Source organism: Juglans regia, chromosome 11, assembly GCF_001411555.2.
Source record: "Juglans regia cultivar Chandler chromosome 11, Walnut 2.0, whole genome shotgun sequence".
In the NCBI taxonomy this organism is placed as follows: Eukaryota; Viridiplantae; Streptophyta; class Magnoliopsida; order Fagales; family Juglandaceae; genus Juglans; species Juglans regia.
In genome coordinates this window covers 35499650-35606589 of record NC_049911.1, presented here as the reverse complement: position 1 = coordinate 35606589, position 106940 = coordinate 35499650, and the positions used below count along the sequence as shown (strand labels likewise).

Sequence of the window (106940 nt, the reverse complement as noted above, 5' to 3'; positions counted from 1 at the left end):
GTTACTATTTAGTACTACCCCACATTCCACTCCAATGAAAAAAAAAATTATAATATAGAGATAAATAGTGACTGATGTATAAAAAAATCTATATATAAATAATAAGATCTGCCGACTTCAAGATAATGCATGCATTCGTTCGAAAAGGGATAATAAAAAGGACGTGGGGCAGAGGCAGTGGTGAGCCAAGCATCATGATCCCAAATTTGAACTCGAAGCCAAGGTTGATGATGACATCATACTTAGTAAAAATAGTAATAGTACAGCACATATAATTTTGAATGAACACAGATGGATGGATCAAGTGTACATGCATGTTCCGCAATCAGTGAAACCCTGATCCAAAGCTAGCAAGCTGCATCGATCATGGGGAAAAATTAACTAGAAAACAACAAATGAGAGATCATGAAAAACCTCCAAGAAACATATCACGGGGAAAGTGGGCCAGGCAGTGAGGAGGGTGGGGTTCAGAAATATGGCCCACAGATAGATCATAGGGAGACAGACAATGAAAATCGAAGCTGACCTAATCTCATGGTTATAGCACGCACAATGGTCGTGGCCTGCCTGCTTCTGGGCTTGCACCATAAAAGACGCATGTGGGCCTGCAACCTCTTGATCTCAAATCATTAAATAATACAGCATTGGGATGGGGCCGACTCTCTGATCGCCTCCATGTGGACGCCCCAACTTCGGCCGGATATCAGAGGATCTCTCTCTCTCTCTCTCTCTCTCTCTCCATATTCGGTAGTTCAAGGATTATATTCTTGTCGGCTGGTATTCATATATGTTAGATTCTTATAAATAATAATAATTAGTACGTACGCGTATTGAATCAATAAGCGAGCCCATGATAATCGGCTGTTGGATGGATCCGATGAGCATTGGTTCAGTTGGTCCTACGTACGTTAATTGAAACAGACTGATACTGTCGAATCATATTGGTGAAGAAAAATGATATATACATCACTTTTTACAATACTAAAAAATATTCTTATTTTACAATATGTATTATAAAATATGTTATAATTTATTATGATATTAACTAAATTAAGAGCTCATTGACCCACTGTCAAAATCTTCCGCCACAAGTATTGTTTTTTTTTTTAAAAAAAAGTGGAGATCCATAATTCAGTACTCTTTTTGGGTATTTTAAGTTGATTTTGGATAGTTAGGCAATCTATATTATATTAACGATAGTAAAAAAATAATAATAAAATATTAAATATTAATAATAAAATAATAAATAATAGTAGAGTATTCTACGATTTAATCTCTTAAATAGTAGGAAAATATTCTGCGATTTGGTGCTCATAAGTTGTAAAATGATATTTCCAAAGCCCCCTCTCTTGGATTTGAAGGGAAAGGGCGGTGTTCAAAAAGAGGGCTGGCTTTTTCTTCCTTTCGCTTTCTTTATAATTCTTAGTTGTATGAACATGACAAGGATTCAAAGAGACTGATATGATGTGTCATGTTGGGCTCGGCACAGAAAAATCTTGAGATCCACTTTTAGGTTCACGCATGCTTAGTACCTATTTGATGGATGGATTATGTCACCCACCTTCCCCTTGCATGCTCTTTCTTTCACATTTCATCCTATATTTGCAAATTTATCAATAATTATTTATTTTTCTTCAATTTTGTTATTCTCAATCACACAGCTAGTTTATGTAATATATTTTATTATTATTATTTAAGCAATTGACATAATAAATAATCTTAATTAAATTATGACATATTAATTAATAGAATTGAAAATAATAAATTTTATAATGAAACTTGCAAACAACAACAATATTAAAATCCAAAAAGCGGATAAATAATAAAGAAGAAAGGAAAAAGTATTTGAAAAGTGTCAACTTGAGAAGCAGCGTCGGTCGGCGGCGACTAACAGTTGACGGTCTGAGTTTGTTGACGCATTATCGTTTGATCTCTAACCATTGATAGAAAGGAACGAGCCAACTGACTCGCTTCACTTTGGGCTAATACGGCGACAGAGTTATACATATCCATCCATATGCTAGCATTAATTTAAGTTGTCTCCACACGTCAACATGCGTTGCCAATTTACAGAAGAGATATCATTTACTTTTTTTGAAAAGAAATAAAAAGAAGGCGAAAAACATTTAGAGTTCACAAGAAATTAAGGTACCATTTGGATGTTGAGTTAAATTCTTTATAAATAGTAGTGTGTTGAAATAGTTGAATGAACTTTATAGTCTATTTAAGATGAGTTTATATGTGTTTGAATATTAAAATAAATTTATATGTATTTATGAAAAGTTGAAAAAGAGTATGGATCCCACGTGTCAAGAGTTGTTAAGTTGAAAAAAGTTATAAATCCTATCTGTAAATAGATTTTGAGTTAAAATGAATTTAATGATTGGAGAGTTGAGTGTTCGACTCAGTTTCAAATTAATTAAATCTAACTTCTAAACGGGGCTTAAATGGACCTAAGCACTAATATATATAATTTTATTTTTATATTACTTGGATCAGAATTAGATTGCAGCTTGAGATGGTTATTTTCGACTATGACATGGGGAAATAGACATCCTAAAAGCTGAAAATAATGCTAGCAATGACAAAAGACTCCTAAATTATAAGCTACAGAACTGGCTTCAATATAACCCTTATTTGATCTGCTAGTTCAAGTAGCGAATCGCCTAGTAAGGGGATGTTGCAACTTGCATTGTCCTTAGCTTCGAAAGTTCCTTTTGGCTTGTGTTGCAGATAAAGTCTGGACCTCAGCAGAACTCAATAGCCCTCTCTCTCTTTCCTTTTTTTTTTTTGCCCCTTCATGAGCAACTAATCTTTCTCCCTAAATCAATGAGGTTGATCTTATTCTGATTAGGCGAATCTATTCAATTCCTCTGCACTAGTCCTTGGATCACCATTGTTTTAGCCACAACCACAGCCACAACCACAACCACAACCAAATCATTCCTAGAACGAGCACTCTTGTCCACTACTATCTTTTTTTTTTTTTTTTTTTTTTCTAAAAAAAAAATTGAGATTGCAAATAAAACAGCCAGGACTTTCAATCACTTAAAAGGTCGGTGCTAGTACAAAATGGACAACCAAAAACATTTGCAGATGCACACATTTATGGAAACATAGCATTGCATGATTGAGGGAGAAGCTTGTGGACGTGAATTTGTTTGGTGGATAAGAACTTCGAATAATTGCACCTGACTGTCAAAAGATTCATATATGTATATATACATATATATGAGTGTATGTATGTATTTATGTATTTATATGCTAGCTAGTATTCAATTTCACACAGCTGCTATCTAGTGGCAACTGGCAAGCATTTATTGAGCTGACACATCCGGATTTTGCTAAAAATCGGGCGTATCTGATAGCAACCCCAAATTCCAGACTATGAATGAGTTGGTTAATGTGTTACATCAAATGTAGAAACAGAACCAGAATAGATCGATCAAGACTCAAGCTCAATGACTGAAAAATTTTCCCCACAGAGAGAGAGAGATTCATACATTATCGGCCATTTCTTCCCTCTTGTTAACATGCCTATAGACGGTGAACATCAAAACTGGAAACCCTATGTTCTGGATCAACATCCTTGCATAAATAGAAGGCACCCATTTTACAATCGAAACAGGTTTATTGTATTTTCATCAACACAAAATAAGCAGTGTTATACTCAATTATGGAGATGAAAGGCGAGCCAGTACATGAGAATGAACAATTGATGCCATCCAAATAACCAAAATTTTGGAAATCCAATTCCGAAGCAGGAACATAGACCATCACCCATTCCTACTACAAAAAGAATTTACCTCCAGTACCAACATGATATCATAAAGACTTCTACTCTGGTCAACCATACTGCTATGAGGAACCAAGATGCTCAGGGAATGGTACGCTGATAGAGAGGTAAAGCTCCCAAAGCTTCACGTTCAGCCTTCTCTCTTTTCACCTGCAAAACATAACGCAAGTCATTTGATCATATATTTCAACCTTATTCATTGCTTTTTTGAAATGTTTGATGTCATGGTTAGATATCTTGACTGGAAGATTCTGTTTGATTACGCTACCTTCCACTCAAACCATTTCATTGTTTTGTTCACTTAATAAGAAATTCTTGAAAGAAGTCATCTTTCTTGGTAATCTACACAATTTTTTTTATCTGAGCTTTTGGAGGACAAACTTTATAAGCTTTACCGGTATTTGTTTTAATGATGTGGCACCTTACCAAGGCAAGGGCCTTCAGACCCACCCACCCTTTGAACACTAAACTGAACCTAACAGGTGACTTTATATCAGTAAATTTGAAAATACGGTAATTACCAAGAAATTCATCCCATACTGTCCACCAATTCATTGGTAGGAAATGTGCCATCATAATGAGTTATGGGACATCCTATGCATATTTGATCCAATACCTTAATCGATTTTCCATTGAAATATAGAAAACATAGCCTAGACCTAGACAAACATGCATCAAAAGAAAGGAGTAGATGCTCCGAACACATGCGAGAAAGAACATGCCAAAGTCAATAATAGCAGTCCCATTGAGGTTATAGATATTTTGGAAGCCTTTCTTCTTACTTTCTTGATCAGTAAGGTTCAAACCTGTCCCCATCTCCATTTGTTAGAAATACAACAAGAATCATGAGATTCTTAAGGATGTTAGGGATAATCCCAGCAAAAGAGGGTGACATGATCAGCAAAGCATGTAAGTTCGTCATTTTATATTTTTCAACTCCACTTACAAGGGCAAGCATCTCTTGAAGGTAGCTCCTGAATGGCGTTTGCATTGTCTGCACAAGAGTAAAAACAGCAATAAAGGCATATCGAAATTGACAGCACAATTAAAACTTAAAATATATTGCTTAAAGAATGAAAGATGCACATCCGAAAGCCTCTCGAGAAGGCTTATGACACGTATCCCTTTATGCCTTTCCAGAAACAAAGTTGAAGACTATGGGGACACAATCACTGAATACTTGTGTGACCTAATTTTTCATCAAAACGATATAGTTCATGAAACCCAAAAACAGTACAAAGTAGTCAAGAAAAAAAAAAAAAAACTTCAGCAACGACTATTAGTGCTATTAACCAATACGCATTTACCCATGTCTCAACCTGTAAAAGACATTTTTCCCCCAGGAATAAACCAAGTCTTCATACCAGAAAGCTTGTTTTGAGAACCTTTAGCACAAATAAAATTCCCATTAGAAAATCCAAGTGATTTTAGACACAAAAATAAAATAAAATAAAACGGACGGAGATTGTTATGTGTACTTAGAAGAAGAGATGAAGAGAGGAGTCTGGAAGTGAGTTAGCCATCAACTGAAGGGTTAGTGCAGCAGTTAGCAGTTAGTTATGCACGTGGTGGCACATGTCATTAAGCAGTGTATAAGTACATCTGTAGCCTTCCTTAGTTGATTGAATGTACTAGAATACCCTTTCCTTTCTAACTGACTTAACTTCTGGATTGTGTATAAAAAGGGATGTATTTCTGATGTAATGCATTGAAGAAAGTTAATAAGAGTGATTTCTTGGAGGAACTGATCCCTCGAAGATTAGAGTTTGAGTGCATTTCTGAGTGAATTGTTACAACTGGTACCAGAACAGTTCGAAAATCTGGGAGAATTTTTTTTTTCCCTGATGGCAGAAGGAACTCGTTTCAAAGAGTTGGAGAAGATAGTAGTGGGGTTACAACAACATCAAAAAACAAGACGGAAAAAATTTAGAAGACCATCAAGGAGCGTTAGAGGTATTGAATTCCAAGATAGATGTTTTACTGGAAGCTGTTAATGGTGGAAGAATGGGTCATCAACATATGGGTGGCAGACAAGAAGAGATGAATTCTGAGCAGATGGGTGTATCAAGAGGTATGCAATTTCGCTCAATTAAACTAGACAGATTTGATGGGACTAATCCAACGGGGTGGATTTATAAAGTGAATCACTATTTTGCTTTGTACCCTATGCCGGATGGGCAAAAGATTTTAATGTCATCATTTTACATGGAGGGTAGTGCTTTAATTTGGTTTCAAGATGCTGAAGAAACAATAATTTTTTATTCTTGGAGTTCTTTTATTGAGGCTTTGCAGTTGAGGTTTGGGAATTCATCCTATGATGATCCCATGGAAGCCCTTACTCGACTTAAACAAAGCACTATAGTAGCTGTATATAAAACTCAATTTGAGATGATACCCAATAGGTTGAAAGGATTATCTGATAACTATAAATTGAGTATGTTCTTGAGTGGATTAAAAGATGAAATAAGGCAGCCCATGAGGATGCTACATCCTTAGAACCTTAATTCTGCCTTTGGCCTTGCCAAGATTCAAGAGGAGTACATTCTTAGTGCTCGTGGGGGAAATAAGGGGGGAAGTTATCAAGCTTCTTATGTACTATTTCCTATAGGAGTGAATGGATTTGACAACAATGTGGGAAGAAAGCAGAACACTGTTGTAGGGAGAGCTAGTAATTTTAAGGCTTCCCTGTGCAGAAAGTGAGTCCAGCTGAGACGAAAGAAAGTAAGAGAAAAGGGTTTGTGCTATTTTTGTGATGAGAAATGGAACCCTAGTCACAAGTGTAGGAGGGCCAGAATTTTTGTGATGAAAGGGATGGGATTATTTGGAGGAGACGAGGTGCAAGGTTGTGAGTTTATAGAAGATGTTGATAGTATTGATATTTTACCAACACAGTGTGAAGTTCCTGAGATATCTCTGCATGTTATTGCAGGATCTTTAAGCCCAAGAACCATGAGAATTCATGGCAAAGTTCAAAAACTTTTCTGTGATCATTCTAGTGGACACAGGCAGTACACATAATTTCCTTGATCCCATGTTTGCTAGGAAAGTGGGGTTAGAAGTTGATTCTGGAAAGCAAATTAAAGTGCGAGTGGCAAATGGAGAAAGAATGAGAAGTGCAGGAATGATAGAGAAGCTACAGTTTCATATGCAAGGAAACCAGTTCAGTACTGATTTTTTCCTGTTACCTCTTGGGGGCTGTGATGTGGTGGTACGGATTCAGTGGTTAAGAACTTTAGGTCCTGTGTTATGGGACTTTAATGGCCTTACTATGTCCTTTGAGCAGAACAAGAAGTCAGTGACAATTAGAGGGATGAATGCTACTAAATCAGAATTAGTAGAAGATGTGCATATTTGCCAACTGACTTCAATTGAGAGGAAGGGCATGTTTTTACAATTAATACAGCAGCAGCAGACTAGTAGTGCAGAAGAAGTTGATGATGAAATTGAACAGATTTTGAGAGGTTTTCTGTAGCTTTTAAGGAGCCTAAAGGCTTGCCACCCAAGAGAAGCCACCACCACAAAATTAACCTCAAAAAAGGGTACAATGCCTATTTATGTTAGGCCATATAGGTATCTCTTTGTACAAAAGACTGATATTGAAAAAATATTTAAGGAATTGCTGGAGGCAGGAGTAATAAGGTGTAGCCAATCTCCTTTTTCCTCACCTATCATCCTAGTCAGAAAAGATGATGGTTCTTGGCGTATGTGCATTGATTATAAAGCTTTGAATAGGGAAATTGTTAAAGACAATTTTCCTATTCCTGTGGTGGATGAGCTCCTTGATAAGTTGTGTGGGACTACCATTTTTTCCAAGCTAGATCTCAGGTCTGGTTATCATCAAATTCGAGTGAGGGAGTCTGATATTGAGAAGACATCATTTAGAACCCATCAAGGCCATTATGAGTTTTTGGTTATGCTTTTTGGCTTAACCAATGCTCTTGCTACTTTTCAGTCATTGATGAATGAGGTATTCCAGCCATTTTTAAGAGAATTTGTTATAGTTTTCTTTGATGATATCTTGGTATACAGTAAGATTAAAGAGGATCATTTGCAGCATTTGACTTTGGTGTTGGATGTTTTAGCAAAACATACACTGTTTGCTAAAAGAAGTAAATGCAGATTTGGTAGTAAATAAATTGATTATCTTGAACATTTAGTGTCTGCTGAGGGAGTGTAGGCTGATCCATCCAAGATCAAGGCCATGGTTGAGTGGCCTTTGCCCAAGTCTATTAAATCCTTGAGGGAGTTCCTTGGATTGACTGGGTATTATCGAAAATTTGTAAGGGATTATGGATTAATTGCTGCTCCTCTTACTGATTTGCTCAAGAAGGATGCTTTTCACTAGGGACATTCAGCTACACAAGCATTTGAGGCATTGAAGCAGGTTGTTTCTCAACCACCTATTTCAGCATTACTTGACTTTACTAAATCATTTTTGATTGAGTGTGATGCATTAGGTAAATGAGTTGGAGATGTGCTGATGCATAATGGAAGACCTTTGGCTTTCCTTAGTCAGCCTTTGAAAGACAAAGCTTTGGATTTAAGTGCCTATGAAAAAGAATTTTTGGCATTGGTATTGGTTGTAAACAAGTGGAGGCCTTATCTCTTGGGAACTACATTTGTAATCAGGACTGACCAACAAAATTTGAAATTTTTGTTGGAGTAGAAGATAGGGACACCATCATAGCAAAAATGGCTCAGCAAGTTAATGGGTTATGACTTTACTATTGAGTATAGAAGAGGCAGAGAAAATGTGGATGCATATGCTCTTTCAAGAAGGGATGAGATGGTTGAGAGTGAGGCAATGTTATCTACTGTTACAGTCCTAAATCCAATGTGGCTACAACAGCTGAAAGATTCAAACTTGCAAGATGAGGAGATTTCTAGAATTTGCATGAAGTTACAACAAGGAGAGTTGCTGAATTAAGCCTTTACAGTGAAGAATGGATTGTTATTAAAAAAATGGAGGTGATTTCTGTCAGCTAAATCCCCTTTGAAGTAGCAGATTCTGCAATTCATACATAGCAGTGCTTTTGGAAGGCATTCAGGATACCAGAAGTCTCTACAGAGGGCCAAAACAGATTTTATTTGGGCTGGAATGAGGAGGGACATCAAGAAGTATATTAAAGAATGTGAAGTATGCCAAAAATGTAAAGTGGAGAATTTGCTACCAGCAGGGTTGTTACAGCCATGGCCAATTCCTGTGAGGTCATGGAGTGATATCTCTATGGACTTTATTGATGCTTTTCCTAATTCAAGAGGATTTAATGTAATTTTGGTGGTAGTTGATAGATTTACGAAATACGCCCACTTTTTACCCTTGTCCCATTCTTATAATGCAGCCTCAGTAGCCAAGCTTTTTATTACACAAGTTTTTAAGTTGCACGGAATGCCTGCAACAATTATGACTGATCGAGATGCTGCTTTCACCAATGGTTTTTGGAATGAGCTTTTTAGGATGCATGGCACAAAATTACATTTTAGTTCTGCTTACCATCCTTAATTAGATTGGACAGACTGAAATTGTTAATAAGTGTGTGCAGCAGTATTTGAGGTGCTTTGTTTATGATAGACTTAAGTAGTAGAGCCATTGGCTGCCTTGGGCAGAATGATGGTATAATACGTCTGTACATTCAACAACTAAGATCACACCATTTGAGGCCTTGTATGGTGTGACCCCTCCTACTTTGTTGCAGTATGTAGCTGGCACAACTGAGAATGAGGCAGTGGATCATGAGTTGAGATTGAGAGAAGAAATTCTCTCATTATTGAGGAAGAATTTGGTGGCAGCAAATGCTAACATGAAGCAACAATATGATAAGAAGCATGTTCACATGCAGTTTCAAGTTGGTGATATGGTTTACTTGGAATTGCAGAAGTATAAATACCATATTGTGGGAGCTATTGTGAATCCCAAGTTAGCAACAAGGTATTGTGGTCCCTTTAAGGTGCTGGAATGTATTGGGACAGTAGCATACAGACTGGAATTGCCACAGGAGTCAGCTGTACATTCAGTGTTTCATGTAGGGCTGAGCAAAAAATCAGAAAATCTGACTAAGCACCGACTCCACTCTGACTCTGATAAGTCGGAATTGGAGTCGGAGTTTTTTTAAACAAAAAAGTCGGAGTCGGAGGTGGCGATTTACCGACTCCAATTGTCCAACTCCGACTCCGATATTGTACATATTTTATAAAAATATATGTATTTTTTATATGTTAATCATATATATTTTATATAACTATAACTTATATAGTTAATTAAATTCAATAATATACTAGTATGAGCAAATTATTATAAAATAATATGCTTATACTATAATATAAACAGACTAAATTCACTAATAATAGTTTAGTTTATGTAAACACCATATTATTAACTATTACTATCACGTAACACTAATGTGTAATAACATGTAATACTAATTATATCATAACTAATGTATTGTGTATAAACACAAATACATAAATTTATAATAACATGTAATACTAATATATAATAACTAAAATATAATAACATGTACTAGTAATATATAATAATCAATGTATAATAACATGTAATACTAATGTACAAATATTAACATGTATAATAACAATAATTTGTACAATGATTTATTTTTTCAATTTTGGTTACGTTATAATCAAATTGAAATTGAAAAAATATTTTTAAAAAAAAACTGAAATATGGAAGCCCAAATCCGATTAGTAAGAGTCCAAGATTGTCAAACTGAAAGTTCAAATGAGCTAAAAAAAAAAGTCCAAATCCAACTCCTCTCCGACGAGTCAGAGTCGGAGTCGAATCGGAGGCTATGCGAATTGGAGCCGGAGTTGGAGGTCGGATTCGACCTCTAACAAAGTCGGAGTCGAAGTCGGAGGCGGGGCACTCCGACTCCGACTCCGACATTGTCGGTGCTCAGCCTAGTTTCATGTGTCCAGATTAAAGAAGCATGTTGGGCCATTGAAGACCGTCTCAACTGTGTTACCATTGCAAGATTCTCATGGTGCACTTCGAGCTGACCATGAGGAAGTGTTGCAGAGGAGAATGACTTCTGACTTATCAAAAAAAGAGAAGAATGACTTATGATGATAATAAACCATTTATTGAATTGTTGATTAAATGGCGTGGGGCTTCTGAGGAAGATGCTACATGGGTTCCTGTAGAACAATTGAGAAGGCAGTATCCTGACCTTGTGGGCAAGGTCTTTGGGGTTTGGTAAATTGTTATGTGTACTTAGAAGAAGGGATGAAACGAAGAGAGGAGTCTGGAAGTTAGCTAGCCATCGACTGAAGGGTTAGTGCAGCAGGCAGCAGTTAGTTATGCACGTGGTGGCACATGTCATTAAGCAGTGTATAAGTACATCTGTAGCCTTACTTGGTTGATTGAATGTACTAGAATACCCTTTCCTTTCTAACTGACTTAACGTCTGGATTGTGTATAAAAAGGGATGTATTTCTGATGTAATGCATTGAAGAAAGTTAATAAGAGTGATTTCTTGGAGGAACTGATCCCTCGAAGATCAGAGTTTGAGTGCATTTCTGAGTTAATTGCTACAGAGATAACAATAATAATTTTTTTTAAAATACTCTTAACATAAGAAAAGAGTTAAAGAAAACCTGAAGGTTCTCTTGGAGGAACTCGTGCTTCATGGAGAGGTCCATGGCGCGCTTGAGACGCTGATTGCGCGCGTCTACTATCTCCCTTGGCAGCCGATTCAGTGCCTCCTTCACATCAAGATCGTAGTACGGATCGTATAGATCGTCGTATCGAAGCCCTATATTTCATTTCAAATTATGCAAAAAAGGAAAAAAAAAAAAAAAGTGGATAAACATATGCATCGAGGACAGGAAAATTTAGGGTTTCGGAGAAGAGGCGGACCGTATATGCGGAGGCGTTTGGATAGGGTTTTCATGTGCTGAGCTGCGAACCAGTTCTTCTTTGGGTCCAGAAATGTCTGCAAAAAAGACGACATCTTTGCGTCGGAATGTGCAATCGTAAATCTCTTCGGAAAGAAAGACTCGTCCTCCAGAAGGCAGATATTCTGTGGGGGGGAAAAAAAAAACAATGAAGAGGTTAAACTAGGCCCATTATCAATTCATGGGCCCAATAGTAGACCAAAATGAGGCCTATAAACGAAGAGGTCTTACAGTCTTGGTCTATTTAAAACTTGAGAAGGCAATTTTATCAATTTACTAAAAGTCAAGGTCCTTGTAACAGTAAAGCCCAACCATAGCACATATCATTTTTTTTTTAATAAAAAATAAAAATAATTTACATATCAGCTCTAACAAGGATTATTAAGGAATTGTTAATTCTGTTCAGTAACTTGCGATATTTATTACATCTCAATATATTAATTTACTAATTTTGATATTGATTTAATTAATAAATCATCCTATAGTTTATAATGAATCGTTGCAATTAAAGTGTGTCATATCAATTGGCACATGCATGACAAAATAAATAATAAATAATAATTTTTTTCCAATCTCAAATTGTTGTGTTCGAACATCTGAGATTAATTCAAATATATATTTTATTTAAAACCTTTTTTTTTTTGGCCGATGCAGTAAGTTGGCTCAGGTTGAGTTTAGATAGTGAGATTAGATGAGATGATTTTAGATGAAAGTTAAAAATTGAATAAAATATTATTAAAATATTTTTTTAATATTATTATTATTATTATGAGATTTAAAAAAATTGAATTATTTATTATATTTTATGTAAAAATTTATTAAAATTATAATAATAAATGAGATAAATTGAGATGATTTGGACAAACTAATCTCACTGTACACATGATTGTCGATGTGGGAATACTGACAAACATATATAGATCATAGATGGCCGACCATCCAGATTTTAGCAAATGTACGTGATCTTTGACACAATTTACGATCACAAAATTCAAATATCCCACATGATGAATTTCCAACCAAACGTAGGAAAAGGGAAAGATCTAGAAAAAGGCTCACAACTCACATGAATAGCATATATGCAATATATATTATGCGTTACTTGAAGAGCTACCAATGTCCAAAGAATATAGACCAATGGTTGGTTTATTGACCGAATTGAGTTCGGTTTAGATTGAAACTTCTTCTAACATCTAAATATTTAACTTTTAAATCACAAAGATATAATTTGTTTTTACAAGTAAGATTAGACGAGTTGAGATAAAAATTGAAAGTTTAATAAAATATTGTTAGAATATATTTTTTTAATATTATTTTTATTTTAAAATTTTAAAAAGTTGAATTATTTATTTTATTTTATTTTATGTGAAAATTTAAAAAAGTTGTAATGATTAGATGATATGAGATGGAATGAAAAATTTTGTGAAAGTGAAATAGGTAAATTTGTCTAAACTCAAAACCTATTTACATATAAGACCCATAACTTTTTTCAACTCAACACTTATTTACACATGGGATCTATAATCTTTTATAACTTCTCATAAATATATCTAAACTCATATTAACATAAAAATATATCTAAATTCATTTTAGATAGATATCACAAAACTCACAAAACTATTTTAACTTACTATTATACATAAAAAATTTATTAAACATACAGATGCAGTTAAATTCCCTATAAAAAAAATGAGCTTTTGTGATTAATTTATTACAATTAAAAGATTATTTATAACTAATTTTTTTGTTGACATTAATTGATTATAAATAAATAATTTTCATATAGGATTAATAATTCCTCAATAATCATGCATGCATGGGCGTGCTCGATTCTTGGCCATGAATGCGGTTACTTGATATGGAGACGACGACAGCAATGAGCTGAACATAGATCAGATGTACTTGTCGGCAGAGCTGTGCGTACTGCTACTGCATGTTTATGATCATATCAATTACGATCGAGATCTACGGCCAGTACTTGCTACTGCTTTAGTCATTGCCTTTCCTTTAAAGCTACGTAGGTACCTACATGCATATATGGAAGTTTCATCAGAATACATGATGTGATGCTAACTATTTGCAAATTAAGAGAGATTTTATAAAAATAAATAAATTATAAAATATGTTTATAATTATAAAATATGAAAGAATTATAGATGCCGATGCCGTTGGGTGGGAGAGGAAAACACTTATGAGAGTGAAAATGATCGCATGCACCTGCCTGGGCGCCCGCTGAACTACGTACAGAAACTGCTGGGAAATCTAGTTCACATCAGGCTGCATGCATGCATGCATGGCCCATGAAACATTGAGGATCTAGGTAATTATTTACTTTAGAGGGAACTGATTCAAAGGCAAACCGATTAATATTCCTTGCTTTCTTATAGTCAAACGACATGTTATTTTCAGCTACTGTCGTTTGCATTGAAATAAAGATCTATAGTTTCTATATTTGGATTTTTTTTTTGGGACGAATACTTTATATATATATAAATAATTTATATTCTCTCAAGTTAATGAAAACTGAAAAATCATAATAAATAAATATATATATATTTTTTTTGAGTCGGGAAGGAGGGTTGAATCCAAAACTTCCATTTTAAAAATTTGAGTGTTATGTCATCAGGTTATATGCCTTTGACAATAAATATACATTTTAATAAGATAAGTGGCTAGTCTTTCTAGAATGTATGTCTTTATATATAATATGGTTGAATTAAAAAAAAGGAGTTCATTTATTTTTTTAATTTTTTAAAATGGTCTAATTTAATTAACTTAAACAAGCGAATACAAATTTAAGGAAAAGGTGAGAAATTAAGCAAATAGATTTATTAATTAAATCTATTCTGGGACAATAATTAATTTCATAGTATATCTACAGGTAATGAAAATCAGGTCGATCCGTACGTTTAGCCTTAGGACTAGATCTTAGTATTTATCTATATATATTCAGTTTAATTTTTTAAAAAAATTTATTTTATTTTTGGAATATTTAAGAGAGAATACTATTTTTATGCTTTTTCTAGTTAGAGATAAACCGAATTAACAAATTTCTTTTTATTAGAACTGAATTAACAATCGGAATATTTTTTTATGGACAAATTAACAAATGGAATAAGTGCAGAAGCTTCGATATTTATGAGAAAAAAAAAGATATAAAATGGTAATTTTGAAATTTTGACGACCCAGTTTTTGGAGGGACATTCGTCCTAACTGTAAAACGGAAGGGACGTAAACGAAACGATGGTTTGAAACAGTTGAGAGAGAGATAGAGAGAGAGAGAGAGAGAACCTAACCTCGGTGCTGGGTCTGGTGTAAGTAATGGCTGCATGATTTAGAAATAGAGAGATAGAGATCGGGGAGCTAAAACTGGGCAATGTCGACGCCGAAGCCGAGGCAGAAGCTGGGAGGGGTGTTGAGAAATTCGATGTGCGGGCGAGGAGGAGGAGGAGGAGCAGAGGATCAGAAGCCCCCGAGGGACGATGGCAGCCATTACAGCCTTACCGCCGGCCTTCTTCCTCCTCTCGGGGCCACCGCTTTCAAGACTCGCCACGTCAAGCTCCGACCCTTCATTGTCTCCCCATTTGATCCCCGCTACAGGTTCATTCTTCCCCCTTTTCCTCTCTTTCCTTCTCCCTTTCTCTCTCATTTTCTTCCTTTGATTGTTAAATAATCGATTGAATTACCATTTCTTCTCCTGTTGAATCTTTTGCCATTTTCTTTTGCGGCTATGTTGCTTCTTTCTAGGATTCAAACTGCTCGTTTTATATCGTGGTGTACTTCAAACGATGTTTGTTTTATTTATTGGAGATGAAATGATCTAGACACGCCTCTTTTGACTGATATTGCAGACTCTGGGAGACATTTCTGGTGTTTCTAGTCTTCTACACGGCATGGGTATCTCCGTTTGAATTTGGGTTCCTTGAGAAACCAAGGGGACCTCTTGCTGTAATCGATAATGTTGTCAACAGTTTTTTCGCCGTTGACATTGTATTGACTTTCTTTGTGGCATACCTGGATAAGGCTTCTTATCTCTTCATTGACAACCGGAAACTGATTGCTTGGAGGTACACCAGGACTTGGTTGGCATTCGATGTCATCTCTACAATCCCTTCTGAAGCTGCTAGGAGTATATTGCCCCCGGCCCTACAAACATACGGGTACTTCAATTTGCTCCGCCTCTGGCGTCTCCGAAGGGTTAGTAAAATGTTTGCCAGGTAACTGGGAATTCCCATATCGACATTTCTACACAATATTGGGCTCATATTAAAGGCCAGATCTCCATCAAAGTTGAAATTTTGAAAATAAGCTAGGTATCTAGGGTGCAAATTGAAACTTTTGGTAGTTTGGGATGCAAAGTGAAAAATACTTGGTTGTTCGTGGGTGGAAAATGTATTATCTCCTGAAGAGTAATATAATTTAAAAAGGATGCAGTGTCCATTGTTTAGTTGAGAACAAATTCCATGATGGTCAATACAAGGAGACTCATCTCCTTAAGTCCCCTGAGGGTAAACATGAAGGGGCACAAATCCCTTCATACTCATGTATCTATACACTTGGTTTTCTGGAGTTGCTTTTGGAATGCAAGCTGGCTGTATTCCCTAATGTCCCATATTATGCATCAACCTAAAGTAATTTCAGTGCATCATGAAAGAAGTGGCCTCTTTTTCTCTTAGGAGTTATTTTTCGTCCCCTCCCTCCTTCCCCAGATTGTCTATTTACAGTAGTTGCTCATGAAATTCTCTTCTTTGATCATGTCAGATTGGAAAAAGACAGGAAATTCAGCTACTTTTGGGTTCGATGTGCAAAGCTTATATGTGTCAGTATCTGCTATCAATATCTGGTCATTTCCATTGAAGTGTCGAGATTCTCAATAATGATATATATATCTTATCGTGCTTTTGCGGCCTTCTAGGTTACTCTCTTTGCAGTTCATTGTGCAGCCTGCTGCTTCTATCTTATTGCTGCACGAAATACTGACCCAAGTAGGACATGGATCTCACTTATCTTGGAAAACTTTCATGATCAGCGTTTGTTTGTCCGATATGTGACCTCGGTTTATTGGTCCATTACCACTCTTACAACCACTGGCTATGGTGACTTGCATGCTACGAATACCAAGGAAATGATATTTGATATCTTCTACATGCTTTTTGATCTTGGTCTAACATCCTATATTATTGGAAATATGACAAATCTGGTTGTCCATGGGACCAGTCGAACGAGGAGATTTGTGAGTAAATTCTTTCCTAATACTATTTTCTGAGTGGATAAATGCTTTCCTGTGTCAGAATGCTTTTTTTTTGGTCAAGTATGGTTCAATTGGCTTTGGGGAAAACCCTTTGTTTCATGCTACTTTTCCTAGAGGATGGATTTTCTTTCTCCATGATGGTTGTAAGAAATTTGAGCTTCTGAAAGGTGCTCGAGTTAGATAAGTGAATCACTTAATTAGCTAGAATGCCACTTTGCCCTGCTTGTTGTTGCAACTTCTAAGTGAATGGCCCCCGATTCGACATACAAATGAAATCTACTCTCTCATATTTGTAGTTTCTACTTTCTATTGCAATCTCTTGTTACTTTACTTGACTATGATATTGGCAAGGGCTTATAAGCTTGTTTATAATCGTCCTAGCATAATGAGTTTCTCCCAAATTTATAAATAACCCTTGCGAACTTTTCAATTAAATGAGCACCCATAATTTGAGATCTCTCGAATTTTTAATTTGTTTATTTTAGCGGTCTCATTTGTATGGAATTTCAGAGAGACACCATTCAAGCGGCCACGAGCTTTGCACAAAGGAATGACCTACCTGTTCGCTTGCAAGAGCAGATGCTTGATAATATATGTTTGAAGTTCAGAACTGATTCAGAAGGGCTGCAGCAGCAAGAGATTCTTGATTCCCTTCCTAAAGCCATTCGTTCTAGTATCTCACACTTTCTCTTCTATTCACTTGTTGATAAGGTGTACTTGTTCCGTGGGGTATCACATGACTTGCTTTTCCAACTGGTAATGCTGCCAACTTTGTTTCATAATCTTTGATGGTGTTTTCATGGGGTATCAAACTATGTTTTTAGATTTAACAAGAAAACGGTATCTAAAAGTTCCAACCACCAACTGGTCTCCTTTATATTTCGCACACTTTGTTTAATTTCTGTCTTGATTTCTTGTATTAAAGGTCTCGGAGATGAAGGCTGAATATTTTCCTCCCAAAGAAGATGTGATTTTGCAGAATGAAGCGCCCACTGACTTGTACATACTGGTTACTGGTGCTGCGGTAAGAACTAAAATCCCATTACGAAAGAGAAACTGTACTTAGTCATTAAACTCTCTCTCTCTCTCTCTCCCAGGAACTCATTGTGGGGAGAAACGGAACAGAAAAGGCAAGTAAAATGATAGATATCTTTTTATAATTTTTTCACCATTTGCTTCACTGCGGTGTCTAGGAGTTTAACATGTTCTAAGTAACGGATGGTTGCAGACTGTTGGCGAGGCTGCGACGGGAGATGTTATTGGTGAGATAGGCATGCTCTGTTACAGGCCCCAGCTGTTTACAGTACGGACCAAACGATTGAGTCAGCTGCTGCGTTTGAACCGTACCGCTTTTTTAAATATAGTACAGGCAAATGTTGGAGATGGGACAATAATCATGAACAATCTTCTTCAGGTTAGTAAAGGTTTTGGCGCCCATTCACTTCCTTTTCCCTTTTTAATAGGGGTGGGGGAGGGGTGTTATTTGATATATAAACTACCAATACTCATTTCTTTGGGTTTCTGTATCTCCTAATATTACTGTGTCTTTCTTTGAAATGAAATGAGTGGTTTCTTGGGATAGTTTTCTTTCTTTGAAATGAAGATGAGGGATGTTACTTCAAGGAATGAGGCTAAGTTGGACACCTTGTTCCTCCCATTATTCCAAGTGCTTCAGTCATACAACACAACAATTTAATTATTTGTGTTTGATAATAATAATAATAACAATAATAAGATTTTGAAGAAAAGATGTACAAGTCTAACTAAATGATAGTTGTACGGTTCAAGAGGAGGAATATTTATCTTCTTTATCGATGGAATTTTTCATTTGATGCAGCATTTGAAAGATTTGAGGGATCCACTGATGGAAGGAGTTCTAATAGATACAGAGCATATGCTTGCCCAGGGCAGGATGGGTTTGCCTCTTAGTTTATGCTTTGCAGCAGCCAGAGGTGATGATCTACTGCTGCTTCAGTTGCTGAGGCGTGGTTCAGATCCAAATGAAACAGACAACGGAGGACGGACTGCACTGGTGTGGAGATCATCTTTTCTATACGCATTTTTTTCCTCAAGGTAATCTTTGAATCAGAGGCTGAGCTTTCTTTGCTCCATTGCAACAGCACACTGCAGCAGCTAATGGAAGTGAGCATTGTGTAGTTCTACTTCTAGAGTATGGAGCAGATCCTAACATCAAAGGTATCCTCTAGTGTGTGGCAAAATATGTATCCCTTGATACATTTGCGTGTTCTTATAATCTTTTTCCTTCTGCTCCTCTAGGTTCTTTCTAGGTCGATTTTATACTTTCTTAATATAGATTTAGCAAATTGGGAAGCCAGACTTGATGTTAATTTATAAAATAGAGATTAAGCTGCATTTGGTTTCCAAACTTAGTTGAGCCAGTTGAATTTAGTTTAACTTTAAACTAAGTCTAACATCCAAATATCAAATTCTTAAATTACTAAACTTATATCAACTCAAAACTTTTTTACATGTGGAACCCACAATCTTTCTCAACTTAAAACATTTTTATATGTGGACACATAACCTTTTTTAATTTTTCATAAAAGTATTAAATTCATCTTAACATTCAAATACATTTTAAATCAATTTAGATGGACTCCACGTAACTTTCTCTACTACTCAACTCATTACTATTTATAAAAAAATTTTGAGCTCAGCCCAACATCTAAACGCAGCTGTAGATAGCCGATTTCATATATGGAATATTTAATTGACTTGAGTTGAGCTTATATTGGAGAAAACATTGCCGTTTATTGCCAATGACCTTGGCGTGTCGCTTCCCTCCATCCTTACGGACGGTGGGGTTCCAGGTTCAAGGTTCTTTACCCTGTAACTGAGGCTGCGTGCCTCTTCAAAATCTGCCCAAGAAAAAAGAAGAAACATTGCCGTTTCTCTGTATAAATTGGCTTTCATCGTTATCTATTCTTTCTTTTTTGCAGATTCAGATGGCAGCATTCCCTTATGGGAAGCAATATCGGGGAGGCACGAATCTGTGACTAAACTTCTCATAGACAATGGAGCAGAGATATCGTCTGGCGATGTGGGTAATTATGCACTCGCTGCTGTTGAGCGTAACAACTTGGAATTGCTCAAGGACATTGTCCAATATGGTGGGATCGTGACACTGCCCAATAGCAATGGGACTACAGCTCTTCATGCAGCAGTATGTGAAGGAAGTACTGAGATAGTTAAGTTTCTGTTGGACCAAGGAGCCGACATTGATAAACCAGATATAAATGGATGGACCCCTAGGGCTTTGGCGGATCATCAGGGCCATGAAGATATTAAGGACTTGTTTCAGAGCAAGAAAGAAGAGATCAAGAAACCACCAGCTATCCCACCAGTTCGAAAGAAACCAGGTATGTCATTCCTTGGGAAGTACCAGAGTGAGCCCACAATGCTTCCATACGTCCATGAAAGCCTTCCAGCTACCCGGGAGGTGACATGGTTAGATAGTCGTCCAAGGCGAAGGGCTAACAATTTTTGCAATTCACTTTTTGGGGTCATGTCTGCTGCTAATTCTGGAGCTGCTAATGCTGGTGAGTTTGCATCTTGATCTGTTTTGCATACTTTGTTAGGATTCCTCTGAAAATTCTATCACCTTCCGAGTCAGAATATCATTACCGTGATTTGGGTGTCATACACTGGTGTGGTTAACTTCGGCCGTTGTCAATATATCAAGATCATGTACCAAGCTAAAAACTTGATTGAGGAATCAATAAATGCATGTTTGAAATAAGAAAGCACATACTGTCAATTGAGAAATATTCAGAAATCCTTTCAATTCTTTTTTAATATAAATAAACGATCTCGAATACCGTTGGTTTATATTAAAATGAGCCGAGCTGAGTGTAACTTGAAGAAACTGTAAATCTTGTCATGTAGTTGATGCTCATTTTGTGATCTTGAACACCTGCTGTTGATGCTCTTAGATAAATTTAAGTGACCATTAAGTTTCCAATTGAAGTATTCACAGAAAACTGAAACTTCAAAACATGCAGGTGGAGGAGAACTTCTTACATCTGCGGCAAGTTTTGGCAGTATGCGGAGTATGAACAACTTCCCAGCTAGAGTGACTCTTAGTTGTCCAGAGAAAGATGAAGTTGCTAGAAAGCTTGTGTTCCTGCCTCATTCCCTTCAAGAACTACTTGATATTGGTGCCAAAAGATTTGGGACCTCTCCAACCAAAGTTTTAACTAAAGAAGGAGCTGAAATAGAAGATATAGAGCTTATTAGAGATGGTGATTATCTTGTTCTAGTTAGCGATACAGGAAGTGAAAAATGCCACACGACTGATCAAGAGTTGGGGTCCTCCTCCGAGAGTCGTTAGGGCAGTTATACTTCTTACAATTGGTGATACAATACTCCACGAGCATTTTGAGCCAAGGGAGGGTGACAGACGTACATTGAATTTTTTCTTCTGATATTTCTTTCTTTCTTTCTTCTGATATTTCTTTTCGCCTTTTTACTTCCATATTTTGTAACTTATTTCTTTGAACACCTATATAGATTTTGGGGGGTTGTTAGAAGAAAGCCGAATTACAAGTGGGATTTGGGTTTCCTGCAATGTAAGACAATTACAGACGACAGCTTATAAAAATGTTTCTTACTAGCAATGAATCTATACCGTACAAATTCGTTTGTTGTCTCCTTAATGGGAAATTCATTGTCTGGGTATCTTCCATTAGATTCTGAACTATCTTGTCCTAATCTTGAACTTCTGTTGGCTGCTGGCAATAGCCTTAGCGGCCATATCCCATCCTATCTTTCAAATTGTTCCAAGCTCATCTATCTAGATTTAAGCAAAAACTTATTGTCAGTCAAGGAATCTGGGAGAATTATTTCTCTCAAATAACAAAATCAATTTTGGGTAATCATTTGGGTAACAAAGGCCTTTGTGGAAATTCAATTTTTGGAGTTCGACCTTGCAAAATTGTTCTTAAATATATTCTTCCAATTATTTCATCAGTAATAATATTTGCAGCATTGGTTTATATGCTGAGAAAACACCGGAAAAGTAAGATGCAGAATCTAAGTTCACCTAGTATGGTACCTATGTTGGAGAATAGAATGATATCGCCGAGGGACCAACAACTTTTGTCAAAGCAACTTGCTTGGAACTAGAGGTTTTTCCTATGTGTACAAAGGGATCCTTTCTGACAGGACCATTGTTGCTGTCAAAGTTCTAAATTTGCAATTAGACGGTGCTTTCAAAAGCTTTGATGCGGGATGCAAGGTTTTACGAACAATTCGGCATAGGAATCTTGTTAAAGTCATAAAGTCGACGAGTCCAAATTAAGGTTCTGTAATTCAGATGTAAAATGATGAGAAGCAGCCGAATCTGGAAACCAAGTATTCATGCTAGATGAAGCTGGAGTAATGGCCGTATAATTAGCCGAGAGTGATTGAGGTGGAGGAGATTGATAACACTGATCAAAGCGATAGTAACAGGTAACCGCAGTATGACCCCCTTTTTGACACACTTGACAGACAGATTTGTTGGAAAAAGGAGAGAAGGAAGGTCGGGGTCCAGGAAGAATTCCACGACCATTATGACGACCACAGCCGCGACTGCGAGAAAAATTATTACGACCACGAGAAAAGAAGGAGTTACCCGATGATGGTGTTTTGACAGTGGTATTGGCCGTGATGGAGGTACCAGATAAGAGAGTGTTGGTTTGATGAGAAAGGTGAGACTCATAGTTTAAGAGATAGCTGTAGATCTGATTTGAAGAGAGTGAGTCAGGTCGTGTTGCGAGAGAGGTGACCAAAGGCTCATAATCTGTGCCAAGACCAGCTAAAACAACGATGGAGATTTCAGAATCAGCTAAGGGATGGCCCACAGCATTCAAAGTAGCCGCAAGAGCTTTCACTTTGTTGTAATAGTTGGTGATTGAGTCATATCCCTTTTTTATAGTGGCGAATTTAAATTTAGTGAGTAAGATGAGCGGTCGATTTTGCTGCAAAAAGGTCAATGAGTGTTTTCCAGATCTCAGATACAGTAGAACAATCTAGAACTTGAGCTAAGACCGAATCAGATAAGGAAGAGTTAATGGCCGAAATGACCAACTGATCTTGATGAAGCCATTGAAGATGAGCAGGATTAGGAAGATCAACAATGGTGGCAGGCGGCATGGGAAGAGAACCATCAACATGTTCGAAGACTTGATGCCCCTTCAAAAACGGCACTATTTGCGAATTCCAAAGGAGAAAGTTTTCAATGGTGAGTTGAATTTTTACAAAATTACTAGCAGAGTTAAGAAGGGAGGGAGAATTAGAAGTATTGTTTGATTTTGATGGAGCCATGAGTGTAAAACTGAAAGAAGAAGAGACAAAATATATATATATATATATATATATATATATATATATATATATGTGTGTGTGTGTGTATGAAGGACTCGGATCCGTTAGGCTTGTGATACCATGATAAGACAGAGGAGAAAATGCACGCCAAGTGCTTGAGGAAAAGTTTCCTTAGAACAGATTTGTATTCCCACATCTTTTCTACACACTAATATTGTATAGAATGAATTGAATGACCACTAATATTGTGACACCTAGCAAGACTATTTATTTTCTCTGTTACAATGTGATTCGGCAAAACCATTCTCCAATGCTCTAGAATCTTCATGCTTTTCTGAAGGTGATGAATGTGCCTTATTACTAACTTAAGTTTCTTTTAGTGGATATGCGGCAAGTATAGTTTCGTCCATCCTGGAATTAGGCATGAGGTGCTCTGAAGAGTGGGATAAAAGACCTGAAACGAAAGAAGTACTTACCGCACTTAATAAAATCAAATCCACTGTACTTGGAAACAGAAACAGGGGTGTCCGAGGTCTTTGATCCCCATTTTGTGTGGGTTTTCCTTTTGATTCCAAAAAGATAAAGACTTGCGTGTTAGTAATGTTATATGTAACTTTTCATGGTTAAAGACATGGCTTAAGACTTCCTAGCATCTTGTCATTGAACATTTTCGTCGATCTTCTTCCTTCTCCATGTGCTTTTTTCGTTAAGATAATTTATTTTATCGTTCCACGTAGAATGAAGAAACTGCATGATTAGCTTTCTTTCTTCTACCATTTCTTTTGCCTTCTGCATAATTCTGACTTACACTGGTTCTTCTGAGTTTGAGCCTGCCTAGTTTACCCAGAAGAGAAAACAAATAAAATAAAAGCGGCCTTGGTTTGAAATTACCAATGCCATGCCAAGAAAGATGGGAGTCCTACTTAAATGTCAACATCTAATCTGATTTTTTGCATAACAATTTTTGTACAAACTCGTGTGCAACTAATAGAATCCAATAAGAAATTGATAAAATTCTAGTAATCAAATTTGGAAATAAAAAAAAAAAAAAAAAAAATTAGCTACATTTTGTCACATGATTTGCTAGTACAGCAGCAATAGGCAAATGAATGGAGGGCTATATGAGGAGCTCACTGTATACATTCTAATGTTTTTTCCTACTGAAAATGAAAATGCTTTCTTCTCTCCATTGCTTCCTCATCTTTCCTTTTTTGTTTCGTTTGGCTTTTGTATTTTTTGCTGGTGGTTGTGTAGATATTATGTATTTCTGATATCATCTCCTCTTAGCCGACTATCACGAAGAAGACTCCCATTTCACCCCATCTTCACAGGACCATGCTCAACTCTCATTATTACAAGCACAGTTTATATCCCAACACTATATAGAGGCTTTCATTGCATTCGGACACCATCTGGGTAAACCTGTAAACAATCCCATTTTCTAACTTACAGATGCATGAAACTATATTTACAATAACACAAAAGAGACATTTGGTATATTACCTAAAACAACCTTTCATCACTCCAGCTTACGGTTCTAAGCTTGACCTCCCCTCTATTGGTTGTCATCTCATCCAAAATCTCCGCATCATGGAATCCTAGTGAACTCTCCTCACTACTAGAATCAGGCAAGTCTTTTGCCTGCCCACACTTCTGTAGAGACCTTATTGGTTAGAAAATTGTAAACAAAGAACTTTAATGGGATTAATAAACTAGTCTGCAAGATAAATCAGAATGGGAGGAACCATAAGCATACCGTTATTGAGTGGCTTCGTTTATGCTGTGGGGCACCAGGAATTTCTTCATACCCAGAAGCATCCAGTTCCTTAAGATGGCTAGGGTCAAACAGCTTGGGAAGCAGGCGCTGTCTGATGCTTATGAGAAGGAAGAACGGCAATGGGAACAATATTCCAGCTACGGGTATCCACGTCACTCCAAAACAGACCAGAAAATACGCTAATTGGAAGAGTGTAAATAAAGCGATGGATTTGAATGGCACGGACTCCACATAGGAGGCATGAGTGCCTTCCAAGATTCTGCCCAGCACAATGCCACCATAAGAAAAGAATTAACAACAAAAGAACTAAAATCAGTTTTTTTTCTTCAGTTTAGCAGATATGGAATAAGTCATCTTTCCCTGAAAAACCAGCATGTATTGGATATGGACAAGAAATTGGCACCTGCCATTCCCATGAGACATCCTACTGCCTCCTTCATGAAATAGATTAAACAATAAAGTCTAGTTTAACAAAAGTTCCGTACCACTTAGAACATGACTTACTTGTAACGACGTCTCGGGGAGATGAAGAGGAGTAACATCCTTTCCCAGAACTGATTCCCAGGGAGGCTATCAATGGCCATGTAGGCAAAGTATCCCCATAGAACTGAGGTAGGTATCCTTTTGATTACCGAGATAGCACAAATTAATAGGCCCACGAGCAAAGACTGCAATAAGTTGCTCGCTCTTTGCTCATTAACCCGGACAGGCAAATAAGCGTCAATGTGTTTTTCCGGATCAAATTTGCCCTTTGCATCTCCCTCATCATCAGCTTTCATTACAGCCTCCTTCAAGTTCTCCAACTCTTTGGTCTACAAGAAAATCCACATGAATATGCCTATCAGAACCTATAAAAGCTCTCTCTCTCTCTCTCTCTCTCACACGCAGGCATGCATGCAAAGATTATATAAGCCTAGCACTTACAGTTGGAGCTGTGTCCATTTCTATGAACACGGCTTGCATCGTTCCATAGATTTCAGAGTTGCTTGCTTGTTGTTTAATACATTCCTTGGCATGCTTTACCATCTTCTTTCGAATCAACTGCAAATCATGGCTCATATCGTATAAGAATTTAATGAGTGATCTTGGCTTTACCAATGAAGAGAAATCTCTTGACATTTACACCAGCCTACCTGCCTCTTGAGAACTGCCAGACTTTTGGTGTGCATGGGGGACTGCGGGAGGACTCCATTTGAAGGAGGAAGTCCAAGCAACCCACAAATGATAGTCTGAAACCGTGGAAATTCAACATCAACTTATAAAAACAAATGTAAGTTCCATAGAAGATTACAAAGTAAGGAATTGAAAAACAAATAGAATGTCCCATTATTCGGCTACATACCATTATTCCAAGCAATAAGATATCATAATGGTATGCAGAAGGTTTTTGGAGATTAAACTCATTCTGTTGTGCCATCTGAGAAGAAACACTGTGGTCAAAGAAGTATAGGCCTGCTATCATCATGGCCGGAATAAAAGCAGCAAAAATGTACAACGGTGGGACCTTTCCCATATCCTGAAATTCCAGTGAATAAAGTACTAAATAATTCAGTGTATAACCGACACTCTGAAATTTGAACTTATATGGTAGATAATTCCGTGTATAGTTGGTGAGTTTTTTTTTTTTACATGGTAGGTTATTACTATCTCCTTGCCTTGAAGTTCTAGAAGGCAATTTAAAGATAATTTCGTACGTACCTATATAAACAAATTATTCATCAGAATTTTTAGTACCTTGATTACTGTCCAATGGTACAATGATGCAGATTCCCAGGGAAGTGGACAAAAGAGCCTCCTAGGAACTCCATCCGGAACTTCTCCTGGTACAGCATAAGACAATGCTGACCACAACATGACCATCAGGGGAACCCCATAGTCTGCAATGAAACCTCGGAGCCACCCTGAATCCAAGATCGTAAGATAGTAAAAAGGAGAACTAGATCTAATTCAGACAAACTTCTGTAAATTGAAGAAGCAACTGAATTTCATTTCATTTCATTTACCTGTGCCATAGAACCATGATCTTGCTCTCCTGCTCTTACATGCAGTGAAAAGTAGACCAGAAGAGAAAATGATGGCAAGCAACCCATTTGTATACAACCATTGGAATTGATATTTTTCTAATGCCCGATCTTCAGATTTGGGAACACTGAATTCACTGATCACTCCCTGTGAATTGTCAAATTTAGTATCCGCTTTAACAAAATCTACAACTTTTTTTTTTCCAGTAAAAATCAGTCAATACCTTAACAGCTTCTTGCATAAAAAGAACAGCAATCAGCATGCTAAAAAGTTCTCCTGCTATCCTCGTAAATTTAGTAATGATGGTACATGCATTAAATACCGCAAGAAAAAGCAACAGGAGGCCCGTCCAGATGCAAACCCTGTATAATATAGGTACCCTCTTAAAGATACGAACCATATATGCCTATTCAGAATTCTATTAAAACATTGAACAATCCAGATAAAGTTGACAAAGAATCCCATACCACCCAGCCCAAGCTAAAAACAGCTTGCTCCCCAACCCAGGCCGTCCTTTGCTGAAGTTGTACAAATAAGTGTACATTATAACTGTGGGTTCTGCAACTCCTAAAATCAATAAAGGCTGTCCCCCAAAAATTGAGTGGATGATTCCACAAATAGCAGTAGAAGCTAATGTTTCCACTGCGCTTAAGCTTCCATCTGACATAAAACAAGCATAAGCTGGGGCTCAAATTCATGAAAAGACCAGGAAATATTTAGACACTTTGCATTAAAAGTAACCTCTACCTGTTTAAAATTTTCGTGGTAATGAGAGAAAAAAGTAATACCTGTTTCTCTACTCAGTTGCTCCCCAAAGGCAATAACGGGGAGAGCAGAAGCGAAGAAGATGTAGGCAGTTGGTGCCAATATCCTGACATTGATTAAATGATTGATCGATGAAAATTATGAGACGCCAGAAGAAGAAAATGCAATTCCCATCGTGTTATTTGTCCCAGAAAAAAGGGGATTATACCTGATGCCTGGGCAAAGTGCACAAATCCAATCTTCTTTATAGCATACAGCCCTTCCTTTGATATCTTTAATTATCCCGTTGAATGGAGTTCTGACGTTTTCCATTTCTGATGCCATAGACTGTGGAATTTAGATTCATCAACTGGTGCGTTACATTGAACAAATGCAAAGATGCTAGCAATCCATTTATCACAGCACATTATAAGGCTATATAAATTAAATCAGTGAATTTCACCAAGTTGGATGAGTTGCTATTTAAGGGGAAGAAAAGCATTATATACATAAACCAGCATACTGCGAGATTTTCGTGGATCCAAACGTGAAGAAAACAAAGAAAAAAAAAACATTCATACCTCGATCCCTTGGAAAAAAGAAGAAAAGAAAGAAAAACTCATAAATCTGAAAAAAAAGGAGATTAAACTGCGTGAACTCTGAGAACGGTAGAAAAAAAGAGAGAAATAAATCCATGAGTTCCACATTTCCATAGATGAAGAGCCTCAATACACTGATCCGTTGTTGAGTAACCAATAAAAAAGAAGAGACATTGCGGAGGAAAACAAAATCAAATCCCAATATTTTCTTTTGTTTTAGATTCAGAGGAGAAAAACCATGATTTATTTAAGAAATGTGGCATTGATACGATTCTCTTGCCGAATAAAGCATTGAATGACGTAAAACTCTGTTTTCCCATGGTATTTTATGAAATCCACCCGATATTTAACGAAAAATACATCATGCGGATCCCCATGCACGTAAATACTTTCACGTTCGTACAAGAACAAAGTCCTAATAATCGTACAGTCAATTAAAAATAAAAAGTAAAATAGCCAGAAAATCATATGTAGCGGAGCTTTGCAAGGGAAGAAAGAGAGAAGAAGGAACAGAAAAAAGAATGAGTACATTTTCCGATTCAATGCAAAACTAATATACAAACCTGGAAAGATAGAAAGAAAGAAAATGTAGGAAAATCCCGCCGCCGGAGAGTCAGATTCCGGTGGGGGTGAGCCGTAAGGGTAATCCGTCTCTCTGTCTCTCCCCCTCTCTCTCTTTCTTTTTCTTTGTCTCTCAACCTCTCCCTCTCTCTATCTCTCTCTCTCTCTCCCCTCTGTCTCTGGATGCGAGAAACGCGGAGTGAAAGGGAACGGGTGGGAGAGTCCGAAACAGAGAAGGCAGGATTTGTAGGAGTCGAGACGGGGGTGGGGTTGAGTCTAGACGTGGGTGCTGCAAGATGGGATTGATAACGTGGCTATATATGATTCGGACACCACGTCGGCGGGGTTCTTTGTTGCAATGCATGGCTCCAATGGCGCGTACGTAAATTTGTCTGTTCGTCTCCTTGCTAGCAACTGGAATGTCGCGAGCCAATATTACTTATTTAGCAAATTTCTGCTTATATTTTGACATTGTCGCTTCTAGATCTAATTATTATTAGAAATATTGCACGTTCTCACCTTCCTCCTTCGTAACTCGTGAGAATAGTTAAATTATGTTATATTCGAAGCATTTATAATAGATAAATTTTGCTATTAAAAATAAATTCACTCGATTTTGTTAAATTGTAAATTTATTTTTATCATAAAATAAATTTAACTTATCATGTAAAGTTTTGAATTTATTTTTAAGAAATTTTTTTATGATTCAACACTTGCGAATCTAAATTATCTTCTAAAATTTGAAAAGAAATAAACATGAGCTCTATTTAAGTTGAGATTCCCGTTAATTATGGATATTATTTATTATTATGTTTGGATTCAGAGTTGATATCAACTCATTTTATCTAATCATTATAAATTTCTTAAATTCTCACACAAAATATAATAAACAATTTAACTATAAATTCTAAAATAATAATATATTAAAAAATATATTTTTTAACAATAGTTTATTCAACTTCTAACTTTCATATCAACTTATTTTATCTCATCTTAAGTAACCGTTTGAAACTTGGATTGAACTAAGATTAACTTAATTCAGTCTAATTTTAAGCTGAGTTTAACATTCAAACACTCAATTCTCAAATCATTAAAATCATCTCAACTTAATATCTATTTACATGCAGAACTCACAATATTTTTTAACTCAATACCTCTTTACACGCATGACTTACAATATTTTTTAACTCAACACTTCTTTATATTCGGATACTCATAATTTTTTTTAATTTTTTATAAATATATTTAAATTCATCTTAATATTTAAACACATTTTAAATAAGTCTTATAAAATTTTTTTCATCATTTTAATTCATTATTATTTATAAAAAAAATTAATTTATTTCAACTCAATTCAGTATACAAAAGGGTAAGTATCCAATCCTCACCTTCATCTTTTAAAACATTTTGGTGAAAAATTATGGATGCTCGTCTTCTGCAGTCGAGTACGAGGACAACCGCCAGAAATCGTACATGTCTTTCCTAATTTCACGTGAGACCCCTTATAATATAAGATATAAGAGTAATGCATTATATATTCATAAAATATATAAATATTATACGGTTCGTTTAAAAAAAAATTAAATTTATTATTAAAAAATTAAATTTTTTTTATATAAATTTTATATTTATTTATTTTTTATAAAATAATTATATGATACATTCTCACAATTATAAATATCATTTTTCATAATATAATCACCGTGTGTTTCCGCGTATCTTTGGTAGAGTAGATGGACTGGACAGCCGCCGAAGCGCGTAAAGACCACGGCCACTTTGACTACTTGTACTGACAACAGGGACTGACTGCTGACTAATTTGTTATCTACACCAATGTTGGAACTCACTCATTCGCATCCACGCACGTTTAGCACGCAGACAGGGAAAGCTTATGTTAATGGGACCCGCTCCATGTTCACCCAGATCTTCTTCCCATTTCTGCTGGTACCACAACCCGCCACCGATCGAGTTGGCCATAATTACCCTTTAACACGTGTTTGTTTGAGTTCATGCACCACAACACCGACCTTCGCATTTTTCATGAACAAGTTCTTCCATTCCACGTGTAGGAGGATCAAACATGTTTGTTCTGCATTTGTAAAAAACAGTAAGGTTTTGTTCTGGCCTATTCGTGAAGCTCCCAACTCCCTCCAATTGATTTTGCCCAGAAATTTGTCTAAAACGAGTGCATTGAGCGATCGAGGCTTCGAGGTCTCATGTTTATGAATGAATCGACTTGTAGCTTGTATCATCCAAGTTTAATTCCGTAATGGCATCAGTACTATACAATTACCATCTACTTGATGCTTGCTGTGATACATACAAAGAATTTGAAAGAGAGACACAGATTACTAGAACCAGTAACTAAAACTTGGTAGAGACAATGCTGTATTGAGCTTCAATACATCTTTTCCTTTCTTCTCTTGTTTGATTAGTAATAAATTAGCATCTTTCCCTTTCTTCTGCTTCCCGTTCTTCAATCTATCATAGTATTCCAACAAGGATAAGCAAAGTAGAGCTTTCTAGCACATCAAGAGGAGGGCTTCACGATTGCGGCCAAGCAAACTCAATGCTGTTGCAGCTATGTGATGACCAGTCAACCCAGCAAGAGCAAGCTGTTCATCTGCTGATGCATGTTCTATGTAGTTGTCTGGTAGAACAATTGGACGCCACTTGAAAAGTTGATCCAGAAAATTTCACCGAAAACAAATTAGGCCTTGGATGATAATGGCTAATAACTAATTTTAAAAAAGAAATTCTTGGCTTTGCATCAGGCATATTTATATTGCATTGAACTCATGATGCATATTGAAAACCACAAAAAGGAAGTAACTACCCACAAATTAATGCATGCATAAAAAAATGTTCGCATGTAATTTCTAATATTTATGCCAACGCATAACTGCAAATAAAATTAAAAAACTAGTTTAGTTACTAAAGATAAAAATTTCCATGCATGCTTTTGTGGGTGAAAAAATAATGTCATATTTATAGTGTGTACTTCAATTACGTAGGTCATATGTACTTTACTCTGTTCTTGTTAAACCTCCTCTAGGTTTCACACCCAGCTTGTTGAGATGACCCCCCGCCCCTGCCTCCCTCTACCCCCATTTATATCTTTAGATCGATCAAAACAAAATCCAAGTAAGATATAACCAAATTCCCAACTTCTTTCTCTCTCAGCAGGAAAATGAACTAATTATCTTCTATATGTCTAATGAAATTGTTACCTTAATTCTTCCATCGAGTTGTCCATCAAGTGTGAGAAACTGTGCAACATGGGATCCAAATCCCCCAATAGAGCCTTCCTCAACAGTGATCAGAAATGCGTGATTTTCACACAGATGCCTCAGAAGCTTGATATCTAGGGGCTTACAGAACCTTGCATCTGCCACTGTTACCTCAAGGCCAAGCTTTGAGAGAAGGGAGCGAGCCCTCAGACAATTCTGAACCATTGCCCCATAGCCAAGCAAAGCAACATCTTTACCCTCAGCAAGAACTCTCCCTTTTCCAATCTGATTCAGAAGACATTGTGGGCAAACACAAGGCATCAAGAAGTTGAGATTTTCACACCTTAAGAAAACAAAGAAGAATAATAATAGCGTGTAACTAGCTTTAACTTTTGAGAAACTACAAGTAACTAGCCCTAACCCCGCACCTTTGCGAAGCAATAATAGTTTGAGAAGTTTTCAAAGTAAATATAAGCAAAATCTCTGAGGTGCCAAGGGATTACCTCAATGGGAATTCCACTGCATATAGAGTAGTCTACTCCTAAAATTGCACCCCTAGGATATCTGAAGCAAATAGGTCGATCATTAATTTGGGCTGCTGTGGCCACCATGTGGACAAGCTCATCCTCATCGGATGGTGCCATTACTATCATGTTTGGCAAGCATGACATTAATGTTATATCGAATGCCCCACACTGCAAGGGGCCATCAGACCCCACAAGTCCTGCACTAGTAATGACGAAACGCACTGGAATTCTCTGCCGATCTACATCATGGATCACCTGAATGGCAAATAAGGAAAAACGCTTCAGGAAATTCTTAGAATTTCATTATTCAAGTCAAACGCCCAAATGGTATAGTGTAGGAAGAAAATTCATTTTCGGTGAAATCTTTTCCCAAGAAGAAGTACTATGAAAAACAAGTGGAACACATGATAAACTGTAGACTGTAGAGAGAGATGGACAGAGAGAGGACCTGATCATAAGCTCTTTGCAGAAAGGTGGAAGGGATTATGCAAAATGGCTTCAATCCACCACAAGACAAACCAGCAGAAAATGTAACTGCATGTTGCTCAGCAATTCCCACGTCAAAAAACTTGTCAGGAAATTTTTCCTGAAATAATTGAAGTGATGGTTCAATTTGCATTCCTGCATGAACTGTCACGATATCTTTATCCTTCTCTGCCTCGAAAACTAAAGCCTCCACAAAGCAATCACTGTATGTCAATGAGTGGATCCTAGACGGTAATGAACCAAAATTACTTAAATCTGCAAAGTGTAAGAAGGGGAAAACCATCAAAATGTTGAATCTAACTGAAGATGAATATAAAGAAATAGTTATTTCATAAAGAAACAGTCATGCCAAGAAAGTGATAGCATAAAGAGCCACACTCTGCTGTGCATAGCCGAGAAAAAGCTCAGGAAAAGAAAACCAAAGTCAGCTATTACTTACCACAAAGGATTCATGACTCTCATGACTTACAGCAGAAATCAAAAACAAAAAGATTATGGAACTAAAAAAAAAAAGGAGGAAAATAGAGATAATTGAACCTGCCTTCAAGTTTCTTGCCCGAAATTTCAGTCTTCTGATTATTTTCTGGTCCCTGATTTTCCTCTGTTATCACATGAACCAACACAGGACCCATTGAATCCAGAGATGCTACTTCTTGCAGAACACAAATCAGGTCTTCAATATTATGCCCATCAACGGGGCCTATGTAATACAATCCAAGCTCTTCAAAAAGAGTTGATCCCAGTGGACCAATCATACCACGTGCATACTCATCAACTTTGGCCGCCAACTCATGCATACCCCTACCAATCCTTTTAGTAACACCCTGACCAGAAACAAATGTTAGTTTTATTGTAAATAGGATCCATATAGAGATTATTTCAACTCAAGACATCTATTATAATTTACCTAAATATTGCAATAGAAATTTCAAGTGCCCAAAAGCCAAACAATAAAGTTGACTTTTCTTTAAGCATATCCAACCAGAAGGCCTCAAAATGCATCCCCTATAATTTTACAACTACTCAAATTATTCCCTCATACTAAGATTGACATAAGTTTTTCTAGAATTTATAAAAATTTCCCAATGTGCCCTCAGACTCCAACCACAGACACAATATGTAATTTGTCGACAAGGTACTATATGCCTGTGAACAGTCTATTTACTGAAGATCCAACATCTGCTACCAGAGAAAAAATTATGCCAAAGGGCTGGAATAGCATAAGACACCAGGCCCAGGAGCATATGCAATATTGAAACATCAAAAGCTCCATTATACACATTTATTTTTATAAATTTTATTAATGATAAAAAAAGGTGTTTCCCAAGTACACAGGGCACATAATGAGAGACCAAAAGCTCCATAGTATACATTAGAGACCAAGCAAGGTACCATGAACAAGTGTAAGTTAGCTTAAGCTAAATGAGTCTCGTGGGATTGTGCCTGGAGACCTCCGATCAAACCCGGTAAAATGATTTTTCATATTCCCCTCTTGTTGGGGAAAGAGAGGGTAGGGAGGGGGTACCACCAGCTGTGTCGCCCCTACGTCTAAGTGACTAGAAGAAAAGACAACTGTAGAATTTATTGAAAACATTTTTTGGGTGGTAAATTTAGTGAGAAAAGTGTTGATGTACATCCTCCACGGGTTTAGTCAATTAATAAGAAAACCAGAGAAAAACCTTAGCAACTTCTCTAAACTTCCGGAAGGATTTACTTGACTGGAGCCTACTTAGAGTACTGGATAGAGCATTAATGGATGTCTTGGGACCCTCTTCAGTCTTTGGGTGTAGAGAGTGACGGCTGTCATTTAAAATCACCACCATATTTGAGTCCAGATAGCCCACATTACTCATTGCCTCATAGACCTGACCTGCCATGGTTGTCTCATTGCTGATGACAGCAACTATACGCTCCCGTTTCCCTTTAATATCCCTAGCAATTGCCATACCTGAAGTGAAGATAATTGGGTGTCAATAAGTTAAAGCCAAGGGAGCCAAACCTTCAAAAGTCGCATTGATAAACTAACCAACTAACATAAAAATAGATATCCAAAAAGAAATATAATTACTAGATAAATGCGTGCAGATGAGTGTATGAAAAGCAAGCAAAGGCTGAAAACAAAACAAACATTTTAAAGTGGTTGAGTAACAAGTCAAAATATATATGAATGAAAGGTAAATACTACCAAGCCCAGCAGAAATGCTGTTGCAGCCATGACCCGCACCAAAAGGATCGTAATCACTCTCAAATCGAGATGTAAAACCAGAAAGCCCATTCTTTTCTCGCACTGTGTGCATGAGCGTCCGCCTTCCTGTAAGAATCTTGTGCACATATGTCTGCCAACAAAAGAAAATGCATAGGCATAACTATACGCCAGATTTTCATTTATAAACAAGCCCACAAGTTCTATTGCTCTCCTTCATCACAGCATTTTGCTATGTTACACATCCCATGAGATAAATATAATAGATGAGCTATAATCAGTACCCCCCTCCCCTTCCCGGGCGCTCCCCAACCACCACCACAACCCCCACCCCCCTCTCTCCCACAACGAAGCAATCCCATTCTAAGAAAGGAATGGATTATGATCTTACTTGGTCCCCGTCATCCCACAGTATCTTATCAACTGGTGCATTGAAAACATGGTGTATTGCAACTGTCAGCTCCACCACCGACAAACTGGATTTAAATGATTTTTGCGCTTTTGACATTATAGAAGATAGTTCCAAACGAATTTCATCTGATAATTGTTTCAGTTCCTACAAATACCACTCTTGAGTGAGTATAGAAGTGTGAGCTTGCAAGTTCAAAAAAAAAAAAAAAAAGGAAAAGAGTGTCAATGCTTCTAAACTACCTTAGGAGACAAATTCTTCAAGTGGATTGGGTTTTCAACTACATCAAGTATGGGTGTTGGGACTTTCTCCCAAAAGAAATCATCAGTATCAGGTAAAGACCCCAATCGACTGACAACTCCCTGCATCAAGAAAGATCAGTCACAGGTTTACACTTGCGCCTTTAGCATCTTCTGCCACCACCACATTCCTCGAAAGAAGAGAATAACAAAGACATAGGATGCTCACGATTATGTTTTCCTTCTTCTATTAAGTATCTCGGCAACCAAACAGAGGCTTGTAGCATATAAACAAGAGAAGTGGGAGGAAAGTTCGGCATACCTTGGAAGTAATGGAGGAACCGGAACTAGGATAGATATTAATTCTCGAGACTTGGACATTAAGAGGGAAACCAGAGCTTGCGCAGTCCATCCTGTGAGGCAAAGCGCTAGTTTTTTTATAGGAATGAGAAGTAATTCCAAACGGACACCCAGCAGAGGCAGTACCCATCTTGGAAAACAAAGACCCAACCCTCCCAAACCGATCAATTTCAATAGAAAGCGCAACTTGAAACCTCACTTGCAGGAATATAACCCAAAGAAAGTATAAAAAGGTGTACACGCGAAAAAATGAAAGAGTGCCAATGTGAAAATTTTCAGGATTTTGAGGGTCCAGAAAGTTTGAAAATGGAAAGATGCGACACAGGAAAAGCCACAGGATATGTTCTCGATCGTAAACGGCTGAGAATAAACTAGATGGCAGAATAATTTGAGCGAGAGTTACAGTCTACAGAGGAGACAAATAAAGCATAATCTTTGCAGAGCGAAGAGCATCTTTCTCCGACGGGACGAGGAAAGAAACATCACAATACAAAAATAAGTTTTCTGTTTTGGACTTCCTAACATTTAAATGTTGGGCCTTTAATCGGCCTGCTTTTTACAACTTCAGAGTAGTATTCCTTTTTTTTTCGTTTCAACCCAGAAGAAAGGTAATCATTGATCAATGATGAACGGGCTTGGGCCAGCATGGCAATATTCATATTCTTTTCTTTTCAAAAAAGAGAAAGGATAAACTCGAAGATGGTACGAGTAGGCCCATTTAAAATAAGGCCCAAACTACGTTTCTAATATATAATATATATATTTTTTATTATTTTTGTTTTTTGTTTTTTGTTTTTTTGTTTTTAACGCTACCGACCTCCAACTCCAGTCTCCAACCTTTTCGTACTCTTTTTCCTTGTCTCCGAAATCTTTCACGCAGAGGAGGTCGATCTATCTGTCGCCGGTTGGTAATTGAAGAGCGGAAAGAATGTCGGGGAAAGGCGCAAAGGGTTTGATAATGGGCAAAACCCCTGCCCTAAACAAGGACAAGAAGAAGTCTACCACTCGCTCCTCTCGGGCCGGTCTTCAGGTCCCTCTCCCTCTCTCTCTCTCTCTCTCTCTCTCTCTCTCTCTCTCTCTCAATTATAATCCGTTTTGTGCCATTCTTTCTCGTTTATTAGTGGTTTTTGGTTGATGGGTTTTCATTTCCGGGTTTTGGGTATCTGGGTTTCAGTTTCCAAGATCGGATTTTTACCTTAATACGGATGATCTGTATATTTGAATTGTCCGGTGGTTTCTTCTTAATTCTTTTCGTTCTTGTTCATTAATGGGCTTTAATCTGGACTCCGGTTTATGGATCATAGTTGCTTCATGTTTTGTAAGATTCTTCTTCTTTTTCTTTTTTAATACAATTTATGTGACTGCCGATAACCTTTTGGAGAAAGAATATGAAAGCAAATTGAAATAACCATTCGATTTTTCGTAATCATATTGTTCTAAATATAAGGTCTCTCATTACCTAAGAGCCTAGCTTCTCACTTAATTCTGTCTAAAACTTCACATCTAATCTCTATCTGCCACTTGAAACATCATTCCGTGTGATTCTAGGCATCAATGTAAGTGGCAGTTTGGACTCTGTGCTTCCTGCCGTTGATATGAAACCAATTTGCTTAATATGCCCCATCCTTGGCTAGATATTGTTGATTGCTGGCCACATAAACATTACAAGAATCTGGAGGTGCCGCAGGGTTATGTGCTAGCCGAGGGGTAGATAAATCTGATTCTTCAGAACTAAATTTTGTCAGTTCTATGTTCTGCTAGGTCTGAAATGTACAATTCTTGGATGGCCCTAGGTGTTTTGGAGGGTTTGGTTCTTTCCTGATTGAACCAAAAATTGATGGATGTTATCCATAATAAATGGACGATTTTTGTGTTACATGTTTTTTATTTAATTACATTAAGTTTGTTAAGTTTATCCTTAATGTTAAGTTTATCTCTTGTAATCACCGAAAGGGGGAAAAAGAGAGAGGAAGAAATCTATATACATTGTGCTAGTAATCACCATAGACTCGACCTTATACATCTGACCATGCAGTTCCCGGTTGGTCGAATTCACCGGCTCCTCAAGACAAGGGCCACAGCCCATGGAAGAGTTGGTGCAACGGCTGCCGTATACTCTGCTGCTATCTTGGAATATCTGACTGCTGAAGTTTTGGAGCTGGCAGGTAATGCAAGTAAAGATCTGAAGGTTAAGCGCATAACGCCTAGGCATCTGCAGCTTGCAATTCGCGGTGACGAAGAACTTGATACACTCATCAAAGGAACAATAGCTGGAGGTGGCGTGATTCCTCACATTCACAAATCACTCATCAACAAGTCCTCCAAGGATTGAAATAATGATGGATTCGTATATTGTTAACTAACTTTGGTAGAATGAGATTGCTGTTTCCATTTTGTGACATCTTATTAATCCTTGAGGTTTCTTCTCCAGTAAACAGAGGATATCCCCCTCTGAAGTGTAGTGGTTGAGGGACATTTTGCATGGTTGTGTAATAGTAATGCAGTCCGAATATATACATATACATATATATACATTTTAGGTAGGTTATATCTTGATCATCGATTCGCTTCTCTGGACATGTATTTGTATATGCGTGCTCGTATACTTTGTCGTGGAAGATTACAGTGCTGTAAGATCGAAATATGAATATAAATGGAAGCTTGCTGTTCTATCTGATGAAAAAGATCATGACAGCCATTTAACGTATCCAAATGAAGAAGAATAGTTTGAGCCACATTCCATTCAATAATGATCGATCCTAATGCCATCAGACTTTCAGAGTCAATGTGAAGAAAACAACCTTCTCCTAGCCTGGTTCTATCTCGAAACACTTGCCTGATAAAATAGCCAGACGGTCACAATTCAAAACCCCAGTTTCGGACTAGAACGAAATGGACCCAGATCTGGGATCACAGCAAATCAGACACCGGCATTCTCAGCCAAGGAAAAGAAAAAAGACTGACCTTCTTAATATCATAACAAACAGTAACAGTTAACCCCAACCAAATAGAAATCACCATATCCCTCTCCTTAGAAAAGGAAAATTCACCACCATTCCTAGCATATTTCCACCATAAATTCACCATATCCCAGAAACCCCGTGAAACAGAACAAAAAGGTTTTACAGAGCAACGAGCAAGAGGGCTGTCACCATCATACTGCCACAAAGGAAAACAAGCACTTGAAATCAAATGGCTGAGACATTAGGAACGTTCACCGGAAACTGGTGGATCTCTTCCATCCATGGGTTCTTCTCCTTCACTGGGTTCACACTCCGTAGAGCCTTCCAAACTGCACTGTTACATTTGAACCCAGACCCAAATGCAATCTGCCATATTCTGTCTCCTCTCTTCACCCTCCCCTTGGATTCTGTATAAGCCAATTCATACCAAAGAGAGCTGCTGGAGGTGTTGCCAAAACGATAAAGTGTCATCCTTGAAGGTTCCATATGCCAATCTGAAAGCTGCAAATTCTTCTCCAACTCATCCAGCACAGCTCTTCCTCCAGCATGAATGCAGAAATGCTCAAAAGCCAGTTTGAAATCTGGGATATAAGGCTTCACCTTCATCTTGAAAAGTTTTCTCCCAACCAATGTGGCAAAGAAGAGTAATTGTTCAGACATTGGCAACACAAGAGGGGCCAACGTAGTGATGTTAGTCTTCAAAGCATTCCCAGCAACTGCCATTAGATCCTTAGATAAAGAAACTCCAATCTTCCCAGTGGGATCCTCTTGTTGAGTAACACAAGAAAAGCACTTATCATCAGCACCTTTGTGGGTTCGAACTGTATGAACCAATTGATACTTGGACCGAAGTCTATCAGACCTCTTGTTCGAAAGCAATATTGCAGCTCCTCCCATTCTAAACAAGCAATTTGAAACAAGCATGGATCTATCATTCCCGAAATACCAATTCAGAGTGATGTTCTCCATGCTAATCACCAAAGCATATGAATTGGGATGAACTTGTAGAAGATCTTTAGCAAGATCAATTGAGATCAAACCAGCACTACAACCCATCCCACCCAGATTATAGCTAACAATATTCCCTCGAAGCTTATAATGGTTAATAACCATTGCAGACAGTGATGGAGTTGGATTAAACAAGCTACAATTCACAATCAAGATCCCAATATCTTTTGGTTTCAGACATGTCTTCTCAAAAAGCTGATCGAGGGCACCAAACATCACCGCCTCAGCTTCTCTCCGCGCCTCCACCATTGACGGATTAGGAGGAACCTTCAAAACTGCTTCAGGGAGATATGTCGACTCCCCAAGACCCGACCTCTCAAGAATCTTCCTTTGGAACTCGAGGTTTTCCTCAGTGAATGTCCTCGTTAAACAGGACCGATCCATGAATATCTGCCTAGTGCATTTCCGGGCATCCTCAGGCTTATAGCACGAGAAATCAACAAGGTAAACAGGGCGGGGACGAGTGAGGAAATAAAGGGTGGATAAGAAGACGAGGAGAGTTGAGCATAGAATGACGTATATGAGATTGTAGCGGAGATGGTCCCAAAGCTCATAAAGACCTTGGAGTGAAAATGTAGAGAGCTGTGCTACAACCACAACAACGAGAGGCGATACAAACAGGTACACTCCATGGGTTACGAGGTAGTGGTAGCCAAGTTTCACATATTTCAGCTTCACGGATTGTTTGAAATCCGGAAGCATTCGCGAATATGTTGACTGTTGAATCAACGGCTTGTTTGGATTTGAATTTGGATATGTCTCCGACATTTTTTTGGTAAAAGTTTGAATATAGACTAACAGGAAAGGAACAGTAACAGTTGAAAAAATCTAACGACTTTCCGGAGATCCAAATGGAAAGTGGAGAAAAAGAGCATGAACCCCTTTTCCCTTGGAGCAAAAGTTCTGTGAATTTTTGGTCACGTAAAGCTCATTTGCTGAGGAAATCAGAATGTATGACTGGGTAATTAATAAAATAGATTTTAGGTTGGTAGGTTGGGTTGGAGTTTCTCAGATTTCCGATTAAACAAAATCTAAATGTATTTGGAAAGGGTATACCGAGAAGGCTTTATGAACCCCAATGAGACCTTCCAAAACAAATAATCGGGGAATGCTGCTCAAAGAACCCAACTTATCCCTGTAAAAAGAGAAAAACGAACACAATGATATTGATGCAAAAGACTCCACTTTTAAAGATATTTATAAAAGTTTTGGATGCCACATTTACAGGATGGGATCGAACTAAAGTTTCTTTAACGAAGAGAGCAAGAAGAGAAAGAAAATGAGATTAAACCATTGCTTGAAGAATGCAGAAGAGAGATTCTTCAAACAATGCAAGAGGCCCGCCCAAATGAAAAAAACCTTACCTTGAATGTGATATCTGAGCAGAGACCTTCTGAGTATGGTGGTGTAGAGACTAGATAGAGAGAGAGAGAGAAAGAGAGAGAGAGGTCTTCTGAGTGTGGCGGTGTGCACTGTGCTATGCTAGACTTCATATTTATGTAACATGCTCCGTTTCAAATGCGTCGTCTCCGGTGCAGTTTGTTCAAAGGTTCCTCTCGGTTCTTGACACACAGGAACTGGACCGAAACTACAGGTCTCCGTTTAATTTACATTCATAAACTCTCACTTTTTTCCATGTTAAGTCAATTCATCTAAAGAAATGTTACATATAATCGTAGAATGTATAAATATCGTACAGTCACTTTAAAAAATAGTAAAATTTATTATTAAAATTTTAATTTTTTTTTCATATGTATATCATATTCATTCACATTTTTTAAAATGATTACACAGTACTTACACACTCACAACTGCAACTATCATTTATCATTCATTTAATTTCTTTTATTAAATTGTTTGTAGTTTAAGTTTAGAAAAAAAATCTAAGTAGGTATGAATAACACATTATATAATTTGAAAAATAGATTAATCAAATTTTAAAATTTAAATTATGTAAATGATATGTTCTACACATGACTTGAAAATAAAATAACATGTTTAAAAAAAATAGCATTATTCACAGTGGCAAAACTATGTTGATCCTTGAGGGAGCCATGCCCCCCAATTTTTTTTGAAATATATATAGAAATGTTTGTGTTTTTAAAATTTTATTTATATATATAAATATGTAGTAAATTATCGAGATCTAATTTTACATATAATTATATTTTTTTTAATTTTTTAATCTCTTTTTATTTTACATATACATGTCACACGGTAGAAAAGTTGACCTCTCAAAAATTGCTAATTCCTGTCACTTATTATTCATATTTGTAAACTTGTATGTTCTTAAGGAGGTAGACAGAGAATACCAGGCAAGAAAAAAACAGCATGTGATGCGCTCTATAAGTTAAGTTTAAGAAAAAGTTCACCGCTGCATGTGAGACAACCTGTCATCTGTGTTGGTTTTGTTGTCGTCGTCGTCGTCGTGTTTTTTGTTTTGTCGTTTTTATTTTTATTTTTACTTTTTCTGAGCAGCGGCCCTATGAATCTTCAATCAATATTTATACTTGGTAGAAAAAAAAGATTTAGACCATCCAAAACCTTACCACCAACATATCAGCCAAATCAAATCTGACAATTTAATATGATTCCCTTCCTTATTGTATTTAGCCAAAATAAAATAAATGTAATAAAAGCCATATCTGAAAATTAAAAAGAAAGAAGAATACGAAAAGTACGTCGGTACCCTTCCATGTAAATGATGCAATTGCCCTTAAAAAAAAAAAAAAAAAAAAACAGGGAATGTCCCGTCCTCTCTTTTTTTCATTTCCGGGCAATTAATCATTGCATTACGTAATTCACACAGAAATTAACAGCTGGTGGACCCCGTACAGATCTTTGATAAATAACAGCGCATTTTGCTCTTAGCCTGCATCAGTGCTGCTGTAAAGGAAAGATACCCGTACGGCCCCGGCCCCGCTATTAGTACCATTCTCATTACGCTGGTAGTGTAGCCATTTGTCTTGACTAATTCAAATTTAAAACTGATCCTTGTTAAATGATCAAACGTGCCCAACAAATATGTACACTAATAATACAAATGATTTTTTTTTTCTTCAAATATTTTTTAAACATTCTCTAATAACCATTTAAACTCAATGCTGATGCAGATGAACAGTAAATTAAGCATCCACTTTTTTAAACTTATTTTCTATCTCCCCAAACAGTCATATTATTTTCACATCCAGATTTCTCTCATTCCTCGAGCAAAAAATAATCCAAACATGTACAAATTATTCATTTTTTTATTCATCTCTTAGATTTTATCGATTGATCCAACTAAACTAATCCCTCTGTTCCATTTTATAGCTATTGACAATTGACATAAAAGAAGAATATATTAGAATCCTATCCTTGACGACGTGCGCATATCATAGCATAAATACTTGACCCTTTTTTTTTGTATATGCTCAATAATACAAAGTGCGTTGACGTGAAAGCAAAATCTATTACTAATAATTTTTGTATTTATTGGTTACTGTATTGTAAGTAGCTCTCGTTTTACAAACAAATGGGCTGAGGCGTGGGTCTTAACTCTCGTTTTATATTCCTCTTGACAAACATGGGCTTGACTCAACAAGAGGTCGTTTTGAAAACAAGTTCATGACTAGCTCGATTACGGAACTGATAATAAAACCATATATACCATATGCAAATAAATTTGTATTCATTAACATGAGAGTGAGCTTTAACCTAAACGAAGCCAAACAAGCCAAGCTTAAAACCATCTAATTTCTCATCAACTCAAACTTAAAAACAATAAAAGTCAAAACGAGTTGTATGAGCTGGTCCCAATCCAACGCTTTTCAGAAATTCTGAAATCACTTCAGACGAGTTCATAACTTCAAAGTGGAGAAGTAAGAGTTCAATGTACACGGATTATAACATATTTATCCAGTAATATGCATGAATGCTACAATCCAAGCAACAATTTGTGCGGCAAACAAGTCATTAATATATGAAATCAAAATTTTAATTCACTAGTAATCAACTTGAGCATTAATTAGTAACCGAATACATACAAACAAAAAGGGGATATAGAGGACTATCACTGACCTTAAAACTGCAGACTCTCCACAAGCCAAATCTTGCTGCTATGGGGTGAAAAACATTGGATGAGCTGGTCCACCGGTCCCACAATTTTCTATATCTCAAATATCAAGAGCTCTACAGCTATAGAGATTCTGAGTTGTGATTATTCCCCCCATCTTTCACAAGCACCAATTCAGCAGCCAGTGCAATATGATCACTACCCCATTTCTGAAGAACACGGTAAATTATATATACCTTAAGCTGGAATATGATCACAATATAGTAAAGCTATGCTAAAGTGTGCCTAGTTGCCGGAATGATTCAAATTTGTTAACATTGTATGATCTTAAAGTATGGAATTCTAAACTGGGATTTGCGAAAAAAGAAGTCACATGTTTATCCAAAGAACAGAGGTTTGTCTTGCAAAATATCAGAATAAACACAACCGATTTTTATTTTTTATGCACAGACACACTGTCAAAAAAATGGCTTTATAAATTAAAAGAAAAAGATATGACTATAATTAATACTTGAACCATCTAGATCCCTTGATCTCTGCTGATATTTTATTGTAGGTGATGCTAACAAACATAATCACCTACCACACCTTCAAAGCGAACAAACATAATCACCCATTATACCTTCGTTGGGAACCCTGGAGTCCATTGCATTGCATGATTTGGTATTGGAGCAAGAGCCCGAACAGTCTGGAGACCTTCAGAACGCCTGGATGTCAAATAAAAGTGAATACACTTCAAATTTCCCTGAGATATACTCATAAAAAAATTTCCGAGATATGTATCCATAACACTATTTTGTATGACTGTATCGAAGAATATGTTCAGTTCATCATGTGTGATTAATCCTATACAACTTCCAATTTGACAAGCAGCATTTCATGGAAAACTATACCGGGAATGGCAGAATCTTAAAGAGCGCTTACCATATGTAATCAACCGTGCCCAGAAAACACCTGTTGTAACTGGTAACTAAGGGCTCCCCATTTGAGTCTCTAGTCCCTGAACAATCCTACAAAAATGCATAAAAGTACAACTTGTAATGGCAGATCCTTAATGAGTAAAGAAGAATTCTAAATATGTAAGAGCTGCAAATTTTTTACAAAATCTATCTGTTATGCCCAAACAGAGAGTTCCAGACTAAGAGCAAAAAACATCTCTTGATCTACCTTAACCTCTGTGTATGTGCTACTGAGCATTAGAGGGTGTTCCAAAAGGGTGCAGTCTGCATTGCCCGTAGCCATTTCTATTTCCATTGGAGTCCATGATGAAGGATCATAAGCAGTGTTTTCCATAGCAACAGCCTCAGAATCCAAGCTTGGGGATAAATCATTCTCAATTTCATTGCTTACTGAATTTGAGGGTGAGTTGTGGGGAAAGGACTCAAGCTCCTTGGAATGATCTGATACTGCAAGGTTTGATCTTAATTGATCAAAATCAGATCGGAAGACATCTTCAGTGTCATGCAATGAAGATAAAAATGTGCTTTCATCTTCACCTACATCTCCATCTTCTGCCACAGCTTTATCAGGCTCATTTAGAGACAAAGTATCCAGTTTCTCATCTGCTATAATGTCAATGCTAGTAGATGGGCATGAAATGCTGGCTTGATATTGGCTTAGAGAGCTAGCATAATCATCATTCCCAACTAGATGGGATGATGTATTGCCTGGAGGAAAGACTTCAACTACATTTTCTACATTCTCATTGGACTCAGCAAATTCACTTAATGATCCATCATGTGACTGAGGGGGAGCATTTACCTCTTCACTGTATCCACTGTGAATAACATTAGAGTAAACTTCTTCGTGATCGGAAGCTACTGGATGAGTATATTTCTCAGAAAACCAACCTTCACTGTGAGAAGCACTTGAGTCTCCCCTGGCTCCATCAACTGCATCACAAAAACTTGATTCATATAACTCCTTAAAGCCATCCACAGCAATCTGCTGAGTTTCTTTTCTCGCTTCATCATGTGGTGCCCCACCATCCTTTCCCCTTTGTGTATCAAAGCAAGATTCATCAGATGCATCCAAGACAGTGTTAACACGTTCAAGCTGAGAGTTGCTCATTCCTGGAACACTATTCTCAGTGTACTCTAGATCATCCAGCTTCTTATCTGAAACCGAAACACTGACCTTGTTGTCAACTTCCATTCTATCCGTCAATGATGGATCATTACTCGAATGATTAGTGGACCCGGTCCTGCAATAATTTGCAAGCTTCAATGCTCAGGATAACGCAATAACCTAGCTTAGCTCACCAAAAAGAACATCTAACAAGTACAGACCCTACCCATAATTAGAATTATATGACCTTTGTGCAGATATTTCAGCAGTAGCTTGTCCTGAGACCTTATCTCTACCCACTCCAGACAAATCTAGCTGCAACATACTGAAAAATTATATATGTATCTATATATATATATATATTTAATTATTAGCCTATCCATCATTAAACATACAATATAAAAAGCTTACCTTCCTTCCCGAAATAAAGTTGTACAATGGACTCTGATGTAAAAATCAGAATGTAGATGTCATGATACATAAGTTGAACTCAAAGATCACATCACACCCAAGTAAAAAGTAAAACTTGAAGCATGAAAGAAGTTATAACCTTGGGGGTACAATTAAAATCCCCACATATAACAACTGGAGCATCATCCCAGAGTTTTGAAACAGAATGGGCCCTATTCAGGAGCGCCCTGACCTGATAGAAAGAGAAGGCAGGAAATCAATTACAGATAGAACTGAAGAAAACGATTAGCATTGTCGTGGGACAGAATTAGGATGGATGTTACACCAAATCTCTTTTATCTGATAACACAATAGTTACAAAACAGGTTTATGTGCAATGTGAGATACAGGAGCACAGCTTCAGCTTATCTGCCAGCCACAGCGTGTCAAAAACCAAGATGAGTGATCTGGTGCAATGGACCTACTATCCACAACAAATCAATGATTATATGCAATAGTCCAACTAGTCTCCTAGTGCCACCAAATTGATAATACATTGGCATGACAGCACATTGGTTTCTTCTTGTTACTAGATAATACTTCACATCTAGAAAGCACATAAACCTGTAAACACAATTTTCTTGACAGTGGTAGCAATAACCGCACATATGGGACAAATAATGTGAAACACAGTTTCAAATTTTGAACAAATAAAGAAAGAGAAGAACAGGGATCAGTACAGTGTTGGCAGTCATGCATTCTAAAATAATGGAATTAAAAGTGGGCAAGGATGGAAAAATAAATGAAGAAAAGATCTGTTCCATGACACACTCTAACAGCATGTCGTCAAACATTAACATGTGGAAACAACATTCCTATAACAATGTTATATAGTGTTGCAGCAGAACCACAGCAGTATCAGCTGCTTGGACAACATCAAACATCTCAGTACATAGATATGTCAAGTGATTAATCATTTCCCCATGATCACATCAATCCATTACAGATAAAGAAAAAAAAATTATATTGGTAAATAAGATTTTAATATCGTAGGAATAGGCAAAATCCCAAGTACATGGGTCCTATACAAGAAAAATTGCCAGAGAAAAATCTGAGTAACCATCACCACAGACTGAATACCTGGCCAAGCTTAATTTCTCCTCTTTTTGGATTGTAAAGCACATGGATATTACATACGACAACCTTACTGGAACCTTTTGAGCTGCAGATACAGATATTAAACTTATACTCAAGCATGCATGCAAATATAGTCAGGTTCATCGCATAAAAACATTAAAATTCACAATAAACATACAACAATAGCACAGAAAACCGACTAATTAAGCGGCATAAAGCATCAATGAAAAAGAAATGCTACAAGTATCTAATTACAAAAGAAGTGGCAACCTGCATATTAAATCATTAATCAGCATGAGAACCAAGGTTTTCGGAAAAGTTATCACTAAAATATAAATATATATGTGCATATATATATGTATATTATGTAAACTTATAGAAGCAGGGAGAAGAAAAGCCAAGGAGCAACTATAATTTTTTCAGAGAAAAGAATATTAATTAATTAGAAATGGATGGGTGCTTGTTTATATTTGATAAATAAATGGGTCATATTAACCTAGTCTCATCTCTCCCCCACCCCACCTATTGTTAAGAAACCCATTATCCAGAAATACACAAGCTCATCGAGTTAACTAACTTTTTTTAACAAGAGCATATTTTAAACTCAAGTTTAGGGTTTCTAAAATTCAACTGTGGAGCAGGAACAATCACTGGTGTTGGGATCTCATTATAGCCATAGAATTATAATTATCATCGTAAATTCACAATGAAATGGGGAGAAAATATAAACTTCAATGACATTAAAAATCTTCCTATCCATATAGATCCTTGTCTCATGAGTACTTGATTATGAAGAAAAACACATCATAAGGAGATTGAAAATTTTTTGTTTTCAAAATTCGGAAGCAGATTAATGATGTTTCATTTGGAACACATGCAAAGGTTAAGTTATGTAAACATACATTTTATAGACTACTTAAGCATAAATTACCTTATTGGTAGAGCTAAAGTCTCTTCACTTGAATTTTTATTCACTGACTGTTGACAAAAAAAGTATCGCTTTATTGGCTAAAAAATGCATGGTGGGGAGGGGGCCGGGAAACGAAGTTAAAATCATCCAAAACCATCATGTTTCAGGTTAGTGGTTATAAAGATCTGACATACCTCCAGCACACATATCTGAGCAACATTATCCCTAAGTCCAAGCTTACTGAACTCAATGCTTTCCTCATGAAGAAACTTGAATCTAATGCAGAGAACATAATATTAACTTTCAGAAAATACCATCAAGACCAATTTGCTTGAAGCTAGACATGATAACATCAAAATGAATTACTAGAACAAAAAGAAAAAACAGAAATCCTACTCTAGACAACATTAGCAACAAAGAGATGAAAGCACATCACAGTGCTAATTACGCACTTCAACCTTTGATTGTACACCAAAATGGAAAAGAATAACCAAAACTGAAAAAATTAAATCTAGAAACTTGCATAGAAAATGGCAAGGATGCAACAAATTTTAAGTCAAAGTAAACACAATACAACCTACAAAAAATTATAATACCCAAAAAATCCAGGATAGGAGAACTAAACAGAATTTACAAAATCAATTTTAGCCCTGCAAGGACAAACTGAAAAATCCAACTACTAGACTAAACTATCATCTTACAGGGACATTTAGAGCTCGTTTGGATTTAGAGAGTGTTTCGTCTCATCTTATCTCACATTACAACTTTACCAAATTCCCACACAAAATATAATAAACAATTCAACTTTTTCAAATTCTAAAACAATAATAATATTTTTTGTTGATAGGTAATCATAGAAATTTTATTAATAGAAATAGGCAAAGTACCCAGGTAGTATACATGAGAAACCTAAAAAATATTAATATTTTTATTCAACTTTCATCTAAAATCATCTCATCTCATCTCTGAATCCAAACGAACTCTTATTTTTCTAAATCAGTCAGGAAAATATGCATATATTGATTCAAAATTACACAGAAAATCAGACCTCTCTTCTGAGTATATGTCCTTTGAACAAAAATTAATTCTTTTTTATAGTTAATAAGAGATTTTATTCCAAGTAAATAGGCAGATGTATACAAGTAAATTAAAGCATCAAAGGACATGATTTAATGCATATTGATAAGAGATGATATAAGCTGCACACATAAGTTACCTCGACATTCGCCAAAAGATTGCACAGCCATCAACTGGAGTGCCAGTACGCATCTATATATTGACCCGAGCATGGTCAGAAGTCTCTTATCCATAAGAACTTACATGTAAATACAAACACACACACACACACGTATGTATATATATATATATTTCAGATTTTTAATTAGCAAGATAATAACTGTCACATCTCAGTAATAAGTTGGTAACTGCAAATTCACAATCATAATCTCAAATAATTTGCATATAGATTTATAAACACCTACAGATATTAGTGCAAATGATCATTATAATCTTAAAGCACTTTCCAAGGATGGCTCAAGGTTTATCAAGAGTACTCAATCTACCACATATGGAAAAATAGATAGAGCAGTTGCAGCCAATTTCTTAAGGTGTGGGACTAGTCATAAGTTTCACTTTCATAGAGTAAAATGGAATATAGCATGTGCTCTTCTTTCAAGACTTGGGGTTGGGACTAAGAAAATTGAGCACTTCCAACCGAACTTTGTAAGGGGAATGGTTGAGTGTTTGGAAGAGGAGAGGGATCATCTTAGGATACAAGTAATAGGCAAGCATGGGAAATCCTGGGGCCAGGGGTCTACAGTTGTTAAAAAGCACTCAAGGGTGTAGCCATAGGAGAAGCATTAGTTTATTGGAACGGTAGAATAGTGCAATTTTGGCATGATGGATAGTGTGGAGAATTTAAAACAGCCGTTCCCTGATTTAATTGACATAGGCCCCATACTTAATTCTGTATTTAATTGGCCGATTGTCAAGTATGACCTTTCCACAATTCAAGGTGGCGGTTAAACAGTAGTGGCAAACTTGATCTATGATACATCTTTCCACTTAGATGTTATCCTCTAATACTCAGATGACAAGGTTACTAAAAATGCATATTGGTGTTTGAAATAGTATCTACATCCAGACATGCCTTTGTGACAAACTAGCATAGAGAGATGAAAATATGACTGTCCTTGTTAGATAAATGAAGGAAAAACGCACCTTCCAAATGCCACTGTACCCCCTAAGCTTCAACTCCTCTTCTAATTCCTGAAATCTATCAACCTCCTGAAAATAATATTGTAAGAGAACAAATAGTTACAGGACCACAAGCAGCAAAATGACTTATATATCAAATGTTGCACAAAAACAAGTCAGTGTCATGCACACTGACATGATGGCTTACAAACTGCAGAGGGAACAGAGGAGCAGAACCCATATTGACCCAAACCCATGACCTTAAACTACTCTGAATAAAATTATTTATGTACAATTCAACGATACACAGATCCAATTGTTTACTATTTAAAATCATACTGTAACAACCATTAATAGGCTCCTAACTTCTACTAAAAATTCGAGGCAGAAGACTCATATCCAGCCAAAAAAATCCAAACAAGATGTTAATACATGGAGATTACTTCTTAGGTAGAAAGTTTATGTCCAATACGTAACATTTTCATGCAGGTAGTGATGCCTTAAAAGTGAAGGGGATTTTCTAGTAATGCATCATCTGTCTAACTGTTTATATAACAAATTTGGTATAAAATAAAACAAATTCGAACCAAACGTTGAATTCTCTCATGATACACATTAAAAATGTTCCAAGTATAGAATGAACTTAAGAGATAAAAGTAAGAAGAGGCACAAGCTTCTTCTAGGACTAAACATGATGGTGTTAGGTGTATGAGACGTAGCAGAGTGTTAACCTGGAAGCACATTACGTCAGCTGACCATAATCCAAGCTCAAAAAGTATATTTTTCTTTCTCCACTCCCAGTCCAACATATGACGGGGTATGTGAAAGTAAAGCTTGCTCCGGTGGTTAATAGCAAGGTAGTCAGCCAATATGTTATACGAAAGAACCACAAACCGCTCTGTAAAGCTCAAAATATATTATAACAAGGTTAAACCAAAAGGAACCCGCATCACTCTAGGAAACAGAAGGCTAAAACTAGGACAATGCTTTTTACAACTAAAGTAGATAAACATTCCGATATAGAAATAAACGAAAGCACGCAATGTTCATCTACCACAATTAGGAGGCGGTGCCTGCGTCGCATGCTCCCAATTCCGATAATCCAAGGGCTTCGGCCGGAATTGCTGTGGTGGACGAAACGCCTGGTTCGGATCGAACCGCAAATGCTGCCGAAACTGCTGGCTTTGATTATTATAAAGTGGAGGCTGCCGGTACCGTTGGCTTTGATTGTTGTAAGCGGGAGGAGGCGGCTGACGAAACTGTGCGTTTTGAGCATACGGATGTGGTCTAGGGCTGAGAGGTGGAGGGCGAAACCCAGTTTGGTCGGCGAAACTTGCCGAATCACCTCGGCGGAACCCTAGGTTGGCGTCGCGTACTGAGCGAAAGTGAGAGTCTCCAGTCACGAAATGGTCCCCTTGGCCTCTCCCTCCGGTGTGAGAACGGTCGGAGAAGCCTCTCCAGCGACCACCTCGGGACTGCAACAAAAATGGAGAAATTAAAGAAAATTGAAGGCATGCTATTTATGAATCGAGAGAGAGAGAGAAAGAGAGTACAGTAGGGCGAGAAGACATGGTGGTTGAGGAGATGTCGGTGGCAGCAGCAGGGCGGAAACGTCTCATCGAAAGAAGGACAGTTACCGTTGCAGTGACCGAGCTAATCTAGGGTGGGCACACTCCTCCAAACAGCACACCGACCTCGTCTTTTTTTTTTTCCCTTATTTTTCGTTTTCTATTATTATTATATATTATGGCCGGAGAGGCTGATTCTATTTTTTTTTTTTTTTTAACTGACAATGTGGTTGCTGGATTTTTCACGTATAATATTAAAAATGAAATAAGATGATTTTAAATAAAAGGTAAAAATTAAAAAATATATTATTAAAATATTATTTTTTAATATTTTTATTATTTTAAAATTTAAAATTATTTATTATATTTTATATAAAAATTTAAAAATATTATAACGATAAGATGAAATTAAACGAACGAGTATTGCTATTCATAAGCCCATACACCACACACCAAATTTTTTTTATTTTTTTAAATTTTTTCAAAGTTTTTTTTGAATTTATTATTCTTAAAATAATTAAATTATTCTACTCATAATTCATATACTACACATTTAATAAGAGAATAAAATTAAAAAAATCATAAAAAAGATGGTGTGTGGTGTATGAAGCTTAAGAATAGAATTTTTCTAAACGAAATACTTTCCGAAAATACTCTTCACAAAAATCCACCGTAGGATACATTCTGTTGGATTCGGTGCATCAAGATAGAGATGGTAGAGACAGCGAGCAAGGGACGGCACAATCACGACAAAAATAATCATCATCCAATCGTTTCAATTTCCTAGCATTATTTCTCCATCCATTACAAACTTTACACGGAGAGAGAGAGGGAGAGAGAGGGTCATGGAGTTCATCTCTCTTTACCCCGGTGTTTCTTCTGCAAAACCAAACCAGAAGAGCCATTGTAGTGGCCATCTGCCCACCATACATGCAATGGGTACGTACACACAGACATGATCAAAAATCAATTTGTGCGTGAAGTTCGGTGACTTCATCCGTAAAACTCATTCTTGACCTTCACACGCCTTGGAGGAATGAGTAGAAATGTTTCCCCCAATAAGATTAGAACAACCAAACATCTTCGTTAAAAGCGTTGGGTTATGTTAGAAGGCTTTAGAATCTTAGATTGCTTTTAGATTGCCCGGCCCATATACATCCACTGTGTGTTAGGTTACCATATCCTAGGTACGTACTAAGGTACGCACTGTCTTTTGCTTCGCAGGCTTGGATCTCGCAATAAGAGACCTTTTGGTCCAAAGATTAGATGTAATTACTCCTGCCATGCAACAATAAGCACAAGGCGGCATCATTCCGTCTCTGTTGCTTCTCAGTCTATCCTAACTCTTGATGCACTCAAATACAATGGTCATCCCCATCAAGACTATGGCATCCAAGTTATCTATGTACAGGGTAATTTGCAGATTCTGGCACTCTTTGTTCTTTGGACTTAAGATGCCACATTTGTTACTGATCTATATCTCATCTGGAACAAACTGAATTCAGCACAACATTTGAAGCCAATTTGGAAACAAACCTAATTGACAAATTGTCAGGACCATTTTCATTTTGCAATCAATAGTCTAAGCAATTAAAATCGAATGCCATATTCCAAAGTGTTTACCTTGTGGAAACTTTCTCTGGCACTGACACAATTCAGATTTTTCAAATGGCAAGCTGAATACTAATCAGATAAAATTAAATTAAATTAAAAAAAAAATCGTTTACTAACCAGAAAGCAGCCAAAGTATCAAACCAGCTACGTGACCAATGCATTTTAGGGTATAAAGAACCTCAACTTTTAAATGCCGAAACTCCAGTATAGATGCAAATTGGGTTCAATTAATAATACCACAACAAGCAAGGACTCCCCCCCCTGATAAATAGCTTTGAAATGCTATTTCTTCGTTTGACTGATATACTTGGTAAGAACATAGCAGTCTGGTGGGGTAATGTTTGTATAGTAGTTCTGGATAGTGTCCGTGATTTCAAACCCAAATTTCTTGTAAAAGTTTATGGCATCCTCGTTGTTTGTCTGCACATGCAAGTAAACCTCTGACATGTTTTGCTTGGAGCTGAGATCAAGAACATGGTTCAACAGCTTCGTACCTGCCAAATCCCAGGATTAAGTTGCTACATTTCTAAATAACAAAAAATTTGTCTAAATCATGTGGACAGGAGTTTTTTACACAAAAAGTGATACCAAAAGTATATAACGTCCTAGCTACAAGTATGTGGATTTTTTCTTCTTGATTTCTCAATTTCCACAATTAGTATTGTTTTTTCTTTCTCATTCAAAATGAACAGTTTTAAGACTGTTTTGGGTGGGGGTGCGCCAGGCCCATGCAGTAGTGTAACAATGCATGGGTGACGCTCAAAGGCCCCAGCAGCAAGCTACTGTGGCAGCCTTCCCCCTTTAAAAAACTAATTTAATATCTTGTGGCCCATTTGGACCTCACATCAGATATTAAACTGATAAGAACAGATACTACATAATTAGGATTTCATTTCACAGAACTTTGACTAATCAACAAGTAATGCTATTGTTTCAACCGGTTGCAAAACTTCTGTTAAAAAAAAAAAGGTTGCAAAACTTAGCATTAATATAACATCAGGATTGAATGATTTCAGCAAAAACTTTTCACATCCAAATGAAAGTGGGTACGGTTCGTGGCCAGAGAGAATTTAAAGATTTAAAGTTTTAGATGCCATACGAAGTATGTGGGTTGTTCTTCATATTCGTTTCATAAAATCCACAGCTAGTTTTTGTTTTAGTCTTCTGATCATCAACCGGCGACTCTACTGTTGAACAGGTGGGATACCTAAAGCTCTTGTTACCCCAAGATGGTATACCAATTTAGAGTTAAAAAAAACAAGCACACTAACCAAAAAGAGAAAAATCAATAAGCAATTCTGTGGCTTCTCAAACAATCTCCATACAAAAGTTACATAAAAAGAAAGATAGGTTGCATGCTCACCAATGCCTAATCCACGATATGGTGCTAAGACACCCAATGTCATGATATAAACACGGACAGCCCCACTGTCCTTCTTCTCAAGCCGGCAAGCAATAGAACCAACACAGATATCGCTGTAGTATGCTGAGGAAAAAAAAGGAGTGACACCTTAGGATGACCAATACATTTATCAGCATGGGCCACAAAAATACAGTTTAAAGTTCAATAGTTGGTGTGCGAAACATAGCTATGCATAATATTTTTTGCAGCATGCTTCACCGTACATAATTTCTCCATGCTTTTCTTTTTTTAGAAAAGTTGTGTTTTACTTGTGCCATGCACATTTATCTATATAGTATTCCTTATACACAGATCCTATTGTTAAAAATCCACGTCACCAACCCTAATTTTTTTTTTTTTTTATCAGTCATCGACCCTAATTAGTTGGGACTAAGGCTTCATTGAGTTGAGTTAGTTGTGTTTTTCCTTGCACTTGCACCCACGAAGGATCCATATAAAATTATATTCCACATACATCATATGCAATGTAAATAAATACGTGCTCAAAACACGAGTGGCCCCATAAACTCTTTAATAAAAAAAATGGCCTCATGAACCATTAAACAAAGAACAATAATAGTCTGTATTGGAAATGGAGACATGAGAACACAAATATTGTGTAAGCAACATTCATTTTATGTCTCGGGAATTACTTGACGCTAAAAGTTGTGAATGCAGGAGCCAGGAAAAGAGGTTACAGGAAAGTTGGACCCTGGGTTACCATAAAGCGATGCTACTTCTGAATATCTTGCTACTGAAATATTATTTGCAGCATCGAATAAGTTCCACCAATAATCCATTGTCTCATAAAATTAGAACGGTCTTCATAATCACGTCAGTTCTGTTCCATAATAACCATTTACCATAGTGTACCGAGGAAGATGCATATAATGTAACGATATTTTGCAAATCAAAGGTGCGCTGAAATTTAGGGCTGGGAATTCATAGGTGATCAGGAGGTATGAGATTCTCTGGTGAAAGTTGAGAAATAAATTGGGCTGTCTCAATAATCACTGAAGATCTGTGTCACAGAATAAGTAATCGGCATAGTGCCTCCAATAAAAAGCACATACAATGTTAACACAATCTTTTCAAAACGAAACTTATATGGATCTTGGGTGGTATCAGAGAGAGAGAGAGAGAAGAACAGATTGGACATGAACACACCAAGACAAAATTGGGCATGAACAAATTGGTTTTGATTCTTTTATCTTCATTACTGTAACTCTCTCTGGGATTTGAGCATCTCAAAAAGGATATACAAGGGAATAATTTAAGCCTAAGGTCCAGACGTTCCAAATGCATCACATACAGATCTCAGAATCCATGTTTAAAACTACCAAAAATAAATAAATGATGCTGTGACAAAAAAAAAATAGTCCTCACTGATAATACGGCCTTATTGTTAATACAAGCCATCAATGGCCTTGGCGATAAAATAACAAATTAAACAGATTCTCATTACTCTGTCAAGGTACTTAATTTCACCATAAAAAAACTAGAGCCTATCTTATTATCAACCTACTTGTAAAAAAGTAGGGCCTCCCGGCTACCCCACAGCTTTTCGGCAGCATTGTCCCTTTTTTCAGTTATAGAAAACAGAGACCATTGACCCTTTTCCAACAGTCCGATCTCGAAATCCAAAGCAGTCAGAGAATCCTTTCATAATGTACTGAAGAAGTACAAAAGGGTCCCAAAATAAATTACAACATTCAAAGAATCCAATGAACCATAGCAGAAAACGGGAACAATAGTAACTATTATGAGCCTAACCAAATAAAACCCATCATAGATGTCAAACAGGAAGCAAGGCTCAGTAATTATATTGAAATAATAAGAATTACCAAAGAATCCATAACAACCGCCACTGAGAACAATAGAAACCGCTACGAGCCTAAACCAATAAAACCCGTCGTATATGGACCGAAAAAAGATAATCAAACAAACAAGCCCCTGATAGATATCACGGAATGGAACAAAAAAATCGTCTTCCAGGACATAAAATAATCCAAATGAAGAAAATCTGAAGAACACAGATAGGGTAATAAGCTAGAGCCAGATGCCAAAAAAGACGAACCTAGCTTGGTGAACTCGCCCGAAGCAAGGGCATCGGCATAGTACTTGTCATTGTAGCGGACAGGGAAGAGAACCGTGTTGAGCTTCTTCAGCTGCATCAAGTTCTTGTCCCTCACTCCGTCCAGCGATATTGGCACGGCACGCCCAGCTCCCATGTCTTTTTCTACAGAAATCTGCACTCTATTTCTTTGCTTGTTTGGGGCTCAGAGGAATTATAGTGGAAATACGAAGGCTTTAGCAGAGAAACTGAGAGGTAGGGGCCAGAGGGGAAAGGACGGGAAGTGGAGGATTGGGGTTTTTGTAACAGAGACTTCCTGGCGGTGATTACTTGATTCCCTCGGCCTTGTTACTTGTAGGTTCTGTTTCGTTGCGCGGAAATTCTGACTCCTGAGGGACGTTGGGCCCCCCGAGTTGGGTTAAGTTTTCGGTTTTCTAATTTCCAGTTCCAAAAATGAGCCCAAATAGTTTATCGCACAGCTCCAACCCTCTTATTTCAATCAACACTATGGCATTGTTTGTTTTTATAGATGAAATAAAATTAAATAAATTAAATATTAAATTAAATTAAATATTATTAAAATATATTTTTTAATATTAATTTTATTTTAAAATTTAAAAATTTTGTATTATTTATTATATTTTATTTATAAATTTAAAAAAATTATAACGATGTGATGAAAAATTTTAAAAAAATGAAAGAAACCTATCATTTTTTTACACACCATCCAGTGTCGTATTATTAAAAAAATTATTTTTTATTTTTATTTTTATACCAATAATTTGATATCACATTTAAAGAAAATGAAATAATGATATTTAAAATGATAATAAATAAAATATTTTATCAATTAATCAGGAAAAAGCTGTTTTATCTCTAATCAAATGAGTATATTGTAGTTTAAATAATGTTGTATTTGAATGTTTGAATTTACTTAAAACATGGCTTGAAAAATTGTTCGATTCAACTCGATTTAGTCAATTCAATTTGATTATCGAAAATTATACCCATTTTATTACATTTTTGTAATCGCTCAAATAATCAATTCAATTAACCGATTCAAATTGATTATAATCAATGATTTAGGTAGATTTTTTTTTAGTAATATTATACATTACGCTCTTATTTTATTTTCATTTCATTATAAAAGATGTGACATATTTATCATCATTAGATTATAAATAATCATCTAATAAAGGTTATTCTAATGATGATAAATGTGACACATGATCTTATACAATAGAATGAAAGTGGGATAGGGTGTGGTGTATATAATTTTTCATTTATTTCTTATGGATTGTGTATCAAAATGATTTTTTTCTATTATTCACAACTGTTCTCGTATTCGCATACTACTTTACTACTATTATCTATTAACACAAACTATTTATTTACTATTCATAAACTATTTCACTACTATTTACAGATGATTTGAGAGACTCTTAACATCTAAACGAAGTCTAAAGCCTAGTTTGAATACAGAAACACTCTTAACCAATCTTATCTCATCATTACAATTTTATCAAATTTTCATATAAAATATAATAAACAATTCAACTTTTTCAAATCTTAAAATAATAATAATAATATTAAAAAATAATATTATAATAATATTTTATTCAACTCATCTAAAACAATCTCATTTCATCCCATCTCACTATCAAAATGAGCTCTAAAACTTCCCATTTCAATCTCAAATCCAATTTGGATTTTTTTTTACAAGTAAATTGTGTTAAATTGAATAGGTGGAGTGTCTCGAACAAATGCTCTATTGTAATGTTTGTAGCAATTTTTAAAGAGTAATATTGGGGATAAATTTTACAAAAAATCTACTCAACCTCTTACTATTCACACAACCTCCACACTCCACATTATTTTTAATTTTTATTATTTTTTTCTTTTATTAAATATTTATTATATGAATAATGAATAAAAAATTTAAAATAATTTAAAAAGAATAAACTCAAAAAAAAATTTAAAAAAAATATTAAAAATTTAAAAAATTTAAAAAAGTGTGGAGTGTGGAGTGTGGTGGAGGTTGTATAGCAAAACTCTTTTATAAAAAAACCTGCTCAGAATTTATACATATATAACTTCTAATACTCACGTTTCTTTTAAATAAACAAATAATCGGGGCTATTTTACTTTACAACATAGATTTTTCTAGTCGTGACTGAGTAGGATCGAGACCGAAGACGGAAATAAAATCACAAAAATGCCTAATCAACAAGCGCGTGAAAGATCAGAATTCAGATGAGCGAGAAGGAAAAACCAAAGGCAGTGGTGGTGGGAGGGAGCATAGCGGGTGTGGCATGCGCCCACTCGCTGATTACGGCTGGTTGGGAAGTTGTTGTGCTTGAGAAATCGAGCATCACATCCACGACTGGGAGCCCGACTGGTGCTGGACTCGGACTCGACCCTCTGGCTCAGCGACTCGTTCAGTCCTGGCTTGGACGACCACACCTTCTCCACAACTCCACCTTGCCCCTCACAGTCGATCTGGTTCAACCATACCAAACTATCTCTCTCTCTCTCTCTCTGGTTTTTTCGTTTCCAATTTGGTTTCGAATGTTATTTTTCCCGCATCTTATGGATTTTTGTTCGTTCGAACAGAACCAAGCAACTGATAGCGAGAAGAAGGTCAGCTGGACGCTGGCAAGAGACGAGAATTTGAAGTTCAGAGCAGCACTGTGGGCTGATCTCCATGCCCTTCTTTACAATTTATTGCCCTCAAACATATTTTTCTGGGGTCACCTTTTCCTTTCCTTTTGTACTTCTCATGACAAGAAATCTGTTAAGATTAAGGCCAAGGTTCTACAGACCGATGAAATAATCGAAATAGCGGCGAATTTGCTGGTTGCAGCAGATGGGTGTCTCTCGTCTATTCGCCAGCATTTTCTTCCTGATTTTAAATTGAGGTTTGTAACTAAGAATAAACCAGAATTTACATATTTACTTTCTTTTTTTTCTTTTTTCTTTTTTTCGCCATTGGGATTTGAAGTTATTCCTGAAATTTTCCTCGATAGGTATTCGGGTTATTGTGCGTGGAGAGGAGTACTTGATTTCTCAGGAAAAGATAATTCGGAAACCGTAACGGGGATCCGCAGGGCATACCCTGAACTGGGGAAATGCTTGTACTTCGACTTAGGTTCTTGCACTCACGGTGTGCTTTATGAGCTTCAGAACAGAAGGCTCAATTGGATTTGGTATGTCAACCAAGCCGAGCCCGAACTGCAGGTGATTGCTTACTCTCACCCCATATATTACATCCTATTCTAAACTTGTTGCAAATTTGCTTTGGAATTTACTGATAAGAATTTGACTGCTATGGATTATGTTGAAGTAAAGCACTGTCTAGACTTTAGAACGTTGCCTGTATGTTAGTGGCCTCGTAAGGATTAGAGGGATACGAGCTGAAAAAGTAAGGAAGGTTAACATTCATCGGTAAGGCCATGTAGACAGTTGGGTGCAGATAGGACACATGGTTTAAAAAGTTGTTAACATGGGTGTTCATTCCATGACATAGCAGCTTGATAGCTAATAACCCGATAAATAAATAAGTTTGATCCATCATGTCAAAAATGGAAAGTATCTATTGATTTGGAACTTTCTGGTGCTGTCAAATAGAGCTGATAGTTATTCATTGTAAATAAAATATAGAGAAACTCAGTAACCATGAAAGTAAGCAGTGAGATGGTCCACAAGATGCATCAAGAAGCAGAGAAGGTTTGGGTTCCTGAGTTGGTCGGAGTCATGAAAGAAACAAAGGACCCCTTCTTAAATTTCATATATGATAGTGATCCCTTGGAACAAATCTTTTGGGACAATGTGGTTTTAGTTGGAGACGCGGCTCACCCAACCACTCCTCATGGCCTGAGAAGCACAAACATGTCAATATTGGATGCAGCAGTTTTGGGAAAATGCCTCACTAAGTGGGGAGCAGAAAATTTACAGTCAGCTCTAAGAGAATATCAGTCGATTCGGCTTCCAGTTGTTTCCAAGCAAGTTCTGCATGCTAGGCGAATGGGCCGCATAAAACAAGGTTTGTTTCTTCCTGATCGCGAGCCTTTTGATCCAAAGACTGCTACACCAGAGGATTGTCAAGATCTACAACAGCAGAATATGCCCTTCTTTAACGATGTTCCCATGATACTAATGTGATATTTTTCTCTGTTTACTTGCCCAAAAGTGGCGTATTCTCTCTGCCACTAAAAAGAACCGAGGGTTATTTTCCTTTCAAGTTTTCACTCATCCTTTGTCATGTCAGCTTTAGTCATAGTAAGATCCTTACAATAACAGCACTATTTATTGACCAAACAGAAAACCCTATTTTGGATTAACTACCATATCGGTTTATTCTGATATGCTCCTATGTTCGGATGGAATACCTATCTCCACTGTCATCTGTTAGGCTACGTTTGGATTATAAAATACTTTCAACTCATCTCAACTCATTATTATAATTTTTTCAAATTCCAACACAAAATATAATAAACAATTCAATTTTTTCAAATCTCAAAATAATAATAATATTAAAAAATAATATTCTAACAATATTTTATCATCTCAACTCAACTTAACTCAACTCATTTCAACGTCCAAACTCACCCTTAATCACGAGGGCACCGTCTTTTGTTAAATGCTTCAATGCTCTAAGTTGCTATGACTTGGTATTTCATGAACTGGTGGAGTTAATAGGTTTCAGTGCATAGATGTATTAAGTTTTTTTTGTTTTGGTTTTAAGTTATTTTCTTCCTCCAGGAGATAAGAATTTGGAAATGAGAAAAGATATTTGTAATTATAAATTATGCAATCGTCGCGTAATCGTTTTGAAAAAAATAAATAAAATATTAGATTCACATGAAAAAAATTAATTTTTTAATAATAAATTTTACTCTTTTTTAAAATAATTATGTGACGTTTACGCACTTTAAAGTTATATATAGAATTACTCATCGAACTCTTAACTACATATCATTCCTTTTTCCTTTAAATTTCAAAAACTCGTCAAAAAATAAAATTTCGAGGTATTTTTGTAAGATAAATTATGAACAAATCAAATTTGCCCGCTCCTCCAAATATTCTCTTTTAACAATTTTGCCCACCCCGTCCCCAGAAAATAAAAATAATAATAAAAATGTCGGGTTCCGCCTGTATTGATGAGATTTCTTCTCCTTTGTCTTGGCGTATACACTTCTCTTATCGGATGTGGGCGCCATTGTACAATTTATTGAAGAGCCAGCCAATATAATGCTCTTTCTCCCCTCCTTCCTCAAGATGCATCTTTCTGGCCGAAAAGAATAAGTAATTTTGTATGTATATGATATATCAAGCCCATTAGTTTTATTTATTTATTTATTTATTTATTTATTCCAAGTAGAACAGCCATAAACTCTACACCATCTTTTGCTATTTATTTGTTCAAGTTGAAGAGGACAACATAATTGCTGGCACTCAAATTTTGAGTTTTATTCTTTGTTCCCTCAATACTAATTATTCCTTAGACATGAACTAATTATGTCTAATAAGTAAAACATTATTTCCGGTGTTCTTGCAAACAAAATTTCTATAAACGATGCCGTTTGCAAGAACACCGAAAAGGCCGAACTAAAAAGAGAAAAATATAATACTACTCGAAACAAGAGAGTGGATCGAGAAAGTCGATTGATAAGTATAAATCAATTTTTTATTTTTTTATTTTATTTTTAACCATTTTTTTAAAAAAATTAATTCACTAATAATTACTTTCTCAATCCAAGATCGGTCACAACTCTCGTTCAAAAAGCATTTTCCAAGTGGAAAAATGAATAAAGAGCGAAAAATAATTCACTCGTGTGCAAAAACATAAATACGTGCGATATCCAGGTTCGTCCTCCGCCATAACATCTTTCTATCGGGGCAACGAAGGGTCAATTACATTAGGATCTCCTAATCCAGTACAAAGAACCCTCGTAGCGCAACCAACACCAGATCGGACAGAGAAGAGAAAGAACCATGTCAGTCTCACCAGCAATGGCGGGAAATCCGACCACTTGGGCTCATGCCCTCGTAAAGATCTCGCCATACACCTTCTCCGCCATCGGTATCGCCATTGCCATAGGCGTTTCCGTCCTCGGCGCCGCCTGGTACTACTAATCTTTCTGAATGCTTGTAATCTATGATTTTTCCCTTCAATTTCTGATTTCTGGAAAACTATCTGTAAATACTTGGATTTGTTAGGGGTATTTATATCACCGGAAGCAGTTTGATCGGTGCGGCAATCAAAGCTCCCCGAATTACTTCCAAGAATCTAATTAGGTAGCATAGCCGATGCCTTTCTCTTTTCATTTTAGTTTTTCGGAATGGTTATGCTGTTCTCTGAATTGATAAATTTACCTTGCAATTGACTCAGAATACTTGGATGACTGTCTCTAGAGTTGAATGCAAAATATTTGTCGTAGAAATTTCGGAATTTATTTTTGTTACATTCAAGTTTACGGTTGTTTACAAAGTGGTATTGTATTACTGGCTACCTATCTAGTAGATGTCCATTTCAGCTTTTAATTTTCGGTAAAATCGGATCTAAACTTGATTATTATTAGTTGGGTAATTTTGTTATCCATTATTGCAAGTTCCTTTACTCTCCTCTGATGAATTCAATACCGCTTTTCTTTCTGTATAATTAGGACACCCTTCCCTATTTGAAGCGTTCTATTTCCTTGGACTTTCTCTCCGGTGCTCAGAGCCTCAGAGTTAAGTAAACTGTCCAAAACCGTAGATGTCCCGAATCCAGATTAATGCTTTTTTATTGAACTTAGACGCATCGTATATATTTTCTTTTAAGCAGTTATTTTTGCATGTTTCCGAAAAATCCTTATTTTGTGGTGGATTCAGTTTTCCAATCTGGCAAACTTCATAATAGAACCAGCTGAGAAATTGGGAAATCCTCTGGGCAAACAGGATGAATGATTAAATATGACATAAAAAATTAAGAAGACTTGGGATAGATACGATGAGAATGATGTTATCTCTCTCTTATCCACGGGAGTGTTTTCTTGGGGGTTTAGCATGCATGATAATCTTTAAGCCTAAGAGGTTGAGTGCTCCATATCGTCAAAGTTATTGTTGTACCTTAAGTTTTAGTAAAGCTCTCTTAGCAATCCTTGTAATGTTTAATGGTTCTAGTTAAGACTTCTAAAGCACATATACTAATTGTATGACCTCTGATGATGTCTCCGATATGGTCACTTGATCAGTTACTTACTAAGTATTGATGGCTACAATTCTTTGGTTATTTCAGTGTCATCTTTTGTGAAGCTGTTGCTATATATGGTGTTATCGTGGCAATTATTCTACAAACAAAATTAGAAAGTGTTCCAGCATCACAGATTTATGCACCCGAGTCTCTTAGAGCAGGATATGCAATCTTCGCGTCTGGGATTATCGTGGGCTTTGCAAACCTTGTCTGCGGGTTAATATCTCCTGTCTTTTACTCTTGCATTTTCCAATGGAATCCTCATAATTAACACATTTGGGGCTTTGTCTTACATTAATTTCGATCCTTCTTTGGAAACAGGGTATGTGTGGGAATCATTGGTAGCAGTTGCGCGTTGTCTGATGCTCAAAACTCCTCTCTTTTTGTGAAGATTCTTGTGATCGAAATCTTTGGTAGTGCACTTGGGTTATTTGGAGTGATTGTGGGAATTATTATGTCAGCTCAAGCATCATGGCCAGCAAAAACAGTGTAATTTTGCCGTTCTCAATGTCTTGTGCATGGTAAACCGACTCTGTTTCTTGCTTTCAGTCGTTGCTAATTGGGATATTAAAATTGGTGTGGAGATAGATTATCCCTTATTTCAATCTTGGTTTGTATTTTCTGTAGATGGATATGAAATTGACGGCATGTTAAAATTGGTCTTGAGCTACATGTGCCCTTGTTCCTTAGGCTGTATTCCAGCCAAAGAAATAAATAAAAGATCTTCGGCTGCATTTGCTTTGGTGCGAGGTTAAATCTTGGAATAGAAGCCTTTCCATTCCACCAAAGATAATTCCCAGATTGTGAAGGCTTCAATTTTTTAAGGCGTGAATCAAGATTTTGTGAATTTTGTTCCACCTTGTATTGGATTAGGTTCTGTGCTAACTGCTAGAGGACCAAAAACGCGTCCATCGTTCCTTAAGGCCTAACTACCGAATTACATCTCTGCCTCTTGGGTTCACGTCTTTCGTCATAGTTTGGGCTTGGAGGATTAAAACCACCCCAGTGACCCTGCTCATAAACAACCCTCTGAGTGCTAGGAAACGCGAACTGAAAACCCGGCAACTTCACGGATCATGTCCACCTCATTTTCCTCAAAAACAACGCAAAAGGGTCATGTTTTCTGGTACCCACACAAAAGGACTCTTCACCCCCACATCTCTCGCTACAAAACTTCACTGAAAAACAAACCAAAACCCCACCAGAGTCCACTAAAAGATGGCCGAGATCACACACGCTTGCAAATAATGCACTGTGGTCAGCACCAAACCAATCCAACCCGGAACATGCTACCCACTTATCGGTCCTGGATCGCCGGATGGAGAAAGACCACCTTATGATAGTGTACCACTACAAATGGGAAGAATGAGTGGGAAGATTAGCATTTCCTTAAGAGAAATATTTTAAGTCACGAAGAAATTTTATAAAATAAACTCATAAACTAACATGATTTTATATTATATATTAGATTATAAAATTATTTTTATTGTAAAATAAATATAATATATAGTATGAAATCATGTAAGTTTGTGAGATTATTTTTATAAATTTTTTTTTTTTTTTTATAGTTGCAGCACTTCTCATGTTTATTTGAGGAATATAGATTGAGAAATGATTTTTACAAGTCTCAAATAGACGAGTCTCATACAAACCCTTGTAAAAAAGGTGGACTACACTTTAAAAAAATGTAAAAAATCTATTCTTTATTAGTGAGATCTACTTTTTATAAAGGACTTATATAAATCTTGTCTATTTAAATTTTGTACCTAACATTACTATTTATAATAATAAATGGTAGGAAACACTGATCCATCTAATACAGCTTTCAATAAGTTGCAAATAAAAAACTAAACACAAATCGTCATTCTATACAGAACGAGGTGAAGACAATTTTGGTCAGTTTAACCATATTTTAAAGCAATCAACCAAGGAAAGTACCTTCCCTAAGGTTGCATTCATCCGTTGTTGTTGTGATATAAGCATCATGTCGTGGACACGCACATGCAACTACGAAAGCTAGCTATGAAAGTCGAAAGCAGCATCTTTGACATGGGATCAGTGTTGTTGTTTTATAGCAAGATGGCAATGGTACATTGACTCCAGCAAATTAAAACAAAAAGCAGAAGCATGTAAAACCTTTAGACCAACGAGCTTAACAAACATTAAAAAAGCCTTTACTTTGACCCCCTACAAACAAAATTAAATAACAAGGAAAAATCCCTTTCGTCAGTGATATAATATATATATATATATATATGACATCAGCACTCAGAGAGAGAGAGAGAGAGAGAGAGAGAGAGAGAGAGACATTTTGCCTGCATTTGGCTTTATGCATTTGTTTGGTTTAATGCCCACAAGAAAGTAACATGTCTAAGCGAATATGACATCATATAAGGGTGGGAATAGGAATACAGGGACCGGACTTACTACGTTCCAACCATCAAATTAATTTGAATGTTGTGCTTCTGTTATGGTATCGACAGCCATCTTACAACCGAAACTTCTTCCTCCACCAATACACACACACTACACTTGAAACTGTCCCACAGGCTACAGTTGATTAATGTCTCTTCCCAGTACATCCAATTAAATCCAATCTTTAAATTGAGTAAATAAATTCCTTTTCATAGGCCACATACAATGGATCGATTTTTATAAAGCCGGCTATCTTCTTCTATCCCAATTAGTTGTTACACAGGGACCGGACTAGTTCCAACCATTCTCATCCGATATTGTCTTATATCGAAGATAATATTATCTTTTTTTTGAGTTGTTTACGCAAACCTCCCACTTGGATGCATGTATCCTAAATAGCTGTGAACAAATATTAAATATTCTGATAAAAAGAAAAAAAAAAATCAAATTTGTTGACTGTGTGCCGACGTCGGATCTTCTCCGGATACATGGGGATTGTATACACATGGGAAGTATATGATCGTAGATCCAACTGATTAATGTTCATTACTTTTTTAATGATCTTTTGGGTCTCCTTCCATCAGCATTATTCTGATCATGTCTATCTAAAGACATGGATGGATGGCTTTGGGCTACTAACTTGTACCTTAATCCGAATCAAACAAAAAATAAAATAAAATAAAAACTTGTACCTTAATCATTCTTGGGTATAACTAAAGTTGTAATGCCGGTCTATTATTAAGAGCTAATTACATGTTGATGTGATATTTGTAATGTGCAAGGGCTGTATATATTTGAAAAAAGTGAGTAATTTTTGTTATTAGTTAAATATTATGGGGTTAGATCTCGGTATTATATGGAGTTGGTATTATCGTCTGATTTTGTATCATTTATGGGTCAGAAATCAGAATAGATACGGACCGTTGCATATGAAGTTTTGACTTCAAGGGTTGATCTCGATCGTCTGATTCTACATACCTAATATTCCATGCAGTGGCTCCTTGATTTAGCAATACACTTTTTTTTTTGGCCCTAGATTATTAACTGTTAAATATTTAAATAATGTTTTTTACTAAAAATTATCTTCCTTATATTATAGTGCAATGAGCATCTCAAGATTTTTGTGAATTTTATAAGGTTTAATTAATAACTTTATTAATTTCAAAAGAAAAAAGACGTATCATTTCATGAGATAAAATCAGTTTTATGTAAATAAAATTGATAATGTCTATTTCATTAAGATATAAAATAAACAATAAAATCTATCTATTTTCAGTAATTTAAGTTGTTAGGATAAGTAGTAATTTTCACATGGTATCAGAATAGAGGTCATGAATTCGAATCCTAATTCTACACTCTATCATATTTAATTAAATATTTCTCATATTGGTTAATCTATTGATGGAGAGTTGACTTACACGTGATGAGAATGTTAAGATATAAAATAAATAAGAAAATCTATATATTCTTATCAATTTAAGCTTTCAAGATAATTGATGATTTCACATATTTATAGTAAAACAGGAAATAATTTGATCAACATTCTACATTAGTTAAATATACCGGTAACAAGCTTTTGCAAGTAACCTTAAATCATAATTAATTTAATCTAATTTGATTTTGCCATGCATGTTTTGTTTGTAACTCAATGAACAATGATTTACAAATTAATTTGGGAAAAAATAATGACCGGAGATCAAGGTAATGAAGGTACGTACTGGCAAGTGCTATATATAAGATCGAAGAGATTATTATTATCTTTATTTTTCATTCTATTTCCCGACAGTATCTTTCCTTTTGCTTATCCGTCGATCATTCAAAATAAAATATACACTTAAGTCGGCACTTGGGTTTTTTATTACTTAATTGTTCTTGGACAGCTCAAAATAGCATTACTTATAATCAATTACTCTGTGTAGCATTGTATTATGGAAATTTGAATCCAAAGGGAAGTGGAAAGTTCAAAAATATTTTAGATTGTTTTTCACAAATAATAATATTATTAATTATATTATTAACTATCAGCTTTTAATCATGACATGACGATGCCATATCAAATAAACAAAAAAATACGAACTTTTTATTAATTTCTATTTATCAAACAACAATTGGATAATGAAAATTTCTTTAATCATAAGGATATTTCGTAAAAATAAATTGATAAATTGACGTGATTTGATACGGTATGTTATAGTATAAAATTATTTTTATTATAAAGTAAATTTAATATATTATTCTTATTTTAGTTTTATAGAATTTATTTATAACTGTACATAACTCTCTGATAATATATCTAAAATGAGAATGATTAAAAAATTATAATATATAATATTTTTTCACTCATATTCGAAAATGTTCTGGAAAATGTTTCAAAATTACGAAGAATTGGAGAAAAGTCAAACCAAAAATAAATTTGATAATTTGAGAACAAACTTCAAAATCTCAATAATTCTTGTAATAGAAAGGTACAACAATGATGAAGAAATATTAGATCGGAGAAATATAAATAAAATCAGTATGATGATGATTCCGGCGAAGGTAGGTCCTGCCTATATGTGATATGCAATTAAATCATATCCATTATAAAAAGTAGAAAGAAGTTGACCTTTAGTAGTTCGTGTACTCCCGAAGATATACAACGTTTTCCAGCTATAACTTGCGTTTGTATATATACCCTTCTCTCGTATCAAGTTTCTGAAGTGAAAAAACCAATTTCCCAAAGATCCCTCCTACTGAAGGACATCGGAAGACACAGACATTGTTCTATCTTTCTGTCCATTAACAAACACCGATCATCTCTGAGAAAGATGACCGACAACCATGTCAGAAATTGAGCTGTTTCTGCTCGAATATCCATGCACTCAAGTTTTCTTGCTTGAAAGTTAGAGACAACTTTCTGGGTTACGCTTGCAGGCCCATATTGAAAAAAAGAAAAAACTATTAGCAGTTGATCAAATGGAAGGTAGTGATATACTGAAAGTGAGTAGTGCACGTCTAAGCAGCTCTAGCATATGGAGGAATAGTGGCATGGAGGTTTTTTCCAGGTCATCGCTGGATGAAAACGACGAAGAAGCTCTGAAATGGGCAGCTATCGAGAAACTGCCGACTTATTTGCGTATAAGGAGAGGTATACTCACTGAAGAAGAGGGTCAAGCCAGAGAGATTGACATCAAGAATCTTGGACTGCTAGATAGAAAGAATTTAATAGAGAGGCTATTAAAAATTGCCGAGGAGGATAACGAGAACTTCCTGTTGAAACTCAAGGACCGCATTGAACGGTAAATTCGGCCTAATTTTCTGGAAAGCTTATCTGGGTTTAAAGTTTTTTGTGTCTATGTTTGCTTGTTCGATGTTTTTAAAGTCCATTTGAAATAACTTGAAACCCAAGCTTCTAAAATTCAATGAATGATTATGATCTGATGTTAATGGAGTGGTTCAAGAAAAATCATAACGTGTTTGTTCTGATTTAAACGCAGGGTTGGACTTGAGTTTCCCACCATTGAAGTCCGGTTCGAGCATTTATATGTGGAAGCAGAAGCTTATGTTGGAAGCAGGGCATTACCCACCATTTTCAACTTTTGTGTTAATATGCTAGAGGTATATAATTCATCTTATTAACTTCTTATCTGTGAATTTAATTAATCCAGTATTATACACTCACTCCATGTCTCTCTCTCTCTCCATCTTATATGTATATATATACATAGGGGTTCCTGAGTTGTCTTCACATTCTTCCAAGTAGAAAGAAACCACTACCGATTCTTCATGATTTAAGCGGAATCATCAAGCCTAGAAGGTTAGTAGTTAGAGACAAGATATTAAAAAAAACAAAAACCCATCGTAGACCCTTAAAAATGTCAATATGTTAATCGGTTGATCGGAATTCTGCAGAATGACACTGCTCTTAGGCCCCCCAAGCTCCGGGAAGACCACGTTACTGTTGGCTTTGGCAGGAAAACTTGGGAAAGAATTGAAAGTAAGGAAATTAGTTTTTAATCCGTTTCACCTGCTTGGTTGGGGAAATTGTTTTTCACTTTTCTAGGATTTCATGCAAGAGATTTTGAATTCCAGGCGTCAGGGAGAGTCACGTACAATGGGCATGGAATGGAAGAGTTTGTACCGCAGAGAACATCTGCTTATATAAGTCAACATGATGTCCATATTGGAGAAATGACAGTGAGAGAAACGCTAGCTTTTTCTGCAAGATGTCAAGGGGTCGGGCCACGTTATGGTCAGCTGAAAACACCATTAATATTGACATTTCAATCCCATTCATGAAGAATTTATATGATACAGAAGGTCTAATTGAATCTTTTGCACCGGAAAATTTGCAGAGATGTTGGCGGAATTATCGAGGAGAGAGAAGGCCGCAAACATTAAGCCAGATCCTGATCTTGATATCTATATGAAGGTGAGAGAAAAGCTGGAGAAGATAAAACGTTGGGATTAAGTGTTAAGTTTTTTTGTTTGTTGGTAAATTATATCTGCAACCGTTGAAATTTGTTTCGGAAAATGCATTTCATTGTGTACGATTGCTTAACACCTCAAATCTTGCAGGCTTCAGCACTTGAAGGACCTGAGGCCAGTGTCGAAACACATTACATACTCAAGGTACAAATTTAATACCCAACTGATTCTAAAGGGTAAAAACATCAAAGACAAACACAATGATTATATAATTTCCGTTATTGAATTTAATTTTGTTTTTTGTTTTTTGAAGATTCTTGGACTAGAAGTCTGTGCTGATACCATGGTGGGGGATGAGATGTTACGAGGTATATCTGGCGGACAAAAGAAGCGAGTCACTACAGGTAAGAGCATAGAACAGCTCTGGCAACACACACACACGCACACACCTCTTTGCATACTGACTGAGGAAGTCGTCACAACTTTGAGTTGATTCTTGGAAATGCGTGGCCAATTAATTCCAGGGGAAATGCTGGTTGGACCAGCAAGAGCTCTTTTCATGGATGAGATCTCGACTGGTCTGGATAGTTCAACAACATTTCAGATAGTAAACTCACTCAGACAGTCCATCCACATCCTCAATGGAACAGCAGTCATCTCTCTCCTCCAGCCTGCACCAGAAACCTACGACCTATTTGATGATATAATTCTGCTCTCAGACGGTCAAATCGTGTATCAGGGTCCTCGTGAAAATGTGCTCGAGTTCTTTGAATGCATGGGATTCAAGTGTCCAGAGAGGAAAGGAGTTGCTGACTTCTTACAAGAAGTAATTCACATCTTGTATCCCTCTTGTGCCTCAATTCGTTCTTCAGAAGAAATTGAAGTACTTTTTCCTAACTTAATTTTTTTAAATACAAAATTTTGTGATAGGTGACATCAAGGAAAGATCAAGAGCAGTATTGGGCAAACAAAGATGAGCCTTATAACTTTGTTTCAGTAAAGGAATTTGCTGAATCATTTCAGTCATTTCACATTGGTCGAAAACTAGGTGACGAGCTGGCTACTCCTTTTGACAAGTCCAAAGGCCATCCCGCTGCTTTAACAACTAAGAAGTATGGAGTTAGCAAGAAGGAACTGTTCAAAGCTTGTGCATCTAGAGAGTTTTTGCTTATGAAGAGGAATTCATTTGTCTACATTTTCAAGATGTTCCAAGTAAGTGGTATTCAAGAATTTAATTTCCTCTTGACAAGTAATGGGAAGAGCATTGTGAATCTTCAAGATTGCAACTTAACTGTTTTTTTTTTTTTTTGGGTTATCAGTTAATTCTATCTGCTTTTATAACAATGACGTTATTTATTCGGACTGAGATGCGCCGAGATACAACTACAGATGGTGGGATTTATATGGGTGCTATGTTCTTTACAATCGTCATGATAATGTTTAATGGATTCTCGGAGCTTGCCATGACCATTATGAAACTTCCTGTCTTCTACAAGCAAAGGGACCTCCTCTTCTATCCTTCTTGGGCGTATTCTCTCCCAACATGGATCCTTAAGATTCCTATAACATTGGTGGAAGTTGCCATTTGGGTACTAATGACTTATTACGTCATAGGCTTTGATCCAAACATCCAACGGTGAGGGGAAAAAGGGAATACAATTCAATCAAGTTCCAGATTTTCTATGTTCCAGGATTTGATGGAAATTCTTTATGGCAGGTTTTTCAAACAATTCCTGTTACTCCTATGTATTAACCAGATGGCATCTGGACTGTTCCGATTGATGGGTGCATTAGGAAGGAATATAATTGTTGCCAACACATTTGGGTCTTTTGCTTTACTTGCAGTTCTGGTTATGGGGGGATTTGTTATATCTCGAGGTGAGTGATTGATACCATTTACACTTAAAGAACAAATCCCCAGTAATTGTCGATTATTTGTTAGAGATATTCATAGTTAAAAAAAAAAATACTTTGTTCTTTTGCTTCAGAGGATGTACAGAAATGGTGGTTATGGGGTTACTGGGTCTCCCCAATGATGTATGGGCAGAACGCTATAGCTGTCAATGAGTTTCTCGGGAATAGTTGGAGACATGTAAGCATAAATTTCTTAAGTTGTTACAAAATAAAAATAAATTAGAAGAGAAGAGAACAGGGGAAAAATTATCTATCAATTCCAGCTAATAAGTATGGGGAAGTTATGTGTCACAGATTCCTCCCAATGCAACAGAACCGCTAGGAATTTTAATCTTGAAATCTCGTGGAGTATTCACAGAAGCATACTGGTATTGGATTGGAGTTGGAGCAACGATTGGATATATTTTTCTATTCAATTTCCTCTTCACATTGGCCCTAAAATATCTCGATCGTACGTACCCTACTTGTGTATAATTTTCAGTTTTCAAAATTGAACATAAGGTTTCTGATGGTTGGACTACTTACTTTGCTGCAGCATTTGGGAAGCCTCAGGCAGTACAATCCAGAGAGGCCTTGGCTGAGAAAATTGCAAACAGAACTGGAGAGGTCATTGAGCTATCATCAAGAAGGAGGAGTTCTTTTGGTGGGTCATCAAGCTCTCGGATTTACGTTTGTGTTTCTTATCTGTTGCATTCTAACTATAATATAAACGTTATGATAACAATGCAGAGAAAGGGAATGAAAGCAAAAGAAGCGTATCATCCAGGACGTTGTCTGCAAGAGTGAGCAGCATTAATGAAGCTAAACAACACAACAAACGGGGGATGGTCCTACCCTTTGAACCCCTTTCCATCACATTTGATGAAATCAGATATGCTATAGACATGCCGCAGGTATCTTTATCCTTTATTAAGAGCCAACATCATATTAAAAAATTTAGGAGGATACTAAATTTCATAATTGCAGGAAATGAAAGCTCAGGGAGTTCCTGAGGATCGGCTGGAACTCTTGAAGGGGGTGAGCGGTGCTTTTAGGCCAGGAGTCCTAACAGCTCTAATGGGTGTGAGTGGTGCTGGAAAGACTACTCTGCTGGATGTGTTGGCGGGAAGGAAAACCGGTGGATATATTGAGGGAACCATCACTATATCCGGTTATCCCAAAAAGCAAGAAACATTTGCCCGCATTTCAGGATACTGCGAACAAACAGATATCCACTCTCCTCATGTTACAGTCTACGAGTCTTTGCTGTACTCTGCATGGCTACGTTTACCACCTGAGGTTGACTCTGCAACCAGAAAGGTACAGTTTTTGGGAGAGACTCTCCCTTGATAAGTAGGTCTAATACTCTCATTTAATTATTTAAATTATATTGAAGCATTAATGCTATGCTATGATTTATCTTCCCAAAACGCTAAAATCTAAATGCAGTTGTTGATTACAAATCTGATTGATGGGTAACAGATGTTCCTTGAGGAAGTGATGGAGCTGGTGGAGCTAACCACTTTGAGAGAAGCCCTTGTGGGATTGCCCGGCATAAATGGACTATCAACAGAACAGCGTAAAAGGCTGACAATTGCAGTCGAGCTTGTTGCGAACCCTTCTATAATATTCATGGATGAACCCACCTCTGGTCTTGATGCCAGGGCAGCTGCAATTATAATGAGAACAGTGAGGAACACCGTAGACACGGGGAGAACTGTGGTCTGCACCATCCACCAGCCCAGCATTGATATATTTGATGCTTTTGATGAGGTGAGATTTCCTTTTCCAATGGTTGGATCCGAAACTTGATTGTGTTAAGTATACTTAACTTTATATGTCAGAGAGAACTTAAGTGTTTCATTATTGCTTTGCAGTTATTTCTCTTGAAACGGGGAGGTGAAGAGATATACGTGGGCCCATTAGGCCGCCATTCTTCCCATTTAATCAACCACTTTGAGGTAATTAGTACAAACACTTCCACCCTGTTTGGCACTCTATTAATGATATAAATGTGTTCTTTTTTTTTTTATCAAGGGAATTGATGGAGTTCCTAAGATTAAGGAAAAATACAATCCTGCAACCTGGATGTTGGAGGTTACTTCAGCAGGACAAGAAACAGCCCTAGGGGTTAATTTCACAGAAATTTACAAGAACTCAGAACTTTATAGGTAGGAAACACAATCGTGAATGAAACTTTTTTTTCTTTTTTTTTTATGAGACTAATATTACAGATACACTTATTGTCAAAGCCTTTGAAATGTCCTTGATTTAGATTAGAAATGTCAAAGCTCTCCAAAGAAGTTTAATGCAATTATGTAAACTTCCTTTCTGTAGCAATTAATTATGTCTGCGATTGATTCAGGAGAAACAAGGCATTGATCAAGGAACTAAGTACAGCTACACTGGGTTCAAAAGAGTTGTACTTCCCTACGCAATACTCACAGTCTTTCTTTACCCAATGCATGGCTTGCCTGTGGAAACAGCATTTATCATATTGGCGAAACCCACCATACAGTGCTGTCAGACTCTTATTCACAACTTTCATAGCTTTAATGTTTGGGACAATCTTCTGGGATCTTGGCTCAAAAAGGTATACAAGATGAAAACTAAGAAATTTTACAATCTTCTCATCATCCCTATGTCCCTAAACTGGGTGCAATTACTGTTGGAAATGCAGGCGAAACCGACAAGATCTTTTCAATGCAATGGGTTCCATGTATGCTGCTGTTCTCTTCATAGGTGTACAAAACGCCTCATCAGTGCAGCCAATTGTGGCCATTGAGAGAACAGTCTTCTACAGAGAAAGAGCTGCTGGAATGTATTCTGCTTTGCCATACGCCTTTGGACAGGTATATTATTACCTGATCTATGAAGTTCAAAAGTGGTTTCTTTTTTAGAGACAACCCCATCATATCTGTGGTCTTTCTAAAGCAACAAGTTCAGAAATTGGGACTTTAGGATTGTTTGAAATGTACAAAAGATAAGGCATATGATTGAAATGTGCAAAACCAGTTACCTGATCCACTGTTTTGCAGGTTGTCATTGAGCTCCCATATATTTTCGTCCAGACTATCATATATGGGATTATAGTGTACGCCATGATTGGGTTTGACTGGACACTAAGCAAATTCTTATGGTACATCTTCTTCATGTACTTCACTTTCTTATACTTCACTTTCTACGGCATGATGACCGTGGCCGTTACTCCAAACCACAACATAGCTGCTATAGTTTCTTCAGCCTTCTATGCAATATGGAATCTTTTCTCAGGATTTATAGTTCCCAGGACAGTAAGTTTGAAGAATCCCTATGCATGATTTTCTATACATATATATATATATACACAGATCAAACCCCATAACTTACAATGTACAAATGAATTTTGCCTTCTGAACAGAGGATGCCAATCTGGTGGAGATGGTACTTTTGGGTTTGTCCCGTCTCTTGGACCTTGTACGGATTGATTGCTTCACAGTTTGGAGACATTAAAGACAAACTTGATACGGGTGAAACGGTAGAAGACTTTTTGAGGAATTATTTTGGGTATAGAAATGAGTTTCTGGGAGTTGTGGCTGTTGCGATTGTTGGAATCTCAGTGCTCTTTGGGTTCACCTTTGCCTATTCGATTAAGGCATTTAACTTCCAAAAGAGATAGACGACATCTTCTTCTTCTTCTTCTTCTTTCTTATTCTTGGGTTTTGTAAAACTCAATACAGAGGAAATCATGTTGTTGCAAGTTTCAATTATCATCATGCTAGAATTTAAAGCTGCTTCAGGAGAACGTGCATTGATTTCCATGTAAAAGGTCTAATGTAACGAACCGACCAATAATTTTATCCTCTTAATATTGATAATTTTTGTTAGGCCTAAATTATATTTAATGAGTCATATTGAATAAGCCTATAAACGATAACTTATTGAGGTTAGGGGTGTAACCAATTCAGTCCGGTCTGATTTTAGACAAAATTTATGACCGAATCAGTGTACACCAATTTTACATTTTTCAAAACTGATTGCGTACCAGTTATCCTCCTAAGCCAGTACCTCTGATTTTATCGATTTTCAGTCCGATTCGGTCTAGTTTTCCTATTTTAATAGAATGCAAATTTGTCATAAAAAAATCTGTTTATAAATTTAAAAAAAAAATGCTTTCAAAAAATCTGTTTTATTAAAAATCTGTTACTGTTTACAAAAAATATGCTTTATAAAAAGCATCAGCTATGTAAAAAAAATTCTGCTATAAAACAAAATTATATGGTCATGGTGATAATTATATAATATTTTATATATAATTATAATTTATATTATTATATATTATATGTAACAATTATATATAATATTAAAAAAAATTAATTTAAATATATATTATAGTGAACCGGTCTGGTCTGGTCTTAAAAATTATAGAACCAAAACCGAACTGGTTTCGGTTTGGTCCTAAAAATTATAGAACTAAAACCGGACCGGTTTGGTTTTGGCATTTTAGAAACCGGTTCCAGATTGATTTTTCAGTTAAAATTTACACCTCCAATTGAAGTTGATTAGAAATTTTAATTAAACTCAATAATTAGGTTAAATCCTATTTATTATTTATTGAACGAGTTAGACTCATTTTAGAATTTAAAGATCAACTATTAGAAATTTATTTGAATTTAAAATTATCACTAATTGAAGTCCCATATGCAGTCTCAGTCACTGCCAATCTTATATTGAATAAACTATTAGATCATATTTTTAAATTCAAACTCTCTTATTGAATGATCACGACCGAGCCCAACTCGAACTTATTGGCTGGCACCCTCTCCCAAATATATCTATAAATATATTTCTTTTTGTGTTATTTGGAGAAACTATAATTTTTCATAAGTACAACGGCCGAATCCAAAATACCCAGTCCATAATGCGTGTCCTACTATTTTATGTTTTTAACCCACTCTAGGTCATAATACTTATGAAGATAGAGTTACAGGACGGAACTTGGTCCAAAGAGACGTGTCAGTGGCTTAGATCATGTATAAATATTTTAAATTATGATTTTTATGACACATATTTAAAAAAATTTTAATAAATAATTTCGCACATCCTCTCTTATGATCTCAATATTTTAATAAAGAATAATTTATTTTTTTTTTGTAAAATGGCATAATTATAAGAAAATTAATATATATAAATATATATATTTAAGTCAAGACGTTACACTCCAACTCTCATAATAATAATAATAATAAAATAGTCTTTCTTTCATTTGATGTCGTATTGATCAATCAAAACTCATCTCTCAGTAATCATTGTTCTATTCTTATTAGAATTGCTTTTTAAAAAAAATATGTAGAATTTAACAAAATCATATACAAATCGAACTGGTGGGATTTGACGCAGCATCAACTCCTTCTAGTTTTCTGTCCCTTTCTTCAGCAAACTTCTGCTCTTTTTATTTGTTGGTGATTAAGAACCACAAGCATCAGTCATGAAAGCTTGCTTCAATCATCTTACATTTGGTGCTTTGTTCCACTCCTCAAGCTATATGCGTAGCCGTCCTCTTCATGCAATGAGTTTCTATGATATTGACACCACAGATTCCCCCAACATCAAATTGTTATATATATCACACTAGTAGGATTAACGTGCGCTGCACGTATGGTATAAGAAGGTCAGAAAAGATAATTTCTCAGTAATTATCAAACATTTATTTATAAAAATGTATAAAAAATTTCACCATTATATAAATTTTCAAAACAATAATCGATTACAAATGTTATAGTATATATATATATATATATATATATATATATATATATATTAACATATTCTACACCATGTTATTTAGTACTACAGATAATAATTTCATCATTGCATCTCTCCAAAGGCGCAGTTTAGGCTTCTTTAGTTTCTAAATCCATTTTAACTCATCTTAACTCATCATTACAATTTTTTTAAATTTTAATACAAAATATAATAATTAATTTAACTTTCAAATTTTAAAATAATACTAATAATACTAATAATAAATAATATTCTAATAATATTTTTTCATCTTAACTCAACTCAGTTCAACATCCAAACGCAACTCTTACTTTAATAATAAAAAACTATATCATCTTATTTTACTTCAAGAATTTTCTTTACCTTTTTTTAGCACTACTAAGACACAAAAATGAAATGCTCAAAAATTTCTTAATGATTTCAATTTTTCTATGACAGTATAAGAAATATTAAAAATTAAAAAAGTAATTGATTTAACATTCTCACACCTGTGTAAGTAAAATAGTAAAAACCAAATTTTATATGTTTAAAATATTAAGAAATTACAATTTATTTTTTTATGGTAAATTACTAAATATACTATTCCTCTTATTATTACTACTCTTAACATCTAAAATCCAATGCGTATGTTGTATGTTTGTTATTTCCAGAATAAACATATAATACTTAAATTTTAAAATTCAAAAATACAATGATAAATGTTACATAATTTAATCATATAATTATAACAAAAAATCTCATCCTTTATGTTAAAAAAAAAAAAAAAAAAAAAACTATACCTCATTTGAAACTGTAAATGCACCTCAAATAACATTATAAATTTGATGTTAGTAAATAAACAATTCAATTCATAGGAAAATAAAACAAAGATTAAACTTTCAAAATTATATATTTTAAGAAATCAATAAGAGTAAATCATTAAGAGATTGGAAAAAAAATTACATAAACAAATATAGATTGTCGTTATTTTTTTTTCAAGAATTTTATGAATAGTTATCAATTTGGATTTATTTGGGAGAATTTTTTTACGTGGCTCATTTTTCACATGTGAAGAGTAAAAGTCTAAAATACCTTAATTTCACACGACATCGTTTGATCAAAACACAAAATCCTAAAAACTTTTTTCTTCTTCTCTCTCCCGAAATTATAAAAAAAGAAAGAAGAGAAACGTCATTCCATATCTCATTCTCTACTAACCTAATTCTCTCTCTCTCTCTCTCTCTCTCTCTATCTCTCTCTATTTTCTCTTCTTCCGTTGGCGACTTGGCAAGCTCACGCAATTTTCAAAAATCTCACTTAAAACGTCTTTCCATGTCTCCTTCTCTCCTAATACTCTCTTCCATGTATCTCTCATTTCTCTTCATTGCTGAGTCATGCAGTCTCCATGCTCGTCGCCATCTTGCTAACTTTTAAATTTTTTTAGATCTAAAATAGTTTGCAGATTGTTTTTTTTAGGTCTGAAAATATATTTTAAAGATTGTTTTTGAGTTTGGTTTAATTTAATGTATATGAGTATGATTTTTTTACTCTAACTTGTAGATTCTCATATGTGCCCTCTATTTCTTGATTCATCTGGATTTTTTTTTTTTTGAATAATGCTACAGTTTTATTTATTTATTTATTTTTTCTATACATGTACTTTTTAATATATTTTTTAAAAAAATCATAATATTATTAAAAAAACTGTTTTAATCATTAAGTAAAAAAAATTAAAAAATTAAAACGGTAAAATGAAATGGTAGAATTGAGTAGAAATAATATTATTATCCTTTTTTTTTTATATATATATGAACATATAGTTTGCAGATTTTCTTTGAGTTTGGTTAAATTTAATATATATATATGGGTGTGTTTTCAGATCTACTCTCTGTTGCTCCTGTTCTCTGGAGGAGTGGTTTTTTTTTTTTAAGATCTGAACATATTTTGGATTTGGTCTCGTCTCGTGCAAATGCAAAATAAATTTCTTTTCCTCATCAAAACCGCCACTGAAAAGTTCTTGAGAAATGAGAGGAAAATTGTCTTGGGGAGCTTGTGAAATAAGTATAAATTCAGAAATCAAACACTATTTTTTTTTTTTTTGTGTAAAAATACTCATATTAATAATTTCCAGATTCTGTTAGATAAAAAGAAACACAGAGCACTTCGCAAGAAGTGCGAGCAAGGCGATTACAAAATCCACAAAGGGCTAACAACGTAAAAGTGCTAACAAATGAAAGGAAAACTGAGGGATTAAAATAGAAAATAACAAAAGCAAAGGGGTAAAATAGGAAATAAAATTGTTAGACGAAAACACTATTTATACTTCATTCGCATTTATATATATAGAAGATATATATATATCAAATAAATTAAAAAATATTACTATGGAAACCATGTTCCTATTGTTACCGTTGTTTTTGTAAATTTTTTTTCATATTTTTTTAATATAATTAAATATTTTATAAAAATATAAAAAAAAATACACTAATACACTTAAAATGAGTTCCTTAATTACTAAGTAAAAAAAAAAAATTATCAAGCAATATATTTCTTTTGGTTACTAAGCCTCTATCAATTTATCTCAACTCATTATTATAACTTTTTTAAATTTTAACATAAAATATAATAAACAATTCAACTTTTTTAAATTCTAAAATAATAATAATATTAAAAAATAATATTCTAATAATATTTTATCATCTTAACTCAATTCAACTCAGTTTAATATCCAAACGTAACTAAACGGGACAACTTGGGAGGTAAAATAGCTTTTTCCTGGAAATAATTTGCTACGAAGAACACAATATTTTTTTTTATTGATCGTGTTATATTTTGCATTAATTCTATCATTTATTTTAATAGAATTTTCTTTTTCAACTGCTATGCTTTATTATTTGTTTTAAAAAAAATGTTATTATTAATTTTGAATTTTTTTTTATTGGTTTATAAAATCGACCACAATAATTATATATGATTAGATATTGATAAAATCTATAATAAAAGATTATGATTGTTGAGAATCATTTACCCTCCTGACTATCTACGTTCCGCTATCATGATATCATCACCTCGTATATCTTACGCAACGGATAGAGCATGGATGTACAGGCATTGCTCTCTCTCGTCCTATAAAAAAAAAGGCATTGCGCTCTCTCTCTCTCTCTCTCCCTCCCTCTCCATTCATTGAGATTAGAAACAAAGATGCCAATCTCTCTCTCTCCTCAGGCTTTCGGCTATAAAAGTTGAGTTTCATTGCATGCAAGTTTAAATTAAAAAAAAATGAAAAAAAAAAACTTTATAGGTTCTGTGTTGTATATATGGAAAAGGGTCGATGGAGAGTGGTGAAATATACAGAGGTAGTAGTCCACAGACATGCAGCTCTAACATCTGGAGGAACAATTACATGGAAATTTTCTCAAGGTCTTCGCGACAAGAAGACGATGAAGAAGCTCTCAAATGGGCTACTTTAGAGAGGCTGCCTACTTATGTCCGTATAAGGAGAGGTATACTCACTGATACAGAGGGTCAAGCCAGAGAGATTGACATAAAGACTCTTGGATTACTGGAGAGAAAGGCTTTGCTAGATGGGCTGGTGGAAATTGCAGAAAAAGATAATGAGAAGTTCTTGTTAAAGCTCAAGGATCGCATAGATAGGTGAGATTGATCATCTTTGGCTTCTAAAATCATGGTATATTCTTGTGTCTGTGTTTGTTTCATGTTTGATCTTTAGATTGTAAGAGGGATTTTGGTTTCTAGACACTACAGGTTCTTTGTTTCTTTCCCCTCTTTTTTCTCTGTAATGGTTTGGAATCCGTGTTTATTTGTTATTTGTTAAAAAATCCATATCCAGGGTTGGACTTGATATTCCAACTGTTGAAGTTCGGTTTGAGCACCTAAATGTGGAGGCTGAGATTTATGTTGGAAGCAGAGCATTGCCTACAATATGTAACTTCTTGGTCAATATGTTAGAGGTAAATGACCTTTTAGTTCTATCATGTAACTACAATTATTATCTCTACGCATTCTCGCCGTTTGATCTCTCGACTCTCGCATTCTCATATCTCTGAAGGGATTCTTAAACAATCTTCCCATTCATCAAAGTAGAAAGATACCCTTACCAATCCTTCAAGACGTTAGCGGCATCATCAAGCCTAAGAGGTGAGTTCATGTAAAATTCATCCTAGCTATCCATTACAGTTTCCAAACCATTAATCTCCCATTTTGTTCGTCAAATCTTCGCAGAATGACATTGCTTTTAGGCCCCCCGAGCTCTGGAAAGACCACACTATTGCTGGCTTTGGCTGGAAAACTCGATAAAGATTTAAAAGTGAGAAAACCAAATGTCATATGTATTTACGTTATTGTTGTTGCCTTATGATCTGATACAGAAACTCATGAACTTCAGTTTTCGGGAAGTGTTACCTACAACGGATATGGAATGAAAGATTTTGTGCCGCAGAGGACATCTGCTTATGTAAGTCAACATGATCTCCACATAGGAGAAATGACAGTGAGAGAAACACTGGCTTTTGCAGCGAGATGTCAGGGGGTTGGCCCACGTTATGGTCAGTCAAATTAATACACCGTCAATTTTTAAGATTTATGGTGCAAGAAGTTTCTTTCGTGGGTTTGAATTTTGAGTTTTAAACTTTTACAAATTTGCAGAGACATTGGCAGAATTATTAAGAAGAGAGAAGGCTGCAAATATTAAGCCAGATCCCGATCTTGATATCTATATGAAGGTGGCAAAAACAGATTTGTCTTTTCTGTGTAAATTATTTGTTGACTGATCATTAATAAAAAATAAATAAATATTGACATGTCAAGCAAACCATCTCTTCAGGCAGCAGCACTAGAAGGACTGGAGACCAGTATAGTTACTGACTATGTTCTCAAGGTACCACTTTGAAATCCAATGCGCTTAACGATGTGAACATCTGTATCATTGTAAAGTTTCTGCTTAAACATTGCAGATTTTGGGGCTTGAAGTCTGCGCTGATATTATGGTGGGGGATGAAATGTTAAGAGGCATTTCTGGTGGACAGAAAAAACGAGTCACAACAGGTAAAACATAAAACAAAGCATCGTATGTTTAACAACAACCCCACATTCTCGTTGCGTACATAAATTTTCGGGTCAATAATTATGATATAGGGGAGATGCTGGTTGGACCAGCAATAGCATTGTTCATGGATGAGATATCCACTGGTTTGGACAGCTCAACAACTTTTCAGATTGTAAATTCACTAAGGCAGACCATCCACATTCTCAGTGGAACTGCAGTTATCTCTCTTCTCCAGCCACCTCCAGAAACTTACGAATTATTTGATGATATACTTCTTCTCTCGGATGGGCAAATTGTGTATCAAGGTCCCCGCGAAAATGTCCTTGAGTTTTTTCGATATATGGGTTTCAAATGTCCTGCGAGGAAAGGAGTTGCGGACTTCTTACAAGAAGTAACTCTCTCTCTCTCTCTCCCTCTGTTTTTTTTTTTTTTTTCTTTTTAACCTGTCTTCTTTCTCCATTCATATTAGAGATTTCCTTCTAGGGGGTTTTTTCGTAATTCCTTGTGGGGTTGCACTAGGTAACATCAAGAAAAGATCAGGAGCAGTACTGGGCACGTAAAGATGAGCCTTACAGCTTTGTTACTGTGAAAGACTTTGCCAAAGCATTTCGCTCATTTCACATCGGTTGCAAACTTGACGACGAGCTTGCTACTCCATTTAACAAGTCCAAAGGCCACCCTGCTGTTTTAACTGCTAACAAGTACGGTGTTAGCAAGAAAGAGCTATTGAGAGCTTGTGTTTGGAGAGAGTTCCTGCTGATGAAGAGAAACTCATTTGTCTACATCTTCAAAATAAGCAATGTGAGTATCATTTAAATTGTCGCTTTCGATCAAATTGAAGTGAAATTTAAGTTTCAGTTTTGATCAAACTTTGAATTCATTTTTTTAGGTTTGTTTGTCAAAAGGTTCGACTGCCACCCTATATGTTATTATTGATTATTTTTCCTTTATTTCTCGCATGTTCAGCTCACTATCTTGGCTTTCATAACGATGACATTGTTTCTGCGAACTGAGATGCATAGAGATACAGTAACAGACGGTGGTATCTATTTGGGTGCTCTTTTCTTTACGGTACTTGTAGCCATGTTTAACGGAATATCAGAGCTCAATATGGCTGTTATGAAACTTCCCATTTTCTACAAGCAAAGAGACCTTTTCTTCTATCCTTCGTGGGCATACGCTCTACCCGCATGGATCCTAAAGATTCCAATTACCTTTGTAGAGGCTGCCGTTTGGGTGGTCATGACTTATTATGTTGTAGGCTTTGATCCAGACATTGGAAGGTGAGAAAAAGAAACCGGCATAATTTAAATTTTAAGTTCGCGTTTTGGGTTTCGGGAATATGATCAAAGCTCCTAATTGCAGGTTTTTCAAACAATACTTTTTGATCACGTGCATTAACCAGATGGCATCTGGATTGTTCCGATTTATGGCTGCATTAGGAAGGAACGCGATTGTGGCCAGCACAGTTGGTGCATTCGCTTTACTTGCAGTGCAGGTTCTGGGAGGATTCATCATATCTCGAGGTGATTTAATAACATAATCTGATCTCGAATCTTGATAATATAAAGGTTTCTAATCTTCAGGCCAATCTGATCTAATTTCTGATTTTGTTTTCTTTTTATCTCAGACGATGTGCAGAAATGTTGGTATTGGGGTTATTGGGTCTCCCCGCTGATGTATGGACAGAATGCCATAGCTGTAAACGAATTTCTTGGGAAGAGTTGGAGACATGTACACATCCTTTTATGAAGTTTTAAAAGAAAAGGAAATCAAAGAAAAAATTTTGATCAATAATTTGAGTATACGGAAGGTTTCAATTTATTTTGTCTCGCTGGGTAATGTGGAATGTTTTCATTATAGGTACCTCCTAATTCATCAGAACCGTTAGGAGTTTTGATCTTAAAGTCTCGCGGGATTTTCCCACAAGCAGATTGGTATTGGATTGGAGTAGGAGCTTTGATTTCGTACATTTTTGTGTTCAATTTCCTTTTCACTGTGGCTCTACAGTATCTCAATCGTAAGTATTTTCTTTCATTTCTTGCTTGTTCTGAAATTGGATTTATTTTTCTGACAAACGTAATAACTTGTTGCAGCTTTTGGTAAGTCTCGGGCAGTAATATCGAAAGAGACCTTGGCTGATAGAAACGTTAACAGATCTGAACAGTTCATTGAGCTATCATCTAGAGGAAAAACCTCTCCCGGTGGGTCATTATGCTCCTAGATCCTTGTGTACTTTTCCCACCTTCTGGTATAGACTATAACATATTTACTGTGAAAACAATACAGAACAAGGGACTGAAGCTCTAGGAAGTATATCGTCCGGTTCTGTATCTGCAAGGGTGGGCAGAATTGATCAAGCTTATCAAAACAGGAAGCGGGGAATGGTTCTTCCTTTTGAACCCCTGTCCCTCACTTTTGATGAAATCAGATATGCTGTAGACATGCCACAGGTACCTTCAAGTTCAGTTAAAAAGCGCCATGAAAGTACTTAGGTGATATTTGTGCTGAAGTGCTTGAATTGTTGCTATTTGCATAATTGGCGGTTTTAACGGTATAGAATCTCAATTTTATTATTGACTTTCTTAACCTGTTTATATTGCACAATTGTTGTGGACTATTCGTGATACTGCCAAATTATAGGCCGTACCGGCATTTCAACCTGTTGTTTTCTTGCTTCTCCTTATACTCTTAACTATCATCACCAACAGACTTGAATATATTTTTCAAATTATTCCAAAGCCAAATAACATCTGCCCTATGAATTTTTTCCCATGCTTTTCAGGAAATGAAAAATCAAGGTACTCATGAGGATCGACTTGAACTTTTGAAGGGTGTGAGTGGTGCTTTCAGGCCAGGAGTCCTAACAGCTCTAATGGGTGTTACTGGTGCTGGTAAGACCACACTAATGGATGTCTTGGCTGGAAGGAAAACCAGTGGATATATCCAGGGAAGCATCAAAATTTCTGGGTATCCAAAGAAGCAAGAAACATTTGCCCGCATATCAGGATACTGTGAACAAACTGATATCCACTCTCCTCATGTAACAGTCTACGAGTCTTTGCAATATTCTGCATGGCTTCGGTTAGCCCCTGAAGTTGACTCTTCAACAAGAATGGTATAGCTTCCATTCTTTATTCTTTTGTCTTTTAATCAGGTGCAATGTGCAGGCAGGTAAAACCACTATCAAATGAGGATTGCATATTCCAATCTCACACCAAGAGAAAAGTTGCATAAAGTCAAGATTTAGCCACAAAAGACATCATATATATGTTCAGTGTTATGAGGGATATTGACTAAAACTCTGGTTATGGACTGCAGATGTTCATTGAGGAAGTCATAGAGCTCGTGGAGCTGACCCCATTAAGGGAAGCACTAGTTGGATTGCCAGGTGTGAGTGGCCTCTCAACCGAGCAGCGCAAGAGGCTGACAATTGCAGTTGAGCTTGTTGCCAATCCATCTATAATATTCATGGATGAGCCAACCTCTGGCCTCGATGCCAGGGCAGCAGCAATAGTAATGAGAGCAGTGAGGAACACTGTGGACACAGGAAGAACAGTGGTTTGCACAATTCATCAGCCAAGCATTGATATATTTGATGCCTTTGATGAGGTTAGAATTGTTACATAGGTTTTCAAGAATAATGAACTGATACTTTGTTTTGCTCACTGAAAGTATTCCTGCATTGAGTACTTAATTGTTGCCTTTCAGTTACTTCTTTTGAAAGTGGGAGGCGAGCAAATATATGCTGGTCCATTAGGCTGCCATTCTTCACATCTGATCAAGTACTTTGAGGTCAGGCTACTTAACAAATGAGATTGAACATATCAACCCCCACATTTGTCACATAACTCCTAACATATTTGAGTTTTGGCTCATAAGGAATTAAATGGAGTTCCTAACATTAGAGATGGTTATAACCCTGCAACTTGGATGTTGGAGGTTACTTCAGCAGGGCAAGAAGCAGCTCTTGGTTTTAATTTCACTGATGTGTACAAGAACTCGGAACTATATAGGTAAATCTTTTGTTATAGCTCTTCTTAATTTTCATTTTGGTCATGACCCCAGAGAAATCATTAGAAACAATAGAAAGCAAAAAACTTCAGAATGTGGAAAGTTGTTTATATGGTCCATGATAATTTTAGGTTGTTCGTCATTTTTCAGAATATGATCTTGATGCATATAGTATATATTTCTGTGGTGATCAGGAGAAACAAAGCATTGATCAAGGAATTAAGTGCACCGCCACTGGATTCCAAAGATCTATTCTTCCATACTCAGTACTCACAATCTTTCTTCACCCAATGCACCGCTTGCCTATGGAAACAGCATTGGTCATATTGGCGAAACCCATCATATAATGCTGTGAGACTCTTATTCACAAGTATGATAGCTCTATTGTTTGGGATGATATTCTGGGATATTGGTTCCAAAAGGTATGGCAGCAAAACAAACCCAAGTCATGAAAATTGCATCTAAATTTCTACCATCTCTATAACTAATTTGTGCTAGCTTTCGGGGAAGTACAGGAGAAGACAACAAGATCTATTCAATGCAATGGGTTCCATGTACACCGCTGTTCTGTTTCTAGGGGTACAAAATGGTATGTCGGTGCAGCCAGTTGTGGCTACTGAGAGAACTGTATTTTATAGAGAAAGAGCAGCTGGAATGTATTCTGCTCTACCGTATGCCATTGGACAGGTGAAGTTCTTATTTTAGCATATGGAATTCAGCAAGGTGGTATACTTTCCATTAGGAAATTGATTTATTCATTTTTGTGATTATCATGGAGCAATAAGTTGTGGTTTTGCAGGTTGTTATTGAGCTTCCGTACAATTTCCTTCAGACTGTAATTTATGGGGTTATAGTATATGCCATGATGGGATTCGAATGGAAAGTGGGCAAGTTCTTATGGTATCTTTTCTTCATGTACTTCACCTTATTATATTTCACATTCTATGGGATGATGACCGTGGCTATAACTCCCAACCACAACATTGCCACCATACTTTCATCTGGCTTCTATGCAATATGGAACATTTTCTCAGGATTCGTTGTCCCCCAAACGGTAAATATCAGTCTTTTGCATGCCAACATACATAATAGACTCGTGAAATAAATCCATATATCAAGAGTTTCGAACTTTTTCTGTGGCAGAGGATTCCAATATGGTGGAGATGGTACTACTGGGCTTGCCCCGTTGCTTGGACCTTGTACGGATTGGTGGTTTCACAATATGGAGATGTAAAGGACGTACTCGAGTCTGGTGAAACAGTGGAGGACTTTGTCAGGAGTTATTTTGGGTATAGAATTGAGTTTGTGGGTGTCATTGCAGTGGTGCTTGTTGGGATCTCCATGCTCTTTGCATTCATCTTTGCCTTCTCCATAAAGGCATTAAACTTCCAAACCAAATGAGAGTGAAGACTATTCAAGGCAGCTAGAATTACTTGAAGTTCCCAAAGCATCTGAATTTTAAAGCAAAAAATCAAGACAAGCACAACGGGCAGCCAGAGTAATGCTACAACATCAAACCAGGAATTCAACGTAACATTAGCCTTGGATTCATCAAAGCCATCTCTAAAATTTGATGAAAATTAGATATTTTTCATAAATTCAAAACCTTCCTAGCCATAATTCTATATTGAATTAGACATTGAATTCAACAAAATAATAATATTTTTTTTTAATAATATTTTTTTTTTCATATTTTATAATTATACTAATCATATGTTAATTAATAATTTAATTTGATTTTTACATTATTATTACAAGACTGTCCTTGTTTTTGGAATACTGGACAAAATCACACCTTTCTACACTATTATAGGATACTGCATGCACGAAATTGAAGAATATTCGTATAGATTAAACGTCCGTTAGAGATTAAACGTGAATAGAAAAATTCGTTGGAGATTAAATTAGAATAAAGAATATATTTGCTTAATGAATAGTAACCTTTCAAATTTAAAGAAACTTATTCATTTATTGTAGTTCAAAATTTTCTACTTATCCCTTTGGCTAATCCAAAGTACATGTGTTTTGATAAAATTTATCACATTTTATATTTGATTAGACTTTTGATGAAATCATGGCAATCCTCTGGCAGATCTAAGCAGACAAATTAAGATCGGAATCTACCAAGTGTCACTCACTACTTTTAGCTCTTCTAATTCTTTGGATGGAATAAACGTAACTGTAAATTAAAAAATGCCCGAACAAGAGTAGATGGAAAATAAATCAAGTCAAAGAAAACAACAAATCATTTTAATTGACTTGTTGCCGCATATGTTACAGTTGGAAGTCAAAATTCTCTATCGATCTAAAACTACAGATAAATTTCTAAATTGAATTTTTTTTTTTAAATAATAATAATAAAAAAAAAGGCATGTCAACGTCTTTTAATTTTTCAGGCTATCTAAAAAGCTTTGCAACTCCCTCAAACCTTCCTCAGAAAAGCTCTTAATGCACTTTGGACATGGGGCCAATCAAGTTCGGGGGAGGCTGGTGTTGAAAGTAGACCACGACAACAGCTAAATTATCCCCACTTTTCCTCTTCATAGCCTCATCAACCATGTCCTTACTACACAAGGCTGGGTCATTGTGCTCTTGAAGCCTTCACCGAGCAAAATCTATAGCATTTTGGCTCATAAACACATATATCCCAGATCCCATCACAGCCCATGATAAGGAATTCATCCTCCTTTGTCAGTTTTGCAGACATCAGCTCGGGCTCTGCACTGAGTGGACCACCATCCCTACTTTTCATTCCTTCCATGTGCCAGTCTCCCAAAGCGCATGCAACAATAAATTGTTCGTTAAGGTAACCATCATATACATAACCTCCAGATGCCTCGATCCGCTTCCTCTCTTTGCTACAAATTGGTTTGCGGTCCCTTGACATTTCAATTGCTTTGCCACGGAACTCAGACCACCTCTCATTGAAATCTAGGGACTTTAAGGAATATCAGAGTCAGGGAACTACGACAGCTTTTGATCAGTTAGAGTATCACTAACCCATGACTGACTAAATTGAAAGATAACATAAATTCATATGAAAAGGACTAAAAACGTCAAATTAAAATATAATACATATCTACATGAAGGGGTAAATGTGAATATATATGTGGCGGTAGAACACCCCTAACCTTCCAACGACAAGAGCTGCTAAAGCAGTAGTGCCAGATGCAAGGGCCGCATCCAAAGAGCAAGCATCTGCAAAGGCAGTGTCAGTTTGCAAAAATGCTAAAGCAACATCCTTCTCAATATCTCTTGGAAAGTCTTCATCCTCAACAATGAACTTTGGCAAATGATAGCAAGCAAAATCAGCAGCATGTTTTCCCCCATGTCCATCAAACACCTGGGCAGCCGTATGAGCTACAGCATACGGCAAATGCAAAGTCACTGTGAGTAATAAGAGAAGATAATTACCCTGTAGAAGGCACTGGGCCCATCAGCGAAACTCTTGATCCCGTTATCCCTTATAAAGCAGTCGACACAGACATAAACATCTTCCATTTTTTCCCCGAACCCAACTTCAGCACATGCTCCAGAGCGGAGAATTGGAATGAACTCGGTCTCAGAATCCTCTAAGCCAAGTGCCCGTTCAACAGAATCGTCAGAGGATTGGTTTTCATATGAAATTTACAATCAAAACGCATGTCTTTGCTGTTACCGCTTATAAAAACAGGAGAAAATTCATTACAAGGCTTTTAGGTTATCCGCAGGAGACTTGTCTCCTGCATAATATTGCATAATATTGCTATGCGTATCATAACTAACGACGAATGTGCAAGGATGATAGTCCTAGACTTTTTTTTTAATCTATAAACAGAATTTTATTAACCATAAAACATCAAGTATACTCTAATACCCCATACAATAAGGATTAGGTTAGGTGATATATGAGATCTCATTTGAGAATAAAATTTTAATTGTATCATTGATTAATCTTTTTAAAATATAAGTTATATAGTTTAGGGGTGGGCAACAGGGCCCCACCCCGCCTCCGTATGTGGTCGTGTGTGATCTGTTGCTTCCCCGATCCAATAAGATCTTCAAAATGAGTTGAAAGTGGGCTTTGGTGGGCCGACCCAAATTACCCAAGATTTGCAACAAGAGAAGAGAACCTTCCAAAAGGAAAAAGGTGGTGTACCAAGAGCGACGGCAAGCAAGGTAGCGTCTTTGACTGACTGAGGCCACAGCCACAGGGTCCAAGACTCCAAACCCACGTGTCCTAAAGCAAAGGGCCACCGTTGCCGTTCTTTTCAGCTACCCTAATCTGACCAACCACGAGACCCTCCTCTCTCTCTCTCTCTCTCTCTCAACATACGCAAACCCCGCATCTCACAATAATTCCCTCCTTCTCCTCTATAATAATTATTATTATTATTTTAACTTGGAGAGAGAGGGAGAGAGAGGGAGAGAGAGATGGTGTTTACAACCAGTTGCTGCCTAAATGTCTCACCTACTTCAAAAGCGCCTCAAGTTGCATGGTAAGTGAGACCGCTTTGCAAATTTTGGTCATTAATTTATTATAAGTACGCACCCTCATTAACCAACAACTTTAATAAACCAAATGATCTGTGTGCATCATGTGTGCATTTACGGTGCAGGAAGAAGAATGAATTAGAATCATGGAGATCATCGAACAGCCCGTGTGTTCTAATAGGCATGGCTTCAGCTTCCATGATAATCGGATTAGAAATTAGCAACGTGTCAGTGATCTTCGACCAAACCCATATTGCCACCAATGAATACACGTCTTCGTCGTCGACGACGTTGGTCGTAGCCGAATCGAACGGCCGCAGGAAGGCCGCCACGAAATGGAGCGATAAACGAAGTTGCCCAGCTTGGCGAGTGAATTCTCTGGAGACCATTGTGCCTGAGAACCTCCCCCGCCCGTCGGCTCGCAGGAGATGGGAGGCAATTGGGTATGATTCGAAGACTGCTCCTCCCGTTCAAGTTGATGTCGGCAAAACTATCAGCAGCCCCAACTGCTTTTCAATGTAACCAATTAAATTTATTACAATGTGAATTAATGTGTCACACCACATTATAAATGTAATAATATTGTATATATATATATAATGGAAACTATATTAATTTTCTAAGATTCTAATCACATTATTAATTAATTCTCGTTTGTAAGGATCTTTAGATTTTTTTTGTTTTTTTTTTTTTATTGCAATAGACATAATTTGAAAGTAGCTCGATGTAGTACAGAAGGTGGCACAAAGCAGTACTCAACAAGTACGTGCAGTACAAAATTAATAGGCGATTGCTATTGAAATTGGACATGCACATGATGAATCGGCCTGCCATAACAATTGATGTCTGATGCAGGAGGGCTTCTAAATGGGATGGGCTTAATTCCTAGCCATACTTTATATTTTGCCAATTTGGGCATCACGATAGCAATAACATTGAATTTTAGCAGTCTGGCCCGCGATTCATCCCGTGGCCGACAGATAATACCAGACTACTCGGCCGAAACATTAACGTTTATTATATGTTTCGAAATGTTGGGCTTTGCCCAAAACGAAGCTAGCCCAGCCCATTATCAAATTAGTAAACTGTACGGATTAGTCATTCGTTTTTATTATTTTTTTAATCAACGCATGATTTATCATTTGAATTATTTTCTCATATATATATATATATATTTGTATTCATAAACTATATTACGACTATATACTATAAAAAAAATGAGCATTTGTGACGGATTATATAGGATGAAAATGACTATTTGTAAAAAAATTAGACTTATTTTAATAGAAAATAATTATTTTAACAGGAAATAACTGTTTATTAATATTGCAATATTAATTAACGAGATGACCAAATAGTAAATCATGTTTTACAAAAGGTACTTCTCCTGCATATATGGAGATTATACGTACTAAGATCATGTTCCTATTCATTGGGTTTTAATTGCGGCCTTGAATTTGTCAACTTGATCAGGTGATCGCCTTTAGTACCGAATGTAATTTAAGTTATTTGTTTGGTTTGTACGTAGAAAAATAAATATGCATTTCAACTTATGGACGGCACATCATAAATTAAACACTATTGGCCGGCTCATGTGACTTGTTTGATATTTTAACATGATAACACTAGCGATCGGATTAACATTAATCATTTTCAAGCTTTTACTAAATCTTAAGAGCATTAAATGGATGATCAAGAGATCAGACATATGAAATGAGTTCTACAACATTATAATTGGAGTTTTGAAAATAATTATATAAATCGTGAACCTTTCCTTTTGATCTAGACAACGCCACTATATATATATACTATTTATAATCATTCTTCTATAATCAATCAGCAGTATTACGTACAGCTAATTTTGATTCTTTTTTATTTTAATTTATATATGCGATCGAGAGTACTTTTCCTGCATGCGAGACTTTGAGATTCTTGTAGGTAGCTGCTTAGGTAGGGAATGATGGGTGGAATCTGAAAGTAGGATATTTCCATTGCAAAAGCAAAAACAAAAGAGAGAAAGCACGCATTATTTGTCTACAGCCAGCAAGCAAGCACTTTAATTTGCAATTGGAACAACTCGCTCGCGGTGATTGTTTCTTTGAAAGATCAAGCACGATGGAAGCTAATATTCTACCACAGATCATCACCCAAACTATGAATTTTTAGGTCTTCTGTTCCCCACTAGTACTGAACCTTTTTCTTTGAATCTGTCTGCCCAATTCGGTGTAGAAGAGTTGAATCATCAGCCACTTTGGACGAACCCCGTCGTCTAAGCTGCTTCTATATCTAGCTAGCTAGCTATAAGCTAGATACCATGTGATTGTCCTTTTAATTTGCCTGTAATTACTTTTCCTTATCATGTACCAAACTTAAAACCCTATATATGTCGAAGTTTGTATAATGCTAGCTGTTCGATCCTTCCTTCTTCTACCAGCTTTACAGCTAGTAGTGTAGTTCTTTGACAATTGCTAGCTCCACTTGCATGGGATTTCAGATTTTCCATGAGAAAAAAAGCTGATACATTTATACGTACGTACATGATCTCTTACCCTCGTTATGAATAGGTATCTAAAGTCTTAACTCCCCGACTAGCTGCATGTGCGTCAAGGCTAGCTTTTTCTTTGAAACCATATAGGCATGCGTGCATGAGATCAAGTACTGCATTCATCTTTGAAAGCATGCTGCATGCATGCACGCCGTTAATGATTTCTTTCTGGCCGGGTATTAAGTACTCTTGCATTATTATTAATCCTCCATTAACGTCGACCAACTTTTCCGTCAAAACCAGCTTCCCTTATAAATTTGTAATTAATTAGGTAATATTGATCGATCGATATGCATGCCATGCAATCATGCACGTCATCAAGTTTTCTCTTCTTCAGTCTTCATTCCTTTCACGTACGTTTTCTTTCAAATCGATGGAGTCCGTGCTAATGATGATCACCGAAACAATAATAAATTGAGGATCATGAACAGGATGATGAAAAATAATCTTAATTATAGATCATCTAGATTTCTCTTTCCCCGGTCTATGGCCCCCACAAAAACTGAAAAAGCCATTGACATTTACGCAAGTTGTAGAAATTAGATAATTGTATATATGTTGTATACATGCATGGAGACATTTGCCCACAGTTTTTTTGTGAAATATTGGCAGATCGATGTGGGTACGTATCCCACTAGCTTGGAAGGGTTGCAGGTTGGCTAAGATATGGCCTAAAATAACTCAGAGCTAGGTTTGCAGAGTCTGGGATCACGAGGACGTATGGACTTGGAGGTTCTGAGTTATTATCTCGCGGTGTGAGGAGCATGATTCGACTGGAAGCTGTATAGGTCTTCCTTCTATAAGATTATCTTATAAGTTGTGAATATCTTGACTTGTTTATTTTATTTTTTGTCATTTGCTCTATTTACGATATTCTTCCAGGCAATTTTTAATAAATTATTTTTTACTTAAAAAAAAAAAAAAATTTGCAGAAACTTTCAGTGATCAATATCCCATTAGGCTAGATATATTATTCCTTCCCGATATGCTAATCCGACAATGATTATATGACCCATTACGTCCAAAAAATAATATTCTTGTGTATCCAACGGTGGGGTCTAACTGTTCGACAGTCGAAATAGACATGAATCACGCGGCCATGATCACCACGAAGAAATACTACTTTTATCGATGCTGCTGGCCAACCTTCTTCTTTCTCTCTCTTCTCAGTATGATTTTTGTCATGAATATTCTAACATCATAGAATAACGTCTGAGATCACGTGTCACGATTCTTGCCCCGATAACGACCTCACCATATTGCTCACTTGCAAAATTAATACGACTTCTGTACATTATAAACCTTTATATATATAAATAATATGTTACAGAATTATAGCTGATTTTCATTATGTTCATTGTCGGTTGGCCTTTTGGGGGAAGGCGTTGTTTTTGTTTTGGCGGTTTGAATTTAAAGATGAGTTAAAGATAGTTTTAAATGAAATATGAAAGTTGAAAAAAATCTTGTTACAATTTTATTTTTTAATATTATTATTATTTTGAAATTTAAAAAGATAAAATTAAGATTTGAAAAAATTAAATTATTTATTATATTTTATTTAAAAATTTAAAAAAAAAATAATAATAAAATAAGATAAAATATTTTTTAAATCTAAACTTAAAAAGTAATATTTAAAAGATAGTTGTCGGCTAGATCATTGCGGGTTTGAGGAACTCACTATAAAGTGATTGTAAATACAATTCATATTGGGCCGTGAATATAATTGGCCTTTTTTTTTTTTTTTTTTGCTTTTACTAATTTCTTCGAGTTTGGATATATTCATGAAAACAATTTAATTTTCATAGAAATTAATAAATAGATAGATTGTATTGTGATTGTCCCGAACAGCAAGATGACAGCAAAGTCAAAATTGGTGTGATGTCATCACCTTGTGTGCATGATCATCCTAAGTACAGCATCCCATTTAATTAACAAAGCCAATCAAAAAGTATGTCAGGATAGAAGAAAAAAGCCTCATGGAAAAGCCCTGATGCAACCCCAGCCGGGTGATAGGCCTTGGGTTCCGTGTATACTCCTTTTTAGGAAAATCGCACGGCCCAGAGTCAAGTTTGGCACGCCTCTTTTTTTTCGCTTTTGGAAGATCGACCGGAATCGATGTTTTGGAATATGCGATGAGAATTTTTTACTTTAGATAAAAGTTTAAAAATGTTATTTTTAAATATTATTATGATTTAAAAATTTTAAAAATTAAATTAAATTTTAAAAAAATAAAATTATTTATTATATTTTATTTAAAATTTTAAAAAAAATTGTAATAAAGAGATTTATACCCCCAAACATATATAAAAGTCAAAATCTTTGTATAACGAGGAACTCGATTAGGGTGTCGTGTTGTCAAGATGACGAAAATGCCCTCACCGTCAAATCAATATGCTCTAATCCTTTTACGGATATTTTCGGGTTGTCTCAGTCTAAAACGTGTTCTGTTTGCAGAATTGCTATCAATGTGACCGTGTGGAGGTGTCAGGGTCGTTTCGGTCATTCAACAGGTGGGGCCAGTGGTGATGCAATACACATAAAGATTCTCTTGGTTGAGAGGAATAAATCACGCCACGTGTGCAAATAATAAAAAATAAACAGAGTGAAGTACCACGTGACAGGCAGGAGTGACTGTGGAGAAAGATCACGTGACATCAGCCTCGCCCTTCGGGCCTGGGTGCAGACGACACGTTGACGACTAGTGACTGTGGTCTAAATTCTCCCAAGGCCCAAGTGATCTATCTCACGTAATCTGTCCCACTCCCGGTATCGATTATCGTTCGATTCAAGGACGAAAAATTAAATAGAAAATAGTTTTGTACACGCAAATAAATTAGCTTTTTACGATGGACGGGTTTGGATTTAAAAATGAGGTAAATTAATTTTAAATAAAATATTTTTTATATTTTATTTTTTAATATTTTAAAATTTTAAAAAATTAAATTAATATTTGAAAAAATTAAATTATTTATTATATTTTATATAAGACTTTAAAAAAATTATAATGATGAGATAAGACGAGATTAAACACTTTTTAAATTCAAACGGACCAACAACTTTGTTATTTATTATCCACATACACAATAAATAATATTTTTTTTATTTTTTATTTTTTTTAGTTTTTAATCATCTATAAACCACGCATTTAATAAAAAATATATAAAAATTAAATGTTATATGTGATTTGGCAGGATTTTCCTTTTTATAAACTGAATTATGAGAGGTGTAAGTATGTAATGTTAAATATCCTTTAGTCAAATCTTAAAATAATAATAATATTAAAATATAATATTTTAAATTTTCAAACAAAATATAAATTTTTTATCTCACCTCTTAAATCTGTCCTTAAGTACTTCACTAACGTACGTACGTACAACATTTTTATCGGTCTCATGTTGATGTTGCATCATCTATAATTCATAAAATTAAGAATGAAATTAAGTAGGATAAGAACATATATAATATATTATGTAGTCATTAAATAAAGAAGATAACATTATATATTGCATGCAAAACGCACCAAGACATGCATGCACGGTGGATGCAGACTTTAATTAGAGAAAGCTGACAGATGAAAATCATTCGTTCAACCTCCATTATGTGGTGCTAAATAAGGAACTCTAAAAAGAGCTGTTGTCCAGTTCTGGGTACACAAAAGTGATAAAGTTCCTCTTCCCCCTGGCCTCACTCTCTTTTAATTCCCTAATATATATATAAACCAGCTTGAGTCATCAAAGCCGCGCCTTCGAGACTTGTGAATAAACGATGATGAGTACTAATTATATTGTGTGTATATGCATATATAGCTAGTTATTAGGTTCCAAAAGTTTGACATTCAATTGCACAAATACATTTGTAACGCTCGTCGGTTGAAGTATTTTTTAATAATAGAGAAATGATATTGACACAAAAATAAACATATAGTGATTTTATGTGATTCATTAAATCTACTTTATGATAAAAATAATTTTACAATCTAACATACCACATTAAGAAATATTAATTTATAAATTTTTTTTTTTTATACAATATTTTGTGGTTAAAATATTTATCCACATCCATGTTCAGTCCGGGAATTTGGATACCAATAACGATCGCGCGCGCAGAGTGAATCCTGGTTTTAGTGAATATCGCAGAGTAATTGGTGCGTGGGATGTGCGGATCATGATCAGATCACGACATATTCCAGAAGATCGACATGATGATGCGCATCTCATGTCGTCTTTCATAAAAACTGCGGTTTACACAAAACCCAGAGTTCACCTGGACAGTCCAAAAAAATAATAAACCAAAAAAAAAAAAAAAAAAGTAGAATAAAGTAATTAAATCGAAAGATATAAAAGGAAACGACAAAATAAATAAATAAATAAATAACGAATGATTACGTATTACCATTCACAGCCGGAATTAGCTAGCTCCAATTTCTGTTTCGAATATTATATAATCCACCAAGATCATCTAGATTCCCAACTGCACATTTTTCTTTCTCCCTATCCAATCTTATGTTAGGCCTAGCTAGCTAGCTAAAAACCCTAGATGGATCCCCCTGTGCGCATATCCAAATTAAGATTATCGCTTATTGAAGTCGTTGCATGCATGCATGCATGGATCTTATATTTAAGTTTGACCCGTAACTTTCATGTTCTACTAATTGTATCAATATTGATCATGTCCCTGCGCGTGAGCTTTATTTGGACGGGACATTAAGCACTTCCCTAGCCGATATATTTTCCGAACACGGGTAGGGCTTGAGAACACAAATTAACATTAATATATTTTCGTGTACATGTCTTGCTACCAACATCGATCAAAGCTCGCAGCTGGCCTGTGCATGTGTGCTTTTTTAGATGGATCACCTTGGCCAAGGGCCTTAACAAATCAACATCGACCTATTATTTCTTAAAACCGCATCATATCGGAACGATGCATGTGGGGGTGCGTACGTACGTATATTAAATATTTTAGACACCCCTATAATATAAATATATATATATATATATATATTTAATTGGCTAAGGTAGCTGGAATGGAGAAATGTAATCCGTCGATCTTTGCTAATTTAAAAGAATAATCAAATCGTTTGACATAATTTTGAAATTTGAGTTTTAATAAACTTGTATATATAAATAAGAAATGATATTTATAGTGTACGTAGTACTGCGCAAGCGACATACAATCATTTTGAAATAAATGAGTAAATACGGGACCTACATAAAAAAAATTAATTTTTTATAGAAAATTTTATACATCATACTATAATCTCACTAAGTATGATGTGGCACATTTATCATCATTAAATGATAATTTATTACATTCTTCTTTATTATCTAATGATGATGAATGTGTCACATACTACTTAGTATGATCAAAATAGGATGAGAGTGTGGTGTATAATAATACTCATTTTTTAATAGTAGATTTCACTATTTTTTAAAGAGATTACGCAGCGCCTGCACTCTATAACTCTATGCAGCAACACTATATATATTTAAATATTTTGGAGAAATAATGCATTTTTCTAGATTATTTAGGTAGTCCAGAGTAGGGCTACAAACAGTCCGGTCCGGTCCGGTCTGGGGATGGATCGAAAATTTTCGGTCCATCATTTTTCCGGACCGGACCGGACCGAACACCCAAAGGTCCGGTCCAGTCGGTCCGGCCTTTTTTTTTTAATTTTTTAAATAATTAATAAAAAATTTATTTAAAATACTAAATTAAATTAAGTGACTTATTAATGTGGATTATGTAACAAACTCAATAAAAAAATATTTTATATGGTCAATGATAATAAATTAGATGAAAATTATATTATTAATTTATATAATTACTATATAATTAACTAATTGATATTATATATTTATTAATTCATAGAATATTAACAAATGTTAATAGCATATTTAAAATTTTATATTGTTAATAGTGATAGGTTAGATGAAGATATATATAAAATATTGTTAATTTATAGAATATTAACAAGTATTAATAATATATTTAAAAATTTATATTGTTAATTGTACAATTATTATATATAAATTTTTTTTTTTAATTTTTCATTCGGTCCGGTCCGAAAAAATCGTGGACCGTGGACCGGACCGAATGTTTTTGGTAATTTAAAATATGGACCGGACCGGACCGGTCTAAGTCTCGGTCCGGTCCGGTCCAGTCGGTCCTACCGGACCGTTTATCACCCCTAGTCCAGAGGGCCTGTCAAGGGGCCTATTCGATCAATATATTTTTTGATATAAAAAAAATGAATATTTCTTCTATATACTTGAAGTATAATTATTTTTTTAACATATAATAGGTAATCATTTTTACATATACTTTGGATTATATGATAATTTCTTGATACAAGTAATAGTATACAAGATGTGTAAAGCTAGGAGCTGAACGGGTGAGAATGACAGATTTACACCCTTCAATAAAAACATGACACGTATAGTTTTGTTGTGAATGAAAAATAGCTTTGATTATAGACAATCGAATTCTGTAACTTTCAGAGTACCCTTCCCCGTCCCCATTTATGTTTCTCCACCTCAGTCACCTCTCTCTCTCTCTCCCTCCTCAAGCTTGAACCCTCTTTCTGACCCCAGAGGGGCTCTCCCTCTCTCTCCCCTCAATCAATCTCCCTTTTAATTTAGTTTCGAATTTTGATATAATAGCTCCTTCCCTAGTAAGTTTTGGACGAAAAGGAGGTCATAAGCTCAAGATGAATTGCGTGCATGTTAAATTAAATAATAAAAAAGTGTTTAGGGGTTTCATTGTTAATGAAATTACTTACTAGTTGATGTTTATATATTCTTGACGAAATGGAAAGGGCTATTAGGATTTTTATAAATTCTTTGCATATTAGTTCTTCCTTTTGTTTCTTCCCAATTCTAATACAGAAACACCCTCCATTATTATCAAGAGCAAGCAATGCATATATAAATTTTCTCTAACAAAAAATAAATAATAATTTCCACTTTTGAACATTAAAAAGAGAGAGAATCAGAATGAACATTTTGAGCATTTCTGTATAGATAGTGCTCTCGAACGAACATGTTGTTTGGGTTGTGTTTTCGTTTTGCAATCTGATTGGAACTTCAGGGGAGCAGGGACTTGGGATGTTTGTCGAGGTATCGCAAATAGGGGAGGGAGAGGGAGAGAAAGAATGAGAGGTATCGCTATCAAGCTTAAACATTTTATGATTGCGAGCTCTCTTTGAGTGGTAACATGTTGAAGCCCCAACAGGAGAAACATCAATTTTGAAATATTCTAAAACTTTAAATAGATGAGGCTTGCGAGGAAATAGGCGTGGGGAGAGGGAAAAGAAATCGACATTGCGAGAGGGAGGGGAAAATGAATCATTGCTAATGAGTGTGGAAAGGTTTTCCTGCATGCAGGTGTATAAAAGGAGTTTTTGCAACTCCTACATGACAGATTTTCATCGGTGGGTGTAAAACTATGAAATGCACCAGTCCGGCCTTGAGGTTTTCTCATACAAGATATATATACGTCATGCTTTTGTGTGGTAATAAACTTTTAAAAAATTATTTTTAGATCTTATCTCATATCATATATATATGACTTCATCCACATTTTTAGGAATAGAGATTACTTGTTAGTATAAAATCTTTGGGTGATCATCACACACACACACACACATATATATACACACTTTGATCACTATGATTGAACCTCCTAAGGTGTGAGAAAAGGATCTCATTATCACTTTATTTTAGACTTTTAGTATTAAAATTCCAGGGATAACAACTTGGATTTTCTATCCATGTAATTATATATGTTGGTGATAAGATAAAAAGGCACATAGATAATGTGATAAATATATCATATAAGTATAATATAATCTTGGTATGAACTATGTTTTTTGAAAGATGGTATGAACTATGTTAGATAATGTGTCAAAAGTATTATATCAGTTTGGTATGATCTTTGTTAGATTATGAGGCAAATGTTGGATAGCAAGAGTCATTTGCCATAGTTATCATTTATTTTTAACCAATATATATATATATATATATATATAGAGAGAGAGAGAGAGAGAGAGATTGACCAATCCCAAGGTAAAGGCGGCACCCGAACCCTAATACAGTCCCAAGCACTTTTAGTAGTAAACTTACCATGGGTGTCTCTTAGCTTCTAAATTGGAATTAGTGACCTGGATGGGAAGAGATGATACTAGACTTTCTCATATGGCGACATGTCCCCCCTTACAACTAACAAAGAGTTGGACTAGATCACCTGCTTTTTGTTGACTCGCTAGGTGTTCCAAAAGAGGAATATCTCACCAATAATCAATACGGCACTCTTTAATCTTAATCAAAGATTTCTCGACCACCGGATAATGGCCATTAAGAGGGCCCCCTCCTCCTAGTTATCAAATCAGAAAGAAAATCTCTCTCTCTCTCTCTCTCTCTCAAGCCATTTAGAGTGATTTAAAACATCCGAAATACTATGAACAATGGACCTCCAAAACCTAGTACCCTTATTAGGCACTACGAGGGATATGTGACTAACCCTAGCATACTTCCCTCTGAAGAAATCTGCCCATAAAGAGTGGCCCTTTATGAGACGCCATCAAGTTTCATATGCAAAGTCAGTTGAATGTCCCCAAAGTCCCTAATCCCTAACCCCTCTTCTTCAATAGGGCAACAAATATTATTCCAAGCAACCCATTTCTTTTTACATTTGCCATCAGACTCACCCCAAAAGAAATAACTTAAGGTCCTATTTAGCGCCTTGAGCACAATTTTTGGAACCTGTAAAATAACAAGGAAATGAGTGGCCATACTAGACAACACATGCCGCAACAAGATAGTTCTACCTCCCGTAGAAAGCATTTTCATTTTCCATCCCGCTATTTTCTTATTAACTTTCCCAAGAAGCTCACCAAAATCAGAAGACTTTAGTCTACCAACCACAATAGACACACCCAAGTATTTAAATGGAAAATAACCTTAAAAAAAAACCTATCATGCAAAGTAAGGAGTTTTTCCTGATAACAGGAATTTTTTTTTTTTTAAAATAAATAGCACTTTTTTCTTTACTAAGGGCTTGACTTGTCCAAGCTTCATAGGTGGTTAGGACCTGCATCAAACATTTCATCGATCTCTTACCACCATTGGCAAAAAAAACTATATCATCAGCATTGATAAGATGGAAGATCAGAGGGGTACCTCGAGCTTGAGTAAACTACCCAATTTTTCCATTATCAAAAGATTTATTGAGAAGACGGGAGAGCACCTCTTGCATAATAATGAACAGATAAGACGAAAGAGGGTCACCTTGCCTCAAACCACATTTGCCTTTAAAGAACCCCCAGGGAGTGCCATTCATCATGATAGAATACCAATGCGTGGAAATACACACCCTAATCATATCACATACTTGATTAGAGAAACCAAAATTAGACAAGGCATGAATTAGAAAATTCCAATCAACTTTATTATAAGCTTTAGACATATCAATCTTAACTAAGACATTGCCCCCATTAGAGTTTTTATGGATAGAATGAACCATCTCCTGGGTTAAGTTTATATTCTCAAAAATACTGTGACTAGAGATGAACGCTCCTTGTTCCTGAGAAATTATCTTGGAATGCATACTCGTCAGACGACTCACAATAATCTTAGCATAGATCTTGTAAATCACCGAACAAAACTAATAGGCCTAAATTTATCAAAAGCAGTGGACTTATCAACCTTAGGAATTAGAACAAGGTAAGAAGTCGAATAGAATCTAGGAATTGAATGAGTTTGGAAAATCTCATAAATGGCTTCCAATAAATCATCATTTACAATCTCCCAACAAGATCTAAAGAAGCCTGACCCAAACCCATCCGGGCCAGGGCTACTATCAATAGGATACTAAACAGTGCATCCTTTATTTCCCCAATAAAGGGGTTCTACAAATCAATAAATTCTCATCATGAGTAATAACAGGAGAGATCAGATCCCTTAAATTAGGCAAATCATGATTGCTACCCTAACCCAACAAATTTTGAAGTATTCAATAGCAGCATGATGAATGTCTAAGGGAGTATTTAAGATAGTACCATCAACCAAGCACATATTAAAAACCATTTTTTGCTTTTTGGCATTAAGGGTCACATGAGAAAATTTAGAATTTTAATCCCCATCTCTAAGCCAAGTTTTTTTCGCCATATGAGAAAGTCTAGTATCATTTCTTCCCATCCAGGCCGCTAATTACAATTTAGAAGTTAAGAGATACCTATGGTAAGTTTACTACTAAAAGTGTTTGGGACTATATTAAGGTTCGGGCGCCGCTTTTAACTTGGGCTCAATGGATTTGGCACACCAATCTTCCTAAGAAAATTTCCATCATGATGTGGAAGGTCTCTAATAATTGTTTGAGTATTGATGAAAATATTAAAATTGCTGGCATTTCTATGGCATCTAAGTGTAACTGTTGTGAGATGGATCATATTGAAGATCTTAATCATGTGCTTTGTACTAATGATTTTGCTCGCCAAATTTGGCGTCTAGCTGCAGTTCAATTAGGTGTGCATTTGAGTATTTTTCGTACATGGCAGGAGCAAATTAATTTTTGGTTTCGTCGTGTTTGGAAGTCTTCTAAGTTACAAACTGTCTTTGGTCTACTTCCTTCAATTGTTTCTTGGAAGCTTTGGGAGAGGCGTTGCAAAGCCAGGTTTGATGATACTTATGACACGGTTGAGTCTGTTTGGCATGTTATCAAATTATGGCTTTGTCAGATTACCCATATGATCATGAAAGTACTCAGGCTTCCTAAGCAAGATGTTGCTACTTTACATAGGTTGGATATCTCGATCTTACATCCAAAACCTAAGAAGGTTTAGGTGGTGAGATAGACTAGGCCTCGACAGGGTTGGGTTAAATTAAATTTGGATGGTAGTAGTTTTGGAAATCTTGGGCCAGCTGGAGCCAAGAGTGTTATACGTGATGTCTATGGAAATATGTATACGGCCTACTCTGTTTTCTTGGGCCAGAGCTCTAATAATTTTGTTAAAATGTGGAGTTTGCTGGAATGGGTCAGAATGTGCATCACCTTGGATTCAATCGGGTAGAAATAGAGACTAACTCCCAAATTCTTATTAACTGGATCACTGGGGGTGACTGTAACATATGGTATTTAGAGGATTTTTTGGATGAGGTTCGTGTTTATTTTGCATCCATGGAGTACTATGTGAAACATGTTTTTTAGGAAGATAATACGGTGGCTGATTCTCTCGCCAAGAGTGGAGCTAGGGGCTTAAATATGAATTGGACTAGTGATAGAGATAGGTTGTCCAACAACTTAAGAGGTCTTCTACGCATGGATAGAAT

The 106940-nt window shown here is 35.9% G+C and overlaps 14 protein-coding genes and 2 pseudogenes across 19 annotated transcripts; 7 read left to right on the top strand and 9 right to left on the bottom strand.

Moving 5' to 3' along the window:
• Window positions 1–3503: 3503 nt before the first annotated feature.
• On the bottom strand, window positions 3504–11916 carry LOC109001814 (cytochrome b-c1 complex subunit 7-2, mitochondrial-like). 2 transcript variants are annotated; one of them, XR_004802740.1, is made up of 5 exons: window positions 11670–11839; window positions 11408–11565; window positions 4743–4790; window positions 3807–3946; window positions 3504–3588 (listed from the first exon to the last, which is right to left on the bottom strand). XR_004802740.1 is itself a non-coding variant. In XM_018979254.2 (4 exons), the coding sequence occupies exons 1-4, from the start codon at window positions 11761–11763 to the stop codon at window positions 3878–3880; spliced, it is 369 nt and encodes a 122-aa protein (XP_018834799.1). In that variant the 5' UTR covers window positions 11764–11916; the 3' UTR covers window positions 3504–3877. The 2 variants fall into 2 exon arrangements, 1 of the variants encoding a protein (XP_018834799.1); XM_018979254.2 differs by having other exon boundaries at window positions 3504–3946; window positions 11670–11916.
• Window positions 11917–14894: 2978 nt separating this feature from the next.
• On the top strand, window positions 14895–21595 carry LOC109001807 (potassium channel AKT1-like). Its single transcript, XM_018979239.2, has 12 exons — window positions 14895–15307; window positions 15559–15924; window positions 16469–16526; window positions 16623–16940; window positions 17469–17714; window positions 17884–17982; window positions 18056–18088; window positions 18187–18372; window positions 18796–18990; window positions 19079–19154; window positions 19919–20518; window positions 20981–21595. Exons 1-12 carry the CDS (start codon window positions 15084–15086, stop codon window positions 21307–21309), a joined length of 2730 nt encoding a protein of 909 aa, XP_018834784.1. The 5' UTR covers window positions 14895–15083; the 3' UTR covers window positions 21310–21595.
• Window positions 21596–24079: 2484 nt separating this feature from the next.
• On the bottom strand, window positions 24080–29257 carry LOC109001806 (probable boron transporter 7). 3 transcript variants are annotated; one of them, XM_018979236.2, is made up of 14 exons: window positions 28991–29257; window positions 28058–28176; window positions 27873–27955; window positions 27552–27744; window positions 27308–27446; window positions 27066–27231; window positions 26797–26963; window positions 26405–26479; window positions 26196–26291; window positions 25987–26103; window positions 25567–25874; window positions 25042–25321; window positions 24789–24938; window positions 24080–24707 (listed from the first exon to the last, which is right to left on the bottom strand). In XM_018979236.2, exons 2-13 carry the CDS (start codon window positions 28171–28173, stop codon window positions 24789–24791), a joined length of 1890 nt encoding a protein of 629 aa, XP_018834781.1. In that variant the 5' UTR covers window positions 28174–28176; window positions 28991–29257; the 3' UTR covers window positions 24080–24707. The 3 variants fall into 3 exon arrangements, with proteins under 3 accessions (XP_018834781.1, XP_018834780.1, XP_035551279.1); XM_018979235.2 differs by having other exon boundaries at window positions 24081–24707; window positions 26405–26578; XM_035695386.1 differs by having other exon boundaries at window positions 24081–24707; window positions 26405–26578; window positions 28058–28163.
• A 1977-nt stretch (window positions 29258–31234) lies between these two features.
• LOC109001801 (probable 1-deoxy-D-xylulose-5-phosphate synthase, chloroplastic) lies at window positions 31235–36916 on the bottom strand. 2 transcript variants are annotated; one of them, XM_018979230.2, is made up of 10 exons: window positions 36405–36916; window positions 36086–36205; window positions 35826–35990; window positions 35417–35567; window positions 34911–35179; window positions 33773–34055; window positions 33194–33486; window positions 32722–33000; window positions 32219–32503; window positions 31235–31660 (listed from the first exon to the last, which is right to left on the bottom strand). In XM_018979230.2, exons 1-10 carry the CDS (start codon window positions 36570–36572, stop codon window positions 31511–31513), a joined length of 2163 nt encoding a protein of 720 aa, XP_018834775.1. In that variant the 5' UTR covers window positions 36573–36916; the 3' UTR covers window positions 31235–31510. The 2 variants fall into 2 exon arrangements, with proteins under 2 accessions (XP_018834775.1, XP_018834776.1); XM_018979231.2 differs by lacking the exons at window positions 35826–35990; window positions 36086–36205.
• A 297-nt stretch (window positions 36917–37213) lies between these two features.
• On the top strand, window positions 37214–39112 carry LOC109001805 (probable histone H2A variant 3). Its single transcript, XM_018979234.2, has 2 exons — window positions 37214–37472; window positions 38478–39112. Exons 1-2 carry the CDS (start codon window positions 37371–37373, stop codon window positions 38772–38774), a joined length of 399 nt encoding a protein of 132 aa, XP_018834779.1. The 5' UTR covers window positions 37214–37370; the 3' UTR covers window positions 38775–39112.
• Window positions 39030–41931, bottom strand: LOC109001802 (3-ketoacyl-CoA synthase 11-like). The gene is made up of 2 exons (XM_018979232.2): window positions 41778–41931; window positions 39030–41548 (listed from the first exon to the last, which is right to left on the bottom strand). Exon 2 carries the CDS (start codon window positions 41179–41181, stop codon window positions 39631–39633), a length of 1551 nt encoding a protein of 516 aa, XP_018834777.1. The 5' UTR covers window positions 41182–41548; window positions 41778–41931; the 3' UTR covers window positions 39030–39630.
• Window positions 41932–44036: 2105 nt separating this feature from the next.
• Window positions 44037–52872, bottom strand: LOC109001800 (carbon catabolite repressor protein 4 homolog 6). Of its 2 annotated transcripts, none has more exons than XM_018979229.2 (15): window positions 52721–52872; window positions 52222–52642; window positions 51899–52065; window positions 51192–51257; window positions 50188–50240; window positions 49166–49247; window positions 48993–49039; window positions 48065–48146; window positions 47085–47177; window positions 46946–46978; window positions 46782–46849; window positions 45635–46670; window positions 45392–45477; window positions 45090–45174; window positions 44037–44676 (listed from the first exon to the last, which is right to left on the bottom strand). In XM_018979229.2, exons 1-15 carry the CDS (start codon window positions 52784–52786, stop codon window positions 44590–44592), a joined length of 2472 nt encoding a protein of 823 aa, XP_018834774.1. In that variant the 5' UTR covers window positions 52787–52872; the 3' UTR covers window positions 44037–44589. The 2 variants fall into 2 exon arrangements, with proteins under 2 accessions (XP_018834774.1, XP_018834773.1); XM_018979228.2 differs by having other exon boundaries at window positions 44132–44676; window positions 46761–46849.
• A 1547-nt stretch (window positions 52873–54419) lies between these two features.
• Window positions 54420–58175, bottom strand: LOC109001803 (probable N-acetyltransferase san). The gene is made up of 3 exons (XM_018979233.2): window positions 57829–58175; window positions 55713–55835; window positions 54420–54843 (listed from the first exon to the last, which is right to left on the bottom strand). The coding sequence occupies exons 1-3, from the start codon at window positions 57980–57982 to the stop codon at window positions 54632–54634; spliced, it is 489 nt and encodes a 162-aa protein (XP_018834778.1). The 5' UTR covers window positions 57983–58175; the 3' UTR covers window positions 54420–54631.
• On the bottom strand, window positions 55060–55278 carry LOC118343874 (annotated as a pseudogene).
• Window positions 58176–59978: 1803 nt separating the features above from the next.
• Window positions 59979–62165, top strand: LOC109001799 (6-hydroxynicotinate 3-monooxygenase). The gene is made up of 4 exons (XM_018979226.2): window positions 59979–60327; window positions 60439–60743; window positions 60852–61062; window positions 61486–62165. The coding sequence occupies exons 1-4, from the start codon at window positions 60079–60081 to the stop codon at window positions 61984–61986; spliced, it is 1266 nt and encodes a 421-aa protein (XP_018834771.1). The 5' UTR covers window positions 59979–60078; the 3' UTR covers window positions 61987–62165.
• Window positions 62166–63662: 1497 nt separating this feature from the next.
• LOC109001798 (V-type proton ATPase subunit c''2-like) lies at window positions 63663–65906 on the top strand. The gene is made up of 5 exons (XM_018979224.2): window positions 63663–63950; window positions 64045–64122; window positions 65105–65275; window positions 65381–65580; window positions 65687–65906. The coding sequence occupies exons 1-4, from the start codon at window positions 63820–63822 to the stop codon at window positions 65550–65552; spliced, it is 552 nt and encodes a 183-aa protein (XP_018834769.1). The 5' UTR covers window positions 63663–63819; the 3' UTR covers window positions 65553–65580; window positions 65687–65906.
• Window positions 65907–70393: 4487 nt separating this feature from the next.
• Window positions 70394–77592, top strand: LOC109001797 (pleiotropic drug resistance protein 1-like). Its single transcript, XM_018979223.2, has 24 exons — window positions 70394–70752; window positions 70951–71071; window positions 71182–71270; window positions 71366–71450; window positions 71546–71705; window positions 71809–71885; window positions 72032–72085; window positions 72195–72285; window positions 72406–72707; window positions 72812–73093; window positions 73201–73517; window positions 73599–73759; window positions 73870–73973; window positions 74090–74246; window positions 74331–74438; window positions 74525–74688; window positions 74762–75094; window positions 75257–75547; window positions 75652–75735; window positions 75812–75945; window positions 76140–76367; window positions 76455–76626; window positions 76813–77067; window positions 77175–77592. Exons 1-24 carry the CDS (start codon window positions 70430–70432, stop codon window positions 77430–77432), a joined length of 4350 nt encoding a protein of 1449 aa, XP_018834768.2. The 5' UTR covers window positions 70394–70429; the 3' UTR covers window positions 77433–77592.
• Window positions 77593–82665: 5073 nt separating this feature from the next.
• On the top strand, window positions 82666–90067 carry LOC109001795 (pleiotropic drug resistance protein 1-like). The gene is made up of 24 exons (XM_018979222.2): window positions 82666–83170; window positions 83367–83487; window positions 83586–83674; window positions 83759–83843; window positions 83922–84081; window positions 84182–84258; window positions 84360–84413; window positions 84490–84580; window positions 84671–84972; window positions 85101–85382; window positions 85548–85864; window positions 85947–86107; window positions 86212–86315; window positions 86445–86601; window positions 86678–86785; window positions 86871–87034; window positions 87367–87699; window positions 87903–88193; window positions 88293–88376; window positions 88464–88597; window positions 88790–89017; window positions 89111–89282; window positions 89395–89649; window positions 89739–90067. The coding sequence occupies exons 1-24, from the start codon at window positions 82848–82850 to the stop codon at window positions 89994–89996; spliced, it is 4350 nt and encodes a 1449-aa protein (XP_018834767.1). The 5' UTR covers window positions 82666–82847; the 3' UTR covers window positions 89997–90067.
• A 912-nt stretch (window positions 90068–90979) lies between these two features.
• LOC109001752 lies at window positions 90980–91504 on the bottom strand (annotated as a pseudogene).
• Window positions 91505–91648: 144 nt separating this feature from the next.
• Window positions 91649–92216, bottom strand: LOC109001750 (probable protein phosphatase 2C 57; the record flags this gene model as incomplete). The annotated part of the gene is made up of 2 exons (XM_018979150.1): window positions 91649–91938; window positions 92010–92216. Coding segments are annotated over 2 exons (471 nt in total), but the record flags the coding sequence as incomplete, so codon positions are not given.
• A 682-nt stretch (window positions 92217–92898) lies between these two features.
• Window positions 92899–93679, top strand: LOC109001760. The gene is made up of 2 exons (XM_018979155.2): window positions 92899–93073; window positions 93194–93679. The coding sequence occupies exons 1-2, from the start codon at window positions 93009–93011 to the stop codon at window positions 93588–93590; spliced, it is 462 nt and encodes a 153-aa protein (XP_018834700.1). The 5' UTR covers window positions 92899–93008; the 3' UTR covers window positions 93591–93679.
• The last annotated feature ends 13261 nt before the right edge of the window (window positions 93680–106940 follow it).

What these genes read in the sequence shown, in the direction of transcription:
- LOC109001802 (XM_018979232.2), bottom strand. Translation starts at nt 41,181, where the DNA reads ATGTCGGAGACATATCCAAATTCAAATCCAAACAAGCCGTTGATTCAA.
- LOC109001800 (XM_018979228.2), bottom strand. Translation starts at nt 52,786, where the DNA reads ATGAGACGTTTCCGCCCTGCTGCTGCCACCGACATCTCCTCAACCACC. An exon ending in ACTTTAGCTCTACCAATAAG is followed by an intron (nt 48,147 to 48,992) that starts GTAATTTATGCT and finishes CTGTATCTGCAG; the next exon opens with CTCAAAAGGTTCCAGTAAGG. An exon ending in ACTTTATTTCGGGAAGGAAG is followed by an intron (nt 46,850 to 46,945) that starts GTAAGCTTTTTA and finishes AGTATGTTGCAG; the next exon opens with CTAGATTTGTCTGGAGTGGG.
- LOC109001798 (XM_018979224.2), top strand. Translation starts at nt 63,820, where the DNA reads ATGTCAGTCTCACCAGCAATGGCGGGAAATCCGACCACTTGGGCTCAT. An exon ending in TCCGTCCTCGGCGCCGCCTG is followed by an intron (nt 63,951 to 64,044) that starts GTACTACTAATC and finishes TGGATTTGTTAG; the next exon opens with GGGTATTTATATCACCGGAA. An exon ending in ACTTCCAAGAATCTAATTAG is followed by an intron (nt 64,123 to 65,104) that starts GTAGCATAGCCG and finishes TGGTTATTTCAG; the next exon opens with TGTCATCTTTTGTGAAGCTG.
- LOC109001801 (XM_018979230.2), bottom strand. Translation starts at nt 36,572, where the DNA reads ATGGGTACTGCCTCTGCTGGGTGTCCGTTTGGAATTACTTCTCATTCC. An exon ending in TGAAGAATTTGTCTCCTAAG is followed by an intron (nt 35,991 to 36,085) that starts GTAGTTTAGAAG and finishes TGGTATTTGTAG; the next exon opens with GAACTGAAACAATTATCAGA. An exon ending in TGCAAAGAGCTTATGATCAG is followed by an intron (nt 33,001 to 33,193) that starts GTCCTCTCTCTG and finishes TTTGCCATTCAG; the next exon opens with GTGATCCATGATGTAGATCG.
- LOC109001799 (XM_018979226.2), top strand. Translation starts at nt 60,079, where the DNA reads ATGAGCGAGAAGGAAAAACCAAAGGCAGTGGTGGTGGGAGGGAGCATA. An exon ending in TGCCCCTCACAGTCGATCTG is followed by an intron (nt 60,328 to 60,438) that starts GTTCAACCATAC and finishes TCGTTCGAACAG; the next exon opens with AACCAAGCAACTGATAGCGA. An exon ending in AAGCCGAGCCCGAACTGCAG is followed by an intron (nt 61,063 to 61,485) that starts GTGATTGCTTAC and finishes AATAAAATATAG; the next exon opens with AGAAACTCAGTAACCATGAA.
- LOC109001805 (XM_018979234.2), top strand. Translation starts at nt 37,371, where the DNA reads ATGTCGGGGAAAGGCGCAAAGGGTTTGATAATGGGCAAAACCCCTGCC. An exon ending in CCTCTCGGGCCGGTCTTCAG is followed by an intron (nt 37,473 to 38,477) that starts GTCCCTCTCCCT and finishes CTGACCATGCAG; the next exon opens with TTCCCGGTTGGTCGAATTCA.
- LOC109001795 (XM_018979222.2), top strand. Translation starts at nt 82,848, where the DNA reads ATGGAGAGTGGTGAAATATACAGAGGTAGTAGTCCACAGACATGCAGC. An exon ending in GGCATCATCAAGCCTAAGAG is followed by an intron (nt 83,675 to 83,758) that starts GTGAGTTCATGT and finishes AAATCTTCGCAG; the next exon opens with AATGACATTGCTTTTAGGCC. An exon ending in TTGCGGACTTCTTACAAGAA is followed by an intron (nt 84,973 to 85,100) that starts GTAACTCTCTCT and finishes GGGTTGCACTAG; the next exon opens with GTAACATCAAGAAAAGATCA.
- LOC109001797 (XM_018979223.2), top strand. Translation starts at nt 70,430, where the DNA reads ATGGAAGGTAGTGATATACTGAAAGTGAGTAGTGCACGTCTAAGCAGC. An exon ending in ATCTTGATATCTATATGAAG is followed by an intron (nt 71,886 to 72,031) that starts GTGAGAGAAAAG and finishes CAAATCTTGCAG; the next exon opens with GCTTCAGCACTTGAAGGACC. An exon ending in ACATTTTCAAGATGTTCCAA is followed by an intron (nt 73,094 to 73,200) that starts GTAAGTGGTATT and finishes TTGGGTTATCAG; the next exon opens with TTAATTCTATCTGCTTTTAT.
- LOC109001806 (XM_018979235.2), bottom strand. Translation starts at nt 28,173, where the DNA reads ATGGCATCAGAAATGGAAAACGTCAGAACTCCATTCAACGGGATAATT. An exon ending in TGGCAGTTCTCAAGAGGCAG is followed by an intron (nt 26,104 to 26,195) that starts GTAGGCTGGTGT and finishes CATGATTTGCAG; the next exon opens with TTGATTCGAAAGAAGATGGT. An exon ending in AACGAAGCCACTCAATAACG is followed by an intron (nt 24,939 to 25,041) that starts GTATGCTTATGG and finishes AGGTCTCTACAG; the next exon opens with AAGTGTGGGCAGGCAAAAGA.
- LOC109001814 (XM_018979254.2), bottom strand. Translation starts at nt 11,763, where the DNA reads ATGTCGTCTTTTTTGCAGACATTTCTGGACCCAAAGAAGAACTGGTTC. An exon ending in TCCTCCAAGAGAACCTTCAG is followed by an intron (nt 4,791 to 11,407) that starts GTTTTCTTTAAC and finishes ACTCTTGTGCAG; the next exon opens with ACAATGCAAACGCCATTCAG. An exon ending in TTCAAGAGATGCTTGCCCTT is followed by an intron (nt 3,947 to 4,742) that starts GTAAGTGGAGTT and finishes TATGTTTTGCAG; the next exon opens with GTGAAAAGAGAGAAGGCTGA.
- LOC109001803 (XM_018979233.2), bottom strand. Translation starts at nt 57,982, where the DNA reads ATGGGAGCTGGGCGTGCCGTGCCAATATCGCTGGACGGAGTGAGGGAC. An exon ending in GGGCGAGTTCACCAAGCTAG is followed by an intron (nt 55,836 to 57,828) that starts GTTCGTCTTTTT and finishes TTTTTTCCTCAG; the next exon opens with CATACTACAGCGATATCTGT. An exon ending in ATATCGTGGATTAGGCATTG is followed by an intron (nt 54,844 to 55,712) that starts GTGAGCATGCAA and finishes GGGATTTGGCAG; the next exon opens with GTACGAAGCTGTTGAACCAT.
- LOC109001760 (XM_018979155.2), top strand. Translation starts at nt 93,009, where the DNA reads ATGGTGTTTACAACCAGTTGCTGCCTAAATGTCTCACCTACTTCAAAA. An exon ending in AAAGCGCCTCAAGTTGCATG is followed by an intron (nt 93,074 to 93,193) that starts GTAAGTGAGACC and finishes TTTACGGTGCAG; the next exon opens with GAAGAAGAATGAATTAGAAT.
- LOC109001807 (XM_018979239.2), top strand. Translation starts at nt 15,084, where the DNA reads ATGTCGACGCCGAAGCCGAGGCAGAAGCTGGGAGGGGTGTTGAGAAAT. An exon ending in GTTAGTAAAATGTTTGCCAG is followed by an intron (nt 15,925 to 16,468) that starts GTAACTGGGAAT and finishes TGATCATGTCAG; the next exon opens with ATTGGAAAAAGACAGGAAAT. An exon ending in GATGTGCAAAGCTTATATGT is followed by an intron (nt 16,527 to 16,622) that starts GTCAGTATCTGC and finishes GCGGCCTTCTAG; the next exon opens with GTTACTCTCTTTGCAGTTCA.